Source organism: Gossypium arboreum, chromosome 1 (assembly GCF_025698485.1).
Source record: "Gossypium arboreum isolate Shixiya-1 chromosome 1, ASM2569848v2, whole genome shotgun sequence".
NCBI lineage: Eukaryota > Viridiplantae > Streptophyta > Magnoliopsida > Malvales > Malvaceae > Gossypium > Gossypium arboreum.
The window spans coordinates 23,788,814-23,932,992 of record NC_069070.1 but is presented as its reverse complement, the minus strand read 5'-3'; the positions used below and the strand labels follow the sequence as shown (position 1 = coordinate 23,932,992).

The window sequence follows — 144,179 nt, the reverse complement described above, 5'->3', positions numbered from 1 at the left end:
ATCATCAGTAATGTCCTCGGGGGCCTCTTCCTCTGTAGATTGGGTGAGATGATATTGAGGAGGGTAGGTTCCTCGGCGCTTTTCAATCATCCTCATGCTTAGCATGCTCGAGATGCCTTGTGGAGACATCTGGCCAATGAGGGTCAAGGATGATTCCTGGGCCGCGGTGTTGAGGAGCCCGAAGTGTCGAGCCAACTGAGTAACATAGGGTCCAATGGAGATGACCCCCTTCTTATGCCGCTCTGTCTGGTGTTGAATGGCAAGGGCAATGAAATAGGCAAGGTCGATGACGTGTCCATGTGACATACACCATAAAAAGTAGGCATCGTGAGTGTTGATGACGCCAGTGCTCTCTCGCCCTCCTGTAATCATGTGAGCCAAAATGGCGTAAAGGTACCTCAGAGAGGGAGGAAGAGCCGATGCCTTGGAGCGGCTAGGATTATAGGACGCTAAGCTGGCGGACTAATCCGCCTAGGCGAAATTGCACCGTACCGGGATCATCGTAGTTCATCATTACGGTCTGAAGATGAAACGTTGAGCATAGTTCCATCGTGAGCTCGAGATATATTGGCTCGATGATCTCAAAGAAAAGCTCCCAAGGGTCGGTGGTTAGGAGGGCCCGAATCGCATCAGCCAACTGAACTTGTCCTACTGCAGCCCAGTCGATGCAGCGACCTGCAATTAAAGGTCGGGCCCGGAGTATTTGGAAAAGTTCTTCTTGGGGCCCGATGGGAAATTGCAGGAAAGGATGGCAAATTTTCGTGGTAGGACCCGAGGAATATGACGCTCGCTTCCTTTTCTTTGAAGCAGGGATGACGGCCTTTTTACCACGTGAAGATGACATTGTATACCTGCAATATAAAACGAATAATAGTAGGTACATGAATTTGAAAAGGAAAAAAAAGCAATGAATTTGAAATAACAATTTCAGCCAAAAATACTAATACTAACCAAAGTCAACCAAAATAATCGATTTGATAGCATAATTTCACGACATTGGCATGGTAATAGCATGAAAATGAGCATAGTAATGGAATGGGTATGACAATAGAGTGAGGCTTTCCTAACAACTCGATTCAACATGAAATGTAGGATAAATAATCTAATAATGCAAATGAAATGATAATAATAAGCAAAATGGAAATAGTATGAGAAAAATAAAGATTATTTTGATAATAAACATTAAAAATAAGTAAAATAGAAGTGAAAAGAGTAAACAAACACTAAGGGAGAGAGATTGGGTGTAAAAAATGGAGTGGGAAGCGGCGCAAGGGCGTGGTAGGGAGGGCGTGTGGACTTGCAGCGGCTAGTTAGGGTTTTTAGGTGAAGAAGACAATGAATAGTGCAGCCTATTTATAGATTTTAGGGTACACGGCCAGGGAACATGCCTATGTTCCCTAATTTTTGCTTGTGTGATTCACGAATTTTGAATTTGGGCTCGCCTGATAATTTCCCTACGCCCGTGTACCTTGGGCATGTTGGTTCACACGGCCATGTTGTACGACCGTGTCTGGCTTTATTTGCTTCTTCCACGCCCGTGTATGTAGGCCCAAACCTGTGTTAATTTAACAGGTTCGACTATGGGCGTGTCGCATGCCTGTGTTAATTTGACAGTTTCGGCTACGGTTTCAAGGCACGGGCGTGTCGCACGCCCATGTTGTTTTGGCAGGTTTGCCCACGACCATGTTGCACGACTGTGGCGATTTATCGTACCCGTTTTGGGGAAATCTTTGCCCTGTTTTCACACGGCCCTAAGCACGTCCGTGTGCTTGGCTGTGTCTGTGTGGTAAACCTGTATTCAAGAGCTCTGTTAGTAAGTTAGGTGTTAAACACTAAAATTTAAAGAGGTTAATACAGTTAGTGCTTGGGTTACCTCCCGAGAAGCACTTATTTATAGTCTAAGCTCGACTTACCTCTCCATTGAATGGTCATGGTGGTTCGAGGAGTTTATACTCCTCATTCCTACTATCATTCTCATCAAAATAAGGTTTTAGACGGGTGTTGTTTACCTTAAAAGTACCGAACTTGGGATGACTTACCTCGACTGTACCGAATGGGAAAATGCTGAGTACCATAAGAGGGATTTCTTCATTCGGTTTGGTAGTGACAATGTGAGGATCTACGGCATCTAATAATACTTTATCTCCAATGTTAAGTTGATTTGGGAAGGTATTGAGCTCGTTCTAGCGTAGTTTTGGTTTATCATGTTTTCTCGGTGTATGCGTTCGCCATTCATCTAGCTCCTCGATTTGTAGCCTTCGATCTTAATGAATAGGTCCTCTACTACTGCTTGAAATGGATCATGTACTTCCTTTAGACTCATTTCCTGCAAAGTAGGTTGCACCATATTGTCAGTTTTAGTAGAATGGTTTAGACGATCACCTTCAGTTTCCAATGTGTTGCCAGAATTGCGAGCTTGAAGGGTGATTGTTTTGTCTCCCAAATGGAGTGTGAGCTCACCTGTGCCAACACAATAATCGTTTTAGCAGTTGCTAACATGGGCCGTCCTAAAATCAAAGGAGTGTTGCTATCCTCCTCTATGTCTAGAACAATGAAGTCAACGGGAAATATAAATTTATCGATTTTAACTAGCACCTCTTCAATAATAACCCTAGGAAATCTTATAGTTTTATCTGCTAATGGAATGCTGATCCTAGTCTGTTTGGGTTTCCCAAGACCTAATTGTTTGAACATTTTGTAGGGCATGACGTTAATATCAGCCCCTAAATCAGCTAATGCATTATTAACATCCAAACTACCAATTAAGCAAGGAATCATAAAACTCCCTGGATCTTTTAGTTTGTTGGGTAGTTTATTCTGTAGAATAGCTGAGCAAACTGCGTTTAGCTCTACATGCGACGCCTCGTCCAACTTCTGCTTATTTTCAAAAAGCTCCTTTAAAAATTTCATTTTGTTTGCATCTGCCATAGAGCTTCAATAAACGGTAAGTTAATATGTAATTTTTTTAAGAGTTTAAGGAATTTACCAAATTGTTTATTTGAGCAGTCTTTCCTTGTCGCGTTGGGGTATGGCATACAAGGTTTATATTCGACATTCATTGATTTGTTTTTATTATGACTTAGCTCACCTTGACCTCTGCTCACCACAGTTTTTTGCCTCGGTCCTGGCTCAGGCTCAACGAATCCTTCTTCATCTTGAACATTAATCACGTTGAGTTGTTCCCTTGGGTTGGTTTCAGTATTACTTGGCAAGCTACCTTGTGGTCGTTCGGAGATTAGTTTGGAAAGTTGGCCTATCTGAGTTTCGAGCCCTTGGATCGAAGCTTGTTGATTTTTGAGTGCTGTCTTGATGTTCTGGAAATGGGTTTCTGACGCTGAGATAAATTTAGACAGCATCTCTTCAAGGTTCAGCTTCTTCTCTTATTGGTAGGGTGGTTGTTGGATGTGACAGCCCAAAATAGACCCTAGCTGGAATGTGGTTTCGGGACCACTAAACCGAGTCATAAAAATAATTAATTGTTATATTCTATGCTTACTATGTGTGTGCATGCATATGTGGAAATTTCATTCTCTAATTTTACCCATTTGTATGAGAAAGTATTAAATAGGGATCAAAGTGAAACATGGTGAAATATGATAGGCTAATTTTAAATGGCTTGTTAGTACATGTTAACAAAAAGGTGGAGTTGCATGTCAAATAATCCCCTTCCTAAGGAGGAGTGGCCGGCCATGACAAGGTTATGGGCAAGGGAACATGTTTCCAACATGTTTTGCTAGTGGTGTATGTAGGAAGTCATAAAATAAAGACTAGCATTAAAAAAAAAAAATTGTTCATCCATTCTAAACACTTTGGCCGAATGTCCTAAAGAAAGAAAAGAAAAATTTGTTCATCCTTTCTCATCTTCTTGGCGAAAATACTAAGGGAAAAGGGGAGGATTTTTGCTTCATGCTTGGGTTGGAAGAGACCTAGAAGGAGATTTGGCTAAGTTTGCATCAAGATTAAGGTATGTATGAGGTTGTGTTGGGAGTTTCATGCATGGTTTGGTTGCTAATTTGATGTGCATGTTAGCCATGGCTCAAATCCTTGTTATGCCATGGAAATGGTATTTGGCCAAAGTTGTTATGGTGATAAAGCCATTGCATGCTAAGTGTGAAGCTTGATGATGATGCATGCAATGATGGATTGTCTACTCTTGAGTAAGATTTTGAGTTTTCTTTTGTGTTTAACCATGATTGAAGTTGAATGGAGCATGATTGTCATATTCGCCATGATGCATTCATGAGCATGGTTCATGCTTCTTGCATGTTAGTTAAAATTTGTATTTTGGATGGCTATGGACACCTTGAAATTCGCCATGCTCATATTGTATATATATGTTTGCACATGATGTTTTGGCTATGAAGTAAGTGATGAATATATTGGTTTAAAGAAGAAGATGTGGAAGAATGCTTGTGAAATTGCAAGCACAATTCGCCTAGCACACATATAAGTGCTTGATGCTATATTATAAGTTTTGGGCCACAATGTGCAAAGCATTAACTAGTAAAATGCATGCTGTTTTTGTGAGGTATTAAGTGCAAAATTGACCTCAACATGTACATGAATATTCGGCCTTGGGTAGCCTATTGAAGGCCTTAGCTTTTCCTTGATGCTCAAATAAATTGTATTGAATTGCTTGATGTAGTATAAAATGTGCATGACCATTGTGTATTCAAGCTAAAGAGTGGCCATATGACCATTTAAACTCCTTGTCATATTCGCCATAAGCAAGCACAATGAGGTTTTAATAAATTGAATTTGTTTGAATTAGCTCAAGAGCTAAGAGGGCCACAATTGGACAAGGGAAGGAAAAGGTGATCGAATAGCCGAAAAAGCCGTTCGACAACATCCGAGGTAAGTCCTCAAGAAGTGACCTTACTTGAATTATGTGAGATGAAGTATGGATGTGTATGATTATTGATTTATGTGTGTATGAGAAATTGAATGATACCCGGCTAAGTCCCGAAGGCGAATATGCTTGTGAATATATGTGCGTTTGAGCCTTAGTAACGAAAATGAAATATGTATGTCCAATGATTATTGATGTATGTGTACATGACAAATTGAATGATATCCGGCTAAGCCCCAAGACAATTATGATGGAAATTATATCCGGGTTAAGACCAAGGCAATTGTGCTAGTGGCTATATCCGGGCTAAGACCAAGGCATTCGTATGAAGTTATTCTATCCGGCTAAGACCAAGGCATTTGTGCACGTGATTATATCCAGTTATATTCAAGAATCTTGGGCTGGAGGTGAGTGTTGGTTGCTGTAATGAATTCAATTAGTACACTCGAAAAGCCCAAATGATAAGGTACGTTATATGTGCATTGAAAGTCGACATGTTTGAGCAACATTCGCTCAATCGACTAATGAATTTCAGTTATTGAATTGATTGATACTTTGTGAAAGTATATAATGATGAAGTGTGAAGTAAGAATGTGTATTAATGAAATGATGCATTTGGCTATGTGAATGTATTGCTGTAATTAGAGCTGATTATATTCCTTGAGACTTACTAAGCATAAAAAATGCTTACCCGTTACTTTGGCTCTCTGTTTTATAGATTTCGCTCGATAGCATTGGATTCGGGATCAATAAAGTCGAAGTCATCCACACTATCCACGCTCTATTTTGGTATAAATTTTGGTTGAACTTTGAAATGGCATGTATAGGACTACCCCTTGTTGGTTGAATATGTTGTGATGTATATATGTACGGCCATGCGAAAATGGCTCGTAAAAGTGAAGTATCGACTTAGACTAATTGTGGTTTGTATGTATATATTTGGTGTCATGATGTGGCTATGGCTTGGAAATGGGAATGTTGGTCATATGATCAGCCATTGGCATGGTTAAAATGATCATATATGAACCTATGTATGGCAAGACTAGTTGGTTCATGGAGACTACCAAATAGGTAAGACCTACCTTAAAAACAGATGCTGCCAGCTGCAGTGACGTGAATGTGAAAAATCACCAAAATTACTAGGAATGGAATTAAATAGTGAATAAGCTATGTAAATGAACCTTGATGAGTCTATTTTCATATGGAAGAAACGAAATGGTCATAGGAGTTACATGTTAAGAGATATTAAAGCTATTGTGAGACAGGGCCAGAACGGTTTCTGGGTTCCCTGTCGCAACTTTAAAAATTTACTATAAATTATCCAAAAAGAATTAGGAGACATACCTTATATGTACAGATTCCATTTTGAGTCTAGTTTCATTAGAAATAAACGGAACCAGCATTAAATCCCTGTACAGAGAGATATTCAAGTTATACCGCACGAAGGTCAGAGCAGTCGATCCCTGTAACATGGGTGACTTTAACTAATAAACTGTACAAATTGGCCCAACCAAAAATTCTAGAAATAAATCCATGGATGGATATATGAGTCTAAATTCAGGGAAAATTTACGAAACCAGTTTCTGAGTTTTGAAACTCGAGATATGATTTTTAAGGCGACAGTGACGCAGTTTTCCAGCCTGACTGGAAATGTCAAATGGATGGGCAAAACAAGTGAACTTGGCTTGTTAACCCCTCGTGTCCGACACCGGCGATGGTCTCGGGTTCGGGGTGTTACATTGGAAGCTTGGAGGATTCTATGGCCTTTGATTCCCTTGACCTCCTCATGAGAAATTTGCGTGGTTCCTCCAACCTGCATTATAAGTGTTACTATATGGGTTATTTTGGAATCTAGAGTTATTGTTACCCATAAATTGGACTTGTTCCTCCTCGATGCTAGGTTGAAGGGTTTATACTCTGTGCATGCTCCTCCTCCATTCGTCTCGCACCTCATTATTGTATGTACCTGAGTAGAACCAAGTATCATTACTGTATGTACCTGAGTAGAACCAAGTAAACCATCAATCTTTTTATTTAGAAGTTCTACCTGATTTAACAGCATAGTAACCGAATCGGCGTTATAAATGCCTACTGTTTTAGTTGGCTTAGTCCTCATGACTTGCCACTGATAGTTATTCAGTAACATCTCTTCAATAAATTCGTAAGCCTCTTCAGGTGTTTTGTTGTTGATTGTTCCCCCGGCTACTGCATCAATCATTTGCCTTGTCGAGGGGTTCACACCATTGTAGAATGTTTGAACTTGCAACCATAGAGGTAATCCATGGTGAGGACACCTTCGCAGTAGGTCCTTGTATCTCTCCCATGCATCGTAAAGAGTTTCTAAGTCCATTTACACAAACGAAAAGATATCATTATGTAATTTGGCTATTTTAGCCGGTGGGAAATATTTTAATAAAAATTTTTCGGTCCTTTGTTCCCAAGTAGTAATTGACCCTCGTGGTAACGAGTTCAACCACTGTTTAGCTTTGTTCCTCAATGAAAAAGAGAATAACTGAAAATGAATGGCATCATCAGAAACACCATTAATTTTAAATGTATCGCAGAAGTCCAAGAAATTTGCCAAGTGAGTGTTTGGATCTTCATCTTGCAAACATCAAACTGAACAAATTGCTGTATCATTTGAATAGTGTTAGGTTTTAGTTCAAAATTATTTGCAGCAATAGCAGGCCTAACTATACTTGACTCAGTTCCTGTTAAAGTAGGTTTAGCATAATCATACATAGTACGAGGAACAGGATTTTGATTTGCTAGTTTGACGGGTATCGCAGGAGGTAGCTGATTGTCTTGGTTTTCAGCCATCTCCTCAGTTGGGGTTTGAATGTTGTCCTCTTGCTCGTTCTCTGTGTATCTTAAGCTTCACCTTATTTCTCTTTGGTTTCTGCGAACTGTGCGATCGATTTCTTCGTCAAAAAATAGTGGTCCTGACAGGTTTCTTCTAGTAATAAACTATAAAAACCTGCCAAGAGAAAGAAAAAGTAAATTAATAAATAATAATAATAAAATAGAATTAACTTGCAAGAAAAATAAATGGCTAAAGTAATAAAAATTGAGTGTTCATAATATCTTATTTCCCCGGCAACGGCACCAAAAACTTGATCTCAATTTTGTGTGACAGATTTTAAATATTTATAAAGAATCATTCTTGAAACTAACTATTATCACGATGTAGGCAAGTGTACCTATCAAACAATAGTATAGTTTTAGCAAGACCGGATTGTCGAACCCAAAGGAACTAAAAGTACTAGTAATGATTGTCTTTTTATTATCTAGCCTAAGAATAAGGGGGTTTATTTTAACTAACTAATTAACTAGACTAAGAATTCGCAGAAAATAGAATTGGGGGAATACTTTTGGAAAACAATTGAATTAAGACAATACCTAAGGAAGAATCCACCTAGACTTCACTTGCTATTCTGACTGCGAATCGGACGATTTATTCATTTAACTTGTTCCGTAGAGATCCCTAAGTTATGTTATTATACCTATTCACGACTAATAACGTCTAATCCCTAGATTGAATAATTGAGACTTTTCTCTAATTAACACCTTAGGGTTGTATTAACTCGATCTATGGATCCCTTTATTAGGTTTCACCCTAATCTGGTAAAATCTTGTCACCTTATCTCTAGGCGCGCAATCAACTCCGCTGACAATTGTACTCTTAGACATGGTCTATTCCTCCTCTGAATAAAAGCTTAACTTGAATCAATATCCTGGAATATCAAAACAAGAATTAGGAACACATAATTAAGAACAAGCCAAATATTTATCATACAATTCAGAAAATAATAACAAGACTCGTCTTAGGTTTCATTCCCCTTAGGTAAAAAGGAAAACATCTCAGAAGAATAATGAATACAAAACATAAAGAAAACCCAAAACTCCTGGTGGGAAATTGAGGGGAGATCATCAGTCTTGATGGTGAATCTGACTTCTGAGATGGATCAATCGGCTTCCCTTGAGCAGTTCCCTGTCTCCTTCTCTCTGTTTGTCCCTTTCTTCCTCCTCTAGGGTGCATTTATAGGCTTTGGAATGCTTAAGAACCCTCGAAATTAGCCTTTTCCGAATTGGAATCAACTTGGGCTTGGCAGGGACACGCCCGTGTGACACGCCCATGTGTGATTACTTCAAGCCGTGCTTGAACCTGTTAGAATGGCATGGGTGTGTGTTCTACCCGTGTGAGTCGTGCTTCGATTCTACCAAATTGACACGGCCGTGTGGTCTACCTGTATGAGTAAGTCCAGGCCGTGTTGATTACGTACTTTGGCCCATTTTCTCCGTTTTTGACCTTTTTCTCATTCCTTTCACTGTAATATCCCGAATCAAGGCCTAATCGGAATAGTGGTTTCGTAACCACAAATCTAAGATAGAAATAATTATTTTATAATTATTTTGATGATTATGATAGGATTGCATGATTGTGTGAAAATTTCGTGATGAAATTCTATGCCTAAAGTGCTTAAATTGAAAGTAGGGACTAAATCGAATAAGTTGCAAAACTTGCATTCTAGAAGTTTTTAGTATGAAATTGTTTTGGAATATTAATGAGGAGGTCTTAAATAGAAATTTGACCAATTTTAAGTTCATGGACAAAATTAGGACATGGAAGGAATTTTGGAAAGTTTAGTAGTAAGGGTATTTTGGTCATTTAGTTATTAAAATGAATTAAAAACAAAATTAAAAGCCAATTTTGTCCATCTTCTTCATTAGGCCGAAATTTCAAGGGTTCTCCATAGCTAGGGTTTGTTTCAAGCTTCCAAGCTCCATAGTAAGTGATTCCAAGCCCGCTTTTAATGATTTTTACGTTTTGAGATCCCGTAACTCGATAAAGCTTATGTTAGCAATAATTTAACCTAGGGTTTATATTTGGAAAAATACCCATAGGTGAAATTTGTGTATTTTGATGTTTTATGATAGAATATGAAGTTTTAAATTATGTTAGACAACTTGTACTACTCGATTTTAAGCAAAAACGAGTAAAAGGGCTTAATCGGTAAAAATACCTAATAGTCACAAGTACATGTTAGAGTGAGAATTTGATGTTGCCATAGAAGAGAAAAGTGATCAGCATGTTGTAAAACATAAGAATAAGGAATAAAGTTTAATCCCGAGCCTAGGGGTAAAAATGTAAATATGCAAAAGTTTAGGGGTAAAATTGTAATTTTTCCAAAATTTGAGTTAAGGATTAATTTGATAATGTTAGTATTAAATAAGCTAAATGTGTTATTTTAGATCAAGAAAGACGTGGAATCGACCTCAATCGAGGAAAAGAAAAGATTGTGGACTAAATTGCAAAATCCTTGTATTTTGGTACCAAGGTAAGTTCATGTGCAAATAATGTAGCATAATGGTTATTTTTAAGTTATTGATGTTAATTATATGTTATGCTGAATTTTATTATGAAATGTATGCTTTGTGGTTAATTTCAAATAGTATGTAAATTATGTGAACTACTTGTTAAATATAATTGTTACCGAGTATTGATTTCGGCATTCTACGGAAGACGGCAAGGATAAGTGTTCGAGGAAAAAGCCCGTTTGAACCTTAGGAATAGATTAGGATACAAGTGACATGTCACTAGGATGGTTGAGCATCCGAACTCGTTAAGTTGAGTCCGAGTTCACTTATGGATGCGAATGTCCGAACTCGTTGAGTTGAGTCCGAGTTCACTTATGGATGCGAACGCCCGAGCTCGTTGAGTTGAGCCCGAGTTCGCTTATGGGCGGGTTACATGATTGCTTGATTGAATATGTGGCACTTATGTGCAATTTATCCGTGTATCGAATTATATTCCGATGTGTTCAACGGGTAAAGTTCTACTCAATGGAGGAATATTCGAGATGTAAAGAGACGTATTGGTGAGTGATGTGAAATGGATATTTTGGACAGGTGTGTATTTAACCCTCGGGTTGAGTATTGATACAACCACTATAAGGTAATAAGATGATGAAAATGATCAGAAATGTGATATGTGTTTTAGTGATGTATGCTAATGTTGATTGGTATAACTGTTTGTTATGTTACTTATTATTTGCATATGAACTTACTAAGCATTTATGCTTACTCCCTCCTTCTTACTCATTGTAGTTTTGGACAAGCCAGCTCAGAGTCGGGATAGGTCAAGGCTCACCACACTATCCTAAGACTTTTGGTAATGGCTTGTAAATTTAAGTATGGCATGTATAGCAATATACCTTTTTGTGTAAATGATCTTATGGTATGGTGATGGAATGGTTGAGGAAATGCTTGATAATGATAAATTATGAAAATAGTTAGTTTAGATTATATTTGATGTTAAGGAAAATTATTAAGATACTTGGTGCATAAAAACTCATAAAAGGGATGAAATTTGCCATAAACAGAATACTGCAGCAACACTGACGCGAGTTTAAAAATTTACTAAAAATCATAGAAATTGAACTTGGTGATGGAATACATATCAAATTGAAGCTTATTATGTCTAGTTTCACATGAAATAAATGAAACAGGTAAAGGAATTATATGTTACAAGATATTTGAATTTTAGTGAAATAGGGTCATAGCAGTTTCTGAATCCCCTGTTCCAACTTTAGAAATTCACCATAAATTGTAAAGATATAATTAGGTAGTTTATTTTATATTCTCAGAATCCTTATTGAGTCTAGTTTCAGTAGAAATAAACCTCATACTCATATGGATTTTTTACAGAGAGAAATGTGGTTCGTGGTAAACAGAGGTCAGACCAGTTAAGTCCTGAAACAGGGGTAACTTTAACTAATAAACTGTACTAATTGGCCCAACCAAAAATTCTAAAAAAAAATTATTAGATAGGTATATGAGTCTAGATTTAGGGAAAATTTACGGATCTTGATTTCGAGTTTTGTAACTCGAGATATGATTTTTCTTGTGACTGTGATGCAATTAGCTTAAAAGCTGTGAATGTAGAAATAAATAATCCAAAGTTCTAAATATGTTAAATTAAGCTTAGTAACACCTCATACTCGACTCCGGCGACAGTCTCAGGCGTGGGGGCGTTACATTCACTCTCCTATGCTCTCTTAAGTATAAAACATGAAATTAAGGCATTAGGAGCATTGAATTCACCAATTCTAAGAGAAAATCATCCATAAAATGTGTTAAGCATGGGGTAAAAATATGTATAAATTACGGTTTATCAGAGAGCAATAGAAAGTCGATGTGAGAGAGTGGAAAATTGAGTAAATAATTCTGAAGAAGTTTTAGCCTTTTATAGGCATTCAAAGTGAAGGAATTTATGAATTATCAATTAAACTTTAATTTTTAAATCAAATCGTTGAATATTAAAATGCCACATATTTAAAATCAAAGAAGTCTAATAAAAAATTATTAACTAGATTTTAATTTTAAATTATTCATATATAAGCTAAATTCTTTAAATTAAAATCAAAAGATTAAAATTTTAAAGTTCGAATAGTACATTGACATGATACATAATTAAATTGAAAAGAGAGATAGAAAAAATAGAAAGAAAGAAAAGAGATAAAAATGGTATATTTGTGTTATTTTTTTTCTAAATATTATATATTTATTGTTGTAAATTTATGTGGAGAAATTTTTAGTTTCTTGTTAAATAATGTATTTAAAGTGATTAGTTTGGATGTTGACTCATAGATTGATTCAAGATTGATATATGATAAAATATTTAAAATTAAAAAAACACTTGTTTAGTTTGAATCTAAATATTTAAATAATTTTGTTTGTAATAGCCTGATTTTGGGGCTAGTCGGAACAGTGGTTACGAAACCACTATTCCGAAGCCATAGAAATTATTTTAATATTATTTTATGTGTGATGACATGATTATAAAGGTGCATGAAAAATTTGGTGAATTAATTTTAGCGTTTGAGAGCTTAATCGCGAAAAAATGACTAAATCGTATAAAGTGCAAAAGTCCTATTTTGATAGCTAAGGGTGTCAAGTAGCTAGAGAACCAAAATTAGAGATCTTTAGAGGGAAAATAAACCTTAAAATGAGTGTTTGGCTGGCCATGGGGACAAGAATGGTCAAAAAGTCAAATTAGGTTGGTTTTGATAGTTTATTTGACTAAAAGAGAAATAAAATAAAACAAAGATGATATCATCCCTTTTCACCATTTATTCTCCATCAGAAATTCAGCCATTGTTAGGGTTTGAAAGCTTGAAAATTTCAGCAACTTGTAACCCTCTCAAGTAAGTGATTTTGATGATCTTTCTTAATAAATTTTCTTGCTAATTTTTGTATTTTTAGAACCCTTGTTGCATGAGCTTTCGAATGAGGGGACTATTTTGTAAAATGGTTGAAATTCTAGGGTTTTACCATGAGAGTGTTCATGTTGTTTTCTGAAATTTTATGAAAGAAAATGAATCATGGTTGTGAAATAAGCAACTTTTGTGAAGGGACTTCTCATGAAAACCCTAATAGGACCATTTTGTAAAGTTTGTAACATAGATAATAATGTTGTGAAATATTAAGAATTTTGGGTTGTCATAAGAGTAATAAATGGTCGGTTAGGCTTGGCTAACAAGGAAATTCGATAAAAATTGATTTTCGGGTCTAGGGGTAAAATGTTCATTTTGTGAAAGTCTAAGGGCAAAATGGTCATTTTGCCCAATTATGAATTGTTGAGTACGTAGATTAATAAAATGATTAAATGTGTGAATTTTCATCATTATAGATCAAGAATTATAAAATCTGGGCCTACACTGAGGAAAAGCAAAGCTAGTGGACTAAGCCGAAATAGTCGTCATATTTTGAATATCGAGGTAAGTTGTATGTTAATAATACAACTATAGCTTTATGATGTGTAATTGAGTTGATATGGCCTAAATTGTCTTGATTTTGAATATGAGAATAGATGTTGAGAAATTTACGTAATAAAGACTTTCATTGAACATTTGGAATAAACTTGGATATTTGTACCGTGATAATGGGTGATATGTGTGCTAGTGTAAGACATGTTTGAGACATGCATCAGCCATAGCATGAGAGCCAATGTAAGACATGTCTGGGACATGCATCGGCCTCGAGATATTTAAGCCAGTGTAAGACATGTCTAGGACATGCATCGGCCTCGCGATATACAAGCTAGCATAAAACCTATCTGGGACATGGCGTCAGCTTGTGGTGTGTTAGTGTAAGACTTGTCTGGGACAAGGCATCGACACCGATAGATGAAAGCCAGTATAAGACCTATCTAGTGTCACGGGGCTAGACCTTTCGTCTCGCAATCCGTGCGGCCTTAGGCGATTCGCTCGTCCAAACTCGCCCAAGTCAGCCTTTACTCGAATGAGGATTCCTTAAGAACTCCTCCAAGGCACCAACTCGTACAGCGGAAGGACTTCTTATGCCAAAAGAAGCTTAAAAAGAACAACAGAAAGGGACGCACACAAAGTGTTTGAGTAAATGCTCTCTATTCTCTTATTCACAAAGAATAATGAAACAATGAATGGAGTGAGTACAAATGAGGGGGAGGCTCTCTATTTATACTTGAGCTCCCCCAAAACTGACGGTCAAGATACAATTATATCGACGGACGAGATTAACCAATCCCATGATTTAAGGGATTTTACAAGATATTGCCATATCAAATCCTATCTAATCTTTACAAGATATGATTCCCTTTATCTTTAAAGATTAGTTACCATAGTTGCCTAAGTTGCCATATCTTCGCTATCGGGCCAACCAGGCTTCAATCTGACAGGCTTTTCCAATAGTTCCTTGAATCGGGCCAGCTCTCGTGGGCCAAATGATCCCCATCTAAGTAATAGGACTCCATTGGATGCATTTGGTTCGATGGTCATGGGCTTTGAACTCTGGCCCGTGACATTCTCCCCCACCCATTCTCGCAACGTCCTCGTTGCGACTCCCGAATGGCACTGACTTGATTCTCCTTGGATCCCACTCGTTGCCTTAGCTCTTCCCTTCCTTCGGGACTTTTGCCTCGGCTTCCGTCGCTTCTTAACTCGAGCCGTCTTACTCGTTTGTACATCTCGATGACAAGGAGTTATGTCACTCCCTTGCCCACATTCTAACTTCCCTCGAACAGAATCCTCGTGATTCACAACACTTGGCTTCGCTTTGCCCACAGTCTCTTGGCCTCCTTGCTCAAGAACTTCAAAAGGGCTCCTACGTTCTTGCCAAGTACACAAGTTAGAATGCAAAACACTATCAGAGTGTTTCGAATGTACCTTTGCATTTACTCGGGTCAACTGTCCCACATGCATCTCTTCTTTTTCCTTGAAGTCCGATGCACCGCCCACCTCTCCCATAAGTGGAAGCCTTGTCGATGACTCGGCCAACTCCGACGCTTCACTCAATTCGAGCCTCATTGGTCCCAGCTTCACTGTTTTCATCGCAACTTCTTCCTCTAAGTCCGATGACAAACTCACCTCTTTCTTGGGTGGAAGCCCCTCCGACGACTCACCATGCTCGGACGTTGCCTTTCCTTTGACTACGGCTTGCTTTGGACAGTTCCACAACTCATGCGGACCACGGCACAAGAAGCATTTTACTCGCTTCTTTTTGCTCCTCTTAGCCCTCTTGGCTTCGGCATTTCCCTTGCTCGAACCAAGCTTCTTGGGCTCCGTATCTGCTCGATCATTCCCATCGATAACAGACTTCCTCGGACACTTCCGCAACCTATGCGGGCCATGACATAAGAAGCACTCAACTGGCTTCTTCTCGCTTTCGGCCTCCTTGGCTTCGACACCCCTTGCGCTCGAACCAAGTCCCAAGGCCTTACCCACCGGCTTCTTCCTAAGCGCGGATTTCATCAGACATTTCCTTAACATGTGTGGACCGTCGCAGAGAAAGCATTTCAGCTTGTCCCTTTTCCTCTTGGGTTTCTTCTTTCCAACTCGTGGTTTCCCATTACCACCATTGTTGCTGTTGCCATTGCCATACTCATCCGTATCTTCCTTGTGATTCCCTTCACATACGCTCCTTTCCTCGGACTTGGAAGATCCAAGCTTGTCTTTCCCTAGACCAAGCTTAACCACGGATACCGCTACCTTCATGGCTTCCGACAGCTTTTGGACACCTCTTTGTTCCACCTCCTGTCTGACCCACGGCTTCAATCCCTCTTGAAAAGCAAGCATTGCTTCTCTCTCGGTCACATCCGACACTTGGAGCATGAGTTCCTTAAACTCACGAACATACTCCCCCACTGTGCCCCGTTGCGTTATCCCTTGCAACTTTCCCCGAGCTTCTTCCTCGACAAATTTTGGGTAAAACTGTCCCTTCAACTCGCATTGGAACTTCTCCCATGTTCCAATCTCACCTTGCCTTTTATCTGTGGTCCTACCTCGCCACCATAAAAGCGCAATATCGAAGAAATAATGAAGCGGTTTGTACCTTACCGCATCATCCACGATGCCTTTGGCACGGAAGTAGTTTTCCATCCTCCACAAGAAATTGTCCATATCACATGCAGACCTTGTCCCCACAAACTCTTTCGGCTTTGGGACATACTCGCTACTGAGTGCTGCACTTGACACTCCTTCCCCCACAGCTGCTCGACACAAGGCCAGCTCTCCCTCGAGCTCCTCTATTCTTGTGCTTAAAGCCAGCGTCGTGGCCATTGTTTCCTCCTTCAAAGCCATCAACATGGCCTCAAAAGCATCATTCCTGTCTGACAGTTTATCTTTATGTGAATCAAAAAACTCGTTTACCTTATCCATGTTCGAATCAAGAGACATCTTTACATAGTCTCTGGACTGTTCCTTCCAGTTGTCTATGTGACCCTCGAACCCATCGAGTGCCTCCTTTACGTCCTCCATGGATCCCTCGAGTTTATCCACACGTTCCTCTACTGCTGACAGCATCTCCCTCAAACCTTTTCTTGCCCTCCTTTGTTCGCACTCTTCTTTCGACATCCCAACAGTGCCTTCGAACCAATAGCTCGGATACCACTTGTCACGGGGCTAGACCTTTCGTCTCGGAATCCGTGCGGCCTTAGGTGATTCGCTCGTCCAAACTCGCCCAAGTCAGCCTTTACTCGAATGAGGATTCCTTAAGAACTCCTCCAAGGCACCAACTTGTACAGCGGAAGACTTCTTATGCCAAAAGAAGCTTAAAAAGAACAACAGAAAGGGACGCACACAAAGTGTTTGAGTAAATGCTCTCTATTCTCTTATTCACAAAGAATAATGAAACAATGAATGGAGTGAGTACAAATGAGGGGGAGGCTCTCTATTTATACTTGAGCTCCCCCAAAACTGACGGTCAAGATACAATTACATCGACGGACGAGATTAACCAATCCCATGATTTAAGGGATTTTACAAGATATTGTCATATCAAATCCTATCTAATCTTTACAAGATATGATTCCCTTTATCTTTAAAGATTAGTTACCATAGTTGCCTAAGTTGAAATATCTTCGCTATCGGGCCAACCAGGTTTCAATCTGACAGGCTTTTCCAATAGTTCCTTGAATCGGGCCAGCTCTCGTGGGCCAAATGATCCCCATCTAAGTAATAGACCTCCATCGGATGCATTTGGTTCGATGGTCACAGGCTTTGAACTCTTGCCCGTGACACTAGGACATAGCATCAGCCTCGCTATATGAAAGCCAGTGTAAGACCATGTTTGGGACATGGCGTCTACATCTTAACCCATGTTAGGGCTATTGAGTATCCGATAGTATTCTAAATGGTTCAACAAAAGGTTTATGAGTTATATCGAAATGAGAAAAGTTATGAACATGTGACGAGTGGTACAGGTACCTAATTGAAATGTATGGGATATGGGCTCAATGTATGCAATATGAGTTGCACTGGATAGTGATGAGTAAGTTGTACTTACATTTATTTATGGTACTCATGAATAAACTATGAAAGGTTATGAGCATATTGTTTTATGATAAGTAGTTGTTGTTTATTATCATGTAACTTACTAAGCTTTATGCTTACCTCGTTTCTTTCTATTTTCTTATAGTGCCACCTAATTAGCTCGTGGATCAACAGACATTGGAGGCATCAGCACTTGGTATAGTTAGATCTTTTATTTTGATTATGACATGTATAGGACTCTGACTTTTGAGTTTTGTGTCATTGTTAATTGGCCAATATGTTTGCTAACTTTAGCATTTGATTTATTTTGCATTAGGCCATAGAAAATGACTAATATGGAAAGTTATTATGTGATTGCAAGCTAGCCTTTCATAAATGTGAAATTGTTGGCATGGGTGAATACATGTAATTTATATGGGTCTTAACTATGGTTGTTTGGTTGAGAAATCATATTAAGTTAATCTTTGATGTGTTGGTTGATGTTAGATTTTGTTTCAGGGTGACAAAGGCTTGGTAGATAGCCTTATATCGTCCACACGGGTAGACATACGGGCATGTGTCTAGGCTGTGTGTAACACACGGTCAGTCCCATGGGCATGTCATTCGGCCGTGTGTCCCCTGCACGTAAAATTTATAAGTCAGAATGCATGGTAGTAAACACATGGGCAGAGACACGGCCTTATGTCTCAGCCGTGTGGAGGACACGGCCTCTGGCCATGGGCATGTGCCTTGGCCGTGTGCCTCAAATTAGGTGCTGACGTCAGAAACAAAATGTCAAGGTTTAGAAACACGGGCTAAGACACGGGTGTGTCATGGCCGTGTGAGGGATACGGGCCATAGACACAGGTGTGTGACAGGCCGTGCGAAAACCCCTGTAGGTTCGAATTTAGAATTTAATTCACACGGGCATGAGACACGGGTGTGTCCCTAGATGCTTAAGCCGTGTGTGTCACACAGGTTATTAGCACGGTTATGTTATAATGACCACTCGGGCGTGTTTCCCTTCCACACAGGTGTGTGCCCTGTTTCAAGAGTTATTTTTATTTAGTCAGTTTAAGGACCCGAGTTGGTTCCAAGTGGTTTCCAAGGGATGTTTGGGTTTTCGTAAGCCTATGTTAAAGAGATTTAGACATAATTCAAAAAAGTTTTAAATTTTGAGCAAGTCTTGGTGACTTGGAACGTTTGTATGCATGTGTTTAAGTGTGGTAACGCCTCGTATTCTGCCCCAGTGTAGGGCTCAGGTGTGGGGTGTTACATTTAGTGGAATTAGAGCTATGGTTTAGTCGATTCTAGGACTAACCTAGCATGAGTACAAGTCTAGCTATACATGCAACTGCTGTATATTAATAGTGTGACGACTCCTGACGAGATAAATTATGTTTTTTTTATATAGTAAATGGATCCTAACTAGCTACGACGGGTGACGTGGAGAGTAATGCGCCGACTCCAGTTGAAGGGATCGCGCCAGTAGATAGTGGTCCCGTGACGATAAGTCAGGGTGGAGGAGCTAGGGAAGCTTACCTCCACATGATGGACGTATGGTATTCGGAGTTCATTCATGCAAATCCGAATACTCCACCCCCACCTCTCTCAATTCCTCAAACCGTTCATATAGCTCCTTAAGGAGCAGAGATAGCTAGGAGAGAGAAACCTCCAGTAGACAGAATCCGTAAACATGGGGCCAAAGAATTTCAGGCAAATATTGAGGATGACCCTGAAAGGGCTGAGTTTTGGTTGGAAAATACCATCAAGGTAATCAATGAATTATCGTGCACGCCGGAGGAGTGTATGAAGTACGTAGTGTCACTCCTATGAGATTCAGCTTATCAATGAAGGAATACTCTCGTGTCAGTCATACCAAGAGAGCAGATAACGTTGGAATTCTTTCAAGAAGAGTTCCGAAAGAAGTATATTAGCTAGAGGTTTATAGACTAGAAAAGGAAAGAGTTTTTAGAGCTGAAGCAAGGCCGTAGGACGGTGACTGAATACGAGCGTGAGTTTTCGAGACTCAGCAAGTATACGTGAGAGTGCGTATCTACAGAAGCCATTATGTATAAGAGGTTTGAAGATGGTTTGAATGAAGACATTCGTTTATTAGTTGACATCTTGGAGATAAGGGAATTTGTGGTGCTCGTGTAGAGGGCATGTAAGGCTGAGGAATTGGCCAAAGAGAAAAGAAAAGCTGGCATCGAGTTCCGAAACTCAAGGAAAAGACAGATGGGGAAATCACAATAGACCTCATCTAAGAAATCAAGAGAGTTTCCTACCCGACCCAATGCGTCAGTGGGGTTCTCGAGCAAGAGCAAGAACAGGCAGCACACGGCGTTTAAAGCTTAAGCCACTTTTATCGCTAGTGTTGATAGTGCTCGACCAAATAGGCTAGAGTGTTCACAATGTGTTAGGCATCATTTCAGCGAGTGCCAAGGGAATGAGAGGGGCTGCTTCAAATGTGGATCACTAGACCACTTCATCCGAAACTGTCTCGAATTTGAAGATAAAGAGAGAAAGTAAGATGTGAGGGTGAATAGTGCTCCTTTAAGGGGTAGACCACATAAGAACCCTGGACGTGGGGCTAATAGTAGAGGTGCACCAAGAGATGCTGCAGTGAGGTTAGAGGGTAGAGCGCCTGCAAGGACCTATGCGATACATGCCCATGAAGAGGCAGAGTCTCCCGATGTGATCACGGGTACCTTTTCTATCCATGATACACCTGTTGTTGCTTAATTGATTTGAGGTCTATCCACTCTTATATTTGTATAGAATTGATACCCCGTATGAACATGCTAGTAGAGTCTACCGAATTTGTGATAAAAGTGTCGAACCCTTTAGGCAGACATGTGTTAGTTGATCAAGTGTGTAGAAATTGTCCTTTGACAATTAGAGGTCACTGTTTTTCGACTAACTTGATGTTATTGTCGTTCAATGAATTTGATGTAATCCTTGGGATGGATTGGTTGAGTTCTCATAGTGTTGTAGTAGACTATGGAAGAAAAGTTATTGAGTTGAAGTGTGAAAACGGGGATGTAACAGTCCGATTTTGACCCTAGTCGGAATAGTTATTTCGGGACCACATATCCGAATTAGAAAAATATTTTAATATTATTTTCCATGCCTATTATATGTGAATGAGCATGGGTGAAAGTCTCGTATGAAAATTTGAATGTTTGTGTGCTTAATTTTGAAAAAAGGACCTAATCGCGTAAAATGTAAAAGTTGCCTGCTACTTGTTAAAGTGTCTATATGATATGGCTTTGTAAATGAGAGGTCCTTATGTGGTTATTTGACCATTGGAAGTTTGAATGGACATTAATAACCATCCATTATGTGATTTTATAATGGTTTAACAAAGGTTATAATGGTAAAATGTTTATTATGTAAATATTATTATAAAAAAATATGAAAAATAAGGCCATTATGTATGTTCATCCACCAAAAATAGAAAAGAAAACCTATGTTTGAAGAGCTTTAAGTTTCGGCGCACACAAGGTTTAATTAAGGTATGAGTTTTGATCGGTTTTTGATAATTTCTACGTTTTTGTGATCGTTGTTAAGTATTGTAACTAGCCCATGCCTCAATTTCTGATTTTGTTGATGATTTGAAAATGTGCCATGGATGAATTCATGAGCTTTGTGATGTTATATGATGAATTAAGAAAGCTTGATGTTGTGTTAGAATGTTTTGTTTTTGGATTTTCGATGAATTTGAGCAATTTGGGCTAAATTGTAAAAATGTTATTTTGAGGGACTAAAATGTGAAATAAATGAAATGTGTGGACTAGTATGAGTACTAGGAGAATTCGACTAAGCTTGTGTATATGTAAATTATGTGTATTTTGTGAATTTATGAAATAGAGACTAAAGTGTCGAAATGTGAAAATATGAGGGCTAGCTTGTAAAATGCCCTAAATATGTGTTTATGGATTGAACTGGATTATTTGGTGAATAAAGGGTTAATTTTGAAAACATATAGATCAAGAAAGGAGGAATTCGGACTTAGATCGAGGAAAGTCGAAGGTTATCGATTAGACAATTCAAATCGACAATTCCGAGTGCGAGGTAAGTTCGTACGTAATAAGTGATGTTAAAGCTATGTTTTAATGCGTTGGTAATGCATAAATTGTATAGATATTTGATTACAATTTGAGCATAATGTTATTCGACTATGCTTGGCACTAAGCGTGCGGTTTAATATAGTTTCGGCTACAAATGGCACTAAATGTGCAAGTTGGAATAGCTTCGGCTATATAAGGCACTAAGTGTACGATACCAATTAAGCTTCAGCTAACTGAAATGGCATTAAGTGTGCGAAATCATTTTAGCTTCGGGTAACTCTTACAACACTAAGTGTGCGGATGTTAAAGTATGAATAGTTTACGAAAAGTCTTGAATTACTCAAGCAAAAGGTAAGAATGAAAGTGAATAAGTATGGGAAGATCCAGGTAAGTATGATACCTTTGTGGTATATGACATTATCTAGGTGAAGTTCATTGAATTATTATGAACTTATAGATCAGATTGGTATAGATTTGATAGATGATTTGAGAATTTATATATATTTATGTATTGATGTTTTATGTTTATATACTGTTGATAATTTTAGTACGAGCTTACTAAGCTTTTGAAAGCTTACTATGTGTGCGTGCTTGAATTGTTTTATAGATATCGAAGCTACCACAAGCTCGGGGACCATCAAGGATCATCACCATACTATCGAACTCATTTTGAAAATTTTGAAAATGTAAATATTTTTAGGTATGGCATGTATAGGCTAGAATGTATATATATTTAAGCTTTGATACGTATATATGTTATGCCATGAGAGTTGGCTATCAAATGGTATGTTTGTGCTTAGTTTTGGTAATGGTTTGTGATGCCAAATTGTGTATGCTTGTAATGGTTATATAGCATTGTATGTGGGTCATTTTGAAATGTGCCAAGTTGAGGAAATGGTAAGTTTAAGCATGGGTTAGAAGGTGCCATAAGTGAGTTATGAAATGAGTATTTTGGCATGTTGTTGTAATAAGATTTTTAATGTGTTTTGGTATAGATTTGAATAGGTTATTGAACGATGATGATTTAGTTATAATGAAGCATGTGTTGAGCATGGAATTGGCTGAAAATTTTGGTATATAAGTTGTTTAATATTGCTTGTAGGAATGACCCAAATAGGGGTGGCAAGTTGGCTTAAACCAAGCCTGCATTGTGCCACACGGTCAGGGAACATGAGCATGCCTTGTGGCCGTGTATGCAAAGCAGTAACCTCTTAAGATCACACGGTTAAGACACATGGGCATGTCATATGGCCGTGGGCTAAAGCCAGTAGCTAGCTAAGTATCACACGGCTATAGCACACGGGCGTGACTGGTGGCCGTGGGTGAAAGTCAGTATGTATGCTCTGTTTTGGCGCAGTTGGATCACATGGGCGTGTCTGGTGCCCATGTGAGGCACACGGCCGGGTCATATGGGCGTGTGATTTTAACAGAATTGAAAAATTTTCTAAGTTCTGAAATTTATGAATGTGTTTGGTTTAGTCCCGACTTTCGTTAAAAGTATGTTTTAGGTCTCATAGACCATCATAAGGGATAAATTGTTGATGATTGCTCATGTATTAATGTTATGTGATATCTGTGATATTGAATCGGTCTGAAATGTTCTGTCTGTCTAGTAATGCCCCTTACCTATTCCGGCAACGGTTACAAGATAGGGTTGTTATAGGGGATGTCTTCTGGTTGAATTGAATAAAACAAATAACTTGCCTATGGTGATATCATCTATGTTGGCAGTGAGATATTTGAGAAAAGGGTATGAGGCTTATCTCGCTTTTGTTCTGAATACTCAAGTCTCTGAGTCGAAAATTGAATCGGTACCAGTGGTTTGTAAGTTTACAGATGTGTTTCCGGAGGAATTACCCGGATTACCTCTCGTGAGAGAAGTTGAATTTAGAATTGAGTTAGTCCCCGGTACGACACCCATCTCGATTGCTCCGTATAGAATGACTCCTATGGAGTTGAAGGAGTTGAAGGTTCAACTACAAGAATTGGCTGATAAGGGTTTTGTGAGACCGAGTTTTTCCTCGTGGGGTGCTTAGGTACTTTTTGTGAAAAAGAAAGACGGATTGATGAAGTTATGTATAGATTATAATTAGCTCAACAAGGTCACTGTGAAGAACAAGTACCCCTTGCCAGGGATCGATGATTTATTCGATCAGTTGAAGGGAGCTACCTTGTTTTCTAAAATCGAGTTAAGGTCTGGCTACTACCAGCTAAGGGTTAAGGAGCAAGATGTATCGAAAATCATGTTTAGGACAAGGTATGGGCACTATGAGTTTCTTGTTATGCCCTTTGGTTTAACAAATACCCCTGCGGTGTTTATGGAGTTGATGAACTGCATTTTCCAGCCGTATTTGGATAAGTTCGTAGTGGTCTTTATTGATGACATATTGATTTACTCACGTGATGAGAGTGAACACGCGAAGCATCTGAGAACGGTTTTACAAACCTTGAGAGATAAGGAGTTATATGCCAAGTTCAGTAAGAGTGAATTTTGGCTTAAAGAGGTTGGATTCCTAGGACACATCGTGTAAGGAGATGTGATCAGAGTTGACCCAAGTAAGATCTCGGCTATTGTTGAGTGGAAACTGCCGAAGAATGTGTCAGAGATTTGAAGCTTTTTAGGTTTGGCTGGATACTACAGGAGAATTGTGAATGGGTTCTCGATAATAGCTACTCCGATGACAAGGTTGTTACAAAAGGATGTCAAGTTTGAATGAATAGAGAAATGCCAACACAGTTTCGACAAACTAATAGCTTTGTTGACTGAAGCCCCAACAGAATAGGGGAAAGAATTCATGGTATATAGTGACGCCTCCTTAAATGGATTAGGGTGCATGCTCATGCAAGAAGGAAAAGTGATAGCATATGCTTCGAGACAGTTAAAGCCACACGAGAAGAATTATTTGATGCACGATTTGGAGTTGGCTGCCATCGTGTTCGCGTTGAAAATTTGGAGACACCATTTGTATGGCGAGAGATGCTGAGTATTCACCGACTATAAGAGTCTAAAGTATTTGATGACTCAGAAGGAGCTGAATTTACGGCAATGAAAGTGGTTGAGTTGATAAAGGATTACGAGTTGGTGATTGACTACCATTCGGGAAAGGCGAATGTACTCGTTGACGCTCTGAGTAGAAAGTCATTGTTCACCTTGAGGGCTATGAATACTCAATTAACTGTGATTGATGATGGTTAAATTCTAGCCGAGATGAGAGCTAGACCTACGTTCCTTCAAGAGATTCATGAGGCTCAGAAAGTTGGTAAGGACTTGCAAGCTAAGGTGGCTCAGTGTGAGTTAGGTGATGAATCAGATTTTCAGATTAATACTGTAACACCCCGTACCCGAGACTGTTGCCGGAGTCGGACACGAGGGGTTTGCAGACTTAAATCACTTGCTTTCACAGTCCATTTTAAAAATTTCCAGGCAGTTGGCTAACCGCGTCACTGTCACCTTAAAAATCATATCTTGAGTTCCCAAACTCGAAATTCAGTTTTGTAATTTTTTCCTGAAACTATACTCATATGTCCATCTACATATTTTTTTCTAGATTTTTTGGTTGGGCCAATTAGTACAGTTTATTAGTTAAAGTCTCCCCTGTTATAGGGTGCGACTACACTGCCCTTCATGCATTACGACTTGGATATCTCCCTGTACAGGGCTTCAATACTGATGCTGTTTGTTTCTATAGAAACTAGACTAAAAAAGGAATCCATACATATATGGTATGACTTCTAAATGTCTCTGGTTAATTTATAATGAATTTCCAAAGTCAGATCAGGGGGACAAGAAACCGTTCTGGCCCTGTCTCACGAAAACTTTAACATCTCATAATATACTGTTCATATGAATGTTTTGTTACTTTCTTATGAAAATAGATTCATCAAGGTTCGATTACATAATTTATTCACTATTTAATTCCATTCCTACTATTTTTAATGATTTTTCATATCCACATCACTGCTGCTGCCAGCATCTATTTTTAAGGTAAACTTTACCTATTTCATGATCCTCCATGGATCAACTAGAGTTTGTCATACGTATACCAAAAGTGATCATGAATAACCATTCCCATGGCTAACCGTTACCAACATTTCCATACCTCTCGACGGACAACATACAAAACGATTATAATGCTATGATCAAAGTATATTTAAGCCATTTTCGCATGGCTATCCAAATTTACACAAAACCGAAGGGTACATGACCAACAACAAAAGGGTATTCCTATACATGCCATTTCAAAGTTCAACCAAAAGTATACCAAAAGAAGCTTTGATAGTGTGGGCGACTTCGACTTCAAAAATCCCGAGTCCGATAGCTGAAGAACCAAAATCTATAAAACAGAGAATCAAAGAAACGGAGTAAGCATTAAATGCTTAGTAAGTTTTGAGCAAAGAATTTAAGCACATCAGAAGTATAGCATTCATATAACTAAACGGATAATTCCATATATACATATTCTCAAATCATTCCTACTTCACATTCCAAGCCCTATATTCATACATAAGGGATCATCTTAGCCAAATACCTGAAGCTCATTACTCGACTGAGCGAATATTGTTCGAAGGGAATCAACTATTCCAATGCACATACAAAACATACCTCATTGTTGGGATTTTACAAGCGTATTAACTGAAATTTTTACAGCAAGATCGCTCATTCCCGAATCACGTACCTTCGAAATTTATCTGGATATATCTACTCGTTCAAATGCCTTGGGACATAGCCGGTTATAGTAACTCGCACAAATGCCTTGGGACTTAACCCGGATTCAAGAACTTCGCACAAATGCCTTGGGACTTAACCGGATTCAAGAACTTCGCACAAATGCCTTGGGCTTAGCCCGAATTAGTAACTCGCACAAATGCCTTGGATCTTAGTCCGGATATAGTCACTTAGCACAAAGCCTTGGGACTTAGCCGGACATCATTCAATAACATGCACATTTATCAATAAATCATGACACATCCGTATTTCATTTTCATTACCAAAGCTCAAACACAAGACACTTATCACACTTGCAATTTCGACTCAATAGCCACATACAAAGAGCATGATTTTGATTTGCTTAAAACATGATCTAATCAAATCATAATCTAAGTTCCATTACTCAAAAACTTACCTCGGATGTTGTCGAACGGCTTCAACGGCTATTCAGTCACTTTTTCCTTCCCTTTATCCAACTTTGTTCCTCTAGGCTCTTGAGCTAGTTCACACAAGTTTAACTTATTAAAGTCTCATTATGCTAGCTTATGGTCGAATATGACAAGAAATTTAATAGGTCATATAGCCACCTTCTAGCTCAAATACACAATGGTCATACGCATTTTTAATCACCTTAAGCAATTTAATACAATTCATTCGAACATCAAAAGAGAAACTCAAGGTACTTAGCCCATATATACATTAGACATTAAAGTCCCATATGTACGAAATCACGAATCGAATTCAACATATTAGCTAATATTCCCTTAGCGAATTTTCTAAGTCAAGATAAAGCCATCAATATGCTTACCTATGGCGAACAAACACATCAACTTATGTACTCATTCATGTGGCGAACATACACATCTATGCTAAGGCCGATTGCAACACTTAATACATTCTACAAGTATGGTCACTTGTATTGACTAAACACCATTTTGTTTCAAATTCAAAACTCGGCTAATACACATATACACACTAGTAAATCAAACATTAACATTTGCTCTTCACCTTACTACCATTTCTCATCCAAATAACGTGAATAACAACCATATTTCTCCTCTACTTTCTACCATGGCTGAATGCATCACAACACCATACCATTTCAATTTTGGTCATGGTTAAACAAAGAACTTAATGTCTCACTCAAAAATGCTAAAAAGAAGATTCAAGAGTCATCAATCCACCATCACATGCATCATTACAAAGCTTCATTTTTAGCATGTAAATGACATCAACACCAATCCACCTTAGCCGAATATCATCTCCATGACATAGTAAAGATTTGAACCATGGGCTAGTTAGAACTCAAACTAACAACTACAAACATGCATGAATCTCATGGACAACATCAAACATACCTTAGTCTAGCAAACCACCATAGCCGATTTTCTCAAACTCTTCCCCCTTCTTCGCTTTCTTCTATTCGGCCAAGAACAACCAAAGAATGAAGCCTTCTTTTCTTTTTTTTTTTCTTTCTTCCATTCACGGCAAAGGGGGGGGCATGGATGAGACCATTTTTTTTTCATCACTCTTCCCTTTCATTATTTAATTACCATGCTCCTTATTTTATTTTTCCTAACATACATCACTAACATAACATGTTTGTGACATTTTTCCACCCATAGCATGGCCGGACACTATGCTTTAATTTGGCTAATTTGACATGCAAGGACAAGCACTTTCCTACATATATTAATAGGCCACTTGAACACTTGCCTAGCATATTTCTAAATTGTCTCACATAAGTCCCTACTAATAAATTTCACATACACTGACCAAATTAAAGTATGGAACTATCACACAAGCATTTACGCACATCATAAACACAGAATATAACCTTTAATTATTTATAAGACCCGGTTTCGTGGTCCCGAAACCACTTTTCGACTAGGGCCAATTTAGGGCTGTCACAACTCTCCCCCACTTAAGAAATTTTCGTCCCCGAAAATCTTACCGGTAAATAGGTTTGGGTATCGTTCTTTCATAGAGTTCTCGGTTTCCCAAGTAGCTTCTTCGATTCCTTGTTTGAGCCATAACACTTTTACTAACGGAACCCCTTTGTTTCGCAACTCTTTCACTTCACGAGCTAGGATACGAATCGGTTCTTCTTCATAACTCAAGTCGGATTGAATTTCAACTTCTGATGGATTAATCACGTGTGACGGATCAGATCTATAACGTCGAAGCATTGAAACATGAAAGACGTCGTGAATCTTTTCAAGTTCAGGGGGCAAAATCAATCTATACGCAACTGGACCAACTCGTTCGGAGATTTCGTACGGCCCAATGAATCTCGGACTCAACTTGCCCTTACGGCCAAATCGAGTATCTTTTCCAAGGTGAGACCTTAAGAAACACTTTGTCTCCCACGATACTCAATATCTCTTCGTTTTAAATCCACATACGACTTCGACGATCCGATCTTGCCTTGGACTTTCACAAATTATTCTTACTTTCATTCAGCATCTTTAATCAAATCCACTCGAAAATTTTACTTTCATCGAGCTCGGTCCAAAACAATGGTGTACGGCATTTACGCCGTACAAGGCCTCGTAAGGTGCCATCTTAATACTTGATTGAAAACTATTGTTGTAGCGAATTCAATCAAAGGTAAATACCGTTCCCATGAACCACTAAACTCGAGGATGCAACATCTCAACATATCCTCAAGTATCTGAATTATCCGCTCGGATTGACCATCGATTTGTGGATGAAAAGCGGTGCTAAAATGCAGCTTGGTACCCAAAGCTTCTTGCAATTTCTTCTAAAATCGCGAGGTGAATCTCGGATCTCTATCCGACACAATAGAAATTGGTACCCCGTGTAATCTCACAATCTGAGAAACATACAATTCAGCTAGTTTATCCAATGAAAAATCCGTGCGTACGGGGATAAAGTGAGCCGACTTAGTCAATCTATCCACAACAACCCAAATCGTATCTTTCTTACTTGCCGATATTGGCAACCCAGATACGAAATCCATCGTGACTCGATCCCATTTCCATTCAGGTATCATGATCGGCTGGAGTAAACCCGTAGGCACTTGATGTTCCGCCTTCACTTCTTGACATACTAAGCACTTCGAGACAAAATCAGAAATGTCTCGTTTCATACCATGCCACCAAAACTGACGTCTTAGGTCGTGGTACATTTTCGTACTCCCCGGGTGAATTGACATTCGGCTACAATGAGCTTCGTTCGAATCATCGAAATGAGTTCGAATTTCTTGGAACACACAACCGATTTCGAACCTCAAACAATCGTCATCATCAATTTGAAACTCGATTCCACATTGAACACATTCAGCCGTTTTGCAACCAATTCATCATCAACTTTACGAGCTTCACGAATTTGATGAATCAACAATGGTTTGGCCTTTAATTACGCCACTAACACATTGTCGGATACAACGGACAAGTGTACATTCATCGTCAGTAAAAGCAAAGCGGTGATTTACGACTTAAGGCATCCGCAACCACATTAGCCTTTCCCTGGTGATAATCAATGACAAGCTCATAATCTTTCAACAACTCAAGCCAACGTCTTTGTCGCAGATTTAAGTCTCTTTGAGTCATCAAATATTTGAGACTTTTGTGATCCGAAAATACATGGCACTTCTCACCAAATAAGTAATGTCGCCATATTTTCAAGGCGAATACGATGGCGACTAATTCGAGATCATGGGTCGATAATTTTTCTCATGTGGCTTTAATTGTCTTGACGCATAGGCCACAACTCGACCTTCTTGCATCAATACGCAACCCTAACCCAAGTAGGAGGCGTCACTATAGATGATAAACTCTTTGCACGATTCGGGGCGCACTAAAATTGAGCTTCATCAAATAAGTTTTCAGTTGATCAAAACTTTTTGACATTTTCCGTCCATTCAACTTAACATCTTTTGAAGTAGCCGTCATGGGTGTGGCTATCATCGAGAAACCTTTACAAACCGTCGGTAGTAACCAAGTCCCAAAAAGCTCGAACCTCGATAATATTTCTGAGGCTTCCGTTAAGTATGGCTGAAATTTTGCTCGGATCAACTCGAATACCGTCACGGATACCACATGGCCCAAGAAGCTAACCTCTCTTAACCAGAACTCACACTTACTAAACTTAGCATATAACTGCTTATCCCGTAAAATTTGCAACACTAATCCCAGGTGTTCAGCATGATCGGTTTCATTTCTCGAATAGACCAAAATATCATCGATAAACACAACTACAAACCGATCCAAATACGGTCTAAAGATTCGATTCATCAAATCCATAAATACCATGAGGGCATTAGTGAGCCCAAAGCGGCATCACTAAGAATTCGTAGTGACCGTATCTCGTTCGGAAGCAGTTTAGGGTATATCCGAATCTCGAATTCAAGAATCGGTAATAACCCGATCTCAAATCTATCTTTGAAAACACTGAGGTTCCCTTTAGTTGATCAAACAAATCATCAATATGCGGTAACGGATATTTATTCTTTATTGTCACTTTATTCGGTGACGATAGTCGATGCACAACCTCATGGTTCCATCCTTCTTTTCACAAACAATCTTGGTGCACCCAAGGTGAGAAACTTGGTCGAGTGAAACCTCTATCATCAACTCTTGCAATCGAGCTTTCATCTCTTTTAACTCGGTTGGTGCCATACGATACGGAGCTATCAAAATTGGCTTAGTCCCAGGTACAAGCTCAATACCAAACTCTACCTCCCGAACAGGTGGTAAACCCGATAATTCTTCGGGAAAAACATCCGGGTATTCACAAACCACCGGCACAGATTCGGGTTTCTTTTCTAATTCTTTGACATCAAGTACATACGCAAGGTATGCTTCACACCCCTTTCTTACATATTTCTGGGCCAACATTGATGATATTACAGTTGGCAACCCCTTTAAGTCCGTAGACTCAACTCAGATTATCTCGTTATTTGCACACCTCAAATCAATAGTCTTGCTTTTACAATTCACAACCGCATCATGCACGGTCAACCAATCTAAACCGAGGATAACATCAAATTCATCAAACGGCAAAAGCATCAAGTCCACCGGAAAATAGGAACCTCGAATTACTAGGGGACATTTCTTACACACTTTGTCGACAAGCACGTAACGACCCAAGGATTTGACACCGAATTATGAACTCGATGAGACTCAATAGGTAAAGTCTCTTTGGATGCTAAGGTTTCGCATATATAAGAATGAGTAGAACCAGGTCAATCAAAGCAATCACATTAGTATCAAAGAGAGTAAAAGTACAGTAATAACATCTGGCGAGGAAGCATCCTCGCGTCTGGCAGATAGCAAAAGCCCTAGCAGGAGCACGAGCCTCAGATCTGGTCGTAGCATCTCTAGATCCTCTCTGACCACCACTAGCATTTCCCATGTTTCTAGATAGTCTACCTCGAGCAGTGGTAGCACTCGGTTTCCCACTCTGATTTACATTCTGTTCAGACAATCTCGGGCAATCTTTGATGAAGTGGTCAAGTGACCCGCACTTGTAACAGGAGCGGTCATGGAATCTACAACTCCCCGAGTGCCATTTACCACAATACTGACACTCCGTTCTGTCTCGACGATCATTTCCAACACTGCCGACCGAAGTGACTCGTGCACTCACAGGGGGTCGATCGCGATCTCGTCTAGATAAGCCCGAAGTGTCTCTAGATCGGCCTAAATCATCTCTAAATTTCTTCGATGACTGTTGAAAGGGCCTCCCCGAAGACCTCTTACAAAACTCCTTTGCTCCCATATCAGCTTTTCTTTTCTCCATACTGAGCTCCTCAGCTTTGCAAGCTCGCTCGACGAGTACCACAAATTCTCAGATTTCTAAAATGCCAACACACAGCTTTATATCATCATTCAGTCCATCCTCGAAATGTTTACACATCACGGCCTCTGAAGAAATGCATTCTCGCGCGTATCGGCTAAGCCTCACAAATTTTCGTTCATAGTCGGTAACCGACATGGAACCTTGTTTGAGTTCAAGAAATTCCTTTCGTTTTTGGTCAATGAATCTCGATCGATATACTTCTTTGAAACTTCGGTTTGGAAGAACTCCCAAGTTACTTGCTCTCTGGGCTGCTGTGAAGTCAACGTATTCCACCAATAGTAGGCGTAATCACGTAGCAAGGAGATAGTACACTTTAGGCACTCATCGGTGTGCAAGATAGTTCATCTAGTACCGAATAGTGTTGTCCAACCAAAATTCAGCTTGCTCGGCATCATCACTATCCGTAGCCTTAAATTCAAGAGCCCGTGTTTTCGGATTACATCAGCTGGGGCTTATTTGACCTTATTTGGTCGATTCTTGGGAGGTATTGTAGGTCTTGAGGTGGCATTAGTCGAGAATGGAGGTTGTGGAACAGTCGTATTAGTTCGAATGTATTGGTTGAACCAATCATTCATCACGCTATAAAAAGCTTGCCTAGCCTCATCATTCGGATTACTAGCAATAGGTTGAGAGTCCATGGCACCGTCCCTTATGCGGAGCAGCGCTACACTCTCAAGATCATCACTACCGCTTCGGTTGGGATCGGGATCCATTACTATAAATAAACACATTTGCAATGTCAGAAATCACCACACTATCAAATAATCACAAAATGGCATGTATAGCTAGACCCAAACATATTACGGTAGTCCTAGAATCGACTAAACCGTAGCTCTGATACCAATTTAATTGTAACACCCCGTACCTGAGACCGTTGCCGGAGTCAGACACTAGGGGTTTGCAGACTTAAATTACTTGCTTTCTGATCCATTTTAAAATTTCCAGCAGTTGGCTAACTGCGTCACTTTACCTTAAAAATCATATCTTGAGTTCCAAAACTCGAAAATCAGTTTCGTAATTTTTCCCTGAAACTAGACTCATATGTCCATCAACATATTTGTTTCTAGAATTTTTGCCCGGGCCAATTAGTACAGTTTATTAGTTAAAGTATCCCCTGTTACAATGTGCGACTACACTGACCTTCATGCATTACGACTTGGATATCTCCCTGTACAGGGCTTCAATACTGATGTCGTTTGTTTCTATAGAAACTAGACTCAAAAAGGAATCCATACATATATGGCATGACTTCTAAATGTCTCTGGTTCATTTTAATGAATTTCCAAAGTCAGATTAGGGGGTCCAGAAATTGTCCTGGCCCTGTCTCACGAAAACTTTAACATCTCATAATATACTATTCATATGAATGTTTCGTTACTTTCCTATGAAAATAGATTCATCAAGGTTAGATTACATAATTTATTCACTATTTAATTACATTCCTACTATTTTTAGTGATTTTTCACATCCACATCACTGTTGCTGCCAACATCTATTTTTAAGGTAAACTTTACCTATTTCATGATCCTCCATGGATCAACTAGAGTTTGTCATACGTATACCAAAAGTGATCATGAATAACCATTCCCATGGCTAACCGTTACCAACATTTCCATACCTCTCGACGGACAACATACAAAACGATTATAATGCTATGATCAAAGTATATTTAAGCCATTTTCGCATGGCTATCCAAATTTACACAAAACCGAAGGGTACATGACCAACAACAAAAGGGTATTCCTATACATGCCATTTCAAAGTTCAACCAAAAGTATACCAAAAGAAGCTTTGATAGTGTGGGCGACTTCGACTTCAAAAATCCCGAGTCCGATAGCTGAAGAACCAAAATCTATAAAACAGAGAATCAAAGAAACGGAGTAAGCATTAAATGCTTAGTAAGTTTTGAGCAAAGAATTTAAGCACATCAGAAGTATAGCATTCATATAACTAAACGGATAATTCCATATATACATATTCTCAAATCATTCCTACTTCACATTCCAACCCCTATATTCATACATAAGGGATCATCTTAGCCAAATACCTGAAGCTCATTACTCGACTGAGAATATATTGTTCGAAGGGAATCAACTATTCCAATGCACATACGAAACATACCTCATTGTTGGGATTTTACAAGCGTATTAACTGAAATTTTTACAGCAAGATCGCTCATTCTCGAATCACGTACCTTGAATTTATCCGGATATAGCTACTCGTTCAAATGCCTTGGGACATAGCCCGGTTATAGTAACTCGCACAAATGCCTTCGGACTTAACCCGGATTGATAACTTCGCACAAATGCCTTTGGGACTTAACCCGGATTCAAGAACTCACATTAAATGCCTTTGGGCTTAGCCCGAAATTAGTAACTCGCACAAATGCCTTCGGATCTTAGTCCGGATATAGTCACTTAGCACAAAGCCTTCGGGACTTAGCCCGGACATTATTCGAATAACCATGCACATTTATCAATAAATCATGACACATCCGTATTTCATTTTCATTACCAAAGCTCAAACACAATACACTTATCACACTTGCAATTTCGGCTCAATAGCCACATACAAAGAGCATGATTTTGATTTGCTTAAAACATGATCTAATCAAATCATAATCTAAGTTCCATTACTCGAAAACTTACCTCGGATGTTGTCGAATGGCTTCAATGCTATTCAATCACTTTTTCCTTCCCTTTATCCAACTTTGTTCCTCTAGGCTCTTGAGCTAGTTCACACAAGTTTAACTTATTAAAGTCTCATTATGCTAGCTTATGGTCGAATATGACAAGAAATTTAATAGGTCATATAGCCACCTTCTAGCTCAAATACACAATGGTCATACTCATTTTTAATCACCTTAAGCAATTTAATACAATTCATTCGAACATCAAAAGAGAAGCTTAAGGTACTTAGCCCATATATACATTAGACATTAAAGTCCCATATGTACGAAATCACGAATCGAATTCAACATATTAGCTAATATTCCCCTTAGCCGAATTTTCTAAGTCAAGATAAAGCCATCAATATGCTTACCTATGGCCGAACAAACACATCAACTTATGTACTCATTCATGTGGCCGAACATACACATCTATGCTAAGGCCGATTGCAACACTTAATACATTCTACAAGTATGGTCACTTGTATTGACTAAACACCATTTTGTTTCAAATTCAAAACTCGGCTAATACACATATACACACTAGTAAATCAAACATTAACATTTGCTCTTCACCTTACTACCATTTCTCATCCAAATAACGTGAATAACAACAATATTTCTCCTCTACTTTCTACCATGGCCGAATGCATCACAACACCATACCATTTCAATTTTGGTCATGGTTAAACAAAGAACTTAATGTCTCACTCAAAAATGCTAAAAAGAAGATTCAAGAGTCATCAATCCACCATCACATGCATCATTACAAAGCTTTATTTTTAGCATGTAAATGACATCAACACCAATCCACCTTAGCCGAATATCATCTCCATGACATAGTAAAGATTTGAACCATGGGCTAGTTAGAACTCAAACTAACAACTACAAACATGCATGAATCTCATGGACAACATCAAACATACCTTAGTCTAGCAAACCACCATAGCCGATTTTCTCAAGCTCTTCCCCCTTCTTCTCTTTCTTCTATTCGGCCAAGAACAACCAAAGAATGAAGCCTTTTTTTCTTTTTCTTTTTTTTCTTCCATTCACGGCAAAGGGGGGGCATGGATGAGACCATTTTTTTTTCATCACTCTTCCCTTTCATTATTTAATTACCATGCTCCTTATTTTATTTTTCCTAACATACATCACTAACATAACATGTTTGTGACATTTTTCCACCCATAGCATGGCCGGCCACTATGCTTTAATTTGGCTAATTTGACATGCAAGGACAAGCACTTTCCCACATATATTAATAGGCCACTTGAACACTTGCCTAGCATATTTCTAAATTGTCTCACATAAGTCCCTACTAATAAATTTCACATACACTGACCAAATTAAAGTATAGAACTATCACACAAGCATTTACGCACATCATAAACACAGAATATAACCTTTAATTATTTATAAGACTCGGTTTCGTGGTCCCGAAACCACTTTTCGACTAAGGCCAATTTAGGGCTGTCACAAATACCGAAGGCTGCTTGATGTTTCAAGATAGGGTTTGTGTACCCAAATATAATGAGCTTATTCAGAATATTTTACGAGAGACACATAGTGGTTGCTTGTCTATCCATCCGGGTAGTGTGAAAATGTATAACAACTTGAAGAAGTTGTACTGGTGGTCGAGGATGAAAAGAGACATTTTTGGGTTTGTTTCTAAGTGTCTGGTTTGTCAACAAGTGAAGGCCGAACACCAAGTACCTTCGGGATTACTTCAACCTGTGATGGTTCCCGAGTGGAAATGGCACCGGGTAAACATGGATTTTGTATCGGGATTGCCCTTAACGCTAAGGAAAAAGAATTCTGTTTGGGTCGTTGTTGATAGGCTTACAAATTTGGCATATTTTATACCGGTGCATACCGACTACTCCCTTGAGAAATTGGCTGATTTGTATGTTTCGGAGATCGTAAGACTTCACGAAGTGCCCTTGTCGATTATCTCGAATAGGGATCCGAGGCTTACCTCGAGGTTTTAGAAGAAATTGCAAGAAACTTTAGGGACAAAGTTGAATTTTAGCACAACTTTCCACCCGCAAACTAATGGCCAATCGAAGAGAGTAATCCAAGTCCTTGAAGACATGTTACGGTGTTGTGTTCTAGAGTTTCAAGGTAGTTGGGAAAAGTATTTACCGCTGGTCGAGTTTGCCTACAACAACAGTTATCAGTCAAGTTTGAAAATGACGCCTTTTGAGGCTTTGTATGGGCATAGGTGTCGAACACCATTGTATTGGATTGAGCTGAGAAAGAATCGAATTCATGGGGTCGATTTGGTGAGAGAGACTGAAGAGAAGGTTAAGGTGATTCGTGACTGCTTTAGAGCCGCTTCAGATCGACAGAAATCCTATGCAAATTTAAAATGAAAGGAAATCGAGTTCCTAGTCGGTGATAAAGTGTTTTTGAAAGTATCCCCGCTGAAAAAGGTCTTTAGATTCGATAGAAAAGGCAAGCTGAGCCAGCGGTTTAGTGGACCTTATGAGGTGACTGAGAGAATTGGACCGGTAGCATACCGATTAGCCTTGCCTCGTGAGCTAGACAAAAGTCATGATGTGTTACATGTATCGATGTTGCGCCGCTACCGATCTGACCCTCACACGTGATTTCACCTAAAGAAATTGAAATAAGCTCGGATATGACCTATGGTGAAGAACCGATTAAGATTTTGGATCGAGAGGTCAAGAAATTGAGGAATAAAAGTGTAGCGCTCGTGAAGTTTTTGTGGCATAGACACGGAGTCAAGGAAGCCACGTAGGAACCCGAAGAGACTATGAGAGATCAATACCCAAACTTATTCACCGGCAAGATTTTCGGGGACGAAAATCCCTAAGGGGGAGAATTGTAACAGCCCAATTTTGGGGCTAGTCAGAATAGTGGTTACGAAACCACTGTTCTGAAGCCATAGAAATTATTTTAATATTATTTTATGTGTGATGAAATGATTATAAAGGTGCATGAAAAATTTGGTGAATTAGTTTTAGCGTTTGAGAGTTTAATCGCGAAAAATGACTAAATCGCATAAAGTGCAAAAGTCCTATTTGATAGCTAAGGGTGTTAAATAGCTAGAGAACCAAAATTGGGGGTCTTTAAAGGGAAAATAGACCTTAAAATGAGTGCTTGGCTGGGTTTTGGTAGCTTATTTGACTAAAATAGAAATAAAATAAAAGAAAGATGATATCATCCATTTTCACCATTTCTTCTCCACCAAAAATTCAGCCATTGTTAGGGTTTGAAAGGTTAAAAATTTCAGCAACTTGTAACCCTCTCAAATAAGTGATTTTGATGGTCTTTGAAAATTTCAGCAACTTGTAACCCTTTCAAATAAGTGATTTTGATGGTCTTTCTTGATGATTTTTGTATTTTTAGAACCCTTGTTGCATGGGCTTTCAAATGAGGGGACTATTTTGTAAAATGGTTGAAAGTCTAGGTTTTACCATGAGAATGTTCATGTTGTTTTTTGAAATCTTATGGAAGAAAATGAATCATGGTTGTGAAATAAGCAACTTTTGTGAAGGGACTTCTCATGAAAACCCTAATAGGACCATTTTGTAAAGTTTGTAAAAATAGATAATAATGTTGTGAAATATTAGGAATTTGAGGGTTTTCATAAGAGTAATAAATGGTCGGTTAGGCTTGGCTAACAAGGAAATTCGATAAAAATTGATTTTCTGGTCTAAGGGTAAAATGATCATTTTGTGAAAGTGTAAGGGCAAAATGGTCATTTTGCCCAATTATGAATTGTTGAGTACCTAGATTAATAAAATGATTAAATGAGTGAATTTTCATTATTATAGATCAAGAATTATAAAATCTGGGCCTACACCGAGGAAAAATAGTCGCCATATTTTGAATACCGAGGTAAGTTGTATGTTAATAATACAACTATAGCTTTATGATGTGTAATTGAGTTGATATGGCCTAAATTTTCTTGATTTTGAATATGAGAATACATGTTGAGAAATTTACTTAGTAAAGACTTTCGTTGAACATTTGGAATAGACTTGGATATTTGTACTGTGTGTAACAGCTCGATTTAGGGCCTAGTCAGAATAGTGGTCTTAGGACCACAAATTTGAAGTTGGAGAAATTACTTTATTATTATTTTGGAGTCATAGCATGTTTATATAGTACATGAAAAATTTGGTGAATTAATTTTGACATTTGTGAGCCCGATTATGAAAAATGACCAAATCGCATAAAGTGTAAAAGGCCTAAATTGATAGCTAAAGGTGTTAAATAGCTAGAGAACCTAAATTGGGGGCCTCTAAAGGGCAATTAGACCCTTAGAAATAGGGTGGCCGGCCATAGGAGACATGTGTGGTCAAAATTTTCAATTTTTGGTGGGATTAGGTGACCAATTTTGACTAAAATAGAAAATAGAAAAAGGAAATGATATCACCCGATTTCCCATTTCTTCTTAGCTGAAATTATCAGATCAAAAATTTTTAGCAACTTGAAGCACTCATAAGTAAGTAAATCCTAATGGCTTTTCTAAAATATTTTTGTAGTTTTGAGACTCTTGAAACATGAGTTTTCAAATGAGGGTGCTATCTTGCAAAATGATCAAGAGTTTAGGATTTTGCAGAATTTGTGTTGTTTGCTGAGTTTTTATGGAAGAAAATGAGTCTTGGTTGTCTTATAAACAACTTTTTTGAAAGGTGTTAGCATGAAAACACCTAAAGGGACTATTTTGCATAAGTTGCAAAATAAGTGATAACTGTGTGAAATAGTGGGAATTTTAGGTTGCTATAAGAGTAAAAAGAGTTCAGCTAAGCTTAAGAGGCGAAAAAATTTGATAAAAATTGATTTTCGGGCATAGGGGGTAAAATGGTCATTTTGCCAAAGTCTAGGGGAAAAAAGGTCATTTTACCGAAAATGTGAATTTTCAATTTTCTAATTGTAATTAGTGACTAAATGAGTGTATTTTGATAATATAGATCAAGAATTGTCAAATCCGAACCAAGATCGGGGAAAAGCCAAGCAAATCGACTAAACCGTATAGTAGCTACATTTTGAAATCCGAGGTAAGTTGTATGTAAATAATATAACTACATTGCTACTATCCGTATTTAAATTTTCATTGAATAGATATGGCATGAATTGCTTGAGTTCGAGATTGAGAATGTGTAATGATCATTGAGATAGTAGAATTCCCGTTGGGACCGTAGGAAGTAAACCGGATATTCATGCCGTATTAGTTGGGTCATTTGTGTGAGCTAGTGTAAGACATGTCTGCGACATGCATCGGCCACATTATGAGAGCCAGTGTAAGACTATGTCTGGGACAGGGCATCAGCATTGAGACGAGTGCTAGTGTAAGACATGTCTGGGACATGCATCGGCTACGAGATGTGTCACTGTAAGACCATGGCATTGGCATGGTTATGGGAAAGCTACTGTAAGACCATGTCTGGGACATGGCATCTGCCTCGAAGATGATAGCCAGTGTAAGACCATGTCTAGGACATGGCATCGGCACTTTACCCATGATTAAGGCCTATGGAATATCAGATAGTGTTCCGAATGGTTCAACGACGAGAGTTATAAATTTAAGTTAATGAGAAAAGTATAACCATATTATGAGTATTACAAGTACCTAAGTGATACATATGTATAAGATGTGAACTCATTGTATATGCTATGTAATTTGTATGAAGTAAAGAGTAACTAATGCTTATGCCCACTTTGGTATCATAAGTTGTTGGTAAATTGTAGACTTATTGTTGTATATTTATTTATATGCAACTTACTAAGCTTTATGCTTACTCCCTTTCCTTTCCCTTTCTTTCAGTGCTGCCTAACTAGCTCAAGGATCACCAGTAGTCAGAGATATTGATCACACTATTAGCCGAAACATTCGGTATAGTTGGATTTATATTTTTGAATATGACATGTATAGGATTAGAACTTATTATTTTGAGTCTTGGAGATTTGGCCAAATGTGTTGGCTTGGGATAGATCCCACACTTAGTATTAAGCCATGAATAATGGCTAATATTTATTTTGAGTTTATAAAAGTTGCATCTACGTGGTTGAATGAATGTCTATTGCGGCTGATTTGATTTTGGAAATTATGCTTGTTTTGGTATTCGCTGGTATTTGCGTGAAAATAAGTATGAAAGGGTGGCAATGAGGTTTGGTAAATAGCCTTATATTGCCCATACGGGTAAACACACGGGCGTGTGTCTAGGCCGTGTATGACACACGGCCAGCCCTATAGACGTATGGTTTGGCCGTGTGACCTTTGCACGTAAAAATTTGATGTTAGTATGCATGATAATAAAAACATGGGCAGAGACACGGCCTTGTGTCTCAGCCGTGTGGAGGACACGGCCTAGTACACGGGTATGTGCCTTGGCCGTGTGACAATTTAGGAATGCTGACGTCAAAAACAAAATACCTAGGTTTTTGTACACGGGTTAAGACACGGGCGTGTTGTGGCTGTGTGAGGGATATGAGACATTGACACGGGCGTGTGTCTGGCCATGTGAAAACCCTTGTAGGTGTGAATTAGAATTCAATTCCACAAGGGTGCGGGACACGGGCGTGTCCCAGGGTGCTTAGGCCGTGTGAGCCACTTGGACCACCAGCACGACCATGTCGAAATGGTCACACGAGCGTGTTACCCTTCCACACGGGAGTGTGCCCTATTTTAAGGAAAATTTCTTAAGGTTGGTTTAAGGACCCAGAATGGTTTCGAATAGTTTTTAACAGTCGATTTGGGGCTTGTAGGCCCATAATAAAAAGTTTAAAGTAGAAATTGAAAAATTTTTAATTTGGACCAAGTCTCAGTGACTTGACACTGTTTGTATGCATGAGATAAAGTTAGGTAATGCCTTGTACTCCGACTCGGCGTGGGTTACGAGTATAGGATGTTACACTGTGATAATAGGTGATATGTGTGCTAGTGTAAGACATGTCTGGGACATGCATCAACCATAGCATGAGAGCCAGTGTAAGACATGTCTGGGACATGCATCTGCCTCGAGATATTGAAGCTACTGTAAGACATGTCCGGGACATGCATCGGCATTGAGACGAGAGCTACTGTAAGACATGTTTGGGACATGCTTCAGCCTTGCAATATACAAGCTAGTGTAGGACCTGTCTGGGAGATGGCGTCAGCTTGTGGTGTGTCAATGTAAGACCTGTCTGGGACATGGCATTGACACCGATAGATGAGAGCCAGTGTAAGACATGTCTAGAATATGGCATCGGCCTCGCTATATGAAAGCCTGTGTAAGACTATGTCTGGGACATGGCGTCAACATTTTAACCCATGTTAGGGCTATTGAGTATTCGGTAGTATTCCAAATGGTTCAACAAAAGGTTAATGATTTATATCGAAATGAGAAAAGTTATGATAATGTGATGAGTAGTACAGGTACCTAATTGAAATGTATGAGAATGGGCTCAATGTATGCAATATGAGTTGTATTGGATGGTGATGAGTAAGTTGTACTTACATTTATTTATGGTACTCATGAATAAACTATGAAAGGTTATGAGCATATTGCTTTATGATAAGTAATTATTGTTTATTATCATACAACTTACTAAGCTTTATGCTTACCTTGTTTCTTTCCATTTTCTTATAGTGCCGCCTAATTAGCTTGTGGATCAACAGACGTCGGAGGCATTGATCACACTATTAATCGAAGCACTTGGTATAGTTAGATCTTTTATTTCGATTATGGCATGTATAAGACTCTGACTTTTGAGTTTTGTGTCATTGTTAATTGGCTAATATGTTGGATTACTTTAGCATTTGATTCATTTTTTATAAGGCCATGGAAAATGACTAATATTGAAAGTTATTATGTGAATGCAAGCTAACCTTTCATGAATGTGAAATTGTTGGCATGGTTGAATATTTGTAATGTATATCGGTTTTAACTATGGTTGTTTGGTTGAGAAATCATATTAAGTTAATATTTGATGTGCTGGTTTATGTTAGATTTTGTTTCAGGGTGGCAAAGGCTTGGTAGATAGCCTTATATCATCCACACGAGTAGACAAACGGGCGTGTGTCTAAGTCGTGTGTGACATACGGTCAGTCCCATGGGCGTGTTGTTCGGTCGTGTATCCCCTGCACATAAAATTCATAAGTCAGAATGCATGGTAGTAAACACACGGGCAGAGACACAGCCGTGTGTCTCAACCGTGTAGAGGACACGGCCTTTAGCCACGGGCGTGTGTCTTGGCCGTGTGCCCCAAATTGGGTGCTGATGTCAGAAACAAAATGTCAAGGTTTTTAGACACGAGCTAAGACACGGGCGTGTCATGACCGTGTGAGGGACACGGGCCATAGACACGGGCATGTGACAGGCCGTGTGAAAACCCCTGTAGGTTCGAATTTAGAATTTAATTCATACGGGTATGGGACACAGGGCATGTCCCTAGATGCTTAGGCTGTGTGTGTCACACGGGACATTAGCACAGCCATGTTATAATGACCACACGGGTGTGTATCCCTTCCACACGGGCGTGTGCCCTGTTTCAAGAGTTATTTTTATTTAGTCGATTTAAGGACCCGAGTTGGTTCCTAGGGATGTTTGGGTTTTCGTAAGCCCATGTTAAAGAAGTTTAGACATAATTCCAAAATTTTTAAAATTTTGAGCAATCCCTAGTGACTTGGAACGTTTGTCTGCATGTGTTTAAGTGGGGTAAAGCCTCGTATTCCGCCCCAGCGTAGGGCTCGGGTGTGGGGTGTTACATTGTTCATATATTTACTTTCAAGTTAATTTTGTTGGACAAAACACATTAGCAAACAAAATATATAAATATAAATAAACAAAGATTTATATAAAAAAATAAAATATAAACTAAACAATTTATATTTAAATTTTCAAATACGAAAACTAATAAATACCATAACAAAAACCAGAAATCGAAAAGTAGGATAGAGATTTACTAAATGTTGAGGCCTGTTTAACACAATTTCCTTAAGACAGATTCGACCGCTCCTATGGTACTTCAAAAAATGTCAGTTGACTGTCTCCGAAGATACAACAATACGATGAAAAAATTATGAAGAAGTCTTAGCCTTTTTATAGGTATTCAAAATGGAGGAATTTTGGTAATATGCATGATATATGTCTTTTTAAGTCAGATTTTTTATATATATTTGTTGAGGAAAAATAAATTTCGTGTTGAGTTAAAATATTTATAGGCTCATTTTAGGCCTAATCAATCCGAACACTTTGCGTTGTCAACATCGTGTAGGTGCACCCCAACCCCAAGAAGTTAGAACTTGCACCCCCTATGCATCCCAACCCCAAGAAGTTAAAACCTGTACCCTCTATGCACAAGATGATGTTTCAAGCTTAGCCATTCAATTACCTTTTAAGTGGGTTCTCATATATATTCATATCTCACACTTAGTCTTTAACCAATGTTAGATCTAAGCTTTTCTTTTTCTCAACAAATATTCTCAAGTAGCTTACTTTGAATATCAATTTCTCATTCATCACTCAATTATTTTGAGCATATGATATACCATTGTAAAGGTCTCCAAGTAGAATATAAAACCATAATTTATGATTCAACTTTCCACCTTTACCAATTGAGAATATGTCTCAAAATTATAAAAATTACAATTTTTCCAATAAATTTAAATCCATATTTGATTTGTTTGCAATTTTTTTGAATTATTATCTTAAACCATCATTTAATGTTATAAATTCTTAAAAATAAATTTTAAATAATTTATCTAGTGGAGTTTTTTTTTTAAAGAAATGTATTTAATGGAGTTAAAGTATACGTTTACCGTGGGTGACTTTCGTATTTGTTCACTACTCGAAAAAATAAGTGTTTTAAAATTTAAAATAATTAATTTTTATAAATATTATAAATTTGATTTTACCATAACAAAATATAATATTATTAATAGTTATGCAACTTTTAAAAATAAAATAGTTCTTTTGTAGGTTTATTTAATTCCAAATTCAATCCCTCGGAGAAAAAATTATCTTATAATTTTACTTTTAATTATATATTTAAAATGTTTGTCTCAAATTTGACTAGATATAATATACTTAACTAATCCTAAACTCTTATTATAACTAAATTTAATTTTTATAATTAAAAATCATAGGCTAAACTATTAAAATAGTCACTTTTCTTTACCTTATGTTACATTTTAGTCACTTATGCTTGAAATGTTACGTTTTAGTCACTTACGTTATCGTGTTGTAATATTTTAGTCATTAAACTGTTAATTGCCGTTAACAGTATAACGATAAGCTCACATGACACATTAAATAATCATTTTAAACAAAAATTTTAGGTTAAATTATACAATTGGCCCTTATATTTTTTTTTGTTTTGAGCAATTTAATTTTTGTTTTATGTTTTTTAACTTTTTTTTCCTTTCTCTTCTGCTTCTCCCTTTATTTTTCCCCGCTTTTCTATGTTTTTCATTTGTTAAAACTAGTCCCTTCTCCCTTCTCTGTTACACTATTAACGATAATTAACAACTCAGTGGCTAAAATGTTACAACACGATAACGTAAGTGACTAAAACGTAACATTTCAAACATAAGTGACTAAAACGTAACTTGAGACAAACAAAAGCAACTATTTTGGTAGTTTACTTAAAATCATAATGTCGAAACCATTTTAAAAGGTGTTTGGAAAAACCGGGTTCGACTTTTTGAAAAATAAAAAATGGGAGTCGCCACCAATTAGTTTAAGTGTGATTGAACCACTTTCAAACCACTTTTGTTTGAAATCATTTGTTTTGGTCTACGAAATCAAGAAAACGGGTTCGAGAGTCGGTTACGTACGAGGAAGGGTTAGCACCCTCGTAACGCCCAAATAATTGGTACCAAATTGAATAACTTTTTGTCTTTAATGCTAGAATTTTGAAAGTATTTAAAAATATGATCCCTTTTGAAATTAAAATAGTTTGAGTTTAAAACCAAGATTTCTTCGTTCCAAAAGAATACGAATATCACATCCAGCATGATAGGACACAATATTTTAAAACTCTTGTAACTGAAATCACCTCGTAATTTATAAAATCGTTTAGAAGGGTATTTTAGGCATTTAGACAAACGAGAAATCGTAACCCAGCATGTTAGGGCACTATTTCCCGAATTCCTGAATACAAAAACATTGCCTTTATTTATGTGTTTAACCATGATACAATCAAAATAATATATTACAAGGTAAAATTAAACTATTATAATACATGTTTTGATACAAATATAGCATAGAAGATACAATATAACATTCATATTTCATGTGATTAAACATAGGCAACATAAATTTCATGCATTAATGTTCCATAGCAAATAAAGCAAGTAAGATATGCAAATATAAGTTACCAATACGACATGAATAATTTTCATACCAACATAATTTTAATAACAATAAATAATTCATGCAATAAGAGTATGTATATATTAAAACAAACTTTCATAAAAACAAGAAGACAACACATTTGGGGTAATAAATGATAATGGACAAAAATATAACATATTTAATACATATTTTGAAATAATAAAAATGATTTTTATACTATTTTCTAGAATATAATACATATATTTAAAAATATTTAATTAATATTTTTATATATAATAAAATATAAATAATATATACACCATATAAAATAATATATAATATAATAAAATAAATGCATTTCCAATATTTAATAATAAAGTATATAAATATAACATATAATTTTTAATATAAAATAATAATGAGTATTAATATAATATAAAATAATAATATCTGATAAATAAATAATAATATTTAAAATAAATAAATTTAAAAGTGTAAGAGGACTAAAATTAAAAGCAATTAAAAACTTTGGGCTAATTAGAAAAATATAAAAAAAAATTGGGCCTATTTGGAAAGCGCGTTAAAACTGAGGGACTCACTGGGCAATTTGACCTAATCCCAAAATGACACCGTTTCGACGAATACAGTTTTAAAGTCACTGTGAGGACCAAATTGAAAAAAAATTAAAATGTTAGGGCTAAATTAAAAATAAAATAAAACAAAATCACAAATGTTAGAAATGCGGGAGGATTAATTGAATAAATAACCCAAAATAAACACGCGGATTCTTTCCGGGTCGTGTCAACATGCGAATCTTTCCTGGATTATATTCAAAACGACATCGTTTTGCTGCTTATTGAGTTAAGCAGAAACGGTGTCGTTTAGTAGAAGCTATATAAGACTATTTCTTAGTTCAAAAACCATTTCAGCCCTTTTTACCCAAAAACAAAACCAGAGAGAGCCTCTAAAAAAAAATCCTCTGGCCCTCTGAGCTCCGACTAGAGGGCCATCACCGCTCATCCTCGAGCCCCGTCGTGCGTAGTCTTTACGCGCCAACACGCCGTCATCAGGACAACCGCATACAGTGGCTAGGGTTCGAAAAAAAAACCATCTTTTCTTTGCAAATCTTCAGGTAATCACTTCCCCTTTCTCTTTTCTTTATTACTTTTTCATAAAAATGCCTGTAAACACACGCTCGCAAGCAAACAGGTAAGAAAAATAAAAAATAATAAAATGAAGAAACGTTTCAAATTACCTTTCGAGCAAGAAACTATTTTCTTTTTTATATATGCTACGAAAAAAAAGATTACAACTGTTCACTTTTTTTTTGCTTTTTCTCACTATTTTTTCTCTCTGTGTGCTGTGTAAATCTCTCCTCTGTTATCTCTCTGCTTGTGTCTTCCTACCTCTGTATATGTGTATCTGTGCGTGTAAAAAAACCCTCCAATTATAAATATGAAGAAAGGTTTTATAGCCTTTAGACTATGCATGTTTAGGAAAGAAATCTTTGATTTCTTTCCTTGTTTGTTTCAGTTTATTTGCTGTTATTTCTTACCATTTTTGTCTGTTTGTTTCCTTTTCTGCTCCGTTTTTCTTTTCCGTTTCTGTTGGTTTCCTTTTTCTGTCTTGAACGTACCAAAAATCCGGCGAAGATCGCGTTGTGGATGCGAATCTTGCCTGGTGACCACAGGACGGCCTCTGCTGCGAAGATCTCAGCACCGATGGAGGCACAAAGGTCAGTGGTGAGGCCTGAGATCACGGTGCACTGATGGTGGTGATGTTTAAGCCACTCGATCGTTGTGAGGCAAACGGCGGTGACGTTCGGAGTGCCCAAAGCCTCTGGTCAGTGCTTTGATGGGACCTCATGCGTGGTGACCATCGATCTGACCAGTATTGATGAGGGCCAACTGGGGTGACGTGAGGGGACAGGGCTATTGATGGCCCTTGCTTTGGGAGCTGGAATGGCTCTGACGTGGCGAAGCTTCTGGAACTGCTCCTGGGCGCTGAGGTTCCAAGGAAACCTTAGGGTTTCCTACTGGTGTTTTAAGTCATTGGGCCTTTTGGGCCCGAGTGAGTTGGGTCTGTAGTAGATTAGTTTGGGTAATGGGTCTGTTTGTAAGGGTTATTGGGTTTGGACTTTTTAACGGACTTTTAAAATAAATAAATATTCATTTATTCATTTAGTTTTTGTTTTTGGTTTTAAGGCCCGGGCAGATTTGGGCTGCTACACATAATATATTAATATTATTAGTTCTTAAAAATTAAGTAGTTACTTTTTCTTAATTTAAATAAATTATTTAATCAAATAAATTATTGAAAACAATTATAAATCCCTAGTCTTGAGGCAAGTTACGAGACCAATAACTTTAGCAGTGACCACTGCACTTGCTATTATGCAAGTTTTATAATTTGCCTTATTTGTTGTCTACTTAGCCAAAATATCTTAATTATTTTCTTGTATCTTTTCGAGGATTTTATGCAAAAAAATCTTGTGTTTATTATTAAAGAAGAGAATGAATCAAGCAAGGGTATTTTTCAAAACTTTTTAAGTTTGACCAAAATATGGGTTGGCTTTATGAAGATTTATCTAAATCTTTTGTATCTTTATATATAGGGTAATTGATTTAAAGAAATTTTAGTAGATCGTGATGGATTGAAGTTTGCTTAGGTTACCTGGATTCGTGCTCTAAATATGGAAAGCTTGTTCAACCTTGATAAATATTTTATTGTTGAAGTAAGTATATGAGTAGTAACTCACGCAGTGTTAGCAGTAGTGGCTACTGTGGTTAGCACTACGACAGTCAACCTAATTTGTAATATTTGGAGTTGAAAATATTTTAGAAGAAAATTCTTGGATTGAGAATCTTGGTGATATTGTGGTAGATGACAACCCATCTATGAAGAACCATCCATTTGAAGCAACAAATCTTGATGATTGGATCATATTAAATCAAGCAATCAGATTGGACCAAATTGGATTAGATTAGATCGAATTGAAGTAAGGATATTGAATCGATATTGCATTCAGGACTTATCTCCAAATGATTCTACTTTATCTTGGAATTTAATAGAATATTGTGTATGCTATTTTAGCTGTTGTATAGCAAGGGAATTGATTGTAATCAATCTAGTATGTTAGTAAATCTCAAATTCCTAAATATTTGAAGAGACTTGTATAGGTTTTTTATCGAGTACATTAGCACTTATTTGTTCATTGAGGAACTTGTAATTGAGAGCGTAAACAAGTTTATTGCTTGGTTTACAACATAAGTTTTCAGGGGGAGAACTTAGAGGTGAATGATCTAGATCTTTAGGTACAAAAGTGAGGTTACTATTTTGAGTTGAGATAAGACTTAAATCAATTGTTGTATTGGAATTGATATTAAAGATAGTGGATTTACTCACTAAGCTAGGCTCCACTGACATGAAGAAATTGAATTGCATAAACAATTTGTTACATTCTAGTTTTCTTTGTTCTTATCACAATGCCATCTTTATAGGGCACTTTTATTATCACTAGTTATTTTCTTTGCAAGTTTCAACTGTAGGTTCCAAAGCCCTATGAAAGTGAGGGAGTTAAAGATAGTGTCATATTATTACAAGCTACTAATACAATAAAAAAATTAAAATGGGACATAAATGATACTAATATGATATTAATAAAACAATAATATATAAATATTCATAATAACTATAAAATACTATTGAGGGGAGATCAACTCCATTGTGATAAGTTTGCGATGTGCGATTCTTTGGGAGTTGGTAGACCCTTCAACGAGTCGATATTAATTTCGATGGGAGGCTTTGCCTTTTGACTTTATTGAAGACTCAGATACCTGAAGAGACAACTAGTTCACAAAAAAGAAGTGTCTCATCAATAAGGCAAACCATACTCATGTGGTAGCATTCTCATGCAATAATAATGCCCTATATCCTATAGTATTTAGATTCACGTCCAATCATGCGCAACACATATGGTTTACCTCATTAGAAACTCGAGCTCCCATTTTATATACCGGTCACTTTCAAACATTTGAGCAAAAAAGTCAACTTCCCTCAACAAATAAAATATTTTAAATATTATTCTAACATAATTAATCCATAATTATAATAAAAATACCACTTAATTAATTATGAGTGCAATAATAAGTAAATTACATTACTTAATCTAAAAATTTTATCACATGCGTATGCGTGTCGAAACCACAAATTTAGAACACAAATTTCTATTTAAAAATAACATGCAATAAATAATGAAACGTATGGTTAGACACTAATTAATAATAACACATGGAATATATACGCTATTAAAATGAAAAAATTAGATTAAATTGTTTATCATGGTGTTGTCATCAATCTTGAGTTGGTGTAGAGTTAACTTGTGACACCAACTCAATCAAATACATTATTAATAAAGTGTGCATAATAAAATAAAATGTATAAAAATATCAAAATGAAGTTTTAGTTGATTGAAAAATTAAAGGTTTTATTAATACAATAGATGTGGGTTCAAATTTCATCATATGCATATATTTATATATTTTTTAAAGTGAAAAGACTTAAATACACTCAAATAATATTACTTGTTTTAATTACGAGAAGGGCATGTTGGAAAAATTTTGGTTTAAAAATGGTTTTCTGTAACAACGAAAAAATAAAATTTTGGAGATTGAGCCGCGTCATGAATTTTCTTATGATGTGCAAGTGTACACAATCACTAGCAATTAATATAGTAGTAAATACTAGAATTATCATTTCCAAAAGGGACTAATTTTAAAACATAAATTAAAAAAATAAAAAAATGACAATTTGGAAAGCAAATAAAAATATGATTGGATTCAAAGAAATATGCAAAACAATTTAAAAATAGTAACACAAATTAATAGCAATTAATTGAAGAGCCAAAATAATTATTTCCCCTAATATACAATTATTGGTAGTGATGTTGCGACAATGCTGCAGTATTAAGACATTTTGTTAACTTGGAATCGACAATTTATAGGCTTCTCTCGAAGTCTCTATGCTCAATCCTATAACTAATTTAACATATTCTATGCCAAATTAATGTCAAGAATACAATTGCAAGCACCATTCTTACAGGATTATGCACGGTAACAATATATGTCTATATCATTACACATTTAAAATAAAAAAAAATTGAACATGCACCATTCAAGTTTTATGTCCATTAATCACAACTTTTCAGAATTAACAATTAACTAAATTATCCACCAATGTTGATCAAACAATAGCAAGTATTAAACATGAATAACACTTGAATGAATAAACCTCATATTGCAACAATTATCCTTATCAAAGTATCAATAATCTCATATTAGGGTTTCATAATTATTTTAGCTAACAAATGCTTAGCCTATAATCATCAAATGAAAACAATCAATCACAACTCAACCATGGTTCAAAATAGCAAAAGAAAAGAAATAAAAGGCAAAACGTTCTTCTCTCTTTCTTCATCTTTGAATCTTTTTCTTCCCAGACTTGCTTTCTTCTGAAAAAGTGATGTTCTTTTCTTTTTGCACCCGACGAATCCCCCTCTATGTTTTCAAAGTGTAATATTTATATCCCCAAAAAGATTGTAGGTTAGGTCAACTCCCTTTCCTATTATTTTTTTGTCCTCTTGGGAGTGTTTGTGCCTTTACATTTTCGCATAGCTTATTCTTTTTGATTCTTAATGATTATCCGCACTTGATTAAAAGATGTGTTAAACCCAAAAGCTGATGTGGCATTCTTTAAGTGTGAGCTTCCCAATTTGTTCTCGTTAGGCTCGACTTTACGGCTTTGCTGCAACATTGGGGCTTTAGATGTAAAAAATGAGCATATTATTTTCTCCACCTTTTCAATGTTCTATTAGCCACCTTCAAAAATAAAATTTCACATTTTCAGTGTCTAATTTGGCAAAAATATATTATTAAAATAAAAGTTTTAAAAGTTAACTACTTAACATAAATATAACTAAAACAATTAGAAAAAAAATACTCTAAATCGCTCTTAACTTGATTGAAATATAAGCTTAAGAATAATTAAATAGCTATATATCCTAGAGTTATCAAGATGATTTGTGAAATTTATAGAAATAAATTTTTCTCGAAAAGTACCCGTGCTTTGTGCGAGACGAATCTTAAATGTTCTCGAATTTTAACCGAACAACCTTCTCCACTATTCTCGTGCCACGAATCACTTCGAGTGTGGTCTTGAACAATCACGAATCAAACATAAAACCAAAAATAATTTTTTACTTTTAGTAAGAAAATAATTCTATCTTAATAGAAACCGGTAGAATTATTATTCCTAGAAAATAAAATTTATGCTTAGAAAATAAATTCTCACTATTTTCGGGTAGAATAAAAATATCTCAAAGTTGTACATTTTTAGCTCTATTAGTGCCATCTATTTATAGGGATGGATAGAAGAATCCTGATTGAATTAGTAAAATACAAATAATACTTATTTGATAGAAAAACTAATCCCTTAGTTCTACTAGGAGAGGGGTGACACACCATAGTTAAATATACTAGGGTTGCCGCCCCTCATATGTATTATGAGGGGTTTTGAGCCTCTCTTGTATTAGGTCAAATATGTGTTTCCTTAGCTTTTAACCTAATACTTTGTAATTTAATCCAACTTAGTACATGTTTTTCTATTTTCCAAAGTAAAATTAATTTTAATTAAATAATTTTCTTAATTTAATTTTAATTTCGTTAAAGTCATGACAACTTTACAAGAAAAGAATTTATAAGAAAATATATTTAATTTTCTTATTCAATGGATTCATAGTAACCAATTAATTTAATTCTATTTTCGAACTTTAATTATTTAATTAAATAATAATTAAAAATTTAAATTAATTCTCATGTAATTTCCATATTTAGTGAAAGAACACATTCAATTCTGAATGTAACCCATTTCTATACCTTTACCATTTCATCCATTTCTATTCATTTGATTCTTTATGCAATTCATTTATGGTTTCAACAAGCTAGTAGGGGGACCTACTGAACATATATAATTAGGTCTCAAATGATTTATAATCAAGTTCAAACTTTTAGCCTATTAATTACAAACTCATTTAGTCACGAAGTCATTCCACTATAGTATTATGATTGACCTCTCCCTAGTTACATACCATTACGAAAGTTATTCGAGCAGTGCTCGTCTAATAACCTTGTTATAAACGTGTTACGCTTATAAGATATTGTTAATCTCTTTTGTATAAATATGTTATCCTAATATGATCCTATTTTATCTCACGGTAACCATTACATCTTCATTCATTGAAAGTCAAATACTATTAAATAGTAATTAAGTCATTTATCACAAAGACAAACAACCCGTCACTGCGTTTACTTTTCATCTGTCATGTAATGCCAATGAGAGAATATCATTTACCCATTTCTTGGACCATGGATTACACTATTGTGAATGATACTACATACTGCATAAGTCGTATACTTAAAACACTAGCTTTCGATTTCTTATCTATTTGAACTAAGACTTTTACTTACATCAAAGTATACGAGTCATGCATACATAATCCAACATCCACTCAGGATTAATGTATGTCACATTATGAACGTTAGAAGTGAATAAATCCATAAACGGATATAAGATCTATTCTATACTTGGGTCTTGACTAATGTACTGTCAGTTTACTCAAACACATTTATGTCTCTATCTTCTGAAATTCATCCACTCTGATGTTTAAGACAAAGCATCTTTTGAATTGGATTTGATAAACGACATATTAATCTTTCAATCAGTTGCTCATTTCCGATTAGACTAATGATATGTTTATGTTAATCTACTAATGTAAGCTATTTTTTCGTATTACGATCCGACTACGTAATACCGCTTAATATTAATTAAACATTAGATAATCAATGAGCTAATATTTGCTTCCATATTTCTTTATGTGCAAAAACCATTAAAGGCCATATACAAGAACATTAAAGTAATTTATGAATATTATTATTAAACCAGTTTATTTGAAAAATATAAATATACATGAACAAAATACTACATTTAGAGTTTTAGATCCAATAAAATATTCTCATAATTTTTTAATCGAATTGAATACTCGATTAAGGTTGTCATAAGCCCAATAAAAGGTTTAATTAATAGAATAGTGAATAAGCTTCTTTATGTGTATAAAGAAGGAAAAAAGAATAGCAATTAAACCACCTGCCTCGAACTCCATCTAGTAACGAAGAAATCAAGACTCCAAATCCGGTGAAAAACATGGGAATCTCCGCTTTCAAACACCTATAAAGTAGCTAAAGAAAAAAGGAGACTGATCCATGCAAGAAAAAAGTTGAGCATTGCTATATTATAAAACCCAAGAAAAGAAAATGGTTCGTTCTTCGATCTTTACTCATAATTCACTGACATCCATTTGCCAGTTTGGAACTATATTCTTTTAATATCCATTAATGCAGCCAATAACACCTCTGGCACCATCACTATATCTCACTCATACTCGTTCATACGTCACAATATATAGTATATCTACCTTACTCCTTAATTACTTCATTCAAGCTTTGATCCATCAACTCCACTTTTATTAATTCTTGTAGATAACCATGCAAGACCCAATCGGGATTCCCGCTTGTTTTTCATCAGGTGAGAAGCCAACCGACCATGATCCGGCGGTAACCAGGTGGGGTCAGAGTGTTTTCATGTCAGTTTACCGTACAAAAATGGCGGATCACTGTCGTTTGATCACCGTCACTTGGTGCAAGAATCTGTTGCTTCATGGTCTTTCCATATCAGTGGAAGGTCCAGAGGGGGAGTCTCAGTATACCTGCAAAATCGAGCTTAAACCATGGTATTTTTGGAGGAAACAAGGCTCCAAACGCTTCACGGTCGATGATGGTAAACCCTTTGATATCTTCTGGGACTTGAAATCTGCTAAATTCAACGGCGAAACCGAGCCTGGATCTGATTACTACGTTGCTGTTGTTAGCGAGGAAGAGATTGTTTTACTCCTTGGGGATCTAAAGCAAGATGCTTATAGGAAAACCGGATGCAGGCCTGCAAGTTTTAACCCCATTTTTGTCTCGAGAAAAGAGCATATATTTGGGAAAAAGAAGTTCAGTTCAAGAGCTAAATTTCATGAAAAAGGTAGGTTTCATGAGATCTCAATCGAATGCAAGAATGGGGTTGATGATGAACCTGAAATGGAGATGAGAATTGATGGACATGTAGTCCTACATGTCAAGCATCTCCAATGGAAATTTAGAGGCAATGAATCCATTTATGTCAACAAAACAAGAGTTGAACTTTATTGGAATGTTCATGATTGGCTTTTTAGCCCTGGTTTAAGGCATGCTTTGTTTATATTCAAGCCTATTTCTTCTTCTTCTTCTTCTTCTTCTTCTTCTTCCTCTGAAACAGTGAGCAGTGCTCCATCAGAAGGGTTTAATCACAGTGGATCGTCTGAATATTGCTTGTTTGTGTATGCGTGGAAAGTTGAATGACAGCAAAGAGGCCATAGGTCGCTTCAAAATCAATTCGTGTGATTGGGAGCGTATGAATCCCGAAAAAGGGTTGGATTTACTTACAGCTGGGACTGAAACAAGTATTGAATACCAAACATGCCTAATAATTCTCCATATCCAGAGGCATCTGCCAATTCCAGGCTCCAGCTGTTTTGTTTTTTATTTTTATTTTTTATCTGATCTGGATAAGTGAGCTGTTAAGCAAAGCTCCTCTCAGTATACTATTATGTATGTTTTTCTGATATTTTATAAAATAAATTGAAGTACAAAAGGGCGATAAGTGTTATTCGTGGGTTAGTGAATGTCTGTATTCAGCAAATCATTGCTGGGTTTTTTAGTTAGGTATAATAGATTTTAATCTTACTTTTTAAAATAAGTAACAAATATGTTTCTAAGGGATATTTTAAGATATCTAAAGAGGTCAAGTTCAATGTGATGTTTGTGTCATGTATGTTATGAGAAAAGTATTGTAAATTATAATCAACAATATCTCATACACTCAGACACTCATAAATGTTAAGTTTAGAGCTTTAAACTTTAGTTAGGTAATTTATTTAGTCGTTGTCTCAATCAACCTATTTAAATTTTTGGAAGTCGACTTCAATAGTTCTTGACTTTCACTCTATACATACTTACCTTTTCTCTTCTCTTTATACTTAAAATTCTCTCAATTTTAAAAAAAAAAGTTTTATTATTTTGTACAAGCTTTTTAAAATTGGAAGAGTTGTTGAACCGATCAGGCCACCGATATATTGGTATAATCAGTCAATCAGTTCAATTAAATAAATTATCAAAAATTATAAAAAAATAAAAAAAATTAGTACAACTAGCTTTTTAAATCGGTCCGTACTGGTTTCGAGGTCAATTGGTTTGATGTCTCTCTCTCGGGTGGTACCTCGAACTATTTTCGTTCTAACTGGTTTGATCTCGTTCAAAACAATCATGATTTTGCACTTCTTTTACTAAAGGAAAAAATGATTGCTTCAAAGTTTATGAAAGAATACATTACAAACTATGCCATCAATATGGTAAAGTTTCAAACTCTTTTTTTCTTTTTGAAATTTTGTAATTTTTGCAGAAATATTTTTTAAATATTGAGAAATTTAATATTTATTTTATGATTTTTTGAACTATTGGATAATTGAGTTCTTCAAGTTTGGCATAGTCTAAAATTCCTGGAAGTTATTGCATGTGTCGAAGGGCGCTTGAAAAATGTTGGTTTATAAGTGGCATCTACAATGGTGAAATTCATTATGATACTAGAGTTGTTAGCTACATTTTTGGAAAGATGGAGATAAAAAACACATATATGCCATTTTCCATGTAGGGAAGTGACTATAACGCTAGACGATGTCACTTTAATAAACGACCTTCCAATAAAAAAAACATGCGGTAATTAGAGCTGGTAACATCAACCTGACGTATGAGTGCTATCGTTTTTTGGATGCCATCCCATCTAAGAATTAGCCAGAGAATGAACTAGACAGGGATTGTATGATATGCACGTGTTTGGAAAGGCTTGTCCAACCGACCCATCCACTTCATGCAATAGTGGAGGAGATAGATTGATATGCTAGAGCTTGATAGATTGATATGCTAGAGCTTGGACACTTTGGATGGTAGAGGGAAATGATGTTCCTAGGCAAGTATCAAAACATTGTCCATTACATATATCTTTCTCTATTAAAGCCTTTTAAGGCTGTCGGTAGGTTTAGTTGGGGTTCTACAACTCTAGTGTGGAGGTACATAGTGCTATGTAGGGTGACATGAGAACCAATCGGTGAATTGAACAATTGTTCCCTACTTTTGCAAACAATGGGATGGGTACAAAGTTGTGGTTACCACCCATCCTTTCGCAACCATAAGAATTCTCTATCAATAGAAGGTAAAAACAAAATCTTGTACAATATCTTGAAATGACTTCATCTACTGGTATTTGTAATCCTTTATTGCATGAAATATTTGAAGGAATTTAGTGGTTGCTTAGATCATACTTGCTATAGTGAGGACTTGATTTGGATGCAATAAGAAATCGATCGACAAGTTGATGAAGACATATGTTGATGTTGTATTTGCATTTAATTAAATTCAATATTTATATTAATGTATATAACTTTATTTGTATATATTTGTGATTTCTATGGATGATGTACTTGGACAATAAAATTTCCATCATATCAAAGATAACTTTTGAGCATATGTGTTTTTCAAGGTGTGGATGCCTATAATCTATTTCTACATCATGGAGTGGAAACACTCTGACTAGGTGAAATAACATTTTGGGTTCATCTAAGATATTCCAAATGACCCACAAAACATTGAGCGACTTCATAAGATAGATTTGAGGAAGCAGGATAAGAAACAGCCGATGAAACATACATGATAGGTTGAGCTATGAGACGAACGAGTTAAGTAATGCATATATGGGTAAATTATTGAAGACAGTAATTTCCAACCTCTGAGGCATATATGTAATGGTTCAGTTAGGTGGGCAACTGGTGGTTCTATATGGTAGAAGAGTATCTAGTTGTAAGGGAACAACACATACCATCCAACTGTCAATAAGGACATTAGCAAGGTTGTGCCCAAGAATTCGATCCTAGTCTTGAAAACTTAAAGACTTATCTAAGTCTAAATGCTTCTTCTGCAATAAGAAATGACACTTCAAAGTATATTCCAAAGAGTATAAGGACTATCTAACCTTGAAAGAGAAAGGTAATGAAATCTTAGTCATTGAAATCTCTTTAGTGGAATATTCAAGCAACTATTGAGTCATTAATTTTGGAGCCACTAATCATGTTTGTGTTTTTTTGTAGGGGTTCTAGAAATGATAAATCTACAAGATAGGAATCAATAATTGCAAACTAGAGATGGGAGCAGTGTGGCAGCAGAAGCAGTAAATTTAATTTCTGTTGCATGTTTATTTCATGATAGGTATATCGTAAGATTTAATATAAGTATTGAAATTCATAATTATTGTTCTTTTATCTATCATGGGTGGATGGAAAATAATCTCTATTTTATCAAACCAATGATATACTCACTGCTAAAAATTGAACTCGTGAATAAGAAACTTCAAATTTCTCACTCTAATGAGACATACTTATGGCATCTAAGGCTTGAATATATTAACCAGGATATAACCACTAGACTTGTGAAAGGTATAACCTTAAGATCATTTAAAAAGGTGCATCTTTTACAATGTGAATCTTGCTTGGAAGGTAAAATGACTAAGAGACCTTTAATGTGAAAGGTATAAGGGCCACTCAATTCATAGAACTGGAATACATTGATTTATGCAATCTCATGAACATTAATTGAGGTGCCCCAAACCCAAACAAGATGATCCGACCCAAATTTTGAACGTCACATTAGCCACCAGAATGATTGTCCATTAACCACCACAAATCACACCATCCAACCAATCACACCTCACAATTATATGATTAATTCATATTAAAAATAAATCCTAGCACATGCTTTACTAATCAAATCAACAAAAATATTTTATGAAAGTCAATCATACGATACCTGCGACTCGACCTTGCGACGAGCTCAAAAGGAAAGATTTTAACAGCTCGCAGTTGGCAAGGCTCACACTTTGCTAGCTTGTAGTCAACTCGGTGAATCCGTAGCACGTAGTCTAACCTACGAACCCCTATTCTTGGCGAACCCAAATCTTGTGAACTCTAAAAAAATCCTACCCTCACGAATTTGACAGATTGATTTTACAAATAGTCCATCCGCGAACTCTACCTCTATATTGGCAAACTCTACCCTTTGCATTTTTTATTTTTACCTTACATCTATTTAATGTTTCTACATGACAACCCCTTAGTCTTGTGACCCCTAAAATGTTTTTTCCTACTCATTCAATCATCAACTAGATAGTTTGCAGGCTTCAATAATTTCACACTACAAGTGAAAATTTATCTCTCGTGCATACCAACCAATAATTGATTTAAACATACTTAAGAATTAATGACGTGCACCTCATTGTCCAGTGAGCTCCTTAGTCTGCATATATTTGTTAGTCCATTAATTTATCAAACAAATCAGCATGCCATTACAATCCAAACATTCAATCACTCAACCAAGTAGTTATAAAAGACACAAAAATCCACAATTAACCGTCTATAATGTCTTTTTTACATCCCATCAAAATTTATTTAAAATCTAAATCTAAATCTAGTCCTTTGGAATAGTCCCATAGTGCCTTCACATTAGGGTTTGGAAACACAACACATACTCAAGGAATTTGCCTTGCAATGGATCACTAGAAAGCCCCACTTCTCAATTGCCCTGCGAGCTACTTTTTTGTACAATGAATATAAGAAGTGTGAGCTTATTGAAGTTCAATGAGCACACAAAACATGTTACAAGTGAATATATCAATCAAGTTAAAAGTTGTCATGCTATACAGTTTACACAAAATACAGCTCGCATGGTAAAAACGGCATAATAGCTCGCATGATATCCAACATAATCTTCGGGCCATAGTGTCTTATCACAATATGATGTGAATAAAATTTTCTGTATATGGTGGAAGTTCTACCATGGGCATTTCTTGTCCTCAAAAAGAGGAAAGTCGTTCATCCATCGCTCTTCTTTGTTGAGTACTCACAATCCTATGACATGCCAATGATATCCAACGGTTTCAAGTTTTCACAATGTCAACATATCATTCTTAACAAATTCACAGTATAGAATATAATAGGGCTCGCATTTTAGCAGAGTTCGTACATGGTACAGCTTGCAATTCAGCATAGTTCGTAGAATAGCACAATTTGCAATACACATTATTCACATCTCATACAGTTATCATTAAAGCATAGTTCGCATATAATATAGCTTGCATGCAGCATAGCTCATATACAATCTTAGTTCATGTGACACCCCAAACCCATTTCCATCACTAGAATAGGGTTACAGAGTATGACCGTACAAGTCGGAACATTACATAACAAATAGTATTCAATTATTAATTTAATTGAATAATTACATATAATATTCATAATGAAACAAAACATTTTATTACAACATTAAATTCGAGCTTTTAAAACCCTAAAAATAAGTTACGAACATTCAGGGACCAAATTGGAACAAATCAAAACTTTCAAGACAAATTCAAAAATTTTCAAATCAAGGATCACACGCCGTATGTCAAGGCTATTTGACAAAACCTAGCCTTTGTGGCTCCAAACATGCCCGTGTGGCTATCCTACACGCCCATGCTCGACCTCACACGCTCTTGTGCATGAACCGTGTAACTCTCTAATTTGGATCACATAGTTGTGTGTTAGCCCGTGTAAAAACTGTAGCCATACTGTTTTTAAACACGTTCTGGGTACAAGCCTATGTGGCTTACCAGTGTGTATCAAACGGTCGTGTGATAGCCCAAGTCTCAGACTGTGTATGCCTAAAAATGACCAATTTCAAGCTTGATTTCCAACCATATGCACAGGTACCTATACCAATTCATATTACATGTTCACAAGGTTGTAACCACAAATAAAAGCAACAATCACATAATATAGGAACATTATGTCATGCTTGAAATCAAAAAATGTTATCTATTCCAAACCACTATCATATATGACACCTACAAATCATAACTCATACACCAAATTTATCATGCCATATTCTTTCAACTTACTATTTCTTAACTGAACTCGGGATGAAACATGCATACTTCATTTAATTACTTCCTTCACAACATCAAATACCCAACGCACACATATTTTAGATATAATGAGAGATAACAAAACATAACCAGATATTCCTATTATATGCCATATAACCAAGTTATCTGAAATCTACCAAAAGAGTCCTTGAGATAGTGTGTTTCTTTGAGCTTGATCCGATCTTCCAACCGCAAAACAAAATCTACAAAACAAAGGACAAATAGATGTAAACTTACTTGAAGCTTAGTAAGTTCGTGAAAATAACGGTAAAGCTTACCACAATTTAACTTAACAACACAACTGAATAACTAATAAGGTGATTCCTTGCCATTCACAATTCACCACAGGTAAGAGCTACATGTTTCATTAAATCAATTTTCTCAAATGTCATTAGATCATTATTTCAGAAATGCAGGGTATCGCTCATTTGAGCTAGTTTCCAGAACATTGATAGTTTTGCAATACTACTCACACAAGCTGACGAGGATCTGCAATGTATGCAGAACCTCAACCATCATTACGGTTCATTCATCAGAATAGAGCATTCAGTCATTTCACTACTCAATGTTGCTCACACAAGTTGTCGAAAATCCACAACTTATGTAGGATTCTCAGCCACTGAATGATCTATACCATCATAACAAAATATTTAATCATTTAATCATTTCACGTCCCGGCCCAAGGCCAAATCACCTTAATCGTTCGTATCACCAACTCTCAATTGATCAAGTATGCTTAGAAATTCCACATCTCAAATACAGAAAATGTATGGAAAGAAACACTAATTATAAAAATTAGAAATACGAACTAACAGGACTGATTTGCAGTAACAGTCCAGAATAGCTCAATCAATGATCGACGTTGTGTCAATTCATTATTTTCATTTTCAATCAGCAACCATCAATATGGTCCAAACATTATACAATTAAGGCATATAATACATTGAAAAATATACTAAATTTAAACCGTACAAACTTACCAGACTAAATTACAGCAACAACAAAGTACAAGAGCTATTTGATAATTTTCTCTTTTCCCCGGTTTTCCACTCATTTAGGATCTAAAATAATAATTCCATTCAATTCACTAATTTTAACAGCAATATTAATTCATTTTATGCAATTAAGTCTTTTTTATATTTTTACAAAATCGCCCTCAACATTTCACTTCTATTCAATTTAGTCCTTAATCCCCAAACATGTAAATTAACCATTTTTATTTGAAACCCACCTTGACCGATTATTCAAAGGTCTCAATACAACCCCTATTTGCAATTATTTCACACCATGTACAAGTAATTTACCACTTTAACAATTTAGTCCTTAAATGTTAAAATTGTCAAAAAATACTTTACACAATAGTCTTAACTAACAACAAAACTCAATAATATTTCATAAAACTTCATAAACATCTCAATTTCATCAATGACATAATCGTCAATATTTTAAATTTTTACAAATTAATCCCCAGGTTAGCTAGATTAAACTAATACAAGCTCAAAAACATAAAAATTACTAAAAATGAACAATAATTACCTACCCAATCAAGGTGCCCTAGCTTGACCAAAGGTTTCCCATGTCTCCATGACCATTCGGCTTGTCCAACAAGGAGAAGAAAGAAAATTGATAATAACATCCTTTAAATCTTTTAATTTAACTTATTCTTTAATTATTTACAAAATCAACCTTTAATTTATAAGTTATAAATCACTAAAACATGCCCAAAAATGTCCAATATATATAAACATGGTATAATTACCATTTAAGGAAGGTTTAATTGCACAGTTAGTCCTTCAATTAACTTAAATTCCAACTAAATAAACTTAATTACAATTTAATCTTAACTAATTAGGACTAAACGAGAAAATAGCCCAAAAGTTAGTGGATTTAATCATGCCACCACCGCTTGGGTTTTTTGACCATGGTTTAATTACAATATTGGTCCATTTACTATTTTAAATCTATAATAATTAACTTTTACCTCTTTTACAATTCAATCCTTTTACCTTAATTAAGTAATCAATCATCAAAATTACCTGACCAAACTTCAATTCACCGATAATACGACTCTCTCAATATTTAATAAAAATATTTACGATTTTAAATTACGAAAACGAGGTCCTAATACCTCATTTTCAATAACGACTTGACTTTTGAACCAAACCACTTATATTAAATTTTAATTCAATTTCTTAAAATCATCAAAACAAATTCAATATAAAAATTATTATTGGCTCGTATAATTTAAATACTAATTATATGAACTTACTCATCAGATTGTGGTCCTGAAACCACTGCTTCCAACACCACTAAAAAACGGGTTGTTACAGTTCGTATACGGCATAGCTCGCATAAAAGCTGAGTTCTCATATGGCATAGCTCTCATACAATCTTAGTTTGTATATGGCATAGCTCGCATATCAGGGCTCACATATACCATAAAATGTCACGATACACAGTTTGCATAAATAACACAGTTCACCAAATTAACACAGTTCACATAAATAATAGAGCTCTCATAGGTAGGAACACTTGCTTTAGAAACCTAGGATAGGCGGTTAGGCTACTTAAGCTTGCCATTAACACATGACTTGTGTGCTATTGTAGTATGTAAGGCACTCACCTATCACAACTTCATTGCTTTGTCGAGCCTAGGTAAACTTCTGCTTGCTTTTGTCCTTGCTCTAGGATGCTCCTTCACGACCTAAGGCTTCGCATAACAACACACATAATAGGTTACAATCAATCTAAAGTAAGAAAACCTTCCTACCTACCTAGCACCTTGCCATTCGCACCTCTCTGGCGAGCTCACCTCGCACACCTGCTTCGGACTCTAATTTCTTTATTCTCACTTAACTTAATCCCAAATTCTTACCACATAAAATCATATTTAACATTTATTTATAGATCTTTACCATTAATTTCATTCACTTGAAAATGGGAAATCTCGTAATTGTGAGCTAAGAGATTGTTTAAAAATGATTTTAAACTCATTTTGATCTAATTAAAGGTAGGTGTATGAGTAAGGGTAAAGAATAGAGGAGTGTTGACTCTTGGAAGAGCAAGCCCTTTTCTGAGTCTACGCTGTGTCAGTTGTGGGCGGTCAATATCTTCAGTACATTGGGTGCTTCCTTCCACCCTTAGCCTCTTTTGAGTTTTCCTAGCAGCCGCTGTTCTTATTGAGGCAATAGTAGCACCTTCATTCTTTGAACCTCATCTAATAAGGCTAAGACATCCATATTGGCTACTAAAATGGGCGTGTAGTATGAAAACTGGAAGTAGACCCTGCAGCATCAACAAGAGAATTAGCTTGACTGGAAGAAGGAGTGGAAGATGTAACATGACAAATGATGTTCCAATGGCTTGGGTGCAGTCCACAATGATTTTAGAAAATGAACGGAAGCTTCCTAATCTTCCTTACTAAGATCCGTGCTAAATTATCGTCGGTGTGGTAAAGCCAGGCCCTCTTAGTAGAAAGGACATTGTGGGAGTTTGCCCAAAGTAGATCATTCGCTTAATGACCGTTGCGGCTCAGCCCTTGTAAATAATATTGGAAAATGTTTCAGACATTAGCAATCTCCCCTAATTTTAAGACATGCCATTTCTAAGTCACTTAAATTATTTCCAAGCAACATTCAAATCAATATGTTAGCTTTGTTGGCAAATATCCTCTGAGGGCAGGGACCAAAAAGTAGGAAAGCCAAAACCAATTTGAAGCTTACATGTGATCCTCAAGAACTTATTCTTTTTGAAGTGGAGGTTTGAGGCCCAGTTTTGGATGATGGGCTCGAAACCTTGGCATGTATTGAAATGGGTCATTACCGAAGGACCTTATCTTTTTATTTTCAATGGTAAATCTTCTGGACAATGCCAAGAATGATGGCTCATTGTGTAAACAACAGTTAATGAAATGGGCCACCAAAGTCCACCAGAAAAGGGCAGAGAGTTACCCTAGTGCAATACTGTACTCGTTGAGCACCGAGCAAAAGAAAGCATGTATAAGCATATGAAAACCAATCTCAAGTTGAAAAAGAGGACCTACTATACGACGGATAGTATTAGGACCCTTGGGTCTAATCATGGCAGTGTTTCGGGGACTATTACTTCTGTTACTTTGGGTAGGACCACCACTTCCTCTTCTACGGGTAATTATTTTTAACCATTTTTGAAATTTTGAAAGAAAGATGAAGAAAGGAAATTACCTTTGAAGAAAATGTAAACTGAAGATGAAATGAAGAAAGAAGATCTGATAGAAAATAAATATAGGGTTCCGTTTTGGAAGTGTTTAGGTTTCAATATTTTTAAAGAACTAAATGTTTGTGAGAAGTTTTAAAATTTAGGCCAAGTATTCAAATCCTTTAATCGTAGCTCGACACTTGTTAAGGCTGGGGTTATGGGACATTTAAAAACATGGGAGTACCCAGCAGTATTTGCCTACGAGCCTAGAATCTACCAATCGAGATTAACTTTTTACATTCATGCCAGTTGGGATCCACAAAATGTATTTCATAGACTTCTCAGTTATGGCTAGATTTGGGCTTTCCGCTAAGTTGTATATTACACTTGGTCTAGGGAGATTGGCCACGCATTGATGGTAATGGAGATTTCCAAGTTGGTAAAAATTTTGAGGACGAAATTTCTTGAAGGAGAGGAGAGTTGTCACACCCCGAAAATCGACGAATCCAAAAAGATAGGTAAGGTAGATATGTAGACTATTGGGCATGCTGTGGTAACGTAATCCGCCACCCTATTAGCCAAATGATGAGTTAGAGTATTGACGCATAATAGTGTTAAAGCATCCGATTATTGGCAGTATTTAAGGAATTGATCGTAGGATGTTTCCAAGTGAAGAAGGATTGTGCCCAAGATAGTGTGCGCCTATGATGGGGTACGCCTCAGAGTTTTGTTTGAACACTAAGAGCCTATCAAGCGTATAAGGAAGCTGTAAAAGACTTAATTGTCTTTAAGATCACACCAAAGGTGAGTTATCGCCAAGATATGGTACACCCGATTTGTATGAGTACTGTCTACTTGAATTTTGTATTGAGTTTCATTGGGAGTTTTTGGGATTCTGTAGAAACAGAAGTAGAGATCAAATTACAAGAAAAGTGGTAAGATGTGTGAAAGATTGCTTGTACACTAAAACAAGCTCACAAGCAACACGATTGGTTATTTCTCAACAAGAGTCAATTAGATTGATTTAACCCTCCCTATGACCGGTTAATAGTAAGGAAAACTTTTGTCAAATTTTCTTATACCTACCCTTAATTTGGTAGGGAAATTAGTGGGACCAAGAGTATATTTATGAGAATAGGTATTTCTGATGGTTTGTCCATTTGTTTAACGTTCATGTTTTTCTTTCTAACCTTCACGTTCTCTTCTTCTTATTTGATTAAGATCAGACTTAGATCTCGTCAAATGAGTAGATGATTCTACATTCTAGTAAGTCTTACAAATTTGTACTTTACGATTAGAGAAGGGAAGAATGATACTGGAAGGCCTTGTATGGGGGTTACATGTAGTTGAAATGTTAGTAAAATGTCTGTAATAGGGATTCTAATGGAAATCTTATGACCTTTTAAGTAGTTGCTGCTACTGGATTAGGAAAGACAATCGAAACAAAACTTCTGGTAAAAATAAAGGTAGGTCTATAGTGAGTCTCTAAACTTGAGTGCTGCATGTCATGTAAATATGTGTATATGTGTTTGTTGAGAGATATCCACAAATATGTAAATGAGCTAAACAAAGAGAAACATGATATGATGTGCGTGATATAAGATGTTATTACTGGTGTGTATATTTATGAGAATAGGTATTTCTGATGGTTTGTCCATTTGTTTAATGTTCATGTTTTTCTTTCTAACCTTCACGTTCTCTTCTTCTTATTTGATTAAGATCAGACTTAGATCTCGTCAAATGAGTAGATGATTCTACATTCTAGTAAGTCTTACAAATTTGTACTTTACGATTAGAGAAGGGAAGAATGATACTGGAAGGCCTTGTATGGGGGTTATATGTAGTTGAAATGTTAGTAAAATGTCTGTAATAGGGATTCTAATGGAAATCTTATGACCTTTTAAGTAGTTGCTGCTACTGGATTAGGAAAGACAATCGAAACAAAACTTCTGGTAAAAATAAAGGTAGGTCTATAGTGAGTCTCTAAACTTGAGTGCTGCATGTCATGTAAATATGTGTATATGTGTTTGTTGAGAGATATCCACAAATATGTAAATGAGCTAAACAAAGAGAAACATGATATGATGTGCGTGATATAAGATGTTATTACTGGTGTGTGCATGGTCATTGCTAAATACTTTCCTATTATTTGATTCTAGTACTTGAAAAATTTGAGTTATGTAAAAAGGTGAGAAAGAGACCCATTTGTGTAGCCTCCGATAGGGTAGGTATAATGTTGACCAGATAGGTAGATCACTGTGTAAATGAAGATCAATTGTGTAGCTCGTCAGGAAGCTATAATGCTAACTGGACTTGAAGATCATTGAATAAAGTTGTGAAAAATCCATGGCCATGGCATCATATGATAATACGCTAACAGGGTGTGAAGGTATAATACCATGTGGAAGAAGCCCCATCGCATCCACGAAGATGGTTCGTCGGGACAGTAAACAAAAATTACTTAAAAAGCCTTTGGGGTTAATCTTATAGAAAGCCTTTGTGGTGTATTATCTGAAAAGTCTTTATGGCGTATTATCTAAGAAGGCTTTATATCTAATCTTATGAAAAGCCTTTGTGGTGTATTATCTGGAATGCCTTTATGACTAATCTTATGAAAGCTTTTGTGGGGTATTATCTGGAAAGACTACATAACGAATTCTGTATAGCCTAAATGACGAGTGGTTAGACCACCCTTACCATGTAATTAGGGAATGGTTTGGAATTAGATCCTGAGAGAGTTTTCAATATTGTCTTCGACTGAGAAATCCACCTTAGTAAACCACTAGGAGGGTGAGCTTGTCATATCTAGCGGTACGATGGTGTAAGAGTCCGCCAAACTTGGGAATCTTCACATTATGTATCCAGTTATATGGAATTCTATTGGGTGATCAAAACCTTACATTTGTTCGAGTAAATATGTTTGCCTAGGTTAACTGGAAGATTTGGTGTGAACTGAGTTGGTTAACTGGAAGATTTGGTGTGAACTAAGTTGATGACCACAAGAGTTAGTAGGAGAGACAATCAAAGAGTAGTACCCATATGAATAATACCTTTTGGAATGAATTCAGCTGCTATCTTTAAAGGGATAGTGAAATATTATTCAGACTATTGGGCGAAGTTGAAATCCACTAGTTAGATGGATTGTCTATAGGGTGTTCAAGAGTAGAGGCAGGCGTATTGCTATCCACCAAGAATAAAAAACGTATTCTCCAAAGTTTGAAAGGAAGTCCAGAATTTTTTCGTCAAGGAAACCAACACCATCGTTTAAAGGTAAAATTAATTAAGATTCACTAAGTTCTATTGAACTTATGAATGCTATTTTGAAATGCAAGTTTTTAAGGTTGAACTAGCTCACCAAAGAGGTCCAAGCCAGGAATGCACTAATGTGGATGATCGCAGAGCAATATTATGCATACAGAGGGGCACTTTGAAAATATGTTTTTAAATAGAAAATAAAACTATACGCCATAATTGAGTTTTTTTTTTTTTTTTTAAGTTTTAAGTGATATTGTCTTACACTATTATTGAGAATCAGTTGTAACCGGATAAGCGATTAGCTTATAAATCTTTAACTAAGAACAAAAAGTAAATAGTAAAGCAGCACGTTCAGTAAAGTCTTCATCTGTCTTAAAATTTTTTGTTAAGTGTTTAAGTTTAGTAACATCCTAAGTTCAGAACCAGTAAATCGGGTCAAGTATAGGGTGTTATAACCAAGATTTTGAAATTCAGTTCCATGGTCACTTCTAACACTAGTGATAAAGTACAATTTTTCATTTTGATTAATTTTTGAAAATGTGATGAATTTTTCTAAAGCTTCATCTTTAGTACTTAAGAAAAGAACCCAAGTAAATCTAGAATAATCATCTACAAGCACAAAAGCATATTGTTTTCCACCCAAGCTAGTAGTCCTAATTGGTCCAGAAAGATCAATGTGAATTAATTGAAGAACTCTATTAGTAGATACAACATTCATAGGTTAAAAATAAACTCTCTTATGTTTTCCTTTAACACATGCATCACAAAATTTATCTAAATTAAAATCAATTTTATACAATCCTCTAACTAATTCATTTTTGGCTAGTTTATGCAATATGCTCATGCTAGCATGTCCTAGTTTTCTATGCCACAATAATGAATCATGTAAGTCAGCTAAATGGACCATATAAGTATTTCGTATCCTACATCCTACAAGCATAATCTTATTAGAAACAATGTTAATTACTTTACATCAATTAGACTAAAAAATGACATTGAGACCTTTATCACACAATTGACTAATACTTAATAAATTATGCTTAAGACCGTTGACATAGAAAACATTTTCAATAAGAATTGAAGAGTTTTTACCAATGGAGTTGTCACCAAATGTAACTTCTCATCCACTTTTTGGCTTCAATTTGATAAAGTGGCTCTTGTCATCGGTCATGTGCCTTGAGCATCCACTATCAAGGTACCATGAGTTTTTTCTTGAATTCCCACCTTAAAGCAATAATCCTCTTCCTACAAATAGAAAATTAAAAATTTTTTTGGTACCCAAATTCTTTTGGGTTCATAAGTATTAGTTCTTATAATTTTAGTCCCTTAAGGTATCCCTTCGGAAAGGAGATCCTTATCTTGAGTAGTTATGAGTTCTTTAGGGACCCATACACTTTTAACAATATTTCCTTTGTAAAAACTTGGGGTACTTGATTTAACAAATTTTCCCCTTAAACTTTCTCCCTTTTTAAAATCTTTTGGAGAAACTTTGTTAGATGAAGTTTGTTTTTCAAGCAACCCAAGTTGCTTTTGAAGATCATCATGGAATTTTGAAAGCAAATTATGCAAATTTTAATTCTTTTTCTCAAAATCATTAACAATAGCTTGCATATCATGAATTTTACTTCCAAGTTCATGATTGGTTTTGGAGAGTGAACTATTACCATCCTTTAATTTTGAAATGTTTTTATGATATTTTGAAACCATAGTTTCAAAATCCAAACTGAACTCATTATAGACATCTTGTAACTCATCAAATGAATAAGAAATTGAATTAGATAAGTTAGAAGTTACCTTAGGATCATTTATAACCATAAAGCAAAGTTTGACTACTTTTTGATCGTCATCATCGGATGAATCCTCATCACTCTAAGTAGTAACATGAGCCTTGAGCTTTTATTTGCTTGATCCCTTTTTCTTTCATTGGGGAGAATTAAACTTGATGTGTCCTGACTTATTGCATTCATAGCATATGATAGGATCCTTCTCCTTGGTAGATTCAAGCTTGAGACCTTCCTTCTTTTAAAATTTTCTCCCTCTATTGGACCTCATAATTCTTAAATCTCCTAGTAAACATGACCATTTCTTTGTCTTCATCCACCTCTTCACTTGATTCACTATCTTCATTTGTGGTGGATTTAAGTGTAACACCAACATTTTTTTTTCTCAATTTTGGCTTCTTCAGCCTCTTCATTAAGCCTCCTCTCATGCGTAAGTAAAGAACCGATGAGCTCATCCAAAGTCAATGTTTCTAAATTTTTTGCTTCTTCAATTGCAGTCACATTGGCTTCCCATGATTTAGGCAAGCTTCGAAGCATCTTCCTTACCACCTCTTCATATGGATATGTCTTCACATAAGAATTCAATCTATTGATGATTATAGTAAATCAATCGGACATCATCTTGATATCTTCTTTGGGTTTCATTTTGAAGGTTTCATAATTTAAAGTAAGAATGCCAACTTTAGACTTCTTTACTTGGCTAGTATCTTCATGTGTGACTTCGAACTTATCCCATATTCCTTGGCATTTGAATAAGATGAAACTCTACTATATTCTTCCGCTCCAAGTGCACAAAATAAGGTGTGCATTGCCTTGGCATTCAACTGAATGCTTCTTCTATCTTCCTTATTCCACTCTTTCTTGCTCTTTGGAATAATGAGCTCTCCTTCTTACTTGAGAGGTATGGATGGACTGTCCATGATAATGTCTCATACAACAAGATCATTTGCTTGTATGAACAACATCGTTATTGTCTTCCAATATGAATAGTTGGCACCATTGAAGTAAGGACGCTTAGAGATATATTGTGATTCTTCAAGGAAAATTGAACCGAATGTAGATGTCGTATCTTGTGGATTGATTTGTAGAATGTTGAGCTTCCTTAAGGATCTCTGATTTGGTTGTTAAATTGTCTAAAAGGGACTTACTCTGATACCAATTGTTAGCTCAAATAATCAAATCGAAATTGCCAAGAATGGGTGAATTGACTGTTAAAAATTTTGTGAAAGTTAGAGAGAAAAGATAGAAAATTGAACATAAGAATTTAGAGTGGTTCGGTCCCAATTGCCTACTTTACTCTCTTAACTTTCCACAACTAAGGTTTTTCCCAACACTACAGCAAAACAGGTTTTTAGCGGCGTTTTTTTAGGCTTATAGCAGCGCTTATAAGCGCCGCTAAAACTATTTGCGACGCTTTTACAAACGCCACAAAAAATGGCATTAAAGATAGTGCCGCAAACATTTTGTGGCGTTTTTGAAAAAAACGCCGCTAAAAATCATGACCTTTAGCGGTGCTTTTCCCACAAACGCCGCTAAAAGTCATGACATTTAAAAAAATTATTTTATTTTAATTAAATAATATCTATTTCTATGTTAAATATTATATTATGTTTAATTTTGAAATTTAAACAAACTATATACTTTTAAGGATAAATAAAAATATTAATTAAATTAAACTTTCCATTAAAATTTAAACTCCAAAATTAAATATAAAAATTAATGAATTTAAATTTAATACATAAAAAAACACACACAGGCACACAAAGTATTTACAATTTCTAAAACAAAATTCATCCTAGTGAGAAAATAATGCCAAATCATCATCACCTCTCATTAGTCAAAGGAAAAAGATTAAAAAAGAAGAAGAAACAATATACAACAGAGGGTTGGTTCAAGCTTAGATGAAGCCAAAGTATTGCAGTGCCTGCATATATAACTTAATGAAGTACTTTGATCTTGATCTTGGTTAAGACTTGTTCCAGCAATAAAGAAAATTGTTAAACGGAATCTTGGTCACCTGATTGAGCAAAACAAGAAAATTAGCTATACCATTTACTGTAATGAAAGTGAAATCAATAAAAAGTAAACCCATAATAAAAAAACTGATGCTAGGCTAATCGTAAATGCTAATGTTGCTGTAAATAAGTGACAAGCATAAGTCCAGTTTCATGTTAATGGAATTGTAAAGGCCTCAAAAAGAAAATAAGTAGCCATATATGAAAAAGACAAAAAGGGTCAAATGAAGGTTAAAGGAGAAGTTATGACGAACCTCACATGTTTAATGTCTATCTCCTTTCTCGATTTCATGCGACTCATAACATGTTTCACTTTTTTTATTAAGCTCACAAATATCATAGGTTTTTACTTATCATAATCTTAATTTCTATGTCCAATAGCATTGATAAAGTTATTCTTTTTCATTCAAAAAAATTTGGTATTATCTTTAGTCACTTTGAAATGTCTAATCGTTGAAGATGAGAGCAAAATGCCATAGTTGCTGAAAAACAAGCTCATGGCAAAGTTCGAACTCTATACCTCTAGCATATAAGGGATCTTGAACCCAAAGTATTGAAAATGTCGATCAAAAGGAAGAGAAGATAAACTTGACGATGAAACTCTAATGGAAAGACGTTAAACTTTTGGAAGAAAAAAGCAAAAGATGTTTAAGGGACTCATGTCAAAATCAAACTGGTAATGGATAAACTCGGGGCTTATCAAGATAAAAAATAAAAAAGAACCTGCCTCGTGCTATTGCATCCTCTTTCCTTCTCAACTCCTGCAAAATATAAAGTTAACATTCAGTTACTACAAGGATAAATTAATCTAAGAGCAAAATGAATAGCAAAATCACCTTACATACAACACAGTTACATATTGCATCCGAACATATAAGAATCAATTCATTACATAATTTTAGTATTTTCATAATAAAAAGACTACAGAACATAAAGATATTTTACAAGCAATCAGCCAGAAAACCTAAACTGAAATATGAATTGAAAATTCAGATTCAAAAACTATGGTTTTGATTTTTTTGTGCCAAGATAGCAATATTTAAATTACTTCAGAAATCTGTATCATTTGTAACTGCAATACGAAAGGAACAACTTATCACAATTGGTATCGAATACCGCAAAAATAAATCGGAAGCACCACACTTATTATTCAAGGGCCAGCCTCACTCGACTGTAAACAGCCAACAACAAATTACCTGTTCACGCTTATTCAGTTCAGCCTCTTTTGCTTTAAGTTCCTTCTCTCTTGCTTTTAGATCATATATATTTTAATCATATATGAGACAAAAACATCAAAACAAGTCTATGATTTTAATCATATATATTTTAATCATTTTGTGACCAAAGAATGGATGTTGGATAGAAAATTTTATAAGAAAATGCATTGAGAATCGGACAAATGTACTTCAAAGTTAACATCTAAAATTAACATCGAAAAAAAATTAACTTTTATGAATGATATAACAGCATAAAAAATATCTTCTATCATATAAAAAACCTCAATTATTGATGTTTTTTTACTTATTAGTTTTAATTAATCATGAGGTCTCAAAACAACCACAATTGTTACTAACGCTAAAAACAAGATAGTGGATGTACCTTGTGAAAAAAAACAAATTATTTCTCTTGTAATTTATATGAAAATTTAAACCATTTAAACACGAAATGCAAAGTACAAACACAGTTCCAGCTCAGAGGCCCCCCGGGGAAACAATCAACAGGTTTCTAATTTCAACTCAACATTTGCCCTTCCTCTTTTGATTTAAAACTCAAAGTTTTTATGATTTTTTTTTATATTTTTCTTGTCAAATTTACTGTTAATATTATATTTGAAGTTTGTATCTGTCTCTTTCAATAATATTACCTTCAAAATTTAAACATACATTCTCTTTTTAAAATATAATATAGGTTATCACTTCACTCAATATTTTTTCATCTATCAATTCAAGTTTTTATGACATAGGTAGAATCAAACTAAAAATCTTCTCATAAAATTAGCTACCTATAATTGTTTCAAAGCTACAGCTTAGGGTAAGTCAGTTTCCATATGACTAAATAGTAAACAGTAACCAATCTGAGTTAAAAAAGAAAAAAATATATAAGGGAAAAATAATAGATAACCAGATGAGAAGATTTGTATCTACGCAAACCTCCTTAATAACAACAAAAACATAAATAAGCAATGAATCCTTCACCAGACACCAAATTCTCAGAGTATACTAATAATAACACACTTAAATACAAATAGAACTTTATGGAAAAGGTTAGAAAGAATAGCCATCAATCATTCAAAACTAAGTTATTACAAAAAAAGGCATCTACGTAAACCATCTAGAACGGCTATCAAACCACCGAAACATGAAGAGAAAACGTTCAAGATCAGGAAACAAAAAGCAATAGTATTAATTAGAGCACGAATGCTATATTTCTTACCTCCATTCATGCTAGTTTGATCACCAATCAACTTTAGGAGGAACGGCAACAAGTCTGGCCAACTTTTTGGCCAGTTGTAGACTGCAATAGCTGCTACAGTCATACTGATTGCTGTGCAAAGTTTTCTATTAGGATCATCCAAAGTTGATAAAAGTAGTCCGCGGATAATTTCCTGACAATATAATCATGATTGATTTAATATGGAGGTGGATAGGGTATATTAAACACCAGATATTTACAACTTGTTGATTACTAGCTACATTTAGAGGTGGAAAACCCATTCATATGCTTCATCTCAAAATTTAAAGTGAAAATTAAGATAGAGAAAGAAAGCCAAAAGATATGTGTATGTTTGTGTCTAGAGCAGCTCAACAGCAGGTAATAACAAGAGGAAAAACATTTTTTTAACACTTATTAGTAACCATGTATAGATAAGGAACCAATAAAAAGCATGGCTAAATGTTTCAGCCAAGCCATAACTGTTCAATAGAAGTAGAACTGCAGAAAAACAAAAACATACAAAGGCATATTTAGAACTATGCAAAGAAGTATTGAGGCTCTATACAGTAACCAAAAGTATAATAACAAAATTCAATTTTTAACTAAAACATATTTGCACATTAACCACTAACTAGAATACAAATTAAAAGGAAAAAGTGCAGAAAATATATGAAGGCTTCTTCATAGCATAATCACAAATTTAACACTTATTCTTTCATTTTATCATTTTCACCATCAAAATTCAAATTTTAATCAAATTATTTTTCTTCGGAAAAGTTATTGGCAGTCCACACATGATAAAATTAATAAAAAATTTTCAAAATTTTAAAATTTTAAAAAACGTAGTAACATTAAAATTTTAACAGTTTGGTCAAATTTTTCGTCCAAAGAAAAAGATTTTCACTAAAATTTGAAAGTTGACACTGAAGAAATAAAAAAAATTAAAGAAATAATTAAGGGCTAATATAAAACGACAGTTAAACTACCTTTTTATTAGTTTAGGCTTGCAACAATGACATTCAAGATGGTTCAAAGCAAACCTTAATGCAACTAATGATGAGCATTATCAACAAGGTTTCTCCATTTCTCAGTAAAAAAACATTAACATACAAACGCTAAACTTGACACTAACACAAAACAATGTATCGTTTTTATACATAAAAAAAATTCGCCATCTGCAAGAAAGTGAAGGGCCTAATCTTGTCCGATTCTTACCTCTTCGAGTAAAAGAAGTTAGTCGATATGCCGATTTACACACATATATACAGATGGTAGCACTGGAATCAAAGTGCAATTCTAAACAACCTGCTCATCACCACAACTATTATTGCCGGGACTGCTTGTCAACAATAGAAGCTCCATTAGCTCCAACCAATACTCGAGGCCTCTAAGGTAGTGCCCCAACAGCATGCACCTTTAGGACAGATATGAGAATATTAGAACTCAGCTATATTATAATACAGTGATGGGGTTCAAACAAATTCTTTGAATCTTAGACAGAGTGACTGAAGTATTTCGAAGTTTAAACACAAGAAAATCTCTCAGATCTACATTCGGACATCTTTCTTTCTTACAAAGTGTAGTGGTCAAATACAAAAAATACGTTCAAATTTAAACAGGATTGTACCGTATGGTGAGCAAATAATTACATAGTATTGCAGATATCCAGTTAAACTTATGAAAAACCAAATTTCATTTTATTTTATATTTTTTTTAATTATACATAAGCTTCTTGGGTCAAAATCATCTAAAAGAAATGAGAAGAGTGTGTGATTGAATGGGGGGAGGTGGACTAACCAGAGAAGAAGACGAGCAAGATAGTCACGCGTTAATGAAATGAAGGACTGGAATTGAAGAGAAGTATTCTCAACAAGTTCTGCACAGTCTTCACTCCCAATGTTTACAGTTCCAGTTGTGATGTTCTCTAACACACCATTCCAACATAGAATATCAGCCTATCAGTAGCCATAAAAAATTGGGAAAATTGCGTTTATTAATTTCCCTTGCTACTTAAATATGTGTGGCCGAATACGGAAAACTAGCTTAGCTTTAATTAATTAAACGTGTGAAGCTAAATTCATAGCCTTTTATCCAATTAAATATAGGATTTATTAGGAGCTGTCTGAGTAGGAAACATGGCACTTGCGCATGCTAACGTAGTTTCTTTTTTTAATTGACATTAAACAAATTTAAATCTTCATTTTCCAATGAATCCTAACTTTAAAGAAAGATTTTTTTAATTAATTACTGTTGACATCTTTTGTTTCAGACTAAATAATACCCTCTGCATTATTTTTCCAAATTTGTAAAACCATTTTACTATGTAGCTTCCTAGATTTAATAGAAATGCAACCCATTCAGCTTACAGGCGAAGATTTTATCACGTACCAAGGTTTTTATCAAGAGTCTTTGTAAACTGGTTCAGTGCTGGTGGGACTTTCAACCTCTGCTTAAGGATCCTTTTTTTCCTTTGAATGCAAACAACCTTAGGCGACTTCACAAAATGGTGCAGATCCTTCTTTGGAGGTAAAGCTCCTCCAATACCGAATTGCTTTGGATGCTTCTCAAACAATGGATTCACAACCTTCTCCTAATTTCCAAAATTGAAAAGAACAGATAGTGAGATAACTGTAATCAACTACATTACTTGTTTCTTCTTGGCCGTCAAATATACAGGAATTCTTGATATAACAATCTTAAACTGCTTAGGAGCTTTTTCCTATCAAACCAACACCGCAATAAACGGAGACCAGCTTCTCAGCATGAATAAGACAAAATAACCTGAGACAATCAAAATTCACAGAAAATGGTGTGAAGGATATATGAGAACTAAGTTCTAAAAACAGGAGCTAAATTGTGGAATGAACCATATAATTCTATATATACAGAAAGATATTGCATGGTTTTCTCTTATGACTTCAAAAGAAAAACTAGAAGAAGAAGAAGTTAGAAATGCTATCACTAAGTTTCGTTTTGGTTGGAAGCAAAAGGAGAAATAGGACAAACAATAAGTTGAAGAAATGAAAGAGACTACCGACGGAGATGCAGCACGATGATGCAGAGGAATAGAAAAATTTTTAGGGATTTCGGGCAAAATTGGGGAAAATCAAATGGGGAAAAAAATAAAGGATTTCCGGTAAAATTGGGGATTTAGGGGAGGGGGGAAAATAAACCGCGCCGTTTCTATGGAATTTTTTTACTGCGTTTTTACAAAAATGCCATTGTAGGTCATATTTGTGGCGTTTTCACTAAAAACGCCACTATAGCTAAACTTTTTGTGGCATTTTAGCTAAAAACGCCACTATTCTTTAGTTTTAATTTTTTTTTCATTTTTAACATATTTTTTCTTTTTTTCTTTCAAATTTTTATGCTGATATTATCATTTTTGGAATTTTTAAAAAAATTTTAATATTAAACTTTTAACTGAAATATGGACTAAAATATTAAATTTTTAAGTTTTAAGTTTTTAATTTTTATTTTTATTTTTAAATTTTAAAATTTTTGAAGATTTTATAATTTTTAAATTAAAATATAAAAAATTAGTATCATGTCATGTGAATTACCTTGCAGGTTTTCACGTTAATATCATTAAAAATTTTAATTTTACAATTACATTCCTATTAAAATGATATTTAACAATTTTTAAAAAGTGGAAGGTAATTTTGGTTCAAAAATAAGAATCAAATTGATAAAAATATATAAATATTGAAAGTTAAAATTTAATTACCGTGATCAACTCTTTTAGGAATTAAATTGATAGATGGGTATGGCATGGTCTAGTACTGTTGAAAGGATTTCTTTTTCTTTCTTTTTCATCAACATTATTCTTTTATATAAATGGCATTTAATTATATATGTAAACACTTAAATTTTGATAGAGATACATCTCGAATTATAAATGAATTTTGGTTTAATATGTAATTGTAGACATGAAATTCTAATTGTAGTTTAAATATATAGTTGAAATTAAACTTTAATTTTGACTTAATCATACACATTTTAAAAATAAATACATCAATATATTTTTATATTGAATAAATATAAATATTTATGTATACAATATATAAATATAAAATGATGTTATATCAATAATTCATTAATAATTTACAAGAACTGGATCAAATTAAAGTTCATGTGTACATTGCACACTAAACCATTGTTCATGTATGCTTTTGGGATTTAACCTATTTTGATATATATATTTTTAAAATAATAATTTATATTTATCTTATTTAGATTTATATTATAAAAAATTCCAAGATACACAAGTTAAGTAGTTCACCATATTTATCCTTAAACCCTAAAAATTAAACCATAAACCCCAAACCCCAACCCCAACCCCAACCCCTAAATCATAAACCATAAATCTTAGACCATAAACCTACACCCTAAATCTTAAATATATATTACAAGGGACAAAAGTAATTAAAAAGGAATTTTATTGCTTATCTAAACTTTAAAATAAATTGATTTTTTGTCATTTTATCAAAAACTCTAACCCTTAAACCCTAATAGCCTAACCCTAAAACCATGAACAATACTAAGACCATAACTATAAAACAATAGACCCTAAACCACAAACTTTAAACTCTAAACCCTAAACTCAAAACTTTAATCACAAAATAATAAAATATTATATCATAAACCCTAAAACCCCAAACCATAGACATTAAACCTTAAATCCTAAAATAAAATGATTCGTTTGCGGCGTTTTTTGAAAAACACCGCTAATGCTTATCCTTTTGCGGCGTTTTCTGAAAAGCGCCGCTAATACCACTAAAGCTCAATAAAACGATGCCGTTTTGGTTAACTTTTTGCGGCGTTTTTTGAAAAGCGCCACTAATGCTCGATCTTCCACTAATGCTTGATCTTTAGCGACGTTTTCGGGAAAGTGCCACTAATGCTTGATCTTTAGCGGCGTTTTTCGAAAAGCGCCGCTAATTCTCAATCTATTGCGGCGTTTGTTTCATAATCGCCGCAAATAAACGCCACTAATGCTTGACCTTTTGCGGCATTTTTGTCCTATAACTCTAATCTTTTGCGGCGTTTTCTAACTAGCGCCACTAATGTACAACTTTTGCGGCGTTTTTTGTTCAAACGCCGCTAAAAGCCTATTTTGTTGTAGTGCAAATTCACTAATTTGATAGCTTTTGAGGATAATGTTTAACCTTACAAACTCCCTTAAAGTTTCTACCCAAACCTTAAGACACAAACCCTCTCAAAGAGATACAAAGAAGCAAACAAAGAAATAATATTTACAAGATCAAAGTGTGGCAAATTAAGCTCAATTACAAGGAAAAACACTTGAGGTAATAGAATAACAATGAAGCTCACAAGTGTATGAAAGAAAAGTATGAAAATATTTGGCACAAAGGTTGTTTGATTGATTTTTTTTGCTTGAAAATACTTTCTTCTTGTTGTAGGACCTTTGGAAGATAGTATTTATACCCTCTAATTCATTTCTAACCGTTAAGGTTGTTGTAGAAGTTAATAGAGCCGTTGAAATAAAAATACCAGTGCATTTAATTCACATGCAACAAAGGGTATCAATACTATTTGGAAAAGTATCGATAATTTAGCATTTAATGCCTTGATTCAGTGACTATTAAAACCGATAAAATTGATACCAAGATAAAATTATCGATACCAAATAAAAGGTTTCAATATTATATCGATACTTAATGAATACCTCAAAATGACATAATGCTAATTTCGTCTTGATACTGAAAAATGTAGCGATAAAGTGTGTCAAAATCGATGCCATTTAAAATTTATCAATACCGTATCGATACTTGTTAAATTGTCTGCAAGTTAGTAACCTATTTTGGTATCGATTTCTAGAAATTTATCGATTCCTGACAAAAAGTATCGATACTTTTTGGCTTGGAACATTTTTGACTTGTTTGAAAATTTTTTTAAAGTGTTATTTTTAATTTACTTGACCGTGAAATATTTTTAAGTATAAATTTAATATTTTTTATTTTAGAAATAATTTGAAGTACAATTTTGTTAAATGGTTTATTCAAAACATAGTGTTTGCTATATTAAAATTTTTTATCAAATAAAACTTAGGGCAACAACTTATATCTTATAATGTGTAAACCTACTCAAATTTATTTCAATCTAAGTTGAAATAAATCTTAATTTTCAATTCTTTATATTTTATTATAAGTTAACTCTAATTATAATTAATTTGGCATGTCCTTTATTCGTGGGGAGTACAGATCACGGTCCAGAGCAGCACATGCTACCAGATTATTGTAATTGTTTATCTTTTAGTTTTCATACATAGAAGGTTCTCTTAAGTTTCGCACCTGTTGGACGTGTCTTGATACAAATCACATAATGATTTTATTTTGGTATAATTTTTCGCACTCTAACCTTATAAAAAATTATTTTAAGTATTCATTTAATTTTTTAGTTCTTAAATTTACATTCTTTGTCGATTACTTAAAATTGAACAAAAATTTTTTTTTAACTTTCTGACATGACATACACATCTATTACCATGTAGATGACATGTTGACATTTAATTAATTTTTAAAATTTTAAAATATATATTTTTATAACTATTATACTTTTTTAATAATTTTAATGATTCTTAATTTTAAAAATATTTTTATATATATTTTTGAATTTTTAAAATTTTTAAAATTAATTAAACCATGTCGAAAAGTTAAAAATATTAACTTTTTCATCCATGTTAAGGTGATTTGACAAAAAATATAAATTTAAAGACTAAAAATACAAAAATTAAATAGAGAGCTAAAATATATTTTTCTTTTTATAAAATTGGATAACTAAATAAGTCATGCCATTATTTTTCTTATACAATTTCAAATCCTATCAAATAGATGTATAAAAAAATTTAATAACCGATCCTTAAAAGTCAAGACTTTTCATTAATATTTTATATTTTTATTAATTAAATAATATTATATGAATTATAGGAGTTCTATGTCTAAATTGGTTTAATCTATACTATTATCTAGAGTCAACCGAGCACCAATTTATTTAGTCTTTTTATTTATATTTTTTAAAACTAACTTCTTTAGTCTTTTTATTTTTTTTAAAAGAGCCAATAAAAATTTAAAAGTGCTAGGATTTGAACCCATTTCATTTGGGTTCATAAAACTTTAATTTTACCATTCAACTAAAACAATTTTTTTATTTGATTCATTTTAATTCTATTATGCATATTTTATTATCTCCATCACTTGCATAAATTTTAATAATGTTGTTAATTAAGTTAGTATCACAATTTAATCTAATTTTTTCTTTTAATATCATAAATATTTCGTGTGATATTATTAATTAGTTTCAAATCATACATTTTATTATTTATTGTTTTATTATTTTCAAGCACACTTCTATTTTCTAAATATCATGCAATTTCAACATGCATACATATATGATAAAATTTCTAGTATTGATAAAGTTATTGATCAAGTTGGTGTCACTAGTTAACTTGATACCAACTAAAGATTGGTGACAACACCATAATAAATAATTGTAGTGTATTTAGTATTCTTAATCCGATGCCTTTACATGTTTAAATTTTGTTTTACTTACAATTTAATTTATTTTTCATTTTAATATTGTACATATTTCATATGTTATTATTAATTAGTTTCAAACCATATATATTTTGTGTTCTAAGTAGTTTTGCCATCCATATACATATTAAAAATAAATTTCTAATTTTGAATCAAATGAAACTAAAATCAATATAAAGCTAAGTATAATAAATTAAAAATCGAAATATTTCTAGATTTAAACAAGAATAATTCTGAAAGAGAAGCACACATACCAATTATAGTAAAACTTGATCCTAGAGTATGAAGATTCCAATATCTCAACCTTGACTAACACGGTGGAAGCCTTGTTAGCAATGAATATAATGTTTATATGTAATTATGTAGGAATTATTTTAGTTATTCTCGGTATACCAAAACATGTAAATTACCTATAACTGGCAGCATATGTCATATTGCAACAAATTATATTACATCGATAGTGCATGTATGTAAAAGATCAGAGCACCCTTCCCACAGAACTAACTTGGAGAATATACTCAAACATACATGTTATTAAACAGAATAAAAGATGGAAGTTATTAATGAAAACACTAAATCAGTAATCCAGAAGATTAAAAAGAGCCAAACAATTGCTGGTCAATTGAGCAAGATACAACACACTCTTATTGATTGTGTTCTTAACAGCTTTGCTTACTTTCTGGCCATCAAATTCATCGGTGCATGTGTACTCATCCGTCAAGATAGCGCTCACCCAAGTTTTTAAATCATTCATCTCATCAGCCTTGTGATCCGAGCCTTGTAAATTAGCCAATGTCTTCAAGGATTTCTCCAGCTCGTCGATGGCCTCGCCAGTAGTTTCAGCGCAATCATGGGTGATTTCTTTCTCGGACGGATTCAATCCCTTCATTTTTGATAACGAGTCTATCGATGAAGATGCATTGTATGTGGCATTTAGAGTGAAGGACAAGGCGATGTTGCAAAGCTTGTTGGTATCGGTTTTAATGGCGGACGCACTGGGAGAGAGAGCTTTGTAGCAAACTTTGGGATATGTGGTTGAATTGCAGGCGGATTTGATAAATTTTTTGTAAGTTTTGGCACTAGCTTTGTTAGTAGTAGCAGCTGAGACAGTTTGCATGGAGGTGGACATGATAAGAAGAAGAAGAATGGAAAAACAAAATATGAAGACTAATTGGAAAGATGAGCTTGACATTGTGAAACTTTTAACTTCGTTTCTACTCAGATTTCTATCTTGTGTATTGGTGATGGAGCATGGAAATATGGATCGCTACTTATTTATAGGCAAAATTAGAATAACTTCAGGTGAGGTGACCCTAATTAATGTTGTAATTAATTGGTTTTTATTTATTTGCACCACCAATAACAATCTTTTGATTCTTGATACGTCCTATAATTATCGATTAGTTTATGACAGTGTTATGATCACACTAGAGTACAAATCAAAACTAGAAAAAAGATTGAAATAAAATTTGTTGAAATTAGAACGTGTAAATGACAACCGATCAGATGATAATAAATTATAATTAATCCAGAGATATATACTTAGATGCTTAGGTTGTTTACACATCTAGCTTGCACTGGCACACAATCACAATCTCCCGCATATAATAGTTTTATGTATTATTATGAAAACTATCTTTTGATTCTTTATTATATAATTAGTTGTCTAACAAAAGATACGGTACAGCAGCCGAGCTGCAGTTCCTTCAATTTAAATATAAGCTCTGCTTCTGCTCCTAATTGCAGGTGTCCTAACGGGTCCTCGATGTGATTTTCCCATAGATGATACGAATTGGATCTAGTGCTTTAAGTGTAAGTATATTTTTTATAAATTTGTAATATTTTCAAACAGATTGATTAATAAAACAAATTCATTGATTACATTAATTTATTTTTTATAATTGTCCTCATATGGTTTTTGTAAGCAAAGTAAAAAGGAAACAAATATTGTTCATTGGTTCTCTAATGTTTAAACTAATACTAAGCGGTATTACGTGGTCGGATCGTAAAACAGAAAGACAACTTGTATTAGTACACAAACAAAATCTGTCTTAGTCTAATCGGAAATTAGCAAACCGATTGAAAGACTAATATGTCGTACGTCTATTAAGTCCAATTGGGAATATGCTTTATCCTGGACATCGAAGCGGATGACTCTTAGAAGATAGAGATATAGATGTGACTGACTGGACTGATAGTAAATTGGACTAGACCCAAGATGACTAGATCTTGAATCTGTTTATAAATTTATTCACTTGTGATGTTCATAGTATGATATACCTAAATCCTGAGTGGATGACAGACTATGTATGTGTGACTCATACACTTTGATGTAAGTCAAACCTGTAACACCCCAAACCCAACCCAGATGTTATGACCGGATCCGACATGCCACATCGAAGCGTTCAAAACATTTTACATTGTTGATCTAGAAAAACTTACTTAGTGTTTTAAAAGACAATTTCATTATAGGTTAAAGTGAATGGAAGCTGTGCACCAAGTAGGACTGCTTAAGTACCAAGCTCCCTTCGGATCCAATCCTAGATATGCATACTGCCATTGCCACGCCTTAACGTCATGGATATTCCTAGGAAACAGATTTGATTAAGTCATTTTTAGGAAAAGTGATTAATTTTGGAAAATACTTTCATTGCGGAAGCTTTGCTTGTTGTCGTGTTATTTTGAAATCAATTGTTGTTTTTGAAAACCCGCCCTAAAGCTATCCAATTTCAACAGTTAAAATAAGTAATACCTATCTTAGTAATACATATTAAAACCATCAAAAATAATTAAGCGGCTTTATTACATTTAAAAACCCAAAACTTCAAGCGTAAATAAAAGGATGTCCAGTTCACCAGAAGAAAATCAAACTTTCAGAACGGGTGGCCACTCCGAATTCCCTCACAGCTCCAAGCCCACTATGGTTGGGGATTTCCTACGTGGATGAAAATAAAAGGGGTGAGTTTGGGGAAACTCAGTGTGTAAAATAACCCAACCACAGTCTAAATCAGCTCAACCCACAGAAACAGAATAAGTTTGCCTTAACCCGAATGTAAATTGAATAAAGCCCATAGGCCCATAATGTAACGTAACAGATATTACATGTTTATGTAGAAACCCAACCCAGATTCATCCATAACACCCCCGTACCAGCCTTACACCATGTGGGGAGACTACTCGACCCACCCAACCGCTACACATCACAGAAATCGCAGCGAGGCTTCCAGATATTGTGACAAAGTCACCAGATACAGATATTGTGGCAGATCCACCAGAACAGATATATGTGGCAGAGCCACCAGATCAGATAATCGTGGCATAGCCACCAGAATAGATATATGTGGCAGAGCCACCAGATCAGATAATTGTGGCATAGCCACCAGGACGCTTCCTCCATAATATAACCCATGTCCCTATGCAATGATATATAATCATGGCATACATCATACGTAATCGATCGTCATGCTTTTCAGTAAAAAATAACCCTAGGGGTATAACGGTAATTTTGCACCTAGGGGTATAACAGTAATTTTCCATACATAAGGGTATTATAGTAATTTAGCTGCTTTTAGGGTTTTCATGCATATCCTAACTATTTACGTACTATCAGAACACTTATCACAAGATACTTATTTAATTGGGGCCGTTGGCCCATGAACCCGATATTTGGCCCATTAGGCCCAAATTATCAAAATGTACGAAATCGCGCGTACTGCAGTTTATTACTTTAGATTACCAAATATACAAACCCAACTTCTTACGAGCATTCGCACACTCGCAAATTCCCAAAATACCGACTTTTCGACATTTCGCTTTTCGCTTTTGCCAATCTAGTCTATGAGAGGGTGTCATTATTAATTGTTTGCATTTATATGTCGACGAGATCCACACATGAACCGCCTACAATTGGATTACTAACACGTTAATCTAACTATTCAAATACAAACTACGTATTAACCCCTTACAATATTCGGCCAACCACACCTACAGATCATAGTAAGCTTATAAGAAATCAATAAGCAACTCATTAACAAATTTTTGTCAATGTTTACCACATAATCATAATTTCACTGCAAGCTGTCTTCCTGAGCAACAGTCACTAAATTATTTATAACTGGAGCTACGAAACTCCAAATCAAGTGCCGTTAATTTTACCTGAAAATAGACTCATATATCTTCTATCCATAAAATTTTCAGAATTTTTGGTATGGCCAATCAATACCAGATTTTTCTTAAAGTTTCCCATGTTTCACTGTTTGACTAATCTGACCACTCTTCATTACGAATCAAATTTCTCATTGTACAGAATTCAAAATATGTTCTCGTTTATTCCATTTGAAACTAGACTCATTAAGATTTAATTACATAATTTATGCAGCTTCTAACTCATCTCCCACAATTTATGGTGATTTTCCAAAGTCACGTTACTGCTGCTGTCCCAAGCAGATTTATTACCAAATCACTCTTTCACACCTAACTTGCATGCTTGTTATTTAAACATGTATATCACAAATCAATCATCACATATCTATGATTTTACTTAAGTATAATCTCCATTTCATCATTTTAAAGCACAACATGTTAGCCGATTTTTCCCCTTAGCATCTAAGGCATATGCATGCTCATTTGTTTGGCTCAACTTCACCTATCTTCCATTTTTCATCAAAAGAACATGAAACAACAACCATTTCCTTCATTTTAATTCATGACTAAATGCTCACAAAACAACTAAAAACCAAAATATGCTTCAAGAGTTAAGGTAGAATCAAGAAGAACTCATGAACATCAAGATAGAAGCAAACTACCATGAACTTACCTTCAATTTTCTTCCCCAAGTGACCGAACATTCAAGAGCTTTCTCCTCTCCTTTCTCTTCTCTAACTTTCGGCTATGATGAACAAAGATGGACAAAACTTTGTTCTTTTCACCCTTTTTTCTTTTAATAAAATTTCATATTTCATCCATTTAATTCTTTAATACAAAAGAAATGAAATGCCCATTATGGAACATTTACCTAAACCATTATCATGGAACATTTACCTAACCCATTATCATGGAATATTTACCTAATCCATTATCATGGAACATTTACCTAACCCATTATCATGAAATATTTACCTAATCCATTATCATGGAGTATTTACCTAACCCATTATCAATTTGTACCATGAATTATGGATATCAAGTGCTCATATTGTCTACAACAACATGATGGCTGGCCACTTCATGTAAAATGGGAGGTTTGTCATACAAATCCTCCTATTTTGCACTCCTATTTATTTGGCCACTTCAATTTAGCCTATAACATTTTCAAACATTTTCACATAGGTCCTATTTCATAATTTCACCCCATTTTTCTTATGGAACAAAAATTAACTAAAATTGCCGGGTTTTATCTTAAGCTTGGGCCTTCTAGAGGCCCACTAACATAATTAAACCTATGCCAACATTCACAGAATTCCCTAAAATTGGGGTGTTACAACTCTACCCTCCTTAAAGAAATTTCGTCTTCGAAATTTACCTGATCCAACTAGTTGAGGGTATTGTTGACGCATAGTCTCTTCTGATTCCCAAGTAGCTTTTTTCCTTCCATGATTACGAGTACTTTCACTAACGGGATAGATTTCCTTCTGAGAACCTTAACATCTCGAGCCAATATTTGCACAGGCTCCTCCTCAAAGGTCAAATCAGTCTGAACTTTAATTTCTGCAACTGGCAGGACATGAGCAGGGTCAGCACGATAACGCCTTAACATGGAGATGTGAAAAACATCGTGAATCTTGTCAACTCTGGAGGCAATTACAACTGATAAGCCACTGGGTCTACTCACTTCAAAACCCGATAAGGCCCGACGAACCGCAGACTCAACTTGCCCTTCTTACCGAACTTTAATATCTTCCTCTAAGGAGAAACCTTTAAGAAAACCATATCACCTACTGAGTACTCAATCTCCTTACACTTCAAATCTGCATACGACTTTTGCCTATCAGATGCTTCTTTTAACCGGTCCCTAATTATTCTGACCTTATCCTCAGTATCAGCTACCAACTCTGGTCCAAGAATTTGTCGCTCTCCTAGTTCAGTCCAACAACTAGGTGTACGACACCTTCGTCCATACAGTGCTTCATACGGTGCCATTTGAATACTCGCCTGGTAACTGTTATTGTACGCAAATTCTGCCAACGGCAAGTAATCCTCCCAACTACCTCGAAAGTCAATCACGCATCCCCTCAACATATCCTCTAGAATCTGAATAACCCTTTCCGATTGACCATCAGTCTGGGGATGGAAAGCCGTACTAAAATTCAATCGCGTCCCCAAAGCCTCATGCAACCTTTGCCAAAACCGAGATGTAAATCTGGGATCCCGATCAGAAATAATTGAAACTAAGACTCCATGAAGTCGCACAATCTCCGCCACATACAACTTGGCTAACTTTTGAAGTGAAAAGTCAGTACGAACAGGTATGAAATGGGCCGATTTGGTCAACCTATCCACAATCACCCACATCGAGTGTTTCTTTGATGGTGTCAAGGGCAGCCCACTCACAAAGTCCATGGTTACCTTCTCCCACTTCTAAAGTGGTATCTTCACTGATTGTAACAGTCCAGAGGGTAATTAATGCTCAGCTTTCACTTGTTGGCATGTCAGACATTTCCCTACAAACTCCGTTACTTCTCGTTTAAGTCAGGCCACCAAGACAATTCTCATAAGTCGTGATACAACTTGTTCCTCCAGGTGCATGGCAAAAGTCCTCCATGAGCTTCCTTCAATATTGTTGCGCCTCAAATCGAGTCCTTTGAACACAAATTCTTCCTCGAAACACGAACTCCTTCGCCATTTAACCCAAACTCAGAAGTTTCCCCTTCCTTAACTTGTTGAAAACGAGCGACCAAAGACTCATCGTTCAACTGCTTTTCCTTAATCTAATCCACCCAAGGTTGGCCTCACTTGCAACTCAGCCAACAGACTTCTATCATCATACAGACTCAGAATAGCAAACATTGCTCTCAGATCAGATACAGTTCTACGACTTAGAGCATCGGCTACCACATTAGCCTTGCCTGGGTGATACTCGATCGAACAGTCATAATCCTTAAGTAACTCAATCCATCTCCTTTGCCTAAGGTTCAGCTCCTTCTGAGTCAACAAATACTTAAGACTCTTATGGTCAATGTATATAATACACCTTTCTCTGTACAAGTAATGTCTCCAAATCTTAAGTGCAAATATCACTGCTGCCAACTCTAAATCATGAGTCGGATAGTTTCCCTCATGAGGCTTAAGCTGTCGTGATGCATATGCAACCACCTTACCCTCTTGCATTAACACGCAGTCCAAACCCACGTGTGATGCGTCACTGTACACAGTAAAATCCTTCCCAGACTCCAGCTGAATTAACACAGGTACTTCAGTCAGAACTTTCTTCAACTTCTCAAAAGCTTCTTGCTACTTCTCAGTCCATACAAACGGTACTCCTTTCCTTATGAGTTTTGTCAAGGGTGCTGCCATAACAGAAAAACCTTCCACAAACCTTCTGTAGTATCCTGCCAGTCCTAGGAAACTCCGTATTTTCGACACTGACCTAGGCGGCTTCCACTCCAAAATTGCTTCAATCTTTCGAGGGTCTACCTTAATCCCTTCGGCAGAGACTACATGTCCTAAGAAGGTTACCTCCCTCAACCAAAATTCACACTTGCTGAACTTCGCAAAGAGTTCTTTCTCCCTTAACACTCGTAGCACTATACGGAGATGCTCATCATGTTTCGCTTCAGTTTCAGAATATACCAGGATATCGTCAATAAAGACGACTACGAACTGATCTAAAAATGGTTGGAACACACGATTCATCAGATCCATAAACGCTGCAGGAGCGTTCGTCAGTCCAAATGGCATAACCAGAAACTCGTAATGACCATACCGAGTCTGAATGCTGTCTTATGGATATCTGCCTCCTTGACCCTTAACTGATGATATCCAGATCGAAGGTCGATCTTGGAAAATACAGAAGCTCCTCTAAGTTGGTCGAACAGATCATCAATCTTTGGCAGTGGATACTTATTCTTAATTGTCAGTTTGTTCAACTGGCAATAATCAATGCACATCCGCATCGTACCATCCTTCTTTTTCACGAATAGCACCGGTGCTCCCCATGGATACACGCTTGGCCTAATGAAGCTCCTATCTAACAACTCTTGAATTTGAGCCTTTAATTCCACTAACTCCTTCGGTGCCATCCTATACGGTACGATAGACACGGGCGCCGTTCCAGATAACAAATCTATTTCAAACTCAACTTCTCGGTTTGGAGGCAATCTTGGAAGCTCCTCCGGAAAAACATCTTGGAACTCCTTTACGGTCCTAACCTTATCCACTGTCAGTCCCTCCTTTTCTGACTGACTTACAAATGCCAAATAAGTCTCACAACCTTTTTGAATTCACTTTTTGGCTCTTAAAGCCGACACCACATTGGACAAATAATCCCTTCGCTCACCTATCACTATAACCTCCTCATCCTTTGTGGTCCTTAACACCATTCGTTTAGTAGCATAATCCAGGGTCGCCTTATGCTTAACAAGCCAGTCCATTCCCAAAATGAGATCAAACTCTCCGAACGGTAACTCCATCGATCTCCGTGGAAAATCCTACCTTGAGTTTTAAGGGTACATCCCTATACGCTTTGTCTACCCTAACCGAAAGTGACCCAAAGGACTTAGTACAGATACCCCACTCACAATCTCCTCAGAGCAGTCCAAGTTGTCCATAATCCGTCTGTGGCCTCCAACCAATATTCCGCCACATTCGGGGCTATACCAGACACGCCCCTAAAGATCTCCGCTCCGTTAGCCCGAAGTCGTTCAGAAATATATCCCCGAACTCCATTGCCCGCACTTGCCCCAGTAACCCTTTCCAGAACACGAAGCATTGCCTGTGACAGGGCATCATCCTCGGCACCGTGGTCATGAGACTCTACCTCTCATTGTTGGTGGTACCGTGCATCCACCGCAGATATGTCTCAAGACGAAGATCTCGCCGAGTACTTCTTGGCTCCGTCCACGACCTCTTATACTCATATCGTATTATCTTGATTACGAATTTTATGCATCAATTAATATTACGTTGTTTATTACGATGTTTTATTAATCGATGATGAGTTTAGAGTTTGTTTTCGCAGAATCGAAGTTTAGCTACGCTTTCAGTCTCTTATCGATTTTCTTATGGTTTCAGATCGTCCTATCTAGAGTATCCTAATAGGGTTTCAAAGATGCATGATAATTCAGAAAAGATTCGTAAAAGTTCGAGTAATACTTACAAAGCTTGGTAGGAGATTCTAATGCCACCTTCTAAAGATCTAAATTTTGAAAATCGCATTTTTGCAAAAAAATTATTTTGAAAATCTTTGTTTTTGTAAACCCATTCCACACCGAGTTGTTGCAACCTAGGCTCGATACCACTAAATGTAATACCCCAAACCCATTTCAGATGTTATGACCGGATCCGACATGCCACGTCAAGCGTTCAAAACATTTTATATTGTTGATCCAAAAACTTACTTAGTGTTTTAAAAGACAATTTCATTATAGGTTAAAGTGAATGGAAGTCAGGCACCAAGTAGGAAACCGGAAAAGAGGTGGTGAGTCCATCTGATGCTAAGTACCAAGCTCCTTCGGATCCAATCCTAGACATGCATACCGCCATTGCCACGCCTTAACGTCATGGATATTCCTAGAAACCAATTTGATTAAGTCATTTTAGGAAAAGTGATTAATTTTGGAAAATACTTTCATTATGGAAGCTTTGCTTGTTGTCGTGTTATTTTGAAATCAATTGTTGTTTTTGAAAACCCGCCTAAAGCTATCCAATTTCAACAGTTAAAATAAGTAATACCTATCTTAGTAATACATATTAAAACCATCAAAAATAATTAAGCGGCCATATTACATTTAAAACCCAAAACTTCAAAAGTAAATAAAAGGATGTCCAGTTCACGGAAGAAAATCAAACTTTCGAGCGGGTGGCCACTCCGAATTCCCTCACGACTCCAAGCCCACTATGGTTGGGGATTTCTGCGTGGATGAAAATAAAAGGGTGAGTTTGGGGAAACTCAGTGTAAAATAACCCAACCATAGTCTAAATCACTCAACCCACGTAAATGTAATAAGTTTGCCTTAACCCGTAATGAAATTGAATAAAGCCCATAGGCCCATAATGTAACGTAACAGATATTACATGTTTATGCGTAAACGCAACCTGATTCATCCATAACACCCCCGTACCAGCCTTACACCATGTGGGGAGACTACTCGACCCACCCAACCGCTACACATCATAGAAATCGCAGCGAGGCTTCCAGATATTGTGACGAAGTCACCAGATACAGATATTGTGGCAGAGCCACCAGAACAGATATATGTGGCAGAGCCACCAGATCAGATAATCGTGGCATAGCCACCAGAATAGATATATGTGGCAGAGCCACCAGATCAGATAATTGTGGCATAGCCACCAGGACGCTTCCTCCATAATATAACCCATGTCCCTATGCAACAGATATATAATCATGGCATACATCATACAGAATCAGATCGTCATGCTTTTCAGTCAAAATTAACCCTAGGGGTATAACGGTAATTTTGCATCTAGGGGTATAACAGTAATTTTCCATACATAGGGGTATTATAGTAATTTAGCTGCTTTAAGGGTTTTCATGCATATCCTAACTATTTACGTACTATCAGAACACTTACCGCGCATACTTACCGAATTGGGGCCGTTGGCCCATGAACTCGATATTTGGCCCATTAGGCCCAAATTATCAAAATGTACGAAATCGCGCGTACTGCAGTTTATTTCTTTAAATTACCAAATATACAAACCCAACTATCTTGCGAGCATTCGCACACTCGCAAATTCCCAAAATACCGACTTTTCGACATTTCGGCTTTTCAGCTTTTGCCAATCTAGTCTATGAGAAGGTGTCAGTTACACACCTGTTTGCGACGATATGCTGACGAGAGCCACACACGAACCGCCTACAATTGGATTTACTAACACGTTAATCTAACTATTCAAATACAAACTACGTATTAACCCCTTACAATATTCGGCCAACCACACCTACAGATCATAGTAAGCTTATAAGAAATCAATAAGCAACTCATTAACAGATTTTTGTCAATGTTTACCACATAATCATAATTTCACTGCAAGCTGTCTTCCTGAGCAACAGTCACTAAATTATTTATAACTGGAGCTACGAAACTCCAAATCAAGTGCCGTTAATTTTACCTGAAAATAGACTCATATATCTTCTATCCTTAAAATTTTCATAATTTTTGGTATGGCCAATCAATACCAGATTTTTCTTAAAGTTTCCCATGTTTCACTGTTTGACTAATCTGACCACTATTCATTACGAATCAAATTTCTCATTGTACAGAATTCAAAATATGTTCTCGTTTATTCCATTTGAAACTAGACTCATTAAGATTTAATTACATAATTTATGCAGCTTCTAACTCATCTCCCACAATTTATGGTGATTTTCCAAATTCACGTTACTGCTGCTGTCCCAAGCAGATTTATTACCAAATCACTTTTTCACACCTAACTTGCATGCTTGTTATTTAAACATGTATATCACCAATCAATCATCACATATCTATGATTTTACTTAAGTATAATCTCCATTTCATCATTTTAAAGCACAACATGTTGGCCAATTTTTCCCCTTAGCATCTAAGGCATATGCATGCTCATTTGTTTGGCTCAACTTCACCTATCTTCCATTTTTCATCAAAAGAACATGAAACAACAACCATTTCCTTCATTTTAATTCATGACTAAATGCTCACAACACAATTAAAAACCAAAATATGCTTCAAGAGTTAAGGTAGAATCAAGAAGAACTCATGAACATCAAGATAGAAGCAAACTACCATGAACTTACCTTTAATTTTCTTCCCCAAGTGACCGAACATTCAAGAGCTTTCTCCTCTCCTTTCTCTTCTCTAACTTTCGGCTATGATGAACAAAGATGGACAAAACTTTGTTCTTTTCACCCTTTTTTCTTTTAATAAAATTTCATATTTCATCCATTTAATTCTTTAATATAAAAGACATGAAATGCCCATCATGGAACATTTACCTAAACCATTATCATGGAACATTTACCTAACCCATTATCATGGAATATTTACCTAATCCATTATCCTGGAACATTTACCTAACCCATTATCATGAAATATTTACCTAATCCATTATCATGGAACATTTACCTAATCCATTATCAATTTGTACCATGAATTATGGATATCAAGTGCTCATATTGTCTACAACAACATGATGGCTGGCCACTTCATGTAAAATGGGAGGTTTGTCATGCAAATCCTCCTATTTTGCACTCCTATTTATTTGGCTACTTCAATTTAGCCTATAGCATTTTCAAACATTTTCACATAGGTCCTATTTCATAATTTCACCCCATTTTTCTTATGGAACAAAAATTAACTAAAATTGTCGGGTTCTATCTTAAGCTTGGGCCTTCTAGAGGCCCACTAACATAATTAAACCTATGCCAACATTCACAGAATTCGCGAAAATTGGGGTGTTACAAAACCTAAGTTTGAATAGATAAGGAACCGAGAGCTGGTGCGTTAGGTGTTGCATCATTTACAACAGTGGAATTCATAACTCGAGACATGGGCAATTGATATCCTGTCATTGACATTACATGGTTGATGAAAAGTAAACGTGACCACGAGTCATTCATCTTTCTGAGGAATGACTTAATCACTATTTGATAGTAATTGACTTTTTATGAAGGAAGATGTAATGGTTACCATGAGATAAAATAGGATCATATTGGGGGAACGGATATTATCCCAAAGAGATAAATATATCCTATGAGGGTAACACACTTATGGTAAGGTCATTGGATGAACATTGATCAAGTTGCTGTCATAATGGTATGTTATTAGGGAGAGCTCAGACATGATACTATAATGGAATGAATTTGTGACTAAATGATTTTATAATTAATAGGTAAAAAGATAAAACTTAATTATGAATCATTTGAGCCTCAATTGCATATATCCAATCAGTTCCTCCACTAGTCGTTGAAACCATAAATGAATGGCATGTTGAATCAAATGAACAAAAATGAATAGAAATGGTGAAATGAAGAAATAGAAAGCATTTCGAAATGATTAAGGTTTTCTCCAAAATTAAATTGAAAATGGAGAAATGAAATCATTTGGAAATCAATGTGGTTTTCTCCAAAATGAAGATGAAGATAATCTGAAAACTGAATTTATATTTTTTGAATAAATGAAGTTCAAAAATGGAAATAAATCATTTGCTCATAATGAACCGTTGAATGCATAATCTTGAATATATTTTCTTATAGATTCTTTTACGGTAACGTTGTCATGATTTTAACAGAATTAAAATTGGGTTGAGAAAATTATTTTAGTGGAAATATATTGAAGTTTATTTTTTGGGAAATGGAAAAATAAATAATGGGTTGGATTAAATTATAAAGTATTGGGTTAAAAGCCCGGAAAGTACTTTTAATTGGACTTGACATGAAGATTCCCCAAAACTCCTTATGTGATAAGGGGGGACGGCAAACCCTAGTATAATTAACTAGGGTTGCTGCCCCCTACATCCAGTAGAACTAAGATTTTTCTTTTCTAGTTGAAATAAACTTCTCTAATTCAACAAATGTTCTACCTTCTCTCCCCATAAATAGATGACATCGGTAGGGCTATGTACACAATTTTTAGATATCGTTATTCTGCTCGAAAATAGAGAGACTTTTATTCTCTAAGAATTTAATATATTTTCTAGAATAACGATTCTGTCAGTTTCTATTTGAGAAGAGAATTTTTCGGTTTCACCTCAAAAGAAAAGAAAATTATTTCTTTTTTTTTTTGTGTTTGATCTAAATCGTTCGAGCTTATACTCGAAGCAATCGTGGTACGAGAATAGTGGAGAAGATCATTTGGTTGAAAGCAAACTAATTAGTAGTATTAATTCTAAATTAGGATAATGTTGTTAAACTAATTTATACTAAACCTAAATCTACTCTAAGGTTAATGTATCAACTTCTCCTATTCTTTGTTTTGACTATGTAAGTACCTTTAGCTTAGATCCAATTGGTTTACCTAATTAATTATTGATGTAGGTGTAATAACCCAAATTTACCCGGGCCCATAAATTAATAAATAAATAAATAATAAAAAAATAGTCCATTAATAAGTCCATTTACAAAAGCCCAAAGTTCGGTATCTTTGAAGCCCAAAATCCCTACACCCGGTTACAACCCAGTAAGACTACCACTACCCAGCACCCGTTACACCCCAAACCCAAAACTCAATGGCCCAAACAAGACCCAACCTAAACAAGGCCCAATGCCTAAACAGAATCTGGAAACCCTAGGGTTTCCAGAAGCTTCGCGCCGTAAGCACCCCATCAGTCACGCCGTTTCACCTTGCGTCGTTTCAGCTACCCTTCATCGGTGCCGTGATTCCAGGCTCTGTATCTCATTGTAATTGAGACGCAAATTGACGCCGTGATCAGTGCCCCTTCTTCTCCTCAATCATCTGCAAAAATGGAAAGAAAGGACAGAAACAAAACAATATATGGCAAGGAAATATGTAAATATATGAAAAATAGTGGCTATAAAGCCGAATACTATCATTGTAATGAGGGGGATTTTTTTGGACAGGGAATAAAAGATATACACTTATATTCACAGAAAAAAGAAGTTGAAGCAGTTTTCTTTAAAAGGTGATTTTATATTCTGTTATTTCATTCATCAACGAGTATACAAAACGTTTTTTAAAAAAAAACTGTTGATCATAAGAAGGGAAAGAGATTACCCGTATTTCGCTTGAAAAGACGGAGGGTTTTTAACCCTCCGACCATCGCGTGTGGTGGCGTGTGTGGCACGTGAGCATGAGCTGCTCGGTGGCCGAAGGCCATAACCGAAACCCCTCTCTTCTCCCTTTGCAGAGAATTTCAAACCCTTTTTTTTTTATATCCCGGTGTAAAATGAATTTTAGACTTAAGTTTTAACTTATATAACCTTTAAAAAACGGTGACGTTTTGCTTAATTCAATAAGCACTAAAACGGCACCATATTAGGAAGAGGATCCGCGCGTTGACCCGATGACCCAGGAAGGATCCGCGTGTTTTTTAAGATTGGGTTAATTATTCAATTGGTCCTCCCACATTTTTTAAATTTCATTTTATTTATTTTTAATTTAGCCCTAGTATTTTAATTTTATTTCAATTTGGTCCTCACAGTGGCTTTAAAACTGAGTTGGTGGAAGCGATGTTGTTTTAGGATTAGGGTTAATTGCCCAGGGAGTCCTCTAAATTTAACGCGCATTTCAATCAAGCCCAGAACTTTCATCTATTTTGCAATTAACCCCAAATTCTTTAATTTAATTCAATTTTAATCTTTTTTAATTTATTTTGAATACTTTTTATATTATTTATTTTTATAAATATTAGTTATTATTTTTTATTTATATATATATTACCCATTATATTATTTTATTGTATATTTTATCTATAAATTATATTTTATTATAAATTTCATTATATATTTCCTTATATTATTTTTATGTATCGTCATTTATTGAATTTGCAAATTGTAAACTTTTAAAAAATTATTAATAGATAATATTATCTTTATTTATATAATAATATTCATATTTCATTTATATATATATTACACATTCTATTTTCTTATATATTTTTACTATGCATGTGTATTATTTATTCTACTATATTTTTATAGACAAAATTACTCATATCATATTTATTATTTTATACTTCATCTATAATACAGTTTATATTATTATATATTACGTTTACAAATTTTATTGCATGTTATATTTTACCATATATTATTCCATATATTACATTTATTTTATTATAAAATATACATTATTTTATTATTAATTAATTATGTACATTTTAAATTTTTTTTAAAAACTAAGTGTAATAGCAATATTTAATACATTATTTTTCTTATATACTTTATAATCTATGTATATTACATCATATGTTAAATGGATTTAAAGATTTTATATATATATTTTTGTGCATGTAATCCTTTTTTAAATATCATCTATTATATTTCTATTCTCTTAAAAAATCATAATGTTTTATATTATTTATTTAAAATATTTAACATGTATAATATTTCTAATTGTTGTAATAATAAAGTTTTTTATTTTTCTATATATATTAAATTGTTATATATTATTATATCCTTTTGTTTTAATTTTTTTACTTACTTAAATATGTTAATTATTATTATTATATATATATATATATATTTTAAATATTATCATTTTTTCCTCTTCATAAATATTGATTTGGTGTTTTAATTATTCGTATTTATTTTTTAAGTGTTATTTTGTCACTCCTTATTATTATAAATTTTGATTTCCACTTCTACTTTTATATTCTTTAACTTATTATGAATTGTTTTGTATTTCTATTTACTAATATTGTATAGGTTTATCTTTTAGCATAATCATCTTATGATGTGTATATTTCATTATTTTAGGTTATTTCTTATTTGCCTATATTATTATGAATTGTAATATGTTGTAATTTATTACCTTTGGTATATTTGTCTTGTGATATATTATATTAACACCATTTTTCTGCATGAGTAAACGTTTTAAATAAAGAAATTCATTTTTACCAAATTACTCAAAAGTTTTTAAAAATAAAAAGGCAATGCTTGGTATTTGGAAGCCTCGAGAAAGTTAGTGCCCTAACTTACTGGGTTGTGACTTTTCTCGTTGAGTTCGAATAGTCAAGCACCCTTCTAAGTTTTTAAGGTTTTTCAAAATACGAGCAACTGTCTTGGAATTTCAAAGTGTTATGTCCTAACTTACTGGATATAGCGTTTTGTCGTTTTGAGATAGGGATTTTCAAAAAGGGCTGTCTTAGCTCCGAATGTCTTAAAAATATTGCTTCCTAATTTGTTGGATGTAATATTTTGATTCATTTGATACAAGTGAACCCTAATTTTCAAAATTAAAATATTCTGAAGGGGATCGGATCTTAAAAATTTTAAACTTCCGACATTAAAGACATTTGATAGTCAATTAGGTATCAATTTTTGGGCGTTATGAGGGTGCTAACCCTTCCTCGTACGTAACAGACTCCCGAATCCGTTTTCTGAACTTTCATAGACCAAAATTAATGTTTTAAAACAAAGAATTTTATAAGGTGATCCAATCACACCTAAAAAGATTGGTGGCGACTCCCATTTTCGTTTTTAAAAAAGTCGATCCCCATTTTCAACCACCCCTTTTAAAAATGATTTCGACAGTAGGGTTTAAACAATTGGCTAGTGATTAACCTAGAAGGGTCTCTTGACCTTCTATTAACCTAAATAGTCAGCAATAATTACTTTTCTCTCGATGTCACAGTTTAAACTGAGACAGGCTAAGTGATGCTCGGTCGACTATACCGATTTAGGGTTCATATCTACTTAAATGACTTTTCAAGGGCATCAATCCTAGGGTTTAATTGCACTCAACTTGATCCAACCAATCCAAATTAAACTCTACCTTTCAATCAATTAATTAGGTTAATACAATTGAAACATGCGAAATATGTATAAAGCATAAATTGTATAATAGCCCGTTTTTAGTAAAATTGGAACAGTGGTTTTGGGACAAGAAATTTGAGGTCAAAATATTTATTTTATTATTATTTTAGTGTCTACATAATGTTAATTGAGTCATATGAGAATTTGGTTAAGAAATTAAATCGTTTGAATACTCAATTTGATAAAAAGGACTAAATTGCGTAAAGTACAAAATTGGAGTTATATAAGCTAAAGGGATTTAATAGTTATGAAATTAAATTATTGGAGGGTTTATGTTGTAATTAAACCGTTTATAAAGTAAGTGGACTCTCGTGGACATGATTTATGTGTTTTCAAAGGTTAATATTAAAGGTTAAAAATGTAAATTAAATAATAAACATAGTAAAATAATAAAAACAAAAGTGTTTTCTTCCTAATTTCATCCATCCACTGAAATTTTAAGCTTAGAAACCTCCATGGAAGCTTGTTAGATCTGGCTAAGCAAAACTTGGTGCATGGTGAGTATTTTTCAATCCGTTTTTAATGATTTCTATGTTTTTGAAGTCGTTGTAGCTTAATCTAGCTAGCCCAAGGACTAATTTCCAAAATTTTTAAAAGTATAGGGTTATACCATTGATGAATGTGTATTTGTTTTGATATTTGATGATAGAAAATGGATGGTTTTTTTTAGATAAACAATATTTGTTAAGTGATTTTTAATAAAATTTTCAATTAGGGATTAAATTGAGAAATGTGAAAATTATGTGGTAAATGTGTAAAATAATGAAAAATAAGAGTTGCTATGAGAATAAGTAAAATTTGGATAGTTTGGGTGTGGACCCAATTGCATGAAATTGTATTTTTATGAGCTAGGGACTAAATTGTAAAGAAGTCTAAAGTTTAGGGGCAAAAGTGTAACATTTTGATAATATGAAATTTGGATTAAATTGAATAGAATGATAATTAAATAAGTCAAATTTGATTATATATAGATCAAGAGGTAAGTGCATATGTTAATAAACATTAATGTAATTGTATTTTAAATGCTTTATAATTGTATTGTTAATGAATACAACCTTACGAAAATTTCAACGAAGATTCGGCAAAGGTGAAATCCCGGTTGAACCTTAGGAATAGATAGGATACAAATGACATGTCATTAGAGGTTATTGTGTTTGGGTGCTGGTCTATGCGTTCTACCGGTGGCTGAATTTTCCAGCATGTGTTGTGGATTCTCTTCAGCTTGTGTGAGCAGCACCGTATAGTTATGTCTTGACCGTCAGCTTGTGTGAGCAGACCCGTTGATAGCTCGAGAGTGAGCATTATATGAGATATGATATTAAGATGGTTTCGACCATGTATTGGCACTTAAGGTGCGAGATTCCTGAGTATCTGGTTTTATTCCAAATGGTTCAATGGGTATATTAAAGATATGAAATGGTAAGAGATTGATATGTATTAGTGCAGGTATGTACGTAAACTGTATAAGCATTGAATCTATGAAGTTTGTGAGTTACATGATCTACTATATGGATGAACATATATTAGCATTGTGATTAAGTTAAATTGTAATGTTTTATGATAGATAACTAAATATGTGAATGAATGGTAAGTTATATTTATTAATCATACGAGCTTACTAAGCTTTATAGCTTACTCTGTTTACTTTTCTGTGTTTTTAATGATTTTGAAGCTTGCTCGAATTGAGAGTTGTCGGAGATCTCATCACACTATCAAGCTGTCATTTTGGTACTTTTGGAACTTGTGTAATTGGTTGTATGGCATGTATAAGAGTTGTGGTTAATATGGCTTATATATTTGTAATGTTGCTAGCCATGTTATTTGGCTTATTTTGGCATATGTTGGTATATGTATGTATATATGTGATTATTTTCATGTCGTATGCATTTGGGTTGTCGTGGAATATGTTTGAATATGTGAATGTGTAAATGGCTCTTTAATATGTGGTTTATAATTACTAGGTGAAGGCCTTAATTATGTATTTGTATTTGAGTACCAAATGGTTAAATTTTGAGATATGGTATGCATATTGATTTAAGCACAAAACCTACTAAGTAAGTTTGATTAGTTAGATGATCGTAGGAAGTCATATTGGTATGTTTTTGAATGTTCAATTGTGGTACTTATGAGCCTTGTGGTTGTTGGTGTTAGAATAACATAATTTAGGCTTGGTTGAGATTGGATTAAATGTCTATTGATGCTATGTTATATTCCATTTGGCATGTTTAGCTTGATGCAAATTTGGGTGAGAAAGATGGCTTGGAAAATAGTCTATTTTTGTCCACACTGGCAGAGACACGGGCGTGTGTCTCAGCTATGTGTGACCCACAGTTAGGTGACACAGCCATGTGTCCCCTGGTACTTAATTAGAAACCAAGTCAGTATGCACCACACGACCCAGCACACGGGCATGTGACTTGGTTGTCTGGCATAAATCAGTATACCCTACAGGTTTGGCACGGCCTAGTACATGGCCTGGCACATGGGCATGTGAAGCCATTTTGAAGGGTACACGGGCTAGTCACACGGGCGTGTGTGTGACATCCCAAATTAGGGCCTAGTCAGAACAGTGGTTTTGAGACCACAAATCTGAGATAAAAATAATTATTATATGATTCTTGTGAGGTTTATGTTATGAATGCATGCTTGTGTGAAAGTTTCATGAAGAAATTCTAAGCATAAAAGGTTCAATTGCATTTTAGAGACCGAATTGAATAAGGTGCAAAACTTGCAATCTAGAAGCTTTTAGCATGAAATTGCTTTAGATTATGAATTAGGGGGTCCTAATTAGCAATTTGACCAATTTCTATAATTTTGGACAAAAATGGACATACATAGGAAAAATTGGAAAAAGAAACCCTAAAGGCATTTTGGTCATTAGGTAATTAAAAGAATAAAAAGGGATAATCAAACAAAAAATGTGTCCATCTTCCTCCTTGGCTGCCGAAAATCACAAAACACCATAGCTAGGGTTTTGTTCAACATTTCCAAGCTCAATAGTCAGTGTTCCCTAGCGCCGTTTTTAATGTTCTTTATATTTTTGAAGTCCCGGTCACATGGTCTACCCATTTCTAGCTATATTTTGAGCAAGGGTTCATGTATGAAAATTGACCCATGCATGACATGCTTGTATTTTGATGATTACTGGAGGAATATGAATGTTTGATGCATGATGAACATCTTTTATTAGGTGATTTTTAATGAAAACACCTAAATGAAGGACTTGTCTGTAAAAGAGAAAAAGTGAGTAATAATAATGTGAAATAAGAGAAAATATGGGATGATATAAGCATAAAAAAGGTTCGGCCAAGCTTGGATAAACAAGAAAATGCATGCATTTTATTTTACGAGCCTAGGGGCTAACTGTAAATATGTAAAAGTTTAGGGTCAAAATGTAAATTTGCAAAAGTATGATTTATGGACCTGTTTGAATAATGTGAATAATAAATAAGTTAAAATTTCCATTATAGATCAAGAAATACGTGAATCGGGACTTGATCGATGAAAGAATAAAGTATACGATAACTAGGCTCGATTATCATCGTTTTGTACCGAGGTAAGTATATATGCAAATAATGTGGTATGGTAATATGTTTTAAATGCTTTAAATATAATGTAATAGATGTTTTATTATAATTATGAATTATATGCTTATTGAATGTTATGGAAACATGAATGCTATTATGGTCGTGATTTACGATGTTACGAGCTAGTACAATGGAGATACTATATGCAAGTGAGGAAAAATCCCATTTGAACTGTAGGAATATTTTAAGATACAAGTGACATGTCACTAGGAACTAAGAAGTCTAAACTCGTTGAGTGGTCCGGGTTCGTGAAGTATGTAGCATCTGAGCTCGTTGAGAGGTCCAAGTTCATTATGGATGCAAGCATCTGATCTCGTTGAGAGGCTGAGTTCATGGTGGATGCGATTCATGTAACATCTAAGCTCGTTGAGAGGTTGGAGTTCATTATGGATGTGTTACATGTTATGTGGTAGCTTCGGCCACGTTTGTATATGAGGCACTTATGTGCAAGGTTTTCGTGTATCCAATAGTATTCCGAATATTCAACGGGTATTGTAAAGAATGTAATGAGAGTCTCGAGAAGGACATATGAAAGAGGTATGGTTACGGATACTTACAATGAGTACATGTATGTATGCTAAACCTATGAGTAATGCCTTAATAAAGATCGGGTTACGATAAGCAAGTATATACATATATATATGTGCATATGACGAGTGAGCAAAGAGGTTTGAATGAAAGAATAATCTTTATGTATATATTATCATGTTTTTGCATGTTAATTGTTTACCACTATTGCATATTATTTGCATGTAGACTTACTAAGCTTTAATACTTACTCCCTTCTCTTTTTCCTTCCTTTGTAGTTCCGCCAAGCTAGCTCGGGGATCGGAAGCTGTCGGAGTACTCGATCACACTATCAAAAGACTATTGGGTATAGTGAAATTATTATTTTGAGTATGGCATGTATAGGAAACTTGGTCATTTAGTGATATGTGTCGTGCTATTTGGTCAAATTGTGAAGGCCTATGATAATGATGATTCATTTTGTAATGACCATGTGATATGGCTCATACTTGATCATTTGGGTTGTAATCTAATTACCCATGCATGCATATACTAGTGTCTTGATGGTAGGACAAGTTATTGCTTGGTGAATGCATGATAATGATGTGATATATGGTTGATCAAAGAATATATGGTAAAGTATAAATCTGGTGCTAATGGATAAGGGATGACCTAATATCTTAAAATGACTATGTGCATGAATACACAAATTGAAGTTATGGTAACAAGTTTAATAATGCATGAAATTGGTGTGGAATGCCTTTAAATGGTGTAGCAAATGAGTGTGCAATAAAATGATATTTTGAAGATGTGAGAGTGCCATAGTGTGGAATGTTTGAGTACACAAATATGTCATGTTGCATGTTATAAAGTGTGTTTGAATGTATAAGTGATTGAGGGTGACCATTGGCTTGGAAAATAGCCTCCAAAAAGGTCCACACGGGTAGACACGCGGGCATGTGTCTAGGCCGTATGTGACACACGGTCTGCCCCATGGGCATGTTGAATGGCCGTGTGTCCTTTGCACCAAAAATTTTTAAGTCAGTATGTATGATAGTAAACACACGGGCAGAGACACAGCTGTGTCTCATGGCCTAGCGCACAGGCGTATGCCTTAGACATGTGTCCCTAAATGAATGATGACGTCATAAATAAAATGTCTAGGTTTTTGGACACGAGTGATGACACAAGCGTGTCTAGGCCGTGTGAGGGACACGGGCCAGGGACACAGGCTTGTGCTCGACCGTGTGCAACCCCTGTAGGTTCAAAATGAAAAATAAATTTAATTAATTCCACACGGGTAAGGGACACGGGCATGTCCCAAAGCACCCGGGCGTGTGCATTGCCTCTACACGGGCGTGTGAGGCTTAAACCTAGAGACTTTCTTAAAATTTTCTTAAGTTCTCGGTTTAGTTCCGAGTTACTTCCAAGGTATGTTGTGGACCTCGTAGGTCCATGATAAGAACGAAATGATTTTGTTTGGTCGATTTAATTTGGAATAAAATTTTATTACCCTTATTTTTTGAAAATATCCTGTTTATGTTCTGTAATGTCTCGTACCTTGTCCCACTTTCGGATACGGGTAAGAGGTGTTACAGTGTGGTTGACCGTGTGACCCAAGTCAGGGAGTTACACAGGGTCGGACATGGGCTGGGACACGGCCATGTGATCCCATTTCGAATGTCCACATGGCTTGTGACACAGGCGTGTCTTTAGCCGTGTGAGACGCACGGCTGGGCCACACGGGCGTGTGTCCCTTGTATATTGAAAATTTTCTATGTTTTCCAAAATTTTTCCTAAGTTCTCAGTTTAGTCCCGAATCACTTCTAATGCTTGTTTTTGGCCTCGAGGGCTCGTGTTAGGGACTATATGATTGTATTTGTATGGATTTTAATTGATACGATAATTGTAATTTGAATTGTATGATTGTTTATGAGATTAGTCCAGTAATACTTTGTAACCCTATTCCAGCGACGAATACGGGTTAGAGGTGTTACAAATTGGTTCTAATTTTTAAACAAACATTCAATTAACAATGTTAAAGAAAGAGACATAAAAAATAGAATAAAGGAAAGAGATGCTCATGGATCTCATCAATGTAAAAGGATGGCTCTGAAACAATCTCCACTCGTGATCATCTAACATCAAAATAGGATTTTCAAATTGCACAAACATAAAATAAAAACCTTAAAACTATGTTTGTATAAATATGTTTGAAAAAACTCCCCTAATGTGTTGTTCTGAGCGAGTATTTATAAATTACTTGTATTATGACCTAATTAGGTCAAGGACAGCTAAGCATTTTAATTAAGGTTGTGTAGGCGAAAACACCATTTCTCATTAAATTGGTCTCGTCATAGCTGTGTGGCGACACCTTCAAGCTTGTGTCGCGATATTGAAGGCAGTTTGCTTTGTTCTTGGTGTCTTCAAGGTTGTGTCGTGACACCCTCTGATGTGTGTTGTGACATGGAAGTTAGAATGCTTCTTAAGTAGTTGGGAAGGTGTGTTGTGACATTTCAACCTTGCGTTGCAACATTGGGAGTAATACACTAACTCATTGGCCTAAATTAATGTCTTACACGCTTAATCAATATGTTAGTATTCCTTTAGGCTCAGATTGGCCTAGAAGATCATAAAACACATAAAAATGCTCATCTTATTAATAAGTCCTAAAAAGGGAAAGTTAATAAAAACTATATTAATTTGCTATAAGACAAACTCGTTAAGTATAGAATTGGGCCTAATTTGCTATAATGAATTGTGACAGACCACTTGCCTTTCCACTCATTGATTTGTACATCAACTCTTTGTGCTACTCCAATAGTTAAGACCTATTTGGAAGTAATAGTCTTGATCATCTTGATCGATTTGCTAACAGAGAGACCAAATTTAGCCTTTGCTTTCTTAAATATAAACAAATCAAATGCCCCTGTATCCAGAATAGCACTCCTCCTTCGACTTGCAATGTCAATGTCTACAAATATCAACTCTTTCTACTTGTGATCCTTCTTCTCTTTCGTACAGTTAGGTATTATTGATCCAAGATTCAATAGCCTAACCTTCTTAGGCTCTATTTTCTCTTCTTTAATGGTCATAGAAAACTTGGATCGTTGTAGGCAATCTCGCACCCTATGCGAACTATAATATAAGAAGCATTGTATCTCATTTTTTTTTCTTTTTTGGTTTGTTAGTAGGATTCCCTTTCCATGGTTTTCCATTGCCACTATTACCATTACTATTCTCAACATGTCCTTCTTTATCTCCCCTATCATTTCCCTTTTCTTTGGGCTTAGAAGACTTAAACTTGTATTTCTTCAAAACAAGCTCGATTAATGGCCCTGCCATGGCTTTGGACAGTTCCTGGTCCACTCAACATTCCAATTCTTATTTAACCCACAACTTCAACCCCTCCATGAAAAAAGAAGAATGCCTCTTTCTCACTTAGATCAGTAATTCGGAGCATCAATTAACTCAACTCTTTCACGTACTCCCTAATTATGTCTTGTTGTAAGAACAGACACAACTTAGCCTGAGCTTCCTTATCGACATATTATGGGTAAAACTACTCCTTGAATTATTTTTAGAACTCCTCCCAAGTCCCAATTTCGGTCCCACCTCGCTTTTCATCTGCAAAACTACGATGCCACCATAAAAGAGTGACATTAATAAAATAAATAAAAGTAGCATTTACCTTAGCATCATTATCATTGATACCCAGGACATGGATGTATTACTCCATCTTCTGCAAGAATTTGTCCACTTCCTTCGCGGACCTTACCCCTTTAAAGTTTTCTAGTTTGGGGACATCAATCTTACGGCTCGGTGTTCCACCCAACACCCCTTTATCCATAGTTGCTCTGCACACAGTGAGCTCTCCCTCGAGCTCCTCAATTTTTGTGTTCAAAGTCTTCATTGTGGCTTCATTTTCTTCCTTCATAGCTATAATCCCAGCTTTGAGAGCCTCATTCTTTTCCGTCAGCTTACCCATAGAAGTATTAAGGAGCACTTACAACGTATCCATATTGGAACAAATGACTTTCGCCATATATTCCTTGAATTGTTCTTTCATCGAGTCCAGCTCATCAATGTGTCCCTCAACTGCTTCAAGTGTTTCCTTCACTTTACCTGTGGATTTTTTTATATTAACCACTTTACTTCCCAAATTCGACAACATATCCCTCGATCTGCTATTTTTCTTGGGCCTCCCATGAGTCTCTATCGAGACATTTTACTCGTCTAGTCCTTTCATCATCTCAACTGATGCCTTCAAACCTTAGCTCGGATACCAACTGTCACGGGGCTAGAATTTTAGTCTCACAAACCGCATGGCCTTAGTCAATTTTTTTGCTTCAAATCTTCCTAAGTCAACCTAACTCTTAAAAAAGTGAGAACTCAGAAAGGAAATTCTCTAAGGCATTGAAATAAATTGAAGCAAACTCAAATTAAAGAAGCACAAAAGAACTAAAAAGGCCACAAGAAAGCAATGCACACAAGATGTTTAAGTACATGCTCTCAAAAGTATTCTTTGACTCTAGAATGAGGTGATTAGAAATGAAAGGGAAGACCTCTATTTATAGTTTAGCTCTCTTAGATCCAACGGTATAGATTGAGTTACATCAATGGATGAGATTGTGCCTATCTACAAGATGAGATTCTTAAAGAATTTAAGCTCTATACAATGTTATCCCTTAGGATTTACAATGTTTACCTTGGCAACTCTTGTTTTACTGGAGTGTTCTATTAGGCCACCAAGGCTTCAAGTAAATGAGTTTCTCCATATGTTCCACAAATCGGGTCAGTTCAAGTGAGTCAAATGAGATTTATTTAATTAGTTAACCTCCATGGGACGTTCTGTGTGCAATTGTCACAAACTTTAATTCACAGCCCGTGACACTAGTACATACCTGGTACCAGCATGTTTAGGTATATCGTTTTGTGTTTATCGATATTTTTAAATATTTTTCACATATATATTTATAATCTAATTTTTAGTTTTATGATAAATTATATAAACATTTAAATATTTTTACACACATATTTATAGTCTAATTTTGGTTTCTTAATAAATTAAATATTATTTTGGTAAAAAATAAATTATATTCTATACATGCAAATATATCTTAATTATATTCATATAAATATATTTATAAAAATATAAATTTTAAAATTTTTAATTAGGTTGAATAACATTTAATAGCTATAATTTTAAATATAACTATAGAAAGTTAAAATGGTTAAAGAAAAAAAGTTAAAGTTAAGTATCTCCTCTATATGAATTTTACGGTAGGGATTTAGAGTGAGTTTGGATGGGCGGTGCGTTTATCTGTAATTAGTGTAAAAACAACTGTAGCAGTGAGATTAGATACTATAACGTGAAACAAAAAGTAAATTAAACACACTGCACCCAATCGTCCATCCAACCATACCCTTAAACTAACTAAGTGAGTGGATAAAAAAATCAATGGCTTATGGTCAATCATTCCACTAATCTATTTCCGGAGGATATATTACTAATTCCTCCTACGAAAAATATATGTCTTTAAATCCTATATTATTCAACTTCTTTATACTTTTTTTGCAAATTAGTCCATAACCCAATTCTAACTTTTTGCATTAAATTTTACTTATCAGTTACTTGTTGGTTTTTCTATATCGTACGAATAATACAATGTTCATTCTCGGGAATTGAGTTAACTATATCTCAGAACAGAACGAATTATGATACCATAATTTTTAGAGTATTACTTTGCAATTTTACAAGATGGAGTTAGAAAATGCTAGGAAAAACTTATGAAACGGCTGAGGTCTATGCCAACAATCTTGTACAAGTGTTACTAAAATAACAGTAACATAAAACTTTTTATTTTAATCACAATCAATATATATATATATATGACTGGTTTTATTTAATTCAATTCAATTGAAATACTATACTGGTAGTTGAGACCTGTTTAAAAAGTTTCCTTGATATAGATTTGGTCGTTCCTTTAGGTGTTGGAGAAACATCGGTTGATTGTCTCCCAGGATACAACAACAAGATGAACACGACAATAGCACGACTGCAGTGATCAATGAATAGTGGCCTTGCCTTCGTCTATTACCGGAAAATAGATTGAATAATATGAAGGGAAGAATATCTCAAAAATGTTGGAAAATATTTTAATGTGTACCTTCCCTGTAAAGAAAAATTATTAGTTTTTTAAAATAAATTCAATGGAAAATTTTTATTTTTGAAAATCTTTAACTAATGGAGCCAAAATGTGTTCGTGAATAAAGGAGAATTAACCTAAAAAATCCAATCTATCTACATATTTTGCATTGCCCACATAAGCCTTGATAAGTTTAAATTTGCACCCTTTTGTGCGCAATAGAGAATATTAGTTTAATCATTCAATGATTATTAAGTTAGTTCTTATATTTAAACATAGTCTACTTTTGGTATTTAACCAATATGAGACTAAATTTTTTTATTTTCTTCAACTTAATTCACAAGTGGTTTATTTTGAGTATCAATTTTTTATTCATTACTCAATCATTTTGAGCATATGATATATCGTTATAAAAATCTCAGTAGAATATAAAAATATAGTTTTATGAATCTCCACCTTTACTAATCGAGAATATGCCTCAAAACTTTCAAAATATCCAATTTTTTTCAACAAACAATTCATTTAACATCCATTCCAATAATTGTGATTGAGTTCATGAATCCACCACACGCGCACTTCACATTCTGACTATTCCAGTGGTTGCTAATATCTTCGGTTTACTTTGTTTCATGCTCAACATTTGTAACACTCATCTAATCAATCGTATTCAAAAGGCCAGACTTATTTCATTTGTTTGGATTAGAGTTTTAGGTCTGTTTGTTCGAAAAAAAAATAATTTCTTCATGGACTTTGGGCTGTTTCAACCTTATGGTATTCAGGTGTTCTTGAGCGACAAAGGTTGAATGACATATTTGATAAAACAAGAGTTGACTTTCGGTTACTTGGAGTGAGATTTCATCATCTTTTCTAACCGGTTACTTGATGATGTTGAGGATCTCAGCGGATAAGGCTTGAAGCTTTATCTTTTTTTTATTTATTTGTTGAAGGACGGATCAAAGAGATTGATCAACTTAATCCAAGGGATTTATTTGCCATTTTATTAAAGCTTATCTTGTGTTTATTTTGCTGCTGATTGACACTATAAATAGGTGTCTTATTCCCTTGGAGACGTTCCACTTTGGTATGCTGGGAATTGAATAATCTTGTTCAAAGTACTTGTTATAAGCTTTTGTTTATTTTTTTTGTGTTGAGATTTCTGTATTCTTGATTGGTATTGAATAACTCTAATGTGTGGTATTGAGAGTGATATTAGATGTATGTCAGTTGGTTTTTTGCTTTCTATTGGAGCTACATGAACTTTACTTGTAGAGGGATGTCTGGGCTTTAGTTGATAGAGGCGTGTTGTTCGATTGGTGGATTTGGTTGATTGAATGAGAGTAGATCCTAAGCGAGACTCTAGAGACATAAGACCGTTGAGTCTGAACTGTGCTAACAAAGCTTGTTCCTGTTATTTCTTCTCTGTTTTGCTTTTTAGCTTTCTAAGCTTATATTTTTCATTCTCACGTCGCAATCAACTTTAGTTTAGTGTTTTGTTACTGCAAACTAGTCTTTTTTCAACTTGCTTTATATATTTTTAAATCTTTGATACTAGAGACCTTTTCTGATTATTTAGGATTATTTAAGGTCGTCTGCATTGCTGTTTGTGTTTGAGAATTTAGTTAGTAGTTTTATCTGAAGATAAGCAAAAGTTTAATTGTGAGAAAATTTGATAGGTGTCAAATTGATATATGCATGTTTTAAAGTCAAATTCACACTTGATTTATGGTGGTTTTAAGTGAAATTACTAGGTTTAAAGTCAGTTTTAGTATTTTAGAGTTTGGCTAAATAGTGTTTACATTTGTTTAATTTTAGTAATTTTACATTTTTAATGTTTAGTGTTTAGTATGATTTAGCCTCACTGGAGATAATATGGAGCAGGTTGGAAAAACTAAGAAAGCAAAAACAGGAGAAGTTGGTGTGCTGAATCACACCACAATGTGAAGGAAGGTAGCGACAATCATCGAAGCTCGACCATTGTAGAAAGGCTCGACTTTGGCAAGTCAGTGAAGTAAGTTGCGATCCAGTGGGATTTTGTGTCGTGATGTTTGAGCTTGAATTACAGGAAAAAGCAAAGGCAGTCACGACGCAAATTAAATTGAGTAGCGACGCCAAGGCATGATTGACTGCTTTACACCTTTTTTTCACACCGGAAGTTTATCATTTAAATAATTCTTTCAAGATGAAAAAGAGATTTTAGACTTTAGTTTCATCAACATTCCTTCATAAAATCTTATTTCTTTTGTAATTTCTAGGTTGTAATTTTGCTTCTTTTGTTTTTAGTTGAATCTCAATATTAGTTCTACACTAAAATATAAAGAATTGAGTCTTGTTTAGTCATTATTAATTATTTTATAAGCGAGAGTTATGATTTTATTTTTGAGATGTATCAAACAATTCATAAATTTAAATTTAACTATCAACATACCGATTATAATTCAAAAAATCAAAATTGAAATTGTTAACTTAATTATTAATAATTTTAACTTTAGTTAATTAATAATTTCAAGCTTACTAGTCAAGGAATTAAATGAAAGATAATGTTTAAGTAAACTTGATTTAAATACCATTTTCATAATATACTAATTAATATAATTCTTTTTAAAAATCATACTAATACATATTTTTTAAAATATTTAAAAAAATCCAGATAAAACATGTCATATTTTCCTCAATAGATTCTTAATTTATTGTACTCTACCACTCAAAAATGTAAAGCCAGCCAAAGAATAATACCTAAGAAGAAGAATAAGTTTGGATGATTGGAAATTCAGGCCAAAAAGATGAAGACAATTTCCATTTTCAATTCATTTTGATCCAAAACCAAACCATTTTGCCAGAAAAAACTTGTTCTTTCCACGAGATGCTTCTGCTGTTGAATCTGTTCCACCTTTCACTGGTAGTGCACCAGGTTTTGCTGCAAATTAAGGTTTAAACATGGGCGTTAATGGCTTCATTTCGTTCAAAGAACATAAACCAGGAAAAAGAATTTCAAAGAAAAAATCAGTTAAAGCACTCGATATATATATATATATATATATATATGATTAATTGTAAGCTTGTTTAGGTTGGTCAATGCAAACAATATTTGTGCAACATGAAAAACATGTTTAAAAACAAAGCAAAACCTGGTTTTGAAGGAGATTTGTTAACTTTTGCACTCCTTGCATCATTAGAAGTCTTATAAGAATGTGTTGCAGAAGCTCCACGACGTGAAATAGACGGTGATTTCGTCTCCGACATCGTATAAACAGTATCATCAACACCTATACAATCAACAGAAATTTTACAACTATGGTATTTAAGGTTATCAAATATATATATGGATTGCTTAATTACCATCATTAGAGGGCTTTCCATAGGTATGTTGCAATACTTCAATGAACGAATTGTCCCTTTCATCTTGCATTACTAAGAAAACAACCCAAAAATCAGATAAAATTCATTCACTGAGGTTAAGTTTGTTGATAGATATGGAAGTTCTTACATTGATCGTAAAGAGCATTTCGATAATTCGGGACCGAGCCAACCAGAAGTAGTTGAACTGCCTCTGCATCTCTAGCCATGGACAGTTTAGCATACACATTCAGATTTTGTGTGTCTAATAGAATGCCAGAAAGCTGTAAAAAAGAAACCAGTTTAGAATCACAGACCAGATTGCCTGCTGAAGAATATAGTGAATGGGAATTTACCAAAAGCTTTTTCAGCATTGGGGTTTGCAGTAGTTCATATGCATCTTCACAATAATTATCTGTTAGAATTGTGCATTGAGATCCAACCTATAAGAAAGACCCGAACTTATTTATGTCCTGAAGTTGGTGGAATAGAAAAGAAATAACGGTTGTAAGTAGCTATGGATGTTAAAATTACTGACCTCTCCATTTGTTTTGAGAATATCTTGGCCAACTACAAGGATGCTTAACTGGCCATCCATCATTAGAGTCTCCACATCCACCTGATCCTCAGACATTGAAGTATTCATGTTTAGTTTCAGTGCTCAATAGATATTAGGACATGGGTACATAAAATTTAAATAAAAAAAAAGTTAAAAAAAATATCTAGCATGTTTTTGTATCTGACACCCGCATTTTAGTTTGGGTATTTTTTTTTAATATAATGTTAACCTTTCTCATCCGATGAACATGTATTAAGGTATTTAAACTCATGTCCTATACTAATTTGACTAATTAACCATACATATTAATTTTATAATATTAAATAATAATATAAATTTATATTTAATACAGACAAGCCACATGCGATCACTTTGTTGAAAGTGCTCAAAATAGATTAGTTTATGGGTTAGTTATGTAATAACTATGTTGTTAAAGGTAATGAAAATTATGGTGCATTAAGTCATTTAGATTTTACATAAAATATAAAATAAAAAATATATGTTCAAGTAATGTTTATTGTTTTATAAAAAATAAATTTTTATAATTTCTTGATTCAGTTAATAGGTGATACTAATTAAGTCAATCCTTAATAGTATAATGTAACACTCTAAAATTAATCGTAAAATTTAATGATAGTAAACTTGTGTCAAATTAAAACTATATATACGTGTGAGAATTATTATTAGCTACCTAAACTCTTATGAATTTAAAAACTATCATGGAGCAATTTTTAAATTCAATAATTATCCTATATTTATCATTGGAACATGAAAGAGTACCTCCTCGGCAAAGAGAAGTGAGGTCGCATCAAGGCCAACATGGTGAAAGAGCCAAGCCGCCTGCCTATGTTTCCACATTCTTTCCCTTTTAACATTCATCACTGGCACCACAATGCACCCTTCTTCTCCTCCTTTACTCTTCTTACCTCTGTTATCTAATAGCCACGCATAGCATATAGCTGCCACCATTGAACTCGTACCTGAAAACCCACCGACATTTCTAATTAATAGACTAATTCCCATAACACACACCCCGTAATCAAAACATGGATATACTTAACTGTTAGAAGGTCCTGACAGGACGATCTTGGCCTTGGATCCAGCCTCTCCATTCAATATCATCTCGAACTTACTTCTCTGATCTTTTAGAAATTTATTAAGGCTAATTTCTCGAGTTCCATCATCTTCCTTGGACCACCCATTTGCATTACTCTTCCTGGGTGCAATTTTCTCTAATGAACATGTCGACTTAGATATAGACCTCCTCTGAGCAGACTCCACCAAGTTCCTTGGAGGTGAAAGAGGCTTATTCTGCTCAAAGAAGCTTGTGGAAGTCGATATTGACCTCCTGTGAGCCGATTCAACCAGTTTTTTCGGAGGAGAAACCAACTGGGTGTCTTGCAAAGAAAGTTGAGTTTTGAGAGTTGTAGAGGAAGGGACCGGGACTCGGGCAGATGGGTCTGCTTGGAATCGTGACCTGCGGAAGGTTGAGTGCCTAGGTGGCAAACTAGAGGTTAGATCATTTCTTGTCGGGGAAGGTGGTCCACTAGACGGTGGTGTATGATTGGTGGGTTTAAGGATGTTGGAGAACCATTTATGAACAGCTTCGGCTGCGGATATATTATCAGTAGGACTAGAAGAGTTCACCGTGTCTGGTGTTTCTGATTTGTTGCGGCTGTGTTTTGCTGATTTCGTTAAAATCTCTTCACTGAATCCTTCCAACTGCCTGTTCCTGTATTTGAAACACACTCGATTGGATTCATATATGTGTATATGTATAGATCAGATGAATGAATGTTAGAAATACTCCTACCTTCTAGCAGACCTGGAGAGAGGGTCACGGCGTTCAAAAGATGATGAGAGGGAAAGCCGCCCCGGTTGAGCGGCGGCGAACTTAGGTGAACCAACAAGGCGAGAAGGCGAGTCACTCCGAGAAGGAGATGAAGCCATCATGCGCCTAGCTTCTTCCAGCCATTCCTGAGTTAACTTACTGCTATTACTCCTTGTGCTAGAATCAAAATCTTCGTCTTCTTCATCCGTAGATTTACCAGTTAAATTATAATGAGCTTTCTTGTCATTATCGACAGTTCCGAAGAACATGTCGTTGATGAAATCAGTGAGGTCGGGGACATGTTGCTGGTCGGCTTCAGCTTTGCATCGATTCTCCAATGCTTTCTTCTGCAACGATGAGTCTCTGCTGAGTGTCCGATCCATGAGGGCCGCCGGTAATGCCAGAGTGAAAGAGAAAAGAGGCCGGGATATGATTCGACAACAACGAAGAAGAGGGTGTAATTTTGGAAAAGGTAGCGTAGCGTTGGTAATATCATAAGGCACGATGTGGATGAAGCAACGTTGGCCGGCCCGGCATTCTCAGTTGATGTCATTTTCTTGGTGTGCTGTCTTTGCGTGTAGGCCTTGTCTTTTCTTTTGTGCTATCCGGATTGATAGCGATCGACGGTAAAGCCTCTTCCTATTCTAAGAATTTCTCCACTTTGTCCATGCAAACAAACTCATAATATATTTTCTACATCTTTCTGTATAAGAGCATTAGACTTGATTAAATTCAAATTCAAATAGGATTTTTAAAGGGGAAAGCTCTTCAATATTATTTTCATCTATAATCTATAATGCTAAAGTTTATGATCTTATTTATAAAACAAAAAAATTCTTATTACGTAACACTTCAAATTTAAAAAAGTTGGTACGAAATATTTTTAAATATACTTTGTTTATATAAAATATATTCGTGATAAGATGTGGGCTCAATTTTTTTTTTTTTTTGTAGTGTCGTAGTCTGGCTCTACCTTATTTTGGTAGCTTAACAAGTTTAGGGTTTGGAGTTGATCCTCATCAGAGACAAATGTTATTTTTTGGTATTTGATAAGTGCTGTTAAAGTGTGATATGGTTGCTGGCAGTTTAATTTCATAGGTACTATTAAAAGGTGGTGGTTTAAGAATTGTTGCGCACTGTTTTGGTCAATTTGGTAGGGTTGCAACGCGACTAGGTTCGAAGGGAAACGATTGACGATCTCAGACATCTTCTTCTTGTTCAAATTGAGAACACTACTGGAATTCGGGCTTCAAAAGAAGATGTGTGCATTTTTTAGTCGACTTGGTGGGATAACCCACTGCTATGTGTTCCGTCAAGCCGCGGATGTGCTGCTCGCTAAGGGTTATCGTGGTCTCCACCTCCCCATGGTTGTTTCAAATTTAACGTAGATGAATCCGCTAGGGGCAAGCCAGGTCCTGGGGGCTGTGGGGGAGTCTTAAGGAATTCGTCAGGAGACATTCTTGCTTTGGGTATTATCGATTCAAATGTAGCAGAGGTTTTGGGATCAAGGTTGCATTGGATTTTTTGGTAAGGACGGTTGATGTATTTTGAGTTTGATACGGAAATCAAATATATATTTTGTGTGTCAGCTGCTTTAGGCCTTTAGTAATAGGCTATTGTTAGTTTTGTCTGCTGTAATTTTTTTCTTCTTTATTCTTCCCTTCCTTTTGTACCAAAATTTACACCAACAGTGGTATTCAGAGCGTCTTCTTGAGTGCTGTGAGGTTCTACTGTTATTTTTTGAGTGTTATTTTTTGAGTGTTTCCAATGGCTTCTTCTAATGTTATTTTAACATCTATTATTATTTTCACAGGAACTCATTATCATGTCTGGGCAGTTAAGATGATAGTTTATTTGAGATCTCTTGGCTTGTGGAAGGTTGTAGAAACTGATGAAGATCCACCAGCATTGAGACAAAATCCCACCATCGCTCAACTCAAAGCTTATGATGAAGAAATCTTGAAAAAAGATAAAGCCTTAACATGCATTCACTCCGGGTTAGTAGATCATATTTTCACAAGTATTATGGATCTTGAAACACCAAAGGCTATTTGGAATTAACTCAAAGAAACTTATGAGAGGTGACAGAGTGAAGATAACAGAACTTTTAACTCTAAAAAGAGAGTTTATGATGCTGCAAATGAAGGATGATGAGCTAATTAAAGATTATTCAACTAAGCTAATGGTTTTGTAAACCAAATTAGACTTTATGGTAAAGAACTGTCTGATGAAAAGGTGGTTGAAAAAGTCATGATCAGTGTTTCTCAAAAGTTTAATGCCAAAATTTCAGCTATTGAGGAATCTTGTGAAATGACGAGTCTAACAATTGCTGATCTTATTAGCAAGTTAAAAATGCAAGAACAAAGGGTTTCTATGTGAGTCCATGAGGCAAGTGAAGGTGCTTTTCTTGCTGCTCATAGAGGAGTAAAGTTCAACAGCTCTGGGAAGAAATTTGAAAGCTTAAGCAAGGGCAAAGTTGTTCTTTCTTCCATGATAAATGATAAATTAACATATTTTAGTCCCGTTCTTAATGTGTTTGTAGATGACTATTTATGCAAATTGGTGAATTTGATGCTCTTAATCCTTTGAATTCATGTTCCTATTCTTAGGTGAGCATTTGGGAGCGAAAGAAGTGAAAAACAAGCTAAAATCGGACAAATATAGAAGATTTTAGGATCCACACAGGCTGGACATACGCCCATGTCGATTTCGCACATTGCTTCCAAACACATGGAAAAATACAATTTTTAGGCTTTCTAAGCATTCTAAAGTCTATAAATACCAAATAGAAAAAGAGATATGGGAGCCATCAGAGAGGATCGAAGAAAACACTCAAAGAACACTATTGGAGCCAACTCTGAAGCGGATTTCCATCAAGATCGAAGACCTCCTTTTAATTTCTTCTGAAGTTTTTATGAGTTTATTTATGTCTTGTGGTTATTCTGACTTTGAGATGTTTTATTTCAGAATTATGAACTAATTCCCTAGATACCTAGAGAAGATGAAACCTATGATGAATTCAATTATTTGATTTCTGGTTTACATGATAAATACTTGATTCTTGTTCTCAATTATGTGTGATTATTTCTTATTTTAATATTTCCAAGATATATTAATTCATATTTAATATGCTTAATTCAGTGGAGAAAAAGTCTTTGTTTAAGAGTAGATCTAGCATAATTGAGTGGAGTTGTATGCAATCCTAGAAATAGGATGCCATAAATCTACAGGATTAGAGTCAAATCTAATAAAAGAATCCATAAATCGAGTTAATGCGACGATAGGGGTTTTAATTAGAAAGAGATTTAAATTAATCAACCTAGAGTTAGTTGTTCTTATTCTAAAAAGAGATATTAACATAATTTAGGGATTTCTATAGATCAAGACACTAAGTGAATAAATCGTTTAATTCAGATTCAAAATAATATATAAAGTCTAGGTGGATTCTTTCCTGGGTATTGTCTCTCTCATTGGTTATCTTTCGATTATTTTCCTTATTCTCTGTTGAGTTCTTAATTCAATTAGTTTAGTAAATTTACTTTAAAAAACATCACTTCAATTTGTCGATTAAATAATAGAAAAATAGTAATTATTAATACTTTTAGTCCTCGTGGATACAATATCTCTACTCACCATAGCTATACTATCTATCGATAGGTGCACTTGCCTCTGTCGTATTTTTAGTTAGTCACGTGAGACACATCAAGTCTTTGGCGCTGTTGTCTTGGACTAAAATATTAGGAACATTTGATTTTTATTAATTTAGCCATTTTTATTTTATTTTTATATTTTTTGTCTTAGTTTAATTTTTACATTTTAATTTTTCTTTTGTTTGCTTTTGGCAGATTCCTTTAGTTTATTACTAGAAGAAATTCATTAGGACCATTGATTTACGACAACAAGATTGAAAGTACTGCTCATATAAATCATAGAAAAGAAAGGCAGAATTGATAGAATTTAGTAGATGAACAAGAGGATATTATTATTACTGAGGAGATGAGTGATAATTAGAATATTCAGCTACCTCCTGCAGCAACTCCTACTCCTGTTCCTCGTACTATGTATGATTATGCCAAGCCCACTCTAACTAAGGCTGAATCGAGTATTGTGCGACCTACTATTGCTGCAAATAACTTTAACTAAAGCCAAACACTATTCAGATGGTACAATAATATGTCCAGTTCAACGGTTTGCAAGATGAAGATCTAAATACCCATTTGGAAAATTTTCTAAAAATTTGTGATACTTTCAAGATTAATGGCGCCATTGATGACACCATTCGCTTACTATTATTCCCTTTCTCGTTAAGGAAAAAAGCTAAACCATGGTTAAACTCTTTACCACGAGGTTCAATCACCATATGGGCTCAGATGACCAAGAAATTTCTACTAAATTACTTCCCATCAGCTAAAACAGCCAAGTTGAGGAATGACAACTATTCCTTTGTGCAGATCGATTTAGAGACTTTATATGATGCATGAGAGAGATGCAAGGACTTATTGAGAAGGTTCCCTCACCATGGGTTACCTTTATGGCTACAAGTTCAAACCTTCTACAACGGTTTGAATCCCTCAACTAGGCAACAAATCGATGTAGCAGTTGGTGGAACTCTAAACAATAAAACACCCGAGATAGCTTATGAGTTTATAGAGGAGATGGCACTGAATAATTATCAGTTGTAAGTCATAAGGACAAAACCGATGAAAGCATCTGATGTTTTTAATATTGATGCAGCCACCATGTTATCAAACCAAGTAGAATTATTAAATAGGAAAATTGATGGTTTATATCTTTCTACGTAGGTACATCCAGTGATGCAATGCGATATAAATGGAGGTGGAAAAAAAAATCCAGAATGTTTACCCTTCGATCCTATCACAGAGAACAAGCAAATCAATTATATGGGTAATAATTCTAGGCCTAAAAATAACCCTTATAGTAATAACTATAATGCAAGTTGGAGGAACCATTTCAATTTCTCTTAGTATGGTTAAGGAAATTAAATAGCACAATCACCTCCAGGCTTCTAACAACCACCTTATCAGCAAGAGAAGAAGTCAAACCTTGAGGATATGTTGACAAAGTTTATCTCGGTGTCAGAAACTCATTTCCAAAACACTGAGGCAACTCTGAAAAATCAATAAGCATTGATTTAAAGGCTCAAGAACCAAACAGGTCAACTTGCAAAGTTAATTTTGAAAATACCACAAGGTAACTTGCCCAGTAATACTAAAACTAACCTAAGGAAGCAACTTCATGCAATTACTGTTCAAGCTGAAGAAGGGTTAGTTGAATCTGAATAAGAACCGAGGCAAAAATCAGGCTGAGGAAAGTCAAAAAAAGCAGAAGCCGGTTGTTAGGGAATATAAACCTCGAGTGTTATATCCTAACACGTCAAAGAGAGACCACATGAACGAATAATTTTGTAAATTTCTCAAGCTCTTAAAAGAATTACATATTAACTTACCTTTTGTTGAATCTCTTTCGTAGATGCTAAATTATGTTAAATTTCTAAAAGAGTTGTTGGCAAACAAATGGAAGTTAGACAATTCATAAACTGTGGAGCTTAATGCAATTTGCTCGGCCATCTTACAAAATAAACTACCCAATAAACTCAAAGATCCAAGAAGTTTTACTATTCCTTGTCCCATTGGTAGTTCAAATATTGATACCACATTAGCTGATTTAAGGGCCAGTATTAATGTCATGCCGTACAAAATTTTTAAACAACTAGGTCTTAAGAAACCCAAACACACTAGGATGAGTATTTAATTAACAGATAGAACCATCAGATATCCTAGGGGTGTTATTAAGGATGTGCTTGTTAAAATAGATAAATTCATATTCCCCATTGATTTTGTTTTGTTGGACATGGATAAAGGTAGTGAGGTACCTTTAATTTTAGGTCGTCCCTTTTTAGCCACTGCCAGGACTATTATTGATGTTGGTATGAGTGAATTAGTACTTCGTGTACGTGACGAAACAATTACTCTCCAAGCACGTAATCCTATGAAAGTCTCTAGCGAGTGAGATAATATGAAACGTTCTATTAATGTGAGTATCATGTGGCTCAACCTTCTTTGAAAGAAATCCCTCGTAAAAACATAATGGAGCCATGTTTCACTGAAAGTGACAGAATTAGAACAACAAATGAAGAGCGAATGGTTCAAATTGATGAACTAGATGAATGGTGAACGCATGTCAAGGAGAAACTGAAAAGGCATGAATAAGAGCCAAAGCGAAGCTATGATGAGCATGTGGATGGAATAAACCAATTTAAAGTTGGGGAAAAAATACTGCTGGACAAAATGGTTCCACTAATTTTCCCTTTGGAGCTTGATGCAAACGGATCAAACCCATTTACAATACTAAATGTATTTCGATACAATACAATTGAGGTAACGCATTTGAGTTCGGCACATTTAAGGTAAACAATACTCAACTCAAAGCTTATTTTGGTAATAAAATTGATAACGAGAAAGAGGAGCTTCGGCTTTGTAAACCACCATAAGCGCATATAAGGTAAGTCAAGCTTAGGCTCTAAATAAACGCTTTTCGAGAGACAACCCGAATGTTTAACTCTTGCTAATTCTTTTAATTTTATTGCATGCTAATTTAAAATTAAAATTAAAAAATATTTTTGACCTACACGGCCTGAACAAAAGAGCGTGTCCGAAGCTGTGTGCATAAGGGAGCAATTGACAGAGAGTTACACGATGTAAAAATATGGCCATGTAAGTCACACGGTCTAAACACATGGGCGTGTCCTTGGCCGTGTGAGTCCCGGGACTTAATTTTTCCAAATTTCAAAGGCCTGAGGTGGTCCACGTGGCCTAGAGACACAGTCGTGTTGCACACACGGCTTGGAAAAACGATCGTGTGACATACATGCCTAAAGACACAGCCGTGTGAGTACTGGAGCTAAGTTTTCAATTTTAATTCAAGTCAGTGAGTTACACGCCCAAGAGACACGGTCGAGACACACGGGCATTTGTGAGTCCATATGCCTGGTATGTGATATTCGTGGAAGGTTTTAAAAATTTATAATTAATCATTCTTGGAACTAACTATTATCACGATGAAGGCAAGTGTACCTATCAAATAGTAGTATAGCTTTAGCAAGACCGGATTGTTGAACCCAAAGGAACCAAGAGTACTAGTAATTACTTTCTTTTTATTATCTAACCTAAAAATTAAGGGATTTTTTTTTCTATACTAATTAACTAAACTAAGGGTGCACAGAAAAGTGAGAAAAACCTTTTGGGAAAACTCGATTGATTAAGACAATACCCAAGGAAAAATCCACCTAAACTTCACTTGTTATTTGACTCTGAATAAGACGATCTATTCATTTGACTTGATCGGTAGAAATCCCTAAGTTATATTACTATCTCTCTCGAGACTAATAACGTCTAACCCTAGGTTGATTAATTGAAATCTCTTTCTAATTAACGTTCTAGTGTTGCATTAACTCGATCTATGGACTCCCTTATTAGGTTTCACCCTAATTCGGCAAAATCTTGTCACCCTATCTCTAGGCGTGCAATCAACTCCACTTAATTATGAAAAATTTACTCTTAGACAGGGTCTATTCCTCCTCTGAATAAGAGCATTAACTTGAATCAATATCCTAGAATATTAAAACAAGAATTAAGAACACATAATTAAGAACAAGTCAAATATTTATCATACAATTCAGATAATAATAATAAGATCCGTCTTAAGTTTCACTCCCCTTATGTATTTAGGGGGTTTAGTTCATAATTATAAAAGAAAACATCTCAGAAGAATAATGAATACAAAACATAAAGAAAAACCCAAAACCCCTGAATGGAAATTGAAGGGAGATCTTCAGTCTTGACGATGAATCCGACTTCTGAGATGGACCAATCGGCTTCCCTTGAGTAATTCCTTGCCTCTTACTCCGCGTGTGTCTTTTAAGTGCCTCCTCAGATGTTTAAATAGGCTTTAGAATGCCTAAGAGCCCTCAAAAGTGGCCTTTTCCGAATAAGACTATACTTGGGCTCAGTAAGGTCACGCCCGTGTACGATTACTCTAACCCATGGTCAAGGCCATTGAACAGGCATGGGCATGTAGTCTACTCGTGTAATTCGTGCTTCGATCCTGCCAAATGGACATGGCCGTGTGACACGCCCATGTGAGGAAGTCCAAGCTGTGTTGATTTCCCATGTGGGTCCATTTTCTCCGTTTTTGGCCCGTTTCTCGCTCTTTTTCCTCTCCTATGCTCACCTAAGTGTAAAACATGAAATTAAAGAATTAGGAGCATCGAATTCACCAAATCTAAGGAGAAACCATCCATAAATGCACTAAGCATGGGATAAAAATATGTATAAATTACGGTTTATCAGATACCCCCACACTTAAACGTTTGCTTGTCCTCAAGCAAAATCCTCAACTCATAATCATAATAAATTCTTCTCAATTTATAATCCCTATCAATAATATCTCAAAATAATCCATAAGTAATCATACTTTGAAAATTCAACTAAAAGTACACCAAAGATTCAAACATTCCAAGTTGAGCATTTTGTCATGAAAACATAGGTGTCCCCCCTTATCTAAGTAATCACCTTTTGTCAAAATATCACAGAGTTTAACATCCTCACTAAAGGTTCACTAAATTCACTCGAGGTGTTTAAGGACATCAAATAAGGCACTCATTAGTCAATTGAAAAGCTATTACCATAGGCTTGCTTGAAAATCAAATCTCCACCACTATATATTGAGATGATACATCAATCAAAAAGGTCTTTAGAGGGTTGTAGTGTGGCTTTGGTTAGGGGGTGTGGTCACAAGCTGAAAGTAAAGGTTAGAATCGAGATTGAATTGAAAAATTACCTAGCTAGAAAAATAACTAGTCATCAATTGATTACAAGTGAGCTTCTTCTCAGAATATGGAATTAACACTTATGCTCAAAAACGACGAATTGCTACTAATATGTATGTAAGTGTATATATATATTAGGAACAAGTCAAATAACATAGAACTTAATTATTGCAACGAAGAATAAAACATAGCTAAGCAATTAATTCAAATCAAATCTCGACAAAAATAGGGATCAAATTAGGGGATTTCAACAATAATGGGTTATGGGTTAATATTGAGGGCAAATCAATTAATGGCTTGTTAGGCTCAAAAGGATTCACTAAGGGTTAATTATGAAGGTAGGCTTTTGTGGAGTGAGTGGGTTAAACCTAATTGTAATACCCCTTAACCTCAAACTGTCGCCAAAATGAGGTTATGAAGCATTATCGGACATATCAAACAACTTACGAATAATTTACAATTAATATAAATTTCATAGTATAATATAATAATTAAGTCCCTATCTTGGACTCTCGAAGTTCAAACACGTATTAAAAGTACAATGGGACTTGTTCGAGTATTTCAATTTTTTTTTTGTTTTTATAAAAAATTTCGGCAGCATTTCTGCTTATTTTTACCTAAACCTCCTGCAAATTCAAACCAAAATCACCAACACCAATGTTTCACATTCATATAACTAATATTTATATCATTAACATAATTTTAACTTAATAACTATCATAGCATCATTCAAAATTGATTATAAACTTCATTCATTTAACAACTTAATGTTCATGTATCAAAATATCATGTACTTCCCTTACCATTTCATTTAACCATCTAAATCTTAATTATAATTCATCCTTCACTACTCAAAGTAATATGCATATTCAAGTGATTAAACAACACCTATGTACATGCCACCTTTACCCAAAAGAAAAATATACATCACCAAGTTTGTGTTAGAGTCTGGATTGTTCGGATGCTAAGCGGGACACTTGACTTCTACTAACTGCAGACGGAAACAACTGCTGTTGAGTATGGATATACTCATGGTATTACTATAAATCAAGACTATTTAACATTAATAAATTACAAACATCAACCATAAATTTTATAATTATTTAAACTAATTTTATATATAATTATTTTACTTCATAAATCTTAAATTCATAATTCATTTTTCTCGTACCAACTCAATTCATATTTTAGTTCATACATTCTTTCTCATACTTTTCAATAGTGCCAAAACAAATGATCTTAGTTTCAAAATTTCATTTCAATTATTTACCCTATTAACAAGGCTCGGACTCCGACAGATACGCGGATTTCCACCCAAACACACCAGAATGTCCAACCCAAACACACCCAGAATATTTTAAATCCTCCATAACACACCAGTAAGGCATTAAGTGCCTCTTCGGATAAATCGAAGTATATAATAACAGAAACATCTTCTCGGCCGAACTACAATCTCCTCATCACATCACAAATCCAATGGCATGCCATTTGTATCAAATCTAGTCCGACAAGTTAATAGGGTATTATTTTACTTTTTCTAATTTCAATTTCACTTATACAAAAATTTTCAATACTCATTCAATTCAAATATCTATTATCTTAATTCATATACAAATTAATTTTCACACAAGTGTATACAATCAACACCATACAATTGTCACCATTTATTTATTTTTCAATCAATACACTTTTCAAATAATCACATACTTACCTCAAGTCTTACTTACCATACATAACAATTAAAATTTCAGCAATCAATAATAATTAAAATTTGAATTATAGTAATACACACCGTAATTCTCCCGTTTTAGTCCTTGATGACTTTCTCCTTTCCTTTCGATGCTGACGTTTCAGGTTCTTTGTTGGCAAATTAACTCCAAGCTTCAAATCCTTAGTTTTCTCTTTTATTTTTCTTTCCCTTTTTCTTTCTCTTTTTCTCCCATGCTTCCGTTTTCAATTCTGTTTCTATTCCCTTTTGTTTCTTTATTTCTCTTTTATATTTATTTGTTTTACTTATTTAATTAGCATATATTATAATATATTTATTTTAAATATCTATTTTAACATCATTTACATATTTTACAATTGTAACACATATTTAATTCTACATTTGTACCAATAATTTTATTACATTTGTCATATTTAATTTGTTTCTTAAAAAAATCTCATAATTTAATAATTTAATTATTTAATTAAAAATATCTTTTACTTAAATTATAAGTAATTAAGTATTTAAATTACAAATGTACCAATATAATTTTTACACATGTATATTTTATTACCATACAATTATCTACTATTTAATTTATTTAATAATAATGCTAATAATAATAATCTAATATAAAACCATAATGTTAATTAATAATTATAATAATTTAATATAAAACCATAATAATAATCATTATAATATATAAAACCTAAAAAAAATCTTTGATTTTATTTCACCAATATGGCGCCTCATTTGTAGTCAATGGCTTAATTGCCATTTTAATCATTTTATTTTCTATTGCTTTATAATTAAACTTTTACCCTTTATTCAATTTAATCCTTTTTATTACTTACTCTAAATTAAGCTAAATTCACCTAATTAGATCCTAATTAGACACACCACTAGGCTCATAAATATTTTTAATAATTATTTTCGAACTTATTTCACTAAGACGGAGGCCCTATAACTTACTTTTTCGGTGCCCGTGAATTTCGGGTTATTACACTAAGTGCCTTTATCATCTCGACATATCAAATCAAATGGTGTGGTCTTGACATGCATAATCAAGCAAGTTCTAGAATAACAAATCAATACTGACGCACTCATAATAAAAGTGAGCATGAAAGAAATAAAATATGCTCTAAAGGCTCATGTTCTCACAAAAATTATGGCTTTTTGATGTTTAAACTTGAGAATTTCAACTCAAGATAATACCTAAACTTAGGGAAATAACCTAAAAGTTTTTAATTCTTTAAAAATCAACTTATCATGCTTGATTCCCTAATGTCTTAAAGTTTAAACAGTCAATGCATAAATGCCTATGTTTTTAATTCAAGACATATCAATAAAAATCATAAATTAATTAAAATTCATTCTAATAGTGATATGAGTGATTCATGTGAGAATAAGACAAAATTCAGGGATTTCTGATGATGATATAAAAGACCCCCCACACTTAAGATGTACATTGCCCTCAATGTACAAAGATAGATATATTGAAAAATACAGATATATAATCATAAGATAGGGAGAGAGGTGAAACTTCCTGAATGATGAAGGAACTCATTGAATTGGAGTTATGGAGAATAATTGGCCAAGGCAATGATGAGAGTGGAGGAGGATACTCCGGTGGTGGTAGAGGTTCATTAGTCCATAAGTCCTTTGCTAGTGGAGTTTTTAGTTCCTATTTGAGGATGAGCTTTGGAGCTTTTTATAACTATGATAGAATCAGGAACTCTTTAGGAAATATAATGAAGCATAATTACTCGTAAAGAAATAGCCGAATAAAGATTATAAAATCGCAAGATAAAATAGTATTAAAAAGAAATAAAAAGTAATTTCAAAATATAAAGATAAAGATAAAAATAAAATAAAATAAATAATAGGTGTTTATAAAGAGATTGGGGCACACGGCCATGGGGCGCGCCTATGTGCCCTCATTTCAGCCCGTGCATTTCGTGTTTTTTTGAAATTGGGCGCATTGGTGTAGACGGCCATGTTGCACGGCCGTGTCAATCTTCATTCGCTTCTCCCACACCCGGGTATGTAGGCTCACGCCCGTGTTGCACGCCCGTGTTGCATCCCGTGGTATGTGCACGGCCTACGGCACGCCCGTGTGCCTGGCCACGTGTTTCTGGAAACCCTGTGTTCAGTGACTCAGTTAGTGAATTAAATGTTAAAGGCTAAAATTTAAAGAAGTTAACACTGTTAGTACTTGAGTTACCTCCCGAGAAGCACTTATTTATAGTCTAAGCTCGACTCTACCTTGTGGGTATATTTAGGTAACTTCGTGGAGCTGTAGCTCCTCTTTATCGTCTTTGAAATTCTCACCGTTATAAATTTTGAGACGATGTCCATTTACCTTATAAGTGCCTTGTGATGGATGACTTACCTCGACTGTACCATATGGGAAAATACTGAGTACCGTAAGAGGGATTGCTCTGTTAGGTTCAGAAGTGGCAATACGAGGGTCTGCTGCATCTAGTAGTACTTTGTCTCCAACCTTAAGTTGATTTGGTGCGATATTGAGCTCGTCATGGCGTGGTTTTGGTTTATCATGTGTCCTCGGTTTATATGTCCACCATTCATCTAGTTCTTCTATTTGTAGCCTACGTTCTTCATAGATAGGTCCTTTGTTGTTGCTTGAACATGGCTTGTGTAGGTTCTTCAAACTTATTTCCTACAAAGTAGGTTGCACCACATGGTCAGTTTTAGTAGAATAATTTATACAACCACCTTCAATTTTCAATGTGTTACTCGAATTACGAGCTTGAAGGGTGATTGTTTCGTTTCCCACATGAAGTGTGAGTTCACCTGTGCCAACATCAATTATTGTTCTACCAGTTGCTAAAAAGGGCCTCCCTAAAATTAAAGGAACGTTACTATCCTCCTCTATGTCTAGAATAACGAAATCAACTGGGAATATAAATTTGTCAATTTTAACGAGTACATCTTCAGTAATCCCCCTAGGAAATCTGATTGTTTTATTAGCTAATTGAATACTCATCCTAGTTTGGTTGGGTTTTACAAGACCTAGTTGCTTAAACATTTTGTAAGGCATGACATTGATACTAGCCCCTGAATCAGACAAAGCATTATTAACATCTAGGCTACCAATTAGATAGGGAATCGTAAAACTCTCTGGATCATTTAATTTGTTAGCCAGCTTATTCTGTAGTATGGCTGAGCAAACCGCATTTAGCTCTACATGCGACGCTTCATCCAACTTCCGCTGATTTGTTAAAATCTCTTTTAAGAATTTGATTGCGTTTGGCATCTACGAAAGAGCTTAAATAAACAGTAAGTTAATATGTAACTTCTTTAATAATTTAAGGAATTTACAGAATTGTTCTTCTGTGCGGTCTTTCCTTGTCGCGTTTGGGTATGGCACATGAGGTTTGTATTCTTTACTTACGGTTTCTGGTCATTATGGTCCACCTCACCCTTACCGTTACTTACCACAGTTTCTTGCCTCGGTTCTGGTTTAGGTGCAACTAGCCCTTCCTCATCTAGAATGGTAACTGCATTGATTTGCTCTCTTGGGTTAGATTCAGTGTTACTCGGCAGGCTACCTTGTGGTCGTTCAGATATTAATTTAGCAAGCTGACCTATATGAGTTTCGAGCCCTTAGAAGGATGCTTGTTGATTTTTAAGTGCTGGCTCGGTATTCTGAAAATGAGTTTCTGACACCGAGATGAATTTTGTTAGCATCTCTTCAAGGTTCAGTTTTTTCTCTTGTTGGTAAGGTGGTTGTTGGAAGCCTGGAGGTGGTGGTGGTTTCTGATTCCCTTGGCCTCCCCATGAGAAATTTGGGTGGTTCCTCTAACCTGCATTGTAATTATTACTATAAGGATTATTTTGAGATCGAGGATTATTACCCATGTAATTTAACTACTCGTTCTCCATGTTGTGGCCATAGGGTGGGTATTCTAAATTGCTTGATCCACCTCAACTTACTTCGCACTGCATTATTGGGTGTACCTGTGAAGAACAAGAAAACCGTCAATTTTTCAGTTTAAAAGTTCTACCTGATTAGAGAGCATGGTGACCGAATCGACATTAAAAACGCCGGCTGTTTTCATTGGTTTTGTCCTCATGACTTGCCACTGATAATTATTCAGTGACATCTCTTTTATAAATTCATAAGCATCCTCAGGTGTCTTATTATTGATCGTCCCACCAGCAGCTGCGCCAATCATCTGTCTAGTCGAAGGATTTAGGCCGTTGTGGAATGTTTGAACCTGTAGCCAGAGTGGTGAGGGCACCTTCTCAAAAGGTCCTTGTATCTCTCCCATGCATCATAGAGTGTTTCTAAATCCATCTGCACAAAATAAGAGATATCATTAAGTAATTTGGCTGCTTTAGCCAACAGAAAATATTTTAATAAAAACTTTTCGGTCATTTGTTCCCAGGTAGTGATTGACCCTCATGGTAACGAGTTTAACCACAGTTTAGCTTTGTTCCTCAATGAAAAAGGAAATAACCGAAGGCGAATGGCATCATCAGAAACGCCATTGATTTTAAAAGTGTCACAAAATTCTAAGAAATTTGCCAAATGAGCATTTGGGTCATCGTCCTACAAGCCATCAAACTGAACAAACTGCTGGATTATTTGAATGGTGTTAGGTTTCAGTTCAAAATTATTTGCAGCAACAGTAGGCCTAACTATGCTCTATTCAGTTCCTGTTAAAGAAGGTTTAGTATAATCATACATAGTACGTGGAGTAGGATTCTGATTAGCAGCAATCGCAGGAGGTAGCAGATTTTCCTGGTTGTCGGCCATCTCCTCGGTTGTGGTGTGAATATCATCCTCTTGCTCTTCCTCTGTGTATCTTAAGCTTCACCTTATTTCTCTTCAGTTTTTGCGAACTGTACGGTTGATTTCACCGTAAAAAAGTAGTGGTCCTGACGGGCTTCTGGTCATAAACTAGAAAAACCTATCAGAAGAAAATAAATGAAGAATTAGAAAATAAAATAAAAAATAAAAATTTAAATTGCAATAAAAGTAAAATGGCTAAAGTAATAAAAATCGAGTGTTCCTAATATCTTAGTTCCCTGGAAACGGTGCCAAAAACTTTGTACGTAATATTCATGGAAGGTTTTAAAAATTTATAACTAATCGTTCTTGGAACTAACTATTATCACGATGAAGGCAAGTGTACCTATCGAACAGTAGTATAGCTTTAGCAAGACTGGATTGTCGAACCCAAAGGAACCAAGAGTACTAGTAATTACTTTCTTTTTATTATCTAACCTAAAAATTAAGGGATTTGTTTATCTAGACTAATTAACTAAACTAAGGGTGCACAGAAAAGTGGGAAAAAGCTTTTGGAAAAACTCGATTGATTAAGACAATACCCAAGGAAAAATCCACCTAGACTTCACTTGTTATTTGACTCTGAATAAGACGATCTATTCATTTGACTTGATCGGTAGAAATCCCTAAGTTATATTATTATCTCTCTCGAGACTAATAACATCCAACCCTAGGTTGATTAATTGAAATCTCTTTCTAACTAACGCTCTAGTGTTGCATTAACTCGATCTATGGAATCCCTTATTAGGTTTCACCCTAATCTGGCAAAATCTTGTCAACCTATCTCTAGGCATGCAATCAACTCCGCTTAATTATGAAAAATTTACTCTTAGACAGGGTCTATTCCTCCTCTGAATAAGAGCATTAACTTGAATCAGTATCCTGGAATATTAAAACAAGAATTAAGAACACATAATTAAGAACAAGTCAAATATTTATCATACAATTCAGATAATAATAACAAGATCCGTCTTAGGTTTCATTCCCGTTAGATATTTAGGGGGTTTAGTTCATAATTATAAAAGAAAACATCTCAAAAGAATAATGAATACAAAACATAAAGAAAAACCCAAAACCCTTGAATAGAAATTGACGGGAGATCTTCAGTCTTGACGATGAATCCGACTTCTGAGATAGACCAATCAGCTTCCCTTGAGTAATTCCTTGCGTCCTACTCTGCGTGTGTCTTCTAAGTGCCTCCTCAGGTGTTTAAATACTCTTTAGAATGCCTAGGAGCCCTCAAAAGTGGCCTTTTTCGAATAGGACTATACTTGGGCTCGGCAGGGGCATGCCCGTGTGACACGCCTGTGTGCGATTACTCCAGACTATGGTCAAGGCTGTTGAACAGGCACGGGCGTGTAGTCTACCCGTGTAATTCGTGCTTCGATCTTTCCAAATGGACACGGCCGTGTGACACGCCCGTGCGAGGAAGTCTAGGCCGTGTTGATTTCCTATGTAGGTCCATTTTCTCTGTTTTTGGCCCGTTTCTCGCTCTTTTTACTCTCATATGCTCACCTAAGTATAAAACATGAAATTAAAGAATTAGGAGCATCGAATTCACCAAATCTAAGGAGAACCCATCCATAAATGCGATAAGCATGGGATAAAAATATGTATAAATTATGGTTTATCAGTGCCCTACACGGTCTCGCACACATGTGTGGGAGATGCGAAGAAGATCACGCACGGCCATGTGTGCCACATGGCTTAGACACACAAGCATGTTTGAGGCTGTGTGAAGACTGGGTTCCAATTTTTAAACACATACGGGTTGAGGGAGTCGCACACGGGCATGTGATACGGCTGTATGGCCCAACACGAGCTTTTACACGACCATGTTACCAATTTAACCCAAAACCCTAATTTTCCCTTTTCATTTTGTTTTATCTTTTTTCCTTCCCTTCTTTTTTCCCACATTGTCGATCTGCCCAAGTCGACCCCCTTTTCTTGCTGCTATCATTGCACCCCCACGAGCTCTCCCTCTTTTCCCTCCCTTTATAACAACTCGATTTTGGACTTAGTCGAAACAGTGGTTTTGAGACCACAAATCTGAAGTCAGAGAAATTATTGAATTATTATTTTGATGTTATAGCATAATTATGTCAGTGCATGAAAATTTTGGTGAAGTAATTTTAGCGTTTGTGAGCTTAATTACGAAAAATGACTAAATCGATAAAGGGAAAAAGTTGTGATTTGCTAACAAATAATGTTAAATGGCCATGGATTATAAATTAGGGGTATTTAAAGTGCAAATAGACCATAGGATGGTGCTTGACCAACCATGAGACAAGGAAATTAAAGTAGTCAAATGTTAGGTGAAGTTTGGTGACTTATTTGGACATAAAGAAAATAAAAGAAAAGAAAGATGATATCATCCCTTTTTCATCTTCTTCTCCACCGAAAAACACTAGCAAAATAGAGGTTTGAAAGCTTAAAAATTTCAGCAGCTTGTAACCGTCACAAATCAAGAAATACAAAATCCGAACCTAGATTGAGGGAAGGCCAAGCAAGTAGATTAAATCGTCTAGTCGCCTACATTTTGTAATCCGAGGTAAGTTGTACTTTAATAGTGCAACTATATTGCTATGATGTATGATTGAATTGATATTGCATGAATTGTTGGATTGTGATTATGAGAATGCATGTCGAGAAATTAATGTAGTAAAGACTTTCGATTGAACATTTGTAATAGACTTGGATATTCGTACCATGACATTGAGTGGTATGTGAGCCAGTGTAAAACATGGCCATGGATTATAAAGTAGGGGTATTTAAAGTGAAAATAGACCCTAGGATGGTGCTTGGCGGGCCATGAGACAAGGAAATTAAAATAGTCAAATGTTAGGTGAAGTTTGGTGACTTATTTGGCCAAAAAGAAAATAAAAGAAAAGAAAGATGATATCATCCCTTGTTCATCTTCTTCTCCACCAAAAAACACTAGCAAAATAGAGGTTTGAAAGATTGAAAATTTCAGCAGCTTGTAACCCTCACAAATCAAGAAATACAAAATCCGAACCTAGATTGAGGGAAGGCCAAGTAAGTAGATTAAATCGTCTAGTCGCCTACATTTTGTAATCCGAGGTAAGTTGTATGTTAATAGTGCAACTATATTTCTATGATGTATGATTGAATTGATATTGCATGAATTGTTGGATTATGATTATGAGAATGCATGTCGAGAAATTAATGTAATAAAGACTTCCGGTTGAACATTTGAAATAGACTTGGATATTCGTACCATGACATTGGGTGGTATGTGAGCCAGTGTAAAACATGTCTAAGACATGCATCGGCCACATTATGAGAGCCAGTGTAAGACATGTCTGGGACATGCATCGACATTTAGACGAGAGTCAGTGTAAGATATGTCTAGGACATGCATCAACCTCGAGATATACAAGCTAGTGTAAGACCTATCTGGGACATGGCATTAACTTGTTGTGTGTTAGTGTAACACTTATCTAGGACATGGCATCGACACCAATAGATGAGAGCTAGTGTAAGACCTATCTGGGACATGGCATTGGCCTCGATATATGAAAGTCAATGTAAGACCTGTCTGGGACACGGCATCGATTTTAATGTGCTAGTTAGTGTAAGACGATGTCTGGGACATAGCGTCGGCATCTTATCCCAGGTTCAGGGTATTTTAGTATCGATAATATTCTAAATAATTCAATGAAAGATTTATGATTTGTATCAAAATGAGAAAAGTTATGACCATGTGGTGAGTGGTACAGGTACCTACTTGAAATGTATTAGATGTGGGCTCAATATATGCCATATGAATTGTATTGGATGGTGATAAGTAAGTTGTACTTATGTCTATTCATTATATTCATGGACAAGATATGAAATGTTATGAGTATATTTTTGTATGATAATTAGTTGATGTTTATTTTCATACAACTTACTAAGCTTTATGCTTACCCTTTTTCCTTTCCATTTTCTTATAGTGCCGTCAAAGTAGCCCGTGGATCATCGCATATGTCAGAGAAGCTAGCCACACTATCATCTGAAGCACTTGGTATAGTTAGTTCTTTTATTTTGATTATGGCATGTATAGGATCTTGAATTTTGAGTTTTTTTCCATTGTTAATTGGCCAAATGTGTTGGCTTAATTTAATACCTGACTCATTTTGTATAAGGTCATGAAAAATGGTCGATATTGAAAGTTATTATATGAATGCAAGAAAACCTTTTGTGAATGTGGTTGGTGTGGTTGAATAAATGAAATGTATATAAATCTTAGTTGTGGCTGCTTGGTTGAGAAATCATGTTATGTTAGATTTTGGTATGAGAAATGGTGTTAGATGGTGTTTCAGGGTGGCGAAGGGCTTGGTAAATAGCCTTATATCATCCACACGGGTAGACACACGGACGTATGTCTAGGCCGTGTATGACACACAGTCAGCCTCATGGGCGTGTTGTTCGGCCTGTGTCCCCTGCACCTCGAATTTGCAAGTCAGTATGCATGGCAGTAAACACACAGGCAGAGACACCGCTGTGTGTCTCAGCCGTGTGTAGTACACGGCCTCTAGCCACGGGTGTGTGCCTAGGCCGTGTGCCCTAAATTGTTGCTGACTTTAGAAACAGAATGTCAAGGTTTTTAGACACGGGCGTGTCATGGTCGTGTGAGGGACACGGACCATAGACACGGGCCATGGACACAAGCGTGTGTCAGGCCTTGTGAAAACCCCTTTAGGTTCAAAATTGGAATTTAATTCACACAGGCTCAGGGCACGGGCGTGTCCCCTTGTGCTTAGGCCGTGTGAACCACACAGGCCTTTAGCACAACGATGTCATAATGGCCACACGGGTGTGTTGCCCTTCCATATGGGCGTATGCCCTGCTTCAAGTGGCATTTTGCAAAGTTTTCAAAGATGTTGGGATTAATCCCGGGTTATTTCTAAAATGTGATTTGAGCCTCATAGGCCCATATTAAGAACTTTTAGATTAAAAGAGAAAAGTTTTAAGTTTGACCTAGTTTTCATAACTCGAAAATGATTGTATGCATACGGTTAAGTCAAGTAATGCCCCAGTCTCGACCTCGAACTCAGGTAAGGGGTGTTACACCTTCTCCCCTTTCCCCTCTCCCCTTTCCCCTCTTTCTTGTTCCTTCGCCACTGCGCAAACCCACCCTCGCCCCTAACCACTCCACACCCATACATCTCGCACGCCTACATACCACTTCCGACCCCCTTTCTCCCTTCAACACGCAAGCCCCTTCCCTTCCTCTTCTTCTTCCGACATGCCTCCCCAACGACCAAACCTCCTCTCCCCACCGCGTCTCCAATCACCATCACCGACCGCACTACTGTACCCTACCGTTTGCCCCTTTTCCTCTTTTCTTTTTTATTTTTATTTCATATTTTTCTTATTAATATTTTTTATTTTTATATTTTCTTTATTTTTTCTTCTTAGTTTATTATCATTAATTTTATTATTATTCTTATGATCCTTTTTATTATTTTCATTTTCATTATTATCATTGTTCGAAAAGTTTGGTTCTTGTTGATTAATTTTGATTTTCTCATTCTTGTTTTACTCTATTTATTTTTGTTATTATTATTCCTTAATCTTATTCTTGTTATAATTATAAGTCATTTTAGTATTCTTGTGGTTATGTTAGTAGTTGATTATGTTAGGGTTTTGTTTTTTATTATTATTTATTTTACTCTTTTGATTATTATTATTATTATTATTATTATTATTTCATTATTTGTCTTTTAGTTTCTCATTTAGTTTAATTTTTTTCCTTTATTATTTTTTTATAACTTCTAGTTGGAATCATAACCGCTTAAGTTCATGGTTTTTGCATGATTAGGTATTAGTACATATTCTTTTAGGAGTATATTTTCTATTTAGGAAGATTGAATTTTGATGAGAGGGTTACTAGCCGAATTTTAATTCCCACGTTGATTTGTCAACCTCTCTATTTGTTTCATTGGTGATACTTAATTTACTGTTTTTGGATTTTGGACTGTTCTACCTTCCAGGTACACCATGACGAACACATGCGAAAAATCCAAGGTCGTTGTCCCCGCTTCAAAGAAGCGGAAGACTCCAGGCGCAACCTCCTCCTCGTACGCTTCTTTCAATACTCGTATTCCATTTTTACGGTTTCCACAAGGTCCCTAGGAGGACCTATTTCAGCAGATCCGACAACAGTCGTTTGGATTAGGCCGATTTGTTGATTGGACCGCTTTAGAACAAGTCCAGTTTGCTGATCGAGTCCGCGCCATCATTGCTACGCCTTCTTAAGATCGATTCTTCTCCATCATCGAGCCCACCTACTCGAAGCTTACTCACGAGTTTTATTCAACATTCCTCTTACAGCAAGTGATGTGACACACAATGAGCCAGACACTATTACTTTTAGACTCAGTGGCACGATGCATCACATAAGCATCCCGGAGTTCGGAGCTGCATTAGAACTCAACACTGACGAGTTCATGAGTGTCGAGAGCTTTCTCACTTTATACCGGCACATCCACTACTCATGTTCTCTATGTTGGGTAGACCTTACTCTGAGTACGACACCTTATGATGCGAGTTGATCATGCTATATTCATGCCATCTTGGCTCACACTTTGACTAATCGGAGGGAGAAAACCAACATTGTCCGTACAACCGACGCTTATTTTTTATGGAGCATGCCCACAGGGCACACCTTTAATCTTACTTATTCCATCACCCTAGTTGTCCACCATTAGACAAAGCGCAGTAGGAAGGGTCCTATCTACTTAGGCCCTTACGTGACTTGCCTCACACGGCACTTTGGCATCCTCAACACACCAGAGCAGTCCTACTCCCTTGCACTAGTTGGACAGATGTCTACATAGGGATTATCCAGTATGAGTCATATGAGGATGATCGAGTGACTGCGTGGAGTGGATCCTCCTCAATACCGATTATCTCATTCTGACCTTTAAGATAAGCATGAGGACTTCACTGATGATGTCCCTTTCCTGTAATACCCCTAACCCGTATCTATCTTCGAAACAAGGTTTCGAAGCATTACCAAAACTTTCAAAACAATTTTTAAATAATTTATGTAAAACACTATTCATTAACTGAAATCATCCAAAACGTCCATTAACTAGACCCTGGAGGCCCAAAATGAGCATTAGAATCAAGTCAAGACTTAACTGAAAACTCGAAGAATTTTTTACAATTTTTCAAAAATTTCCAAGCTGCAGGGGTGACACGCCCGTGTGACCCTGGGACATGCCCATGGTGGAGGCCATGTTGGACCCCATGTAACTCTCTGACTTGTGCACACGACCATGCCACACGCCCGTGTGCTAGACCGTGTCGTTAATTAATTCAATTCGAAAATAGATGCAGGTTTCACACGCCAAGACACACGCCCGTGTTCTAGGCCGTGTAGCACACACAGCTAAGACATACGCCCGTGTCTCTGCCCGTATGCTTAATTCTAAGCATTTTGTTTCTCAAAATTAAGGTGCAAGGGACACACAGCCTAACCACATGCCCATGTTACCAGGCTATGTGTCACACACAGTCTAGACACATGCCTGTGTGTTTGCCTGTGTGGACAAAATGAAACCATTACTAGCTTCATTTCTCACCCAAAATTTCACCTAAGACCTGTTGATAAACCATAATATATATATATTTTTATCCCATGCTTGGCATATTTATGAATGATTTTTTTCCTTGGTTTCATTGAATTCGATGCTCCTAATCCTTTAAATTCATGTTTTATACTTAGGCGAGCATAGAGAAGTGAAAAGAGTAAGATACAGGCCAAAAACAAACAAAATGCGCCTAATTCAGTATTTCACATGGCCTAGACACTTCCACACGGGTAATCCACACGCCCGTTTAATACACACGGGCAGACCACATGCTCGTGTGTCATGGCTGTGTCAACTAAAAACCAACTCAGAATTACACACGGCCTGAACACCTTCACACGCGCGTGGCACACGGCCGTGTCCCTGTCGAGCCAAAGTCTAATTCTATTTGGAAAAGGCCAATTTTGGGCTATTTTGGGCATTCCAATGTCTATATAAACACCCTAGAAGAGGATCAAGGGGGACATGCAGAGGAGAAGGTAGAAAATACTCAAGGATAGCCATCGGAATTAGCTCAGAAGTAGGATCTACTTCAAGACTGAAGATCTCCATTCAATTTCCTTAAAAGTTCTTTGGTTTCTTTATGTTTTGTTGTTTTCCCAATTTTAAGATGTTTTCCATTATTATGAACTAAACTTCCTAAATACCTAAGAGAGATGAAACCTAAGACGAATCTTATTTCTATTTGAATTATATGATAAATACTTGTTCTTATTTTTAATAAATACTTGTTCTTATTCTTAATTGTAAGTTCTAATTCTTGCTTTAATATTCTAGGATAGTAATTCAGGTTTTTGATGTGCTTATTCAGTGGAGCAGAAGTCCCTGTTTAAGAGTAGATCATTCATAATTAAGCGGAGTTACATGCAATCTTAGAGATAGGACGACATAAATCTGTCGGATTAGAGTCAAATCTAATAAGGGAATCTATAGATCGAGTTAATGCGACAACAGGGGTTTTAATTAGGAAGAGATTTTGATTAATCAACCTAGAGTCAGTTGTTTTTAGTCTCGAGAGAGATAATAACATAAACTAGGGATTTCTACGAATTAAGTCAAGTGAATAAATCGTCTAATTCAGAAGTAATAAGTGAAGTCTGGGTGAATTCTTCCTTGGGTATTGTCTTCTCCGTCGGTCTTTTAAAAAGTATTTTCCAACTTTAATCTCTGTCGTAATCTTAGTTAATTAGATAATTAGTTTTAGTTCAAAAACATCCTTTAATTCTTAGGCTAGATAATAAAAAGATAGTAATTACTAGTACTTTTCGTCCTCGTGGATACGATATTCCCGATCTCACCATAACTATACTACTATTCGATAAGTGCACTTGCCTTAGTCGAAGTTTTAGTTAGTTTCATGACCATCAAGTTTTTGGCACCGTTGCTGGGGACTAAGATATTAGGAACGCTTAATTTTTATTAATTTTTCCATCTTTTATTTTTATTGCAATTTAATTTTGTTTTTGTTTTAATTATTAAATTTTCTTTTATTTACTTCTGGTAGGTTTTTATAGTTTATGACTAGAAGAAACCCGTCAGGACCTTTGCTTTTTGATAGTTAGATCGAGAGCACAGCTTGCAGAAACCGAAGAGAAATAAGACGAAGCCTACAATACATAGAGGAAGAGCGAGAGGGCGATATTCAACTACAACCGAGGAGATGGCTGATAATCAGAATAATCCGCAACCCCCTGTGGTTACTGCAAATCCAGTAAATTAGAATCCTTCTCCTCGTACTATATATGATTATGCTAAACCTACTCTAACAGGAACTGAATCGAGTATAGTTAGACCTGCTATTGCTGCAAATAATTTTGAACTGAAACCTAACACTATTCAAATGAAACAACAATTTGTTCAGTTTGATGGTTTGCAGGACGATGATCCAAACACTCATTTAGCAAATTTTCTGGAATCCTGTGACACTTTTAAGATTAATGGTGTTTCTAACGATGCCATTCGCCTTCAGTTATTTCCCTTTTCATTAAGGAATAAGGCTAAACAGTGGTTGAACTCATTACCACGAGGGTCAATCGCCACTTTGGAAAAAATGACTGAAAAATTTTTACTTAAATATTTTCTGTCGGCTAAAATGGATAAATTAAGGAATGATATCTCTTCTTTTGGGTAGATAGATCTAAAAACTCTTTATGATGCATGGGAGAGATACAAGGATTTATTGAGAAGGTGCCCTCACCATGGGTTACCTCTATGGCTGCAGGTTTAGACTTTTTACAACAATGTGAACCCCTCAACAAGACAACTAATCGATGCAGCTGCCAGTGGAACTTTAAACAACAAAACACCTGAAGAGGCTTACAAATTTATTGAAGAGATGTAACTAAATAACTATCAGTGGCAATTCATAAGAACAAAGCCGACAAAAGCAGCTGGTGTTTTCAGCCTCGACACGGTCACTATGCTATCTAACCAGATAGAACTTTTAAATAAAAAGATTGATGGTTTGTATGGTTCTACTCAGGTACATCCAGTGATGAGGTGTGATTCAAATAAAGGAGGAGTGCACAGCACAGAGTATCCATCCTTCAACCCTAGCATTAAGGAGGAACAAGTCCACTATATGGGTAATAATTCTAGACCTCAAAATAACTCGTATAGTAACACTTATAATGCAGGTTGGAGGAACCATCCCAATTTCTCATGGGGAGGCCAAGGCAATCAGAGACTACCACCCCTCCAGGTTTCCAACAACAACCTTACCGGCAAAAGAAAAAGCTGAACCTTGAGGAGATGATGACAAAGTTTATTTCAGTAACGGAGACTCGTTTTCAGAACACTGAAACTGTACTTAAAAATCAACAAGTATCAATTCAAGGGCTCAAAACGTAAATAGGACAGCTTGCTAAGTTGATCTCTGAACGACCACAAGGTGGCTTACCAAGTAACACTGAAACTAACCCAATGGAGCAACTCCATGCAATTACTGTATACGGCGATGAAGGGTTAGTTGACGATAAACCAAAACTGAGGCAAGACAGTATGGTAGATAATAGTAAGGTTGATGTAAGCAAAGAGTATAAACCTCGTGTGCCATACCCCAAAGCAACAAGGAAAGACCACACGGACGAATAATTTGGTAAATTCCTTAAATTATTAAAAAATTACATATTAACTTACCGTTTATTGAAGTTCTTTCACAGATACCAAATGCAGTGAAATTTTTAAAGGAGCTTTTGGTCAATAAACGAAAGTTAGATGATGTGTCGCATGTAGAACTAAACACAGTTTGCTCAGCCATTCTACAAAATAAGCTACCCAACAAGTTGAAGGATCCAGGGAGTTTTACAATTCCTTGCTTAATTGGTAGTTTAACTGCTAACAATGCTTTGGCTGATTTAGTGGCAAGTATTAATGTCATGCCCTATAAAATGTTTAAACAACTAGGACTTCGAAAACCCAAACAAACTAGGATGAGTATTCAATTGGCAGATAAAACAATTAGATTTCCTAGGGGTATTATTGAAGACGTGCTTGTCAAAATTGATAAATTCATATTCCCAGTTGACTTTGTTGTTCTAGATATGGACGAAGATAGTGACGTACCTTTAATTTTCGGAATGCCCTTTTTAGCAACTGCTAGAACTATCTGTAACACCCCTATAACCTGTATCCGTCGCCGGAATGGGTTATGAAGTGTTACCAACCCGCAATACCATATTTGTACGATCACATTGATATAAGAACATTAACTTTTATATGCATTCAAAAACTTTATACAAACATTCAAAAGATGCCATATTCGCATGTCCCATATACAACATCTCAAAAATACCATTCACTTAAGTCTATTCTATACATGCCATACTAGCTTCAAAACATAGTAGTACCAAAATGATAGATAGTGTGACGAGTTGCTGACGATCCCTTTCCGAGCAGGTCACTGGAGTCAACAATCTATAAAACAGAGAAGCGTAACAAACAAAGTAAGCTTTCATAAGCTTATTAAGTTTTAAGTAATGCAACAAATAAACTCATTTATACATCAATTATTCAATTTCTCAAGAGGTCATTTTCTAGATATATTACCATTTGGCCGAATATACACAAGCACATAATACACAGTTAGCATTCTAATTTCACTTAATCTGAATTCATATGGCATAAATAAATCAAATATTTTCGCATACTTTCACACCTTGACCGAATGTATCATGATCATAGATATAGATGTAACATTGATTTACATATGTATCACATTATACACTTATGATTCAATTCAAATCATACTCACATATAAATACATAATACGTACCTGGCCAACTTAACGTATTGAATGTATTCATTTGCCGTTCTAACACGAGGTATCTTAGTTTTAGACTTTTATCAAATCATTGGCATTCAGCCTGCTAGGTTTAAAAACCTAAATTCATTCACCAGCATTTCACCTGCTAGGCTCGAAGCCCGATATCATTTCACCGACATTATAGCCTGCTAGGCTCGAAAGCCCGAATAGCATCTCACCAGCATTATAGCCTGCTAGGCTCAAAGGCCCGAATAGTATCTCACCGGCATTATAGCTTGCTAGGCTCAAAGGCCCGAATAATACTGTGCAATATTCAAATCAACAAGTTTCATATAACACAATCACACCAAATTGGGTACAAGCATTATTCGAATATATCATCCTACATTTTATTCACTTTTATCTCATTTCATCACTCACATTTAACATTTGATAGTTTACACGTAACATCTTACTCATATTCATCTAACACTATCATTTGATCATGAAAGCAGATCACATTTTACTTCCATTACAATTGCCATTCGGCCATATACATATATGACAAGTAATACTTAATTCTCATAATCAGTCATGTCATTATCGAATATTATATATATTTAACTACTTAAAACTTACCTCGAATATATTTTCGAACAATCTCAGTTCAGCTATTCAACTACTTTCTTTTTTCCCCTATCCAACCTTAGTTCTCTATGCTCTTGAGCTA

The 144,179-nt window shown here is 35.4% G+C and overlaps 3 protein-coding genes, 3 long non-coding RNA genes and 4 other non-coding genes across 12 annotated transcripts; 4 read left to right on the top strand and 6 right to left on the bottom strand.

Moving 5' to 3' along the window:
* Window positions 1-7,125: 7,125 nt before the first annotated feature.
* Window positions 7,126-7,231, top strand: LOC128281717 (small nucleolar RNA R71). Its single transcript, XR_008271980.1, has one exon. It is a non-coding gene; the product is annotated as a small nucleolar RNA R71 (small nucleolar RNA).
* A 39,899-nt stretch (window positions 7,232-47,130) lies between these two features.
* LOC108482497 (uncharacterized) lies at window positions 47,131-48,382 on the top strand. The gene is made up of 2 exons (XR_001870890.2): window positions 47,131-47,335; window positions 47,856-48,382. It is a non-coding gene; the product is annotated as an uncharacterized LOC108482497 (long non-coding RNA).
* A 6,024-nt stretch (window positions 48,383-54,406) lies between these two features.
* LOC108482431 (uncharacterized) lies at window positions 54,407-55,989 on the top strand. Its single transcript, XM_017785563.2, has one exon. It carries the CDS (start codon window positions 54,801-54,803, stop codon window positions 55,695-55,697), a length of 897 nt encoding a protein of 298 aa, XP_017641052.1. The 5' UTR covers window positions 54,407-54,800; the 3' UTR covers window positions 55,698-55,989.
* Window positions 55,990-72,296: 16,307 nt separating this feature from the next.
* Window positions 72,297-78,234, bottom strand: LOC108480134 (uncharacterized). 2 transcript variants are annotated; one of them, XR_001870563.2, is made up of 7 exons: window positions 78,096-78,234; window positions 77,450-77,651; window positions 76,859-76,985; window positions 76,277-76,475; window positions 75,062-75,233; window positions 73,352-73,389; window positions 72,297-72,630 (listed from the first exon to the last, which is right to left on the bottom strand). It is a non-coding gene; the product is annotated as an uncharacterized LOC108480134 (long non-coding RNA). The 2 variants fall into 2 exon arrangements; XR_008282968.1 differs by lacking the exon at window positions 76,859-76,985.
* Window positions 78,235-83,194: 4,960 nt separating this feature from the next.
* LOC108481408 (pectinesterase inhibitor 4-like) lies at window positions 83,195-83,746 on the bottom strand. Its single transcript, XM_017784548.2, has one exon. The coding sequence runs from the start codon at window positions 83,744-83,746 to the stop codon at window positions 83,195-83,197; it is 552 nt and encodes a 183-aa protein (XP_017640037.2).
* A 1,613-nt stretch (window positions 83,747-85,359) lies between these two features.
* LOC128295198 (uncharacterized) lies at window positions 85,360-94,692 on the bottom strand. 2 transcript variants are annotated; one of them, XR_008285555.1, is made up of 2 exons: window positions 94,568-94,692; window positions 85,360-85,552 (listed from the first exon to the last, which is right to left on the bottom strand). It is a non-coding gene; the product is annotated as an uncharacterized LOC128295198 (long non-coding RNA). The 2 variants fall into 2 exon arrangements; XR_008285548.1 differs by lacking the exon at window positions 94,568-94,692 and adding an exon at window positions 87,434-87,574.
* An 18,415-nt stretch (window positions 94,693-113,107) lies between these two features.
* Window positions 113,108-116,786, bottom strand: LOC108482812 (uncharacterized). Its single transcript, XM_017785908.2, has 9 exons — window positions 116,213-116,786; window positions 115,461-116,131; window positions 115,180-115,379; window positions 114,379-114,459; window positions 114,197-114,283; window positions 113,992-114,124; window positions 113,844-113,915; window positions 113,633-113,770; window positions 113,108-113,421 (listed from the first exon to the last, which is right to left on the bottom strand). The coding sequence occupies exons 1-9, from the start codon at window positions 116,611-116,613 to the stop codon at window positions 113,312-113,314; spliced, it is 1,893 nt and encodes a 630-aa protein (XP_017641397.1). The 5' UTR covers window positions 116,614-116,786; the 3' UTR covers window positions 113,108-113,311.
* Window positions 116,787-120,648: 3,862 nt separating this feature from the next.
* On the bottom strand, window positions 120,649-120,755 carry LOC128281525 (small nucleolar RNA R71). The gene has a single exon (XR_008271746.1). It is a non-coding gene; the product is annotated as a small nucleolar RNA R71 (small nucleolar RNA).
* A 10,280-nt stretch (window positions 120,756-131,035) lies between these two features.
* LOC128282089 (small nucleolar RNA R71) lies at window positions 131,036-131,140 on the top strand. Its single transcript, XR_008272367.1, has one exon. It is a non-coding gene; the product is annotated as a small nucleolar RNA R71 (small nucleolar RNA).
* Window positions 131,141-141,304: 10,164 nt separating this feature from the next.
* Window positions 141,305-141,411, bottom strand: LOC128281812 (small nucleolar RNA R71). Its single transcript, XR_008272087.1, has one exon. It is a non-coding gene; the product is annotated as a small nucleolar RNA R71 (small nucleolar RNA).
* Between the last annotated feature and the right edge of the window lie 2,768 nt (window positions 141,412-144,179).

What these genes read in the sequence shown, in the direction of transcription:
- LOC108482431 (XM_017785563.2), top strand. Translation starts at nt 54,801, where the DNA reads ATGCAAGACCCAATCGGGATTCCCGCTTGTTTTTCATCAGGTGAGAAG.
- LOC108481408 (XM_017784548.2), bottom strand. Translation starts at nt 83,746, where the DNA reads ATGTCCACCTCCATGCAAACTGTCTCAGCTGCTACTACTAACAAAGCT.
- LOC108482812 (XM_017785908.2), bottom strand. Translation starts at nt 116,613, where the DNA reads ATGGATCGGACACTCAGCAGAGACTCATCGTTGCAGAAGAAAGCATTG. An exon ending in CACTTCTCTTTGCCGAGGAG is followed by an intron (nt 114,460 to 115,179) that starts GTACTCTTTCAT and finishes TCTGAGGATCAG; the next exon opens with GTGGATGTGGAGACTCTAAT. An exon ending in CAAATCTCCTTCAAAACCAG is followed by an intron (nt 113,422 to 113,632) that starts GTTTTGCTTTGT and finishes CTTAATTTGCAG; the next exon opens with CAAAACCTGGTGCACTACCA.